Source organism: Canis lupus, chromosome 35, assembly GCF_003254725.2.
Source record: "Canis lupus dingo isolate Sandy chromosome 35, ASM325472v2, whole genome shotgun sequence".
NCBI lineage: Eukaryota > Metazoa > Chordata > Mammalia > Carnivora > Canidae > Canis > Canis lupus.
In genome coordinates, this window is record NC_064277.1 from 7536168 (window position 1) to 7680346 (window position 144179).

General features: G+C 43.2%; 2 protein-coding genes, 1 non-coding gene and 1 pseudogene across 4 annotated transcripts; all 4 read left to right on the forward strand.

Annotated features, from left to right (window-relative positions):
• Positions 1-33677: 33677 nt before the first annotated feature.
• LOC112658666 (desmoplakin) lies at positions 33678-78951 on the forward strand. 2 transcript variants are annotated; one of them, XM_025444893.3, is made up of 24 exons: positions 33678-34030; positions 45880-45982; positions 47973-48121; positions 48841-49015; positions 53065-53193; positions 54149-54199; positions 55525-55686; positions 56630-56734; positions 57580-57675; positions 57992-58117; positions 58446-58598; positions 60402-60556; positions 62980-63106; positions 64177-64378; positions 64617-64840; positions 65532-65698; positions 66170-66308; positions 66811-67004; positions 68239-68401; positions 68834-68917; positions 70278-70385; positions 70870-70968; positions 71710-74004; positions 75012-78951. In XM_025444893.3, exons 1-24 carry the CDS (start codon positions 33843-33845, stop codon positions 78261-78263), a joined length of 8646 nt encoding a protein of 2881 aa, XP_025300678.1. In that variant the 5' UTR covers positions 33678-33842; the 3' UTR covers positions 78264-78951. The 2 variants fall into 2 exon arrangements, with proteins under 2 accessions (XP_025300678.1, XP_025300686.1); XM_025444901.3 differs by having other exon boundaries at positions 33679-34030; positions 71710-72207.
• On the forward strand, positions 68970-69245 carry LOC112660024 (U6 spliceosomal RNA; annotated as a pseudogene).
• A 4512-nt stretch (positions 78952-83463) lies between the features above and the next one.
• Positions 83464-100779, forward strand: SNRNP48 (small nuclear ribonucleoprotein U11/U12 subunit 48). Its single transcript, XM_025444882.3, has 9 exons — positions 83464-83677; positions 85705-85818; positions 86259-86319; positions 87134-87208; positions 92508-92696; positions 93137-93258; positions 96576-96664; positions 97049-97213; positions 99791-100779. Exons 1-9 carry the CDS (start codon positions 83519-83521, stop codon positions 99837-99839), a joined length of 1023 nt encoding a protein of 340 aa, XP_025300667.1. The 5' UTR covers positions 83464-83518; the 3' UTR covers positions 99840-100779.
• A 1111-nt stretch (positions 100780-101890) lies between these two features.
• On the forward strand, positions 101891-101998 carry LOC112660025 (U6 spliceosomal RNA). The gene has a single exon (XR_003136646.1). It is a non-coding gene; the product is annotated as a U6 spliceosomal RNA (small nuclear RNA).
• Positions 101999-144179: the final 42181 nt, after the last annotated feature.

The window sequence follows — 144179 nt, forward strand, 5'->3', positions numbered from 1 at the left end:
GAGGTTCAGAAGACTGAAAGAGGAACTGCAAAGAGGAGGTGACAGAAAGAAAACGTCACTTCAAAACCCAGACCTTTGACAATTCACTATGCTGCCATTGCTCTAGCGCGTCCACCTAAGGGTACGTACGGATCTTTTCTCCTTTATACTGTTATGACACACTGGGACTTCTTTTAAAAGACTTTTTCCTTCTCTCTCCTTTTCTCTGCCATTGTGATGTGTCCAGTCGACTGTTCCTTGCCATGTCTTCTCACAAGACTTTCAGGATCAAGCGATTCCTGGCCAGGAAACCAAAGCGGGATCGTTGCATCCTCCAGTGGATTTGGATGAAAACTGGAAATAAAATCAGGTACAACTCCAAGAGGAGGCATTGGAGAAGACTGGGGTCTGAGGGGATGGCACATGAGATGGCACACATATTTGTACTGCGTGAAGGTCACGTGCTCCTATCCTATACCTGAACAATAGACATGTTTTATTGGGGAAATGATTTTTCTACTACTATGCTTCTGCACCAGTAGTTTCGTCCAATAATAAGTAAATGAAACCTTTTGAAGAAAGAAAGAAAGAAAGAAAGAAAGAAAGAAAGAAAGAAAGAAAGAAAGAAGAAAGAAAGAAAGAAAGAAAGAAAGAAAGAAAGAAAGAAAGAAAGAAAGAAACTTTTCCAAGTACGAACAGAGAACAAAAGAGAACACAGCAAACAGCAGATTTGCGAGGTACTCGGTATAACCAGATTATTCCGAGGGCCTTGTGGGTTTCCTCCCAAAGGGGAGGAGGGCTCTCCATACCATGGCCTTGAAGGTGGTATAGCTTCTTCGGGTCCCTATTTGGGCTCCCGTCTTCCAAGTATTTGACTGGCTATTCCTACTTGACTGGCTTCCTTCTGGCTGCCTTACACAGGAGTCCCTTCCTTGACTCTTGGCATCTGAAGTCTGGACAGGAAGGCTGCCCACCCTGGGGCCTCAGTTCTCTTCCCATCATGAGTGACCTCTTGTCCTGGTCGGTGACACTAGGAATCACATCACTCTTCCAATGAGACCTTGACTCTCCCCAGGGCCAGGAGTACAGTGATGGGTTAAAGGGATGAGATAATAGAGCGTGGGCTTGAAATGTCTGACAACAGAAGGCAGGGTTCCCTCAGAGTCAGATGTAGCAGCCACTGTCATGGTTGAGGAGGCCGGAGCAGAGAAAGAGCCTCTGGAAGATGATAGAAGGGGACTGGTAGGAAGGCAGGCTTGACCAGAGCAACTGCAAGGGATTTCAGAGGGAGCGTGGAGGCCGTGGAAGCCGGAGACATCTGGCCTCTTCTCTCCTACCTTGGAAGTATTGTGATTCCTTCCTTCTTCCTCACCCCCCGCAACACGGCCTCTCCCAGTCCCTCCTGGTCACTGGTCCTGGTGGTTCAGCCAGGCAGAAGCAGAGACCTTTCCGGTCCTCGGGGACTCCCTGCCCTCTGCGAGGTGGGGAATCCCTCTGCCTTTCTGAGCACCAACCAGCTCTCGAGGCCCGGTTGGAATGTACACCCCGGTCAGAGTTTCCATCCTTTTCCATCTGTCCTTTCCTGGCCTGCTCCTCTGGCTTGCAGCGGCCTCTGCTTCTGCTATCCCATGGAAGTCCTAAACCAGGACTTTGAGTTCAGCTGTGCAAGGACAGGAGAATCACAACGGGAAAAAAGGTGCAAGCATACAAGTTTCCTTTGCTTCTGTTTTGGAATCCGTGTTATCACAAGAGACAGTAGAGCAAATCTGATAACGTTTACTAAACGATGGATTTTCGGGCTACGGATCTTAATTTCTTCTTACTAACAGCCAGGCTGTTTACCCCAAATCTACCAGTCATGCCACTCTTTCTTCCAGGGCTACCAAGCCTCTTTCTGTTGAAGATGTTACAAAGAAGTGACTGTGTCCAGGTCTCGCTGTCACATTCCACGTAAGTATGACAAGACCAGTGCTCATTCTCAGCCTCAACGTCCTCTAGGAAGTTCCAGGATGTGTCTAGTAGCAGGCAGTTCTCTCTTTCCCCTGAGAACTATTTTTAAGATAACTATTTGTCTCTTACTCCCTGTGCTTATTGCAGTAAATCTTCTTGTGGCTCTCGTGGGTCTTGGGTGACAGGGCTATGCTTTAGGTAGCCACTCACGGGAATAGGATGCAAAAGATTTGGATTCTAAATTCTGACACTAATGAATAGATGAGCCTCGGTAAGTCATGTCCTCTCCCTGGGGCTCAATTCTCTCATCCATAAATAAAAGGCGTGGGTAAAATCAATGATGTGCTAGTAAATCTTTAATAACTAGCTCTTGGTGGAAGAGGCGGGGAGAAAGAAGCCCTGATTTGTAGTGTTTGTTAATTTCTGTGGTGTAAATATCCCACCAAAGTCAACTGGCTTATAAATTTCCTGAAAATTTAGCCTTGGGCCCTGGTGAGACAGCACCCATCAGTTTTAATACAACTTTGGATAAGATCAATAATATACATATTTTAATCCGGATACTCTTTGATATTATAGATCTAAAAGTCCCTTCCAGCCTTACAATGCCACAATTCTATGATTCTGACACTGGATGGTTTTTTTTTTAATTGTCAGGTTACACCCAAAACCTAATTCACAGCACTCACTTGCTGCGTAAGTTCGCTGGCATCCTGATTGAAGGTGGCTTTGGTCCAGATTTGGAGCTATCCTCCCTCTTGAACAAGCAGCTCTGGTCAGAGGCCTTTGAACTCAAAGCATTCTGAAGCTCTCATGGCCTGGGAGTGGGGACCTGGGTCTTGAAACTCCAGGAGTCATTTTAGAGTTGTTCCTGCCTTCAGCCAAGTGGTCAGATGGGTTGTGATTCATCACCATGTGATCTCAGCCACTGTTTCCCAGGATGCCTGGAAGCGAGGAAGGCCTGAGAGCAGAGAGCAGAGAAAAAACTGGGAGGAGAAGGAGACATGCCTAGGGTAGGGCTCATGCTGAGTCGTCAGCCGGTGTGAGTCACTCCTGTCTCCTCTGGCAGCCACACCTTTTGCCCAAGTTTTGAATGCCAGGTGGAGAATTTGCCTGCACCAAGCTCCCTTGATCAAGTTGGAACAGGTTTCCCAAGGGATCATTCCCATTAAATTAATGGAATCAAAATAAGCTGATCTCTCTTGAAATGTGATTTATGTATTTCTTTTTTGTTTCCTAAGTGTTTACAGGGACCCCTGAAAGTTAGATGACAGAAAAGAGGAAGAAACATACTTTGACATCCAGGGGGCTGGAGATTGGCAGATGGAGGTGGGTGGTGGGTGGTGGGGCAGTTCATATTATCCATTCCTGCCCTCCCATCCTCCTCACCAGCTTGCTAAAGAAACCAAGCTGAGTGCAGTGAGGAGTGCAAGGGCATGAATCTTCATGAGTTACTGTATTATGATCAGGATCTTCCATTTTATGTGTGTGTGTGTGTGTGTGTGTGTGTGTGTGCGCGCGCATCTGCACACAGGTGCCTGCAACCAATACGGAATTGAGAAGAAAAGGTCTAGGGGTACCTAGGTGGCTCAGCTGGTTAAGCCTCTGACTCTTGGTTTCTTTCTTTTTTTCTTAAGATTTTATTTATTTATTCATGAGAGACACACAGAGAGAGAGAGAAAGAGAGAGAGAGAGAGAGAGGCAGAGACACAGGCAGAGAGAGACGACTCTTGGTCTCATGGGTCCTGGGATCAAGCTGAGAGTAGAGCCCAGCATCAGGCTCCACACTCAACTAGGAATCTGCTTGAAGTTTCTCTCCCTCTGCCCCTCCCCCAACTCTCTCTCTCTGTCCCTCTAAAGTAAATAGATTTAAAAAAAAAAAGAAAGAAAAAGAAGAAAGTCTAGAAGGGAAAGATTTGGCATATAACTAGCTTTCAAACCTCACCTCCATCAGGATCTATCAATCAAAAACAAAAACGACTATTTTTGAGGATGTGGAGAATGCAAACCGGGGCGGGGGCGGGGGGGGGCACTGTTGGTGGGAATGCAAAAATACAGTGCAACAGCTGGGGAATTAGTTGTGATGAGTCCTGAAAATATTAAACATAGAATTACCACATGACCAGCAATTCCACTGCTGGATATATATCCAAAAGCATTGAAAGCAGGACCTCAAAGAGACATTTGTATGCCCATGTTCACAGCAGCATTATTCAGAGTAGCCACAGAGTGGAAGCACCCAAGCACCCATCAATGGGTAGGTGGAAAAATAAAATGTGATCCATATAGATAATGGAATTTACTCAGCCTTGAAAAAGAAGGAAACACTGACACAGGCTACAGCATGGATGAACCGTGAGGACATTACGCTACGAGAAATAAGACAATCACAAAGAGACTAGCACTGTGTGGTTCCATTTAGAGGAAGTATCTGGAGTAGTCAAATTCCATAGAGAGAGAAAGCAGAGTGGTGATTGACAGGGCCTAGAGGGGAGGGAGGAAGGAGAAGGTAGTGCTTAATAGGTGCGGTGATTCAGTTTGGGAAGATGAAAGAAGTACTGTGTGTGGATGGGTGGTGGTGACGTGTGCGCGACAATGCCATTGAACTATAGGGCCTTAAATGGTTAAAATGGTAAATGCCATATTGTTGTGCATTTTACCACAATTAAAAAAATTCACACACACACACACACACATATCTTGGAGACAAACTCTGTGGATTTGAATCTCTGTTTCATGGCTTGCGGGAAATATGAGCTTGGCTGGAAATATTGACCAGCCTGAGCCTTTGTCATGTGTCCCATGGAGAGGACAATGAGACTCACTTCTCAGGGCTATTGTAAGGTTTCAGTGGGACAGCCCAGGTGAGGCACTCAGCGCTGTGTTTGGTACATAGCCAGCACTCAGCGGTAGCTACTTCTACCATCGAATGCTCAGGCATCGATGGTGGAAGGTCGACTAGAAGCTGGCTATTGGCAATCTTGTGTAACTTGTCCTTTTAAACTTGATCCAAAGGGGATCCCCGGGTGGCTCAGCAGTTTGGTGCCTGCCTTCGGCCCAGGGTGTGATCCTAGAGTCCTGGGATCAAGTCCCACATCAGGCTCCCTGCATGGAGCCTACTGGTGTCTCTGTGTCTCTCATGAATAAATAAATAAAATCTTTTTTTTAAAATAAACTTGATCCAAAGAAGAAAACAAATGATTTCCCACCACATGTATTCATATTCATAAATATATGCACCAGGAAGGCCCACACGCACATGGAGTAAAGATGATTAATGACGCCATTCGCCATACTCATTTCATATATTCCAAAGTTGTCTTTTCTACTAAGATATTGGAGTCTGGCTTTGCCCTTGGGCAGATTGCATTTAGGCAGAGACGTTTTAGGTTTCTCAACACTATCCAAAATTAGACCTTTGTTTTCGATAAGGAATTGCTGGAATAACATCTGAGGTGTTGTGATGTTGTCCACATAAGCTTCCAAGGATGGCCCATGGTGACCAAGCTGGGTCTGTAGTCAAGGCAGGAGCGAAGGCAGGGCCCGCCTCTATTCCCCATCCTCCTAGAATCATTCTTCTGGACCCTCCACGGCCCTCTTGATGCTCCCCACTACAGCAGTCACCCTGTCGCCTTCTGGAAATTGCTGGTAAAGTTTATCTGAGGAAGGCTCAGGAAGCCAAGGACAAGGAGAAAAGCAGATAAATACTAGAAAGGCCTACTATGTAGATTTGAGAGTATATTTAGGGGTAAAATATGCAAAATATGAATTGTAGTATTGCAATTCCAATGAATATTTTCAGAAAAATGATTCTCAACTGGGGTAGGGGGAGGATTTGCCCCTCTACTCCCTACTCCCCCAGGGGTGGGGGGGACATGTAGCAATATCTGAAGACACTTCGGGTCATCACAATTCACAGGCTGGGGAGGGTGCTGCTGGCACCCTAGTGAGTAGAGGCCAGGGATGCTGCTAAACATCTTACAATGCATAGAGTAGCACCCAGAACAAAGGATCTGGGCTAAAACGTCAATAGTGCCAAGGTTGAGAAATCTAGTTTTGAGAACCAGAAAAGATGAAAAGAAATCATCTCCTAGCTGATGCTACAGGTATTGCCCTAATTTATCTTCTTGTTTTCAATAGAGATATTAAAATTTAAGAATGGATTTGGTTAGGGAAGGGAGATTTTCATTACAAACTATCAAGACTTCTTGAGTTAGACCTTCGCTATATTAGTCAGAACTTGTTTCTTATCTTGCTCAACTTTCAGAAGGAATTTGTCCAAACATGAAATCCCTTTAAACTTCACAATGCATTACACCTGGGAAACAGCTTTATGGGCCACAGATTAAAGTGGGAAAAAGGTGTGCAAAAAGGCTCTAAGTGATCTGCGGAGAGCCAGCACAGAATGAGAGGCTCCCCCATGGCCTGGAATCCGAAACCGCATCATCGTATGTTCCCGAAACACCAGGCTCAAGAGAAGAAGCAGCATAGCTGCAAGCAGGTTCTGCGTCTGCCTGCCTGCATTGCAATCTTGTCTTCAGCAGACAAACTGTGACCTTGGGCAAGTTTCTGAACTTCTTTGTGCTGCTATGTTCTCGCCCCCAAAATAGGGATAACAGCACGCTATACCCCGCAGGGTTGCTGGGTGGATTAACTGACATAGTTAAGACAGGAAAAGCATGGTGCCAGGGGCTTTGTAAGCCCTCTAGAAATGCTGTGCATTCCAGTGAGGATGGCAAAGTGGAACATGCCGGTGAAGGTGAAGGAACAGAATATATTTCCTTTTTTAAATAATTAATTAATTAATTAATTTATTTATTTATTTATATTTCCTTTTAAATATAATCAGCTTTTGTCAGTGTCTCTGTGACTCAATCTCTGGGTTGCTTTAAAACTGGAGGAAGACAATTCTTTTTCTCTACTCTGGAAATGACAAGCCATACTTAGAGCAGCACCAGAGAATGCTTACAAAATTAGAGAATAGGGTAGTGGAGAAAGAAGCCAAGAAAGAATTTAGATCATTCACAGTGAAAGCAAATTTAAGGACAGGCTTTGTGCTTACACAGATCCTAGGTGCGTACCACACATTCATCGACAGATGAATCTACAGAGCAAGTTTTGGAAGATGAGAAGCAACACAATCTGAAAGGAAGGTTGAATCATAAAGAGAGAAATCGCTATGTACGTGAGGCTCTGGGTTTACAGAATATTGCAGGAGTTTGGGGAAGCTTCAGCAAGAACATTCACAATGGTTCTTATATCCTGCTGCACACTGGGGACTCTTTTTTTGAGAGAGAGAAAGAGAGAGAGAGCAAGTAGGGAGCGGACAGAGGAAGAGAATCTCTAGCAGACTCCCCACTCAGTGCGGAGCCCAACGTGGGTTAGATCTCACAACTCTGAGGTCATGACCTGAGCTGAAATCAAGAGTCAGTCACTTAACCAACTGAGCCACCCAAGGTGCCCCCCTTGGGACCACTTTTAAGAATACTATTTCCCAGCTCCATCCCAGACTAACTGAATCAGGATCTTGGGGGCTGGTGCCCAGACATCTTGCATTTTTCGAGTCCCCAGATGATTCCAATGAGCAGCCAAAGTTGAGAGACCAAGGTTTCTTAAACTTGAATGTTACAGGAATTGTCTGGGAATTTTATTAACACTCAAAATCTGATTTGGTAGGGTGTGGATAAGGGAGGGAGGAGAGAGAGGAAGTAGGGGGCGAAGATAACTGCATTTCTGAGAAATCCCCAAGACAGTCGATTCCACAGTTCTAGGGGGTGCCCCCAGTTGGAGCTGTAGCTTCGTGTGCTTTCAAAATGGCTCCATTTGAATAAACATATATCATTTTCAAGTGCCAGTGCTGTTGTTTGAAATTCACTTGTTCAACAAATGTCTGATAACCTATAGTAGCTCGATGCTTTTGGAGGGATACAGATGAATAAGTAGATTCCTTCCCTCAAGTTGTTTTCAATTTATAATAGATGGCATTCAGTTAGTCAGAAATTAAAACCTCCTGACTGTAAGGTTTCCTGATGGCAGTGAAATGGGATGGGTCTCGAGGGGTGTTTGGGGTGGAAGATGTTAAGAGAAAGAGTTTCGTTTCAGGAAAGTACTGAATGAAGAATGTCTGTGTGACGCAACAGAATGGGCTGGAAAATTCTTGAAAGAAGAAATGAACAGGAAAAGGAAACTGAGCTTCCAGGGTTTTTAAAAGTAGTCTAGATAATAGTGAAAGGGAATAGAAGGGAAGGGAGAAGAAATGGGTAGGAAATAACAGAAAGGGAGACAGAACATGAAGACTCCTAACTCTGGGAAATGAACTAGGGGTGATGGAAGGGGAGGAGGGCGGGGGGTGAGGGTGAATGGGTGACGGGCACTGAGGGGGGCACTTGACGGGATGAGCACTGGGTGTTATTCTGTATGTTGGCAAATTGAACACCAATAAAAAATAAATTTATTATTAAAAAAAAGAAAAGAAAAAATAAAAGTAGTCTAGAGATGGCTTCTATGATTTAGAGGGTCCTGAGGAAGGAGAACCTTGTTGCTTGAAGGTAAGAGGACCTCGCTCGGATTTGAGGTTTTATTTGGGAGCTTCCACTGGCCCATTTTATTCACTGGGCTTAGCAGATAAAGCAAGCACATAAACTCAGCCCTGGAATTTCTCTAAAAGGCTCATCCACATGTCATTTGCATCTTCTGGCTTCAAACCATCGTGTTATTTGCATCCTGATTTACAAATGTTGTGGCCAAATTGGTCAAGGGTCAGTATCCAGGGATGCTAGCCCATGACTCTTTGTAAGCATGGTCTCTTCATATCTCCCTGTACGTCACATTATCAATCAGGGGTGGCAAGCCAATATAAAGAGTGTCTAGTTCATTCCTATGTTGTCAGTGTTGGCAACAAATGGATAGACTGCCTGGTTATTGGGAACTTCATCTTCATCACTCCCCTGTCTGATACCAACTTTGCTGAGCCTGGCAAGCACATCACCAGGATTGCAAAATCTCCAAGTGCTTATGAAACCACAGCCAGACCTGCTGAATTTTCAAACTGCAGGCCAAACCTGCTCCTCCTCACCTATGTACCAACAGGTTCAGAAAAGCCTTTGACAATCATTCCGTAGGCTCAAGCACAAGTAAATTCTTAAAACGGGTCTCAGGTCTTTTAAATTCTTAAAAAAGACAGGAGTCGGGCAGGTAGCTCCCACCAGTGATTCCAGCCTGTTCCTAGGATGGGAGCCAATGCCACAGAGCAGTGACTGATTTCTTTGTTCTTATGAAAAAGTAATACATGCACTTGATAAAAATTTAGAAAACACAGAACAGTGTAAAGGAGAAAATAAGTCACCATAGTCCCCCTTTCCAAAGAGAAGGTAAATATTTTCATAAATTTCTTCTTCTAGCCATGTTTCTTACAAATGTGGGGTTATGCAACATAGACAGCTTTGCTGTCCTAAATGTTCACTTAACATTCCTGCTAAATCACGTTCAAAGTGAAAATCATTTGTCTTTCTTAGAGTACTCAAATCCATTCAGGAAAAACGGATCTTCTTATTGGTATAAATTCACACTGATGGGTCTTATCTCCCATTAAAACAGGTCTGAGGAGGTGCCTAGGTGGCTCAGTTGGTTAAGCATCTGCTTTAGGCTCAGATCACGATCTCAGGATCCTGAGATCCAGCCCCACATCGGGCTCCCTGCTCAGCGGGGAGTCTGCTTCTCCCTCCCCCTCTGCCCCTCCACCCTTGCCTTGTGCTCTCTCTCGCTCTCCAAAAATAAAAAAAAAAAAATCTTAAAAAAAAAAATGGGTCTGGGTGCTCACCTAGGCACAGCATTTGATAACAGAATTAGCCTGCTCTCCTGAGGCTTGTGCCTAGATGGTTTTTAGACTTGGTGAAAAGTAGTTCTGTCTGTTGTAGGAACTAGTTAAGGTAGGTGGAATTTGCTTACTCCCATCTCCAAATATCCTTGGAAATAAGGATATCCCAAGCTTAGGATGGCAACCCCTTCTGTGCATTTGTAAGATATTAATATTTGCCTGACTGCATAGCCCATCCTACGGATATTTTCATACTACGTGCTCATTATTTCTTAAGCTTCCCCTTTCCTTCTTGCCTGTTCATTAACACCGATCCTCATTAGGCAATCCTATCATCAAGCATTTATTGAACATCGATAGTGCTGGAATTTTAAGAATGGCAATGATCAGGGCCCTAAAATCCTCTCTGGGAGATGAATGGCTGGGGAGCCCACCAGCAATGGTTCTTGTCTCTGGCTAGGTGTTAGATTCCCTGGGGAAGCTGTTGTGCTGAAGCTGCACCCCAGCCCAGGTGCATCAGCATCCCTGAAGGTGGGACGCAGGCAAATAGTTTTCAGAGCTCTGGCAAATGATTCCAGTGTGTACCTGGGGATGAGAACTGGTGCCACAGAGCAGTGATTTTCATCTAATTTGCTACACTTTGGAATCACCTGGGGAGAGTTTTTTAAAATTAAAATGCCCACCCCAGAGCAAATGAGTCGGAATGTCTGGAAAAGGCATCTGGCAGCTGTATTTTTTCAAAGCTTTTTCAGATAGCCTGGTACCCAACGAGTGCTAAGAATCATTACTATAAGCAATCTAGCGAGTGGGGAAAAAAATCTAGATTTGAACCCATTTCTGGCTGTTTGATTTTGCAAGCCATGCATGGCTATAGGACCATGAGTTACCCCCAGGAGGCCATGTGGGATTATGGAAACGGCACAGGGCTGTGAAGTCATGAAGGACGCTTAAGGCATGCTTCAAGTCTTGGTTTGCTATAGAACATTTGCTCTGTGATGTCAGACAAGTCACACAACCTCTCAGGGTCAGGAACCCCTCTTCACCTGCTTATGATGGCTACCAGCCTAGTTTTTTCAGACTTTCTTCCTTAATTGATGTTTTACTGGCTTTTATGTGGTGATCAGTACATAAACATGACGATCAACTTGTTTATAGTTCTTAGTGCAAGTGCTGATACTAAAAAAAAAAAAAACTAGGGGCACCTGGCAGGCTCAGTCAGTAGAACATGTGACTCTTGGTCTTGGGGTTGTGAGTTCAAGCCATGTTGGGTGTAGAGATGACTTAAAAAATAAAATCTTTTAAAATGTATACAAAAAGCTACATTATTGTAGTTTCTATCCAAACAGTTACTCTATTGACTTTCCAGCTTAGAATCTGGGGACAAATTGTTCTTAAAAAGAGGTTCTTAGGGACATCTGAGTGGCTCAGTGGTTGAACATCTGCCCTTAGCTCAGGTCGTGATCCTGGGGTCCTGGAATCTAGTCCCACCTTGAGCTCCCCACAGGGAGCCTGCTTCTCCCTCTGCCTCTCTCTCTCTGTGTCTCTGTGTCTCTGTGTCTCATCAATCAATCAATCAATCAATCAATCTTTGAAAAAAAAAAAAAGAGGCTCTTAAAGGACTTAGCATAAGTGAAATGAGTCCGAAAAAGACAAATACTGTGTGATCTCACCTACACGTGGAATCTAAAAAGCACACTCATAGAAACAGAGATAGGTTGGCAGTTGCCCAGGGGCTTTGGGTGCAGGAAATGGATATAAGTTAAAGGATATAAATTTCCAGTTATAAGATGAATACGTTCTGGGGCTCTGACATACAGCATGATGGCCACAGACCGTAATACTGGATTATAGATGGTTTGTTTGTTTGTTTGTTTGTTTGTTTGGAGGAGCTTATAGATGTGAAAGTTGCTAAGAGAGCAGAGCAGATCTCAGACATTCTCACCACTCACACACACATACACACACAAGGGTAATTACATGGGGTGATGGGGATGTTAACTAACCCTATCGTGGTAATCATTCCACAATATATATATGTGTGTATCAAATCACCATGCTGTGCGTCTTAAATTCACGCATTGTTGTACATCAATTATAGATCGGTAAATCTGGGGAAAAATAGAGGCGCTCAAATATTATTGTCTTAAAGCGTTGATAATCTGTTAGGTCTCACATGCCACAAGTTCGTGACTTCATATCACACACATCACGGGCTCAGACACTTCTGATCTTTCACAGCACGTTGACAAACTTATCAGGAAAAGCTGAGCTACCCAATAACAACGATGTCACAGAGAGCATCCAATTTTGTCAGGAGAAGCCAAGGTCAGGGAGCAGTTTTATAAATAACTCTACTAAAAGACAACAGGGGAGTAAAGTTAAGTCATATCAGATGTTTACAACAAGTTAAATGCATGATTATGACTTCAAATTACCATTTGATTCCAAGATCTATAAAGAACTTATTCAACTCAACAGCAAAGAAACAAACAATCCAACCATGAAATGGGCAAAAGACATGAAGAGAAATCTCACAGAGGAAGACACAGACGTGGCCAACAGCACAGGAGGAAATGCTCCACATCACTGGCCATCAGGGAAATACAAATCAAAACCACAATGAGATCCCACCTCACACCAGTGAGAATGGGGAAAATTAACAAGGCAGGAAACCACAAATGTTGGAGAGGATGTGGAGGAAGGGGAACCCTCCTGCACTGTTGGTGGGAATGTGAACTGGGGCAGCCACTCTGGAAAACTGTGTGGAGGTTCCTCAAAGAGACCTGCCCTACGACCCAGCAATTGCACTGCTGGGGATTTACCCCAAAGATACAGATGCAATGAAATGCCCGGACACCTGCACCCCGACGTTTCTAGCAGCAATGGCCACAATAGCCAAACTGTGGAAGGAGCCTTGGTGTCCATCGAAAGATGAATGGATAAAGAAGATGTGGTGTATGTATACACTGGAATATTCCTCAGCCATTAGAAACGACAAATACCCACCATTTGCTTCCACGTGGATGGACCTGGAGGGTATTATGCTGAGTGAAGTAAGTCAATCGGAGAAGGACAAACATTATATGGTCTCATGCATTTGGGGAATATAAAAAATAGTGAAAGGGAATAAAGGGGAAAGGAGAGAAAATAAGTGGGAAATATCAGAAAGGGAGACAGAATGTGAAAGACTCCTAACTCTGGGAAACGATCTAGGGGTGGTGGAAGGGCAGGAGGGCGGGGGGTGGGGGTGAATGGGTGACGGGCACTGAGGGGGGCACTTGACGGGTTGAGCACTGGGTGTTATTCTGTATGTTGACAAATTGAACACCAATAAAAAATAAATTTATTAAAAAAATTACCATTTGATTAGGTTTCTTCTTACGGGATTAAAACCAGCCAACACACTCCTCCTCCCTAGCCTATGATCAAAGCCTCCTTTAATTTGGTATTTTATTAATTTCTGGTTGTCCTCAAAAAGCAACAACAGGCCTGTGACCTCACTTCTTTTTTTTTTTTTTAAAAAAGCATTTATACTTATAAAAATTGTTTTTAAGGCATAGAGTTTCCTACTCCTTAAATGTGCATTTCTAGTACTATTAAGATCTTTCATTTATGAAGTGGTTTCATTTATAGACTACAATGCCTCCGGATTGTACGAGAAGCATGGTATGATGCAATTGATACCGACAAGTTAGGGATGTTCATCAGATTTGGCTTCTTTCTCTCCTGCTTCATCACAGGCTGACTTGTCCTAATGTTAGCTTTATTTGTTTTTGCCTGATGATTTTTTTTTTAATTTTTTTTTTTTACAACAATCAGTGTTTGCCTGAGAAGGTTCGGATGATGTCTGGCCTCTGGGTCCTGGAACTCCCCCTTTACTGCCTCTTGAGCTGCACTGCCTTTTTCTCCAGGCATCTGGAGGGTACCTTGGGGAGCACCTGTGTGTTTGCCAGGAGGGCACAGCCTTTGAGGGGCTGGGCCGGCTGCACATCGCCACCCTTGTCACCTCCGAGCTGCTAGAGCCCCTGTTTCCAAACTTTGTAAAAAAACATCACAACTCCTTTGTATTTGTGAAAACTTGTGCAGAGTTGTCATGTCATAGGGACAGAGAGGGGATGGGCCGTGTTGAAGCAGGTGTGTGTTTTCATGGAACGCTGGTAGACTTCCCTTGAGAGTCCCACCATCCTGTACTGCTGCAAGGGTTTTACCTTTCAGTATGAAAATAATAAAAATCCTCTAGAGTTTCTTTCTTTCTTTCTTTCTTTCTTTCTTTCTTTCTTTCTTTCTTTCTTTCTTTCTTTCTTTCTTTCTTTCTTTCTTAGATTTTACTTATTTTCTCATGAGGGACACACAGAGAGAGACAGAGACCCAGGCAGAGGGAGAAGCAGGCTCCCTGTGGGGAGCCAGATGCGGGGCTTGATTCCAGGACCCCAGGATCAAACCCTAAGCCAAGGCAGACGCTCAACCACTGAGCCACCCAGGCATCCTTAGAGTTTCTTTTTTTCCCCTAAAGAGGAATTACTTGTCTCTTCTGCCAATTAAAAAACATTTTTTTTAATTTACTTCTGCCAATTCTGGAGATTAGAGAAAGTGAGGTAAGGCATGCACTGACAGGGAAGGCTTTAGGAGCTAACAGCTATCCTAGGGCTGCAGCCCCCTGCCGTGGAGGAAGGCCCTGGATGGAACAGCTCCAGTAAAAGGGCCCCAGTCAGTCTGAAGGTCTATTCGGTCCAAGTGTGGTACCTGGAAGTCCCTGTGTTGGGTCTGCCTTATTCATCCATGAAGTGTGGGGAGGAGAGCAAGAGGAGTGTTTCCCTTAGAGTGAGAATGTGGCTGCCATGCAGCTGTAGTCACGCCTCGTCATCCCTGATGATCAATCAACTATGAGACCAACAGAACTATCCGCTGAGCCAACCCCATTAGGTGATCCAAGTCCCTGATTAATGACCACTAATCTGTATTCATTGTTTACCAGCAGCTTGAAAAGGCCTTTAATAATACCAGGGAAGGAAACAATTAGCAAAGTACTGGGCCAGCTGACCCTATGACCTCCAGAGGCCTAGACTTTTCTCCTACCCTGTGGATTTGGGCCCTAGAGCCAGGGTGGCTCCATAATTCCTTCAATGACATGGGACCAGCATCTCATCTCCTTGGGAAGCTCAAAACACTTGATTTGGGAGCAAGCACTTTTTCCTCTTAATTATTAGTATCTATCCTTCAGGCACCTTCTTTAAAGAAAAATATAGGTAGCTATGAAATTGTTTAGTCTTTTATGTAGACTTGATTACCAATGAAATGTCTTGAAATTGGAGTTTTAAGTGGCTTTTCTGTTGAAGTGTAGTATACATACATAAGTATATATAGATCATAAAAGTTGCATTTGGGTGAATTTTCACCCCTACATACACACCAAGTCTCCCAATTGGGAAATAGAAGCCTCCTAACACCCGACAAAACCCCTTCTTTGGCACCCCCTCCCCCCAAGTCACTCCCCAAGGTAACCACTGCCCTAATTCTAACACCATACACTGGTATTTCTGCCTTTGAACTTTTCCATTTTAACTGTTTAAATCTGCTCCCATGGAAACAAACAAGAGGTGGTAGAAAGGGAGGTGGGCGGGGGGTGGGGGTGACTGGGTGACGGGCACTGAGGGGGGCACTTTATGGGATGAGCACTGGGTGTTGTTCTGTATGTTGGCAAATTGAACACCAATAAAAAATAAATTAATTAAAAAAATAATTCTGTCCCATGGACAGAGGCCTTCCCTGGTAATATTCTTACCTCAGCAATCTCGATTCTAAAGAATGCTAGCTATTTCGCCTTTTCCTTTGTGTCTTATACATTGGACCAGCTTGATATAAAGCCATAGAACTCAAAGGCTTAAAAGTCTTTCCCATAGACAGAGGAAGTCCTTTTTGTTTAATCATTTAGCCACTGAGGAGGAAAGATGCATATGTGTACACCTTCCTATTTTTTTCCTGCCTCAATTTCTTCTTTTCTCTTTTTATGTTCTCCGTAGACAGCCTTCTCTACCTGTGCTATCCTTGCATACAAACCTTCCTCAACACACCCTGCTCTCCGGAATTAATCACCACTGTGCACACTGCCTTGAATTGATTCTACTGTTTATCACACAATAGTCACATCAAACCTCAGAGAATTCCCTTTTTAATTCTGTTTTTTTTTTTTTTAAGATTTTATTTTTAAGTAATCTCTATGCCCAAAGTGGAACTCGAACCCACAAACCCTGAGATGGAGCGTGGTGTGCTCCACCGAGTGAGCCAGCCAAGCGTCCCTTCTGCTTTTGATGTAAAAGCAGGCAAAGGCAACACAAGCTAAAATAAAAAATGGGATTACACCAAATGCAAATGCTTCTGTACAATAAGGGAAACCAACAAGACAACCGACTACATGGGAGAAGGTATTTGCATATCTTACATCCAAGAGGAGTTAACATCCAAAATATATAAAGAACTTATGCAACATAACAGCAAAAAACCCCAGAAATTCAGTTTTTAAAAATGAGCAGAGGACTTGAATGCACATTTTTCCAAATAAGACATACAGATGGATAACAAGCATGAAAAGATGTTCACCATCACTAATAATCAGGGAAGTGCAAATCAACACCATACTGAGATATCACTTCATACCTGTCAGATTGGCTATAATCAAAAAGACAAAAAAAAAAAAAAGAATGTTAGTGAGGATATGGAGAAAGGGGAACCCTCGTATGCTGTTGGTAGAAATGCAAACTGTACAGCCATTGTGGAACAGTATGGAGATTTTTTTTTTTAATCCAGCAATTCCACTTCTGGGTATTTATGCAAAGAAAACACCAATTTGAAGAGATATATGCACCCCTATATTCACTGCAGCATTATTTACAATAGCCAACATATGGAAGCAATCCAAGGGTCCATTGATCGATAAATGAATGAGGACGATATATACACAATGGAGTATTACTCAGCCATAAAAAGGATGAAATCTTGCCATTTGCAATGACATGGATGGAAGTAGAGGCAACTATGCTAAGTGAAATAAATCATACAGAAGGACAAATACTGTATGATGTCACTTACAGATGAAATCTAAAAAAAAAAAAAAAAAAAGAACCAAATGAACAACAGAAACAGATTCATAGATACAGGAAGCTGTTGGCTACCAGAGAGGGGAGGGGGGGGCGGTGAGAAGTTGGGCAAAATAGGTGAAGGGCATTAAGAGGTACAAACTTCCAAAAAATTAAAAAAAAAAAAAAAAAAATTTAGGGATCCCTGGGTGGCGCAGCGGTTTGGCGCCTGCCTTTGGCCCAGGGCGCGATCCTGGAGACCCGGGATCGAATCCCACGTCAGGCTCCCGGTGCATGGAGCCTGCTTCTCCCTCTGCCTGTGTCTCTGCCTCTCTCTCTCTCACTGTGTGCCTATCATAAATAAATAAAAAATTAAAAAAAAAAAAAAAAAAAAAAAAGAGGTACAAACTTCCAGTTATAAAATAAGTCATGGAGAGGAAAAGTACAGCATAGGAAATAGAGTCAATAATATTTCCATAACTTTGTATGGTGACAGATGGTGACTAAACTTATCATGGAGAACATGTCATATGTGTACAAATATCAAACACTATGATGTACACCTGAACTAATAGGATATTGTATGTCAATTATACTTCAATAAAAAAAAACTATCTTCCATGTTTTACAAAAACCCATTATGTCATCATCAATTAAGTTTTCCAATTAAAAGGACAACCTATGATTAGTCTAAATCCCTATTATTAAAACTAGTCAATGAATTTAATATTCCATGGTGTCATTTTAATATTAATTAGTCATATTTTCATACAAGAGAAAGAAACATACGTTAAAAATTATTTAAAGATTTCATTTTTATTATTTTATTTTTTTGAGGTTTTATTTATTTATTCATGAGAGACACAGAGAGAGAGGCAGAGACATAAGCAGAGGGAGAAGCAGGCTCTCTGTGGGGAGCCAGATGTATGACTCAATCCCAGGACCCTGGATCATGCCCTGAGCCGAAGGCAGACGCTCAACCACTGAGTCACCCAGGTGCCCCCAAAGATTTTATTTATAAGTAATCTCTACCCCCAAAGGTGGAACTTTAACTCATAACCCCAAAATCAGGAGTTGCATGCTCCACCAACCACGCCAGCCAGGTGCCCCTAAAGATTAAAAAAAACAAAAACAAAAACCTGTAAGAAATCTATACCTGGAAGGGGAAAATGAGTAGAAAACCAACTTCTAGAATGTACAGCTTTTCAGCTTATCAACCTGAGTGGGAGGCTTTGCTTTCCTTGAATGAGGGTGTGATGTCTGTGTTTATACATCTGTTTGCTGAAACCATGGACATCCCAATCATTAGCTCATTCATTAATTCATTTCCTGAGCCCTGTTATGTGCCAGGCATTGTGTGAAGGCTGGACTTTCCAAGGAGAAGTTCTACTCTTCCTATGAGTAGACTTGGAAGCCCAAATAGGATATTTATAGGTCTGACCTTTAGAGTACAAGAAACAAGTGGTGTCCTAAAATAGAGTATTATTGCTTTCAATTATGGCATGCACATAATGAGAACTCTAAATGCATTTTGGGATGAAGATAATAGTTGAGTGCGTATTTCTTTATAAAAAATAAGGATAAGGGGATCCCTGGGTGGCGCAGCGGTTTAGCGCCTGCCTATGGCCCAGGGCACGATCCTGGAGACCCAAGATCGAATCCCACGCCGGGCTCCCGGTGCATGAAGCCTGCTTCTCCCTCTGCCTGTGTCTCTGCCTCTCTCTCTCTCTCTCTCTGTGTGACTATCATAAATAAATAAAAATAAAATAAAAAAATAAAAAATAAGGATAAGCTCTGGGTTGGTTAGGTTTAAATAAATCTAGATCATTATTACTTTTAAAATTAAAACTGATCTCTTTACCAATCAAGTTAACAAGAATGTGGTCACCTGGGTGGTTCAGTCAGTTAAGCCTCTGCCTTCAGCTTAGGTTATGATCCCAGGGTCCTGGGATAGAGTCCTATGTTGGGCTCCCATCTCAGTGGGGAGTCTGCTTCTCCTTCTGCCCCTGTTCGTGCCCCCTCTCTCTTTCTCTCTCACGTTCTCTTTCTCTCTCTCAAATAAATAAATAAAATGTTTTTAAAAAAAGTAACAACAATGTATTGCAGCCCTGTTTGAATTGGTCAGTTTCTTTATGGGAGTAATTGCTTACTGGATTTTAGACCACCTCCTCTCCTTTCAGCATTTCTACGATGTAAGAGTCATAGCCAACACTTGCGTGTTGCTTATGTTTTAAAGTCTCATGTCAGGAGGATCTTTAGGCCTCTTTAAGGAAGCATTAAGTAGCTGGATGAAAATAAGTATTTAATATCCTTTTCCTGTTATACAGTAAGTCCTATATTTGATGCTTCCAATGATTTCTTACAGATACATCCAGAATCACTCTCTAACCAGATAATATAGCCTTGCCTTTAAATAAAATCCAAAGATTTAAGATAAAAGTTTCAACAGAAGACATGAGGTGGGAGGGTGATTCTCTTTTCTTCTTCCCATGGCAAGTATTCTGTTATCAGTTCACATCTGGCACATTTTCAGCTTTAACTGAACCCATATCTGTTAGCCCAGATTTTTCTGAGCTCTGCACTATGGAGAGGTAAGAGCCGGTTAAAATGAATTTGCTGAATTGTATATAAATTCAACCCATTGAATCCACTACTGTTAATCCCATTAACACCTCTACTAATCGTATTGCATAATCAGCCAGCTGAGACCCAACCCCCTTTTTGTATTCTTGTTGAATACAGAAGACAGATAAATGTCAGAGTTCTGCCCTAAGTTAAGATTTCTCCCCATAAAAGAATTCTGGACTCTGAAGGGAAGAATGCTCCTTTACAAGGTGACATCATCCTGTCCACTCTTGGCCCAGGGTCAGCAAACTCATGGATCAGTGGTTTCTAGTCTATGGGATGTAGATGCCTGAAAGGATGAGAAGTGTTTGTCAAACACATGTATTATTTTTCAAAAGTATGGAGGTGTGAAATTGCTATGAATGAAGTATGCATAAGTATAAAAGCATTGGTAAATTCATAGAAGTTTTTTTGTCATTATTTACTCCATCAGTTGCTGTCAGAAGCATAATTTTGCTTATGTGCAGGTTTGCAATTTTTAAAAAAAGATTTTACTTATTTATTCATTGAGAGATACAGAGAGAGGCAGGGACATAGACAGAGAGAGAAGCAGGCTCCCTGCACAGAGTCTGATGTGGAACTCGATCCCTGGACCCTGGGATAATGCCTTGAGCCAAAGGCAGAGACACTCAACCACTGAGCCACCCAGGTGCCCCAGGTTTGCAATTTTTAACAATAAAATGGTCCTCATAATTTATAAGTTTGGGGGTCATTGTTTGGAAGTGTTAGTGATTTACCCTTAATTCCTGGATGAGCTCCTTTCAGCTCCATAAAATATTGAAACGTTAACATTACAAAACTATTGCAAATGGAACAAATATATTCCTACTCTGTAGAAGTCACAATATTTTTTTACCGCATCCTTTCCTAATTCCGTCTCTTGACATTTGTAGTTCTAATTGGAGAAAGATAGTATAAGTATGCAAAAAATTAAATAACAAGCTAAGAAAATGCAAAAAAAAAAACCTCATGTAGTATGTGATCAATTGTCAAGTGCTTTGAGCTCAGAGGAAAGGGTGAGAGGAAGGAATGGGGAAAGAGAGAGAGTGTGGGTAGTGTGGTGAGAGAGAGTGTGTCAGTTGGGAGACTGGACATTAGGACAGGTTTTTATAGACTCACATTCCTGGCTCTGCTAATTACTTGTGAATGACCACGGATAGACAACCTGACCCCGTTGAGCCTCCATTTTATCATCAATAAAATCAGAATTTAATACCTCACTCACAGTATTATTGTAAAGATGACTATTACAAAGTGCTTTCCATGTTTTGTGCTATACCTGGTCTACAGTATGTGCAAAATGAATGGTAGTTATTATTTGTTTTATTAGATTGTCAATCCTGCCACCATTGGAAGGATGACTTACTTATTTTTGTTTCCCCACCTAACACAAGCACAATGCCTGACTCATAATAAGTAACCCCTCCAAAAAAAAAAAAAAAATCCCCAGTGTTGCTAAATGAAGGGATGAAAGGAGAGGTAGATGGTGAGGAGAATTTTTAAAATGAAGTATAAGCTTTGGTGACCTGGCAGGGTCTCATGATGAAGTAAGACATGAAGTGAATTTAGAAGAATGTGTGGAAAAGGTAGGAGGGCATTACAATTGGTGATGGGTATGAACAAAGGTACAGAGGTGAGAAAACACAATATATGTAGAGGGGAGATTGGGATACAGTTGTAGAGGGCTTGGAATGCCAGGCTGGAGACTGTGTATCTTATCTGCTGAGAGTGGGGAGTCAGTGAAGACTTTGAGGAGGAGAATGACATGATGAGAACTTTCCAGAAGGTTAGTTTGGTGATGGCTTGTGGTATGGAGTAGGAGAAAGGAATAGGGCAATCCACTCTAAATGGGACATGGTCAAGTCCCTGACCATTGAGAGACAAAGGACAGATTAATGAAAGGGCAGTAGTTGCTGTGTCTTCTCTATTTTTATGAATTCTTAATGTGGCCATTTAAACCATTTACCAACATGTATACTGACCCTTGAAATATACAAGATGACATTTTTGAAAATCATTGCAGGTGAAAGTTTAGCTGGAGAGGAGACAAGCTTAAATTGGAGGGTTAGATTGATGAGAGGTATGGAGCATGTAGCATTAATTGAGTCAAGAAGTAGAGGTGATTTAAGGACCAGGCTGGGTTTTATTTTCTTAGAGTCTTTAGAAGATAAACAGTAGTTAGGGTTAGGAAATGGATTGATCTATGGAATGTGTAACTGATCTGAGAAGGCTAAATTGCCAACTGGTGAGACTCTCTTGCATGGAGAAAGGTGAATTAGATTAGATAGAGTGGGAGCCAGGTGGGAATTGGAGGGACAGGGCTGACCTGCTAAGAGGAGGTGGAGAGCAGGAGCTGGATGGCTCCCCTGGTGATGGAGAGTGCAGGTGAAGCCAGGTGAGGTGAGAGCCAGGCTGGGCTACGCCTCCTTCTCCTGTCAGTAGGGTAGCCTCATCGACCTCTCTTTGCCACTCCATTTTCACTTGACCAGGAGCAGGCAGGTGGAGCCTGGGAAGCAGAGTCAGAGCAGGCTGGTTGGTCTTGTTACATTTTCAGGAAAGAGGTATGTCTCTGTGGAGGAAATTATTTTCCCCAGATAAAGAAACCATCTTTGGAAAGAAATACAGAGAAAGAAAGAAGAAAAAGAAGGAAGGAAGAAAGGGAGGGAGGGAGGGAGAAAGAAAGAAAGAAGGAAAGAAGAAAGGAAAGAAAGAAAGAAAGAAAGAAAGAAAGAAAGAAAGAAAGAAAGAAAGAAAGAAGAAAGAAAAAATAATGAAAGGAAAAAAGTAAAGGGCCCTCTTCTTTCCTACTCTTAGGGAGAATTCACTCATTTATTTATCATATCTATTAAATTTTTAAAAATTCACTTTCCTCTTTTTCCAATATCTGCCATGTTTACTGACCACTGACTTTGTTCTCTAAGTCTCTCTCATTACTGACCATAATGTACTCTTTATCTCCTGCCCTGGGGACCAAACAAGAAGGGTGTTGAACTCCCTAAATTTTATTATCTAAAAATTATAGAATGTCCTGATTAGTGGAAGTTTCATAAAATTCATAAAGAATCAGAGTGGCTTTGGACCTCTCAAAAGCAATTCTGCAAACAGAAGCGAGCAATGCTTCCAACAACCTGAAGGAAAATGATTTCCAATCTAGAGTTCTATACCTAGCCAAATTATCAGACAGGTATGTGGTGGGCTAAGGACACTTTCAGTCACATAAGTTCTCCAAAGATGAATCTCCCATGCACTTTTTTTCAGTAAAGTTGGTGAAAGTGAGTGCTATCAAAATGAGGGAATTAAAAAAAAAAAAAGAGGGAATAAATCAGGAGAGTGAAAGACATGCGATCCAGAAAACAGAAGGTACACCCAACACACAGGAGGCAAAGGCAGCCTTAGGATGACAGGGAAGGGAGCTTCCAGGTCAACTGTGCAGAAGCAGATCTGAAGAACTGTCAGCTCAGATTGAAGCAAGTCAGAAGGCTCCAGGAAGGATTTTTTTTTTTTTAATAACAAGGCTAGTTAACATCCAACACCATACATAGTTAAAATTTTTTTTTTCTTGTGATGGGAACTTTTAAGATCGACTCTCTTAGCAACTTCTTTTTAAAAAAGATTTTATTTATTTATTCATGAGAGACACAGAGAGAGGCAAAGACACAGGCAGAGGGAGAAGCAGGCTCCCTGCAGGGAGCCAGATGCGGGACTGGATCCTAGGACCCTGGGACAGCAGACGCACAACCACCCAGCCACCCAGGTGCCCCTCTCTTAGTAACTTTTATAATTACAACACAGTATTGTTAACTACACTCACTATGCTCTACCTTGACTCCCCATGACTTATTTATTTTGCAACTGGAAGTTTGTGTCTGTTGACCTCTGTCTTCCATTTCACCCACTTCCCATCCTCCAACCAGGAAGGATGTTTTTAAGCAGAGGAAATTAATAGAATACCTGTTGTGAATGTTTGTGTTGAGAAAATATTTACTCAACTAGAAGAGAGTTTGGGAATAAATTAATGATAGCAGATAACTAAGCAAAAGCAAAAAAAAAAGAAGAAGAAGAAGGACAGTTATTAATTCTGGAAGGAGGGAGAAGTTGCAAAGGAAAGAAAAAGTTTATAATAATTTTGGTACTTAAAAAAGCAACATAGTAGCATTATTTGTAATAGCCAAAAGATGGAAGCAACCTAAATGTCCACCAACAGATGAATGGGTAAACAAAATGTGTTCTATATATACAGTGTAATATTATCCAGCCTTTAAAAAACAGGGAATTGGGCAGCCCGGGTGGCTCAGCGGTTTAGCACCGCCTTCAGGGCGTGACCCTGGGGACCTGGGATCAAGTCCCACATCGGGCTCCCTGCATGGAGCCTGCTTCTCCCTCTGCCTGTGTCTCTGCCTCTCTCTCTCTCTCTCTCTGTGTCTCTCATGAATAAATAAATACAATCTTTTAAAAAATGTTAAAAAAATAAAAATAAAAATAAAATAAAAATAAAAAACAGGGAATTCGGACACAGGCTACAACATGGATGAACCTTGAAGACAGTATGGTAAGTGAAATAAGCCAGACACAAAATAACAAAAATTGTGTAATTCAGTTACAGAAGGAACCTAGATTGGTCAAATTAATAGAGACAGAAAATGGAACAGGAGTTCCCAGGGGCTGGATTAGGCAAGGGGAGGAAGGCATTAGTGTCCAATGGGGACAGGGTTTCTATTTGAGATGACAAAAAAGTTCTGCAGATGGATGGTGGTGACAGTTGCACACATTGTGAATGTACTTAATCCCACTGAATTGTACATAATGATTAAAAGGGTAAATTTTATGCCATATATATATATGCCATATATATATATATATAACAACTTTTAAAAATAAAGAAAACCCCTGAGGCACAAATAAATAGAATGAGAATTATTATTCTCATATTGATGAATACCAAATTTTTAAGACTCAGGTATTGGGAAATTTAACTTCCCTTGTAAACCCAGATATGAAAGCTACCTTTTTTTCTATGAAATTGCATACCTTTATTTTATGGATCTATTATTAGAAATGTATATGCTAACAAGTCTTCTATGTACCCATCTTTCATTAATAACCTTTACCCCTTAAGATCCCATTATATGCCTTTTCTAACACATTGTTTTTTAAGAATAAATTAAATTAATTCATTTATTTGAGAGAGGGGGGAGGGGCTGAGGGAGAGGGAGAAGGATAGAATCTCAGGCAGACTTCTCACTAAGCATGGAGACCTGCGCGGGGCTGAGATCATGACCTGAGTAGAAATCAAGAGTCAGATGCTTAATGGACTGAGCCACCCAAGCACCCCTCTAATACATACTTTTTAATATAAACAATCTGACCACACTATATATATGGCTTAAAAGTTGCCTTTTTTTTTAAGTGAGTCACTTTTTAAAATTTTATGTATGTATGTATTTATGAGCCAGCAAAGGGCCCCCATTTTTTTAACTTTACAATACATTTGTCTTCTTTCTACATCCATGATTATATAAATGGACTACACCTATTTTCTTAACATTTTTTTTAAAGATTTTACTTATTTATTCATGAGAGACACACAGAGAGAGGCAGAGACATAGGCAGAAGCAGAAGCAGGCTCCATGCAGGGAACCCGATGCGGGACTTGATCCCCAGACTCCAGGATCATACCCCGGGCCGAAGGCAGGCGTCCAACTGCTGAGCCACCCAGATGTCCCCTTAACATTTATTTTTAATGATAACAATGGGATCGAGATGTATTCCATGATACTATAGTTCCCTCTTACAAAGACAAATCCTGCTGTAGTTCAAAGGAGGTTCAAAAAACCTTCCTTTTGGAAAAATAAAATAAAATAATTAAAACCCCTCCTTTTGTATATTACATTTTTTTCCTCAGGGCTATAATACCAATAGGAATATTGATGTTTGTTTTCAGAATGCAGTAATTATCATTTTAAATCATGAGGTTATGTTTTCCTTATTCACTAAAGCAAAATAAAAGGTCATTTAGAGATGACAGGTGACATTTCTCCTCAGTAGCATGGTGGGAAAGGACTCCAGATGCTTTGCTTGATTCCACCTGAAGCCAAATTGCTAAGCAGTTAAAAACTTCAGGGAGCCGCCAGACAGGTTTAACGAGAATGATGTGTACCTCTCCACACCCACCTTTGCAAGACAGAACTGCTCCACAGGTTTGTTGAAACTGCTGTGGAACCGTGCTACAACTCTTGCCTAAATTTGAAACGTTTTTGTCCAATGTCAGCATGGTTTAAATGTTTCAGGTTAAAATCCTGCAAATCATTAAAAATGCACAAATCAAATCCAGTTAGGTTTGTTGCAATGGGCATTAATTTATGGCCGAAGAAACCGTCCTGTAGGCTATCCTCCTGATTTGTGTGATTTTTTTTTTCTTTTAATCCAAATCTCGTTGAAGGGAAGTTTTCTCATTTGGAGTTGTATGTTCAGTTCACTAAATCCTGGGATGCTGATTAAAGAAACCAGAAGGAGCCCAGTCTCTTAGGGCTTCCCAAAAAGGAATGTCCACGGATTACTAAAGATTTCAGGAGAAAACCCTCTGGTGTCTGATGTCTGCAACCCTTACACTGAGGGCTACAGAAGGATTGCTAGAAGACCCTGCAAGGGCTTGCTGGTCCTCGACAGGGCAGGATTATTTTCCTAAACGTGTTTGGTAGTTGTGACTGCCTTCCATGCGATGATGGCTCACTCCTTCAGTTCGGCCTCTCCCTATCTGCAGTGGATGCTATTTGCTATTGATTGGAAAATTCTAGAACGGGATGGATCACTCCTATAGAAAGCTCTAGGATCTGTACCTTGACACTTTAAAAGAGCCTTTGAAAAACAAACAACAAAATGGTATGCACCTTTTAAAGCCATGCTGACAAGACATCTTAAATGAGGCTGGGAAACGCTCTTGGTATAATGCTAAATTAAGAAGCTGATACAAATGTGTATATAGAGTTTGACATCGGGTAAAAAAAATTCATTGAAAAAAACACTGGAAGGAAATCTACCCAAAATGCATAGTGTGATTGTCTCACCTGGATGGTGTAGTTATAGATGAAATTTTCTTAGCTTCTCTGCATCATCCCACCTTTTCTGAGTTTTTTTTTTTTTTAACAGCCAACAAACCTACTTTTACAAGTTTAGATTCATCCTTTTAAGCAAACCCTTTTCTTCGTTTGCTAGCAAACTCTCATGTCGTTCTTAAATTAAAAAAATTTTTTTTATCGAAGTTCGATTTGCCAACATATAACACCCAGTGCTCATCCCATCAAGTGCCCTCCTCAGGTCTAATCTAGGTTTTGCTCCCCCACAGGCTGGGACCCTGATAAGGAATGCAATGTCTCGCTGCCTCTGTTGTTTCTGAGGCAATGGAGGAGTTTGAATGGTTTCTTTCCTGGGATCTGCAATTTTACCAAGACTCCACAAAATGAAACCATTGCAATCCTAAATTAGGAGAGTCTGTTGAAGCTGAGAATTTTCCCCTCCAGGCCCTGCTCTATTTGGATGCTCAGTTTTTGTGTTTTTGTTAATACTAGCAGTTGGTTTATGTTTCGTGTTCTGTCTCCTGTGTTAGATGCTTCAGATGTCAAGATAATGAAAGACAGGAACTTATTCTTTAGACTCCCCTGTGTGGACATTTCTCTCTGCAGCAGGGAAACAATGTAAGTGCAATAAATCCTTCAGATGATAAAACGATAATGGTTTCAGGAACTTGCAATTTTACCTATGAATATCAGTAATTTTGAAAGATGGTCACTTCAGAGACTAGGTGACATGTCCTCTGCATTACACTCTACCCAAAGGTAGATGTCTTACTTTATGGAAGTAAGGTATGGCTTCACTTCTGTCCTGATTTTATGTTGTTTGTATATGAATTTCTAATTTCACTTTTTCTAAATGATGGAAGCTGTATTAAAAAAAATAGCCAAAATAAAACAAAAATGTGCACTGTGATTTGATGACACCAGGAAAAACATTTGCCTCACCTGTAAAGATAGGATTAAAAATAATGCTTTTTTGTGGGGCTATTGCAGTGCAGGCTAATGATTTAATAGTTAACTACATTTCCAGACATCCTATGTGTCTGGTGTAGAACAATAACAATTAATAGCATAGTTCCTTGTTTGTTTGTTTTTTCCAGTTCCTTGGTTTTAAATTGATACCAAATCACTGCTCAGAAATGTATTCATTCATGTCTGATTGTACAGGAATTTTGACATCGTGGAAAGGGCATGAGGCCAAAAACAGAGTTCTAATATTTTAGATAATGAGTGACTCAGGAAAGTTTCTTAACCCCTCTGCGACTCACTGTTTTTTTTTTTTAAATTAAATATGAGTTTGGGGGGCACCTGAGTGGCTCAGTCAGTTGAGTGTCTGACTTTGGCTGAGGTCATGATCTCAGGGTCCTGGATCCAGCCTTCTGTCAGGTTCCATGCTCCATGGGGAGTCTGCTTCTCTCTTTCCTGCTTTCTTTCCTTTCCAGCTAGCACTCGGGAGCTCTCTCTCTCTCTCTCTCTCTCTCTCTCTCAAATAAATGAATGGAAAATCTTTAAAAAAAAATAAAATTTGGGGTTTGGTTTATATGGCACTTTAGTTGGTGAAATCTTTCTGGGGCTGCAGCATCTCTGATGCAGATGCTGTGGGTAGACACTGGGCTCCCACCAAGCTACAACCAGCCTGGCACTATCATGATCTGTTCTGGCTGTTGACTGTTCTCAGAGTTTCATTTACAAAAAAGAGTTCCAAGGCTCTAAAAGTTTTGAAAACAACTCGTATAAAAATCCTTTAAGGCAGCTTTTGTTTCTGAAATTCTCTGTAGAACATAAAATTCAAATTTTATGTTTGAATTCCTTCAGAAAAGGCTAAGTACCTATTCATAATTCTCAATCTCTCTCTTTTTAAATATTTTATTTATTTATTCATGGGAGACACACAGAGAGAGGCAGAGACACAGGCAGAGGGAGAAGCAGGCTCCATGCAGGGAACCTGATGCGGGACTCAATCCCGGGACCCCAGGATCACGACCTGAGTGGAAGGCAGACTCGCAACCACTGAGCCACCCAGGTTCCCCATAATTTCCTCACGTTATAATTAGCACATTATATATCCATGTGGCATTTGGTGATAATTGGGTTTACTGGCAATAATCTGCATCTTGACTTTATATTTATGGAAATTTGAGTAAGTGTTCCAGTCCCAACATGACAGATCGACAGTTCCTCACAATCATGATAAGCTTAAAAATTACTTTGAGACTATATTAAAAAGGCTAACTTAACTGGCACCTGCATTATATTCATTGACTCTGTGGCCTACCCACTAAAAATTAATGTGAGTTACTGTTTAGCTTGGCGGGTTAGAAGTCATTTGGTTAAGGGTGTGGGTGGCCCCTATGTGGTCCAAAGCTCCGCTCACCATCATCCATACCCTTAACTTCCAGCCCCTCAGCCTCACAGCTTGAGGTTTTTTTTTTTTTAATAATAAATTTATTTTTTATTGGTGTTCAATTTGCCAACATACAGAATAACACCCAGTGCTCATCCCGTCAAATGCCCACCTCAGTGCCCATCACCCACCCATTCACCCCCACCCCCCGCCCTCCTCCCCTACCACCGCCTCTAATTCATTTCCCAGAGTTAGGAGTCTTTATGTTCTGTCTCCCTTTCTGATATTTCCTACCCATTTCTTCTCCCTTCCCTTCTATTCCCTTTCACTATTATTTATATTCCCCAAATGAATGAGACCATATAATGTTTGTCCTTCTCCTGAGTGAAACAGCTTGAGCTCTTAATGAAAAACAGGATCAGGCAAGAGCATGGGTTAATCCCCAATAGATATGCTATTCAATTAGAGGCAGTCAAGGAAACATACTCTTTTAAAAAAAATTTTAAAGATTTTATTTAGTTATTCATGGGAGACACAGGCAGAGGGAGAAGCAGGCGGGGATCCTGATGTGGGACTGGATCCCAGGACCCCGAGATCAGGCCCGGAGCCTAAGGCAGACACCCTCCACCACTGAGCCACCCAGGTGCCCCAAAGAAACATACTCTTAAAACATAAGGGATAGCACCATTTATTAGATATTACCTGTGCAGAAAACCAAAACAAGGAGCAACAACAACAACAAAATCCTCTCACTACAGTGATAGAAAACCTATTTGAGAAGTTTCTCTCAGCTTTTTAATTTTTTAAAAGGTAGTCTTCTTCCCCTGGTAAAAACAAAAAACCACTACAAACAGAAGAATTCTCCTGTTCCTGAAGGACCTTTGAACCAAGGATAATAAAGATAGTTCTGAGCTAATGTATGTGTTTTGCCAACATTTTCCTATTTCTGGAATGAAATTTATGTGGTGTATCAAATTGCTTTTTTTTCAATGGGCAGTTTCAACTCTAAGAATGAGAGATCAGTCTTATTTGGGGGATACTGAGGACCTAGATTTAATTATTTCTGGTGGTTTCTAATTTATTCATAAGAAAGAAAGGACAAAGATATGTATAATTACCCCCCAATTAAGTCATCTGCTATTTCAATAGGCATTTTCTCTACCTCACATCATAGTTCCAATCTTAGCTTTGGTACTTTGGATTTGTTCAAATACTGCTCCCCTGGCAGGCAGGAAGGCTATTTTAACTCACCAGCTGTAAATCTTTTCTGTGGCCAAGGGATATCATTTCACCAACAAAGAGAGATGAGGGAGTTCCCATGGGATTTTGAGCAAGAAAATGATCCCTCCTAATCTCATTGAAATCAAGGTGCTCTGTTTAGTTTTAAAAATAATACTCAGGATATGACGGATGCCTCTTACTAACCACAAGGTTATCTCCAAGGTCAGCCAGAGAGAAAGTTACATGTCAGTGATCTGTCTCTAACAGTACAAGGGGACGTATCTACAAGTGGCAGGAAGAAAAACAGCTGACCTTGGTCAGGTGAGCTGGTGAGGACTTTGCCAGATTTTGGATTGGGCACTTTCTCAACTTGGTTGTAAGAAATAAGCTGAACCCTTCTGCTGTACCCCACTATTCTATAAAGATACCTTTGTAATAATGTATCGAATGTGCAGGAATTATTTGTTTTCCTATCACAGGCTTGACATCTTACAGAAAGGGAGCCCTGCCTTATTCATCTTCATATGATCAGTGCTGGGCCTATTGTGAAGCGCATAGTAGATGTTTAATAACAACTGCTTTTTAAGTGAATGAATGTTAAATGTCTGCAAGAAGGAGTTTTATTGATTCATGGGAGATTAAAGACAAAAACGCTAAAGGCTAATGTTTCCATCTAGCAAAGAGCTTTTGGTTTACTGGGTGACACCTCAGCTTTATGTAATGTTTCCGTTTTCAAGAATATTCACATATTATAATGTTGGCAGGGTAAGTAGTAGTATTTCCCTTCTGTACATGAAGAAATTGAGCTCTTGCCCAAGTAAACTGTAGCATAAGATCAGAACTCTGGTCCTTTGATTCTCAACCTTCACTGTGGGGCCTTCCATGAGAGGAGCCAGTTTAGACAACTAATGTGTATATGTCTGGATTCCATCTATCATGTCAATCTTTTATGTCATCCTTTTATCTCCCTTTATCCTTAAAGAAAGATAAATGGAAGCCATTGTCTTCCCAAACCTGGCATATTTCATTAGCTGGGAGCCATTTGCCTTCCTGGGAATACCTAAAGGAGTTCAGGAAGCTCTAGGACAGGCTACCAAGTAATGGTAGCCAGAGGTGTATAGTTGGTAGGTTGTACTTTCCACCTCTTTACTTGTTTTGTAAACAGATTGAACAGCTCTGTGAGTCTGGGTGGTGGCTGGGTCTATGTGTAGCCAGGCTCCGGACTACCCAATGTGAATTAGGTAGATATGTCTTGTTCTTTTTTTTTTTTTTTTTTTTAACTTATTTGAGAGAGAGAGCACAAGCAGGCGGAGTGGTAGGCAGGGCAAGAGGGAGAAGCAGGCTTCCCAATGAGCAGGGACCCCAATGTAGGGCTTGATCCCGGGACTCTGGGATCATGACCCGAGCCGAAGGCAGATGCTTAACCGACTGGGCCATCCAGGTGCCCCAATATGTCTTTTTTTTTTTTTTCTTTTAAAAGGAAGATTTAATCACAGAAGTAGAATTACTTAAGTCTTTTTTTTTTTTTAAGATTTTATTTACTTATTCATGAGAGACACAGAGAAGCAGAGACACAGGCAGAGGCAGAAGCAGGCTCCACGTAGGGAGCCTGACATGGGACTCGATCTCGGGTCTCCAGGATCACGCCCTGGGCTGCAGGCGGCGCTAAACCACTGAGCCACCCAGGCTGCCCTATGTCTTGTTTTTAAGGAGAATTCTCTTGTGCAATTGCATGACCTTCTTGTTACACGTTACACATTATAGAATGAGGGAGTCCCTGAATTTTTTTAATTGAAGGTTTACTATATTTTTCAGGGCAGTGACTATGCCTCACTCATCTTTGTATTTTCCAAAGTCTAACATCGGTCCTCCCATATAGTAGGTTATAATTATTTGCTGGACAAATGAGATGCATAGAGGCAACAAAACACCCTAAATTAAATTATGTGCATTATGCACTGACACCTCAAATGGTTATTTGGACCATTTGTGCTGATACTGACTATCAGCCATTGATTCAATTTTCAGAAGAAACACCATTCTTGTCTGTACATCAGAGTTTGCATGATCATTTGAATTTCATCACTTTCGCATTTATTGAAAAGGAGTGGAAATTGAGACAGTCATGGGAATTACTGAGTGTGCTAACAGCAGCAAACTTTTATCTCATTGTATTTAATCTGGTCAACTCTGTGGGCAATAGGGAAGAAAAAGAAGAGCACGTTTTTGTGGAAGATTTACACCTAAAAAGTGAGGTGTGATTAAGGGTGCTAAAACACGCTAACCTTTAGAAAACTCCCCCACTCCCTTTAGGACATGCAAATGTAGTTCCATTTTTATTCTTTTTCAGTTTACAAACATTTCAGAATATGTTGTAAAGAAGGTAGGTTCACGGGCATTGTTTGGGAAGGTGACAAATATTTATTATGGAGATTTTTAAGTGGTGTTTACTAAAGTGTAATTGAACAGTTTTCCAAATTTTATTTTATTTATTTTATTTTATTTTTTATTTTTATTTTTTAGTTTTCCAAATTTTAAAAGCAGTTTTTTGTGTGTGTGTGTGTGTGTATGGATAGGTCTGACTGGGACTGGGTCTGTACCTCAACCCTGGTCACAAAGACTACAGTGTGGTTCACACCTAACTGGGAGGGGCCCCAGAGCAAGTCGCTGGAATGTTCTGGCTCAGAGTTACTCATCTGTACCAAGCAGACGATCTCTGTCCAGGGTTCTCGCTGCTGCTCTCAGACTGAAGTCCCAGGAAGGCCACTGACTTGTGGGAAAAGCTGACTTTTCAAAGGGATGGGTCTAGGGAGAAGGCGCTCAGGCGCCTGAGACAAACATTCCTAAGGCTCTTTTACAAAACCTGAAAACCGGGTCCGGAGGTGGATGTTTTCGCAATTTCTTGTTCAAAATGACCATCAGCAGTCAAAATAAAATAAATCACCATGTATATTCCCCCTTTTTACTGCATGGGAAAAAAAAATGGGTCATGTTTTCCTCTTCACCTTCACTCCAAAGAAATTAATCATTCACGGTGAAGACCTTCTCCAGCAAGTGGTGGTTCGTTTCACACGTCGGAAATCGAATTTCGGAGACAATTTTTCTGCATCACGGGAATAAAGGAAAATTCAAAAAAAAAAAAAAAAAGTTTCCCAAACAAACAAAAACAAACACACCTCACCAGCTAAGCACGCTCTTGTCAGTTCTGTTTCTGTGCAAAGCTGGGGCTGGCACTGTTTTCCAGGGATTGGCAAAAAGTAAATGTTTCATAAGTAACCGTCCCGTCGAAGGGGCCTGGGTGCGCGGCTGCTTTCCGCCCCGGGGCCCGCGGGAATCCTGAAAAGCCGGGGCCGCGCGTCCCGCCCCCGCCCCCGCCCCCCCCCACCCCGAGCTCCCGCCCCCGCCCGGCCCCCGGCCTCGGGGCGCAGGGCGGAGCCGCGCGCGGGCGCAGGTGGGGAGGGGCGGCCCGGGCGCGTCGGCGACACCCGCGCGGGGCGGGGAGGCCGCACCCCGCCCCGGGAAGAAACCCGCCAGGTGTGGCCGGGCGCCGGGTGCCAGCGGGGAGCAGACGCGCGCCGCCACCGACCCGCACCGCCGCCGGCTCCCGCGCGCCCTCGCCGCCCTCGGAGCCCCAGCTCCGCTCCTGCTGCGCCCCGCGCGCCCCGTCCCGGCGGGGCCTCTCCCTGCGCGCCCGGCGCCGTCTCCGAGCCCGCCCCGCCTCGCCTATGCCGCGGCGCTGAGCCGCCCTCCGAGCGCGCGCCGACATGAGCTGCAACGGCGGCTCCCACCCGCGGATCAACACGCTGGGCCGCATGACCCGCGCCGAGTCCGGCCCCGACCTGCGCTACGAGGCGACCTGCGGCGGCGGCGGCGGCGGCGGCGGCGGCGGCACCAGCAGGATGTACTACTCCCGGCGCTGCACCGTCACCGACCAGACCTCGGACGGCTACTGGTGGGTACCGGCCGCGGCCGGGGGCGCCCGAGCCCGCCACGTCGGAGGGAGCGCTCCGTGCCTGCAGCCGGGAGGGGCCGGCTGCCCGGGTCGCCGCCTCCCGCTGGGCACCCCGCCCCCGCGCGCCCGGCCCGCCTGGCACCCCTTTGTCCCCGCCGCAGGTGCGAGGGCGAGGGCGGGGGCGGGGCCCTGCCTGCAGCCGGGTAGGGGTCGGCCGGCGAGGGGCGCACGGGGCCGGCTGCCCGCGGGGTCGCCGCCTCCGGCTCTGCACCCCCCGCGCGCCCGGGCCCCCGGGCATCCCGGCCGCAGGTGCGAGGTCGGGGGAACTGCACGCAGAGGCGCGACAGCCAAGGAGCGCGGGCTCCGGCCTGTCCTGCAGCCCGGCTCGGCCTCGGGGCGCCTCCGCCGCTGGGGGCTTAGCCCGAGACCTCCCGGCCCCAGAGGGCCCCGCCTCGGCCTCCCCGCGACCCCCGGGGCTGCTCGCGCTCCGCCGGGACGCGCGGGTCCCCAAGGTCTCGCTGCACCGCGGCTCCCGGGCGCCCCGGGGCCCAGCGCCTGCGCCCTTTGTTCCCTCCTTTAGAAACAGCCCAGAAGGAAGGACCTCGGTGTCTTGGTGGCCGAGGGCGGGCGCGGGACGCGGGGGCCTGTCCGGGTCCAGGTGCCCCGTGGGGGGGGAGGGGGCCGGGATGCGCGCAGGGTCTGCGCCTCCGGGGCCTCCTGGCGCCCGATCGCGGGGGTCCCTTGGGAGGATGGGGGGCAACCGTGAGGCTGCAGGTCCTCGGGGCGCGGGGCTGCACTCGGGGAGCCCACGGGAGCCGGGACAGCCCGCGGGCCGCGCCCCCCCAGGCCCCCGCCAGCCCCCTGCGCCCTGCCCGCCCCCTGCCTCCCTGCCCCCCTGCGCCCCGCCTTCCAGAAAGTCACTTACCCTGCCTTGTGGCCTGAGGCTGGGGAGGAGCCACCTGAACACGCTCCAGGAGTTTTTTTGTTTTCCCAGCACTTTTTGAAGGCAGCGACGACTCAAGTTAAGACCTGTTTCCGGCCTCGATGTACTTTCCCCCAGCATCTTGACAATTGGTTTCTCTCTCTCTGTTTTATTAAAACTTGGCCAACCAATTAAATCTAGTTTTAATCTCCCCTCCTAGACTTTTTGTACTTGGGAAGCACCTTCCTTTAGCCCACACGTTTATACCTAGGTCAGGATTCTGCAAGGAATCTTCAGCAGCAATTTTTTTCTGGCATTTTGTGAACCAAGTGTTTTATTTATTTATTTATTTATTTATTTATTTATTTATTTATCTTTTGTATTTTTCTTTTAAACTATGATTCTGTTTATCTAGAGTCCTGATTTTTTTAGGTTGACAATAAATATTACTGTTAATGGAATATTTCACTCCCTCGGCCTCCTGTGGAGGTAAATTTGTAATGAAATTACTATATCAGCTAACGAATTGAGTACAGATACATGGTTTTTGACGATTCTTCACTGAAACACTAAATTTTGAGGAGGCGCAGTGTTGTCCCAGAGCATTATTTCTTGCATTCTGTATTTCCGATCGAAAGCCTGTTGATAAATGATGTCAAGTTTTACATCTCGCTAGGAAGGGAAAACAGACTGACGTTTTGAATTATGTAATTTGGGGGGACTGGTGTTTCTTTGCTTTGATGTTGACCTAGGCCGCAGGAAGTCTTGCTTGGGGGCTGGAGTCAGCGTGGGGCCGTTCTTTCTTGATCCAGGAATGGGGATTCTCCTAGCACTCCTGGCCGGCCACTGGTGCTGTCTGAATCTTCTGGAATTAGAAAATTAGCACACACAAAAAATTGCCTGCAACTGCTGACTTCTGCATTTTAAAAACGATGACTGACTGGAGAGAGACGGGGCTTGTGCCCACACTTTTCTTTCTGGTCTTTTTGCATGGTTTTGTGCAGAGGGATTTGTTGTTTCAGGGCAGGTTACTTTGAAGAAGTGGGATGCCATCTCTGACCCCACTGCCCTCTGAATGAGGATTAAGAACCTAATAAGTGCTTTTCTGGCCAAAAGTTCTTCTAAATAAAGGGTTTTTTGTTTGTTTCTAAAGCACAAAAACCGGTTGAATTTAAGCTTGTTTATTTAAAAAACTGCCACTTTGTTGTCTGATTTTTTTTAAATAATCGGGATTTGAAATAATTAGTGTTTGTATTTAACCTTTCCCTAAATGTAATTTGAGTGTGTAAAGAGCTCAAATTTTAATTTGCTTTTTAAGAGGATTTTAAAACATTTGAAATAATTAGTGTTTGTATTTAACCTTTCCCTAAATATAATTTGAGTGTGTAAAGAGCTCAAATTTTAATTTGCTTTTTAAGAGGATTTTAAAACATCTTCCTGCATCTGCGTTTTACGTGAATAACACTTGCCAGTTCTGAAGACTTTATTTCGTTGATGGTTCTCCCTCCTTCCCTGCCTACCTGTCTTTCATGTTTTCTTTATTTTAGGCTGCATGCAATCACAGCTGCTTTCATTTCTTTTGCTTTATTTAATACTTTAAAGTTTGGTAAATGTTACATGCTTGATGATGTAAGAGAGAACACTGTTGAAAATTTAAACTGTGGATATTGCTTGTATAGGATGTTCTATGAATATGGGCTTTCAATTAAGGCAGAACTACCATAGCCTTGTTCCTGTGGTTAAAAGAAATGACAAATCTGTAGTGAAATTCGGTGGCCAAGTGACAGTGCTACAATTGGATCTTTCACTGATCAAAGTGTGGATATTGTAGGAGGATTAGAAGCCAAATATAGTCATTAACCTTCAGAAATATGTGGTTATAAAATTCTTACTTTTCTCCAGAACTCATGATTTCAAAACCAAAATACATGTGATCTCTACTTGATATAAAGTTTGTTTTAAACCATCTTTTACAAAGAAGCCTTTTTTTTTTCTTTTTGTAAACTACCTTTTAAAAAGAAGCTTCTTAGCAAGAGCTACTCACATCTATTTGCATTGAATTTCAGAGCTGGAGAGAGTGCAAAGGTGTACAGAAAGAAACCTCATTCTTCTACTTTGGAGATAAGTCGAGTAAGACTTGCCCTAAATCTCATAGTCTAGCCATGGCTACATTGACGGGATTATCCAGGGCTACTCACCTCTGCCCTCTTGTCAGCCTGTGCCTCTAGACCATGTATCTTTTTGCAGCAGATTGGACAGTCCTGTACTTAAACAATGCAAGTATCTCAAGTCCACTCATTCATTCATTCATTCAGCAAATACTAGACATCTGCTGTGTGTTAGGCGAGTCAAAGGTGAAAATACAGACTTCTTGAAAGGAACCTAGGTCTTTAAAGGAAAACAAACAGTATAATACAAAAGGATAATAGACAGGAGGGTACCAATGACTCAAAGGCTTCCAAAAAAAATAACATCTGTATAGCCAAGGCACTAGTGACATTTTATAAAGAAAGTGGTGCTGAATTAGAGTTGTGAGTGTTTCAGCTGGTAAAGATGGGTGAGCAGAGGAGCATTCCAGGGGGAGGGAAGTATGAGAAAAGTCTGGGAGGTGACAAACCCGGGAACAGGTTCAAGTCTCCTTTCTGAGCCTTTGCTGTAAGTGGGAAGCAGTAAGACATACGGACGAAGGGCCAGAGCCTGGGACACCTTAACTCCGTGCTGGGGAGTGTGCATAGGCAGAGGGGAGCCAGTGCAGGTTTTCACCCTAGCCAGGGAGAGTCTCCTGCCTTGAAGGAGCAGGGAAATAAGACTGTCCTAGTGAGCTGTGGGCCTGTTTCTGTGGCAGCAGTGTGCAGGGTGGCATGAAGGGGAGGGAGTTGACTTCAGGAAGCAATCGCGCAGTGAAGGAGAGAGGTGATGAAAGTCTGAGGGTGGTGGCCTAGCCTTGGGACAGGAAAGTAGATGGGGCCAGGTAGACTGGCAGCTGCAGCTGAGAGCTGGACGGGCAGGGCCAAGGGAGAGTCTGAGAAAGCAGGCTTGGAGTCGAGTGACTCACAGCATGGATCTTCTAAATATTTTTCTGGGAAGCGATTGCAAAGTGAGATTCAGTTTAGCTTAATCTATGGCAGATAACACTTAACATGGTTATTAACTTTGAGTAAGTTACCTATTTTATAAAAATGCCAGATTGGTGGCTAATAAGAGTTACCATTACCTGGCAAACACCTGTGATGCGCCTGGTATCTTACGCACGTTGTTACCTGAAGCCTCGACAAACTTCCCATTTTACAAATAGAAAACTGAGGTTAAAGTGGTCACTTAATGACTTGGCTTAGGTCACACAGATAGTTAGTTGGTTGAGCTACCTTTGAATCCAGTATACTACAGTGGATCGAGACCAGATCACACCTTGGTTATTAGAATTCATCTCTTGTGCTTATAAACTCTTCCAGTCGGTTGCATTCCTGTGAAATATTTATTGCATAACCGTCATATTCTTTTGTTAATGCTCCAGTAGGGTTTCCATCTGCTTAGGAAAAAACACAGTATGATGCCACATTGAGCCAACTCATGTCGGTCAGATCTACACAACAGCTTTCAACAGCAGTGAGTTTTTTCCTCTAAATATGGGCAGAGTTTCATCGCTGTTCAGGTGACTGAAAATATCTTGGGAAAGAGGAAAAACGCTGCTGATGCCCCTTGGTGCCTCAGAGCTGACTGCTTAGGGTGGAGCACAGGCGAGCTTGGGTGTGACTTGGGGAGTCTCACTCCTTAGCCAACCAGTCTTTCCGGACGAGGAGGTTCTAGAAGGAGTGCTTCAGTCTGGAGGCCAGGTGCTCAGGGCACTGCCCTACCCTTCACTTTTCTCTTTCGCTTCATGGGAGGTGATAGGTGTGGTTCTGATATTGAAGGCACCGCCCTGAAGACCCTGAGACTCTTCTCCTTAGAGGCAGCATCCTGCAAAATGTTAGTGCAGCCCGACGATTTACATCTTATCACCAGCACCTGGGACTGGACCTGTTGAGGACCTGCAAGGACCTCACGAATGTGAGGTGAAATCTACATTTCGTGAAAATGATGATGCTTTAGCAATTAGGCCCAAGTTCCTGCTTGGAATTACATTTTTAAAAATCCATTTTATATTATTTGTGTTTTTTTCAAGTTTATTTATTTATTTATTTAGTAATAGCTATACCCAACATGGGGCTCAGACTCACTACCCCAAGGTCAAGAATCCCCAGTACTTCCAGCTGAGCCAGCCAGGTGCCCCTGGAATTAAACTTTTTGACATTCGAACTTAACATCCCTTGCTTCTGGCACCTGAAAAAGTTAAAAAGGAGCTGGCTTCTTCATAAATAACCAGATAACCTGTAAATGACTTTGTTTTTTTTAGGCCTTAGAATGAATGGAGGTTTTCCATAGGGGAACAGTTCAAAATGGAAATCCTTATTGTGGCATTGAGTTTATAAGGAGCACGTATACATGTGTCATCCCCAGTTAATGAAGGAAAAGAGCGCATCCTTTCCTGAATTTTCTTATCCCTTTCTTAAGTTTCTTTCGTGCTCTTAAAATGTGTCACTCTTTGAATCGCCTCAGACTGTTATTTCCAGGTCTTGTAATAATTTTTGGGAACCTCTGAAATGCCTCATATTTAACACCTAATCCATTTCTTCTTTTTCATCTTTTTTTTTTTTTTCCCTTCTCACCCCATCCTAATTTGATGCAAAACATCCTTGGGTTAAGTTCAGAATGATTCACTGAGACTAAAAACACAAAATGAAAAATATAACTGAAATCTGAGAATCCTATCTTAGCAGCAACAGCAGCAGCAGCGGTGGGAATTGGGAATTCTGCGGGCCTTTGCAGATCTTCTTGGCTCCTCCTAAGCTTTCTGTCAACCCCAGGAGGTGGGTGTGTTCCTACCTGTTACAGATGGAGAAACTCCAGGCACCGTGTATCTAAGTCATTTGCTCAGAGTCCCAGGCTATACAAGCAGAAGTGGCTGAGCAGGGAATGGACTCTTAGTCTACTTGACCTCAAAGTGTTTATGAAGTCCATGGTATGGGATCCATTTGCCCCACAATGTGCTTCAATCCACCGAAAGCAGTGTGAAAATAATAAACATGGGAAGGAAGTGGAGCTTTTATTAGAGGCTGCTTCCAAAACCCCGGGGTAAGGAGAAAAACAAAGCTCAGAGGAGGCTCCCTTTCTAAAACTTAATAGAAAAGAAACCCTATTTGCACCTTGTCGGGGTGGGAATGGGGGGTGGGTAAGGGGACACGACAAGTACACTACCTGACTTGGCTTTGGAAATCCGGGTAATGAGATGGGGATGGGGGTCGTATAGCCTTGGACCAGTCTTTTATATACCTTTGTTTTCCTTCACCTTTACTAAACCAAACCATTATGCATTAAGTACCTTCTTCTGTATGCGAAACTGGGTTGGTACGTGCTTGTAGGGGTCATGGGTGACTTAGATGTAGGACTTTGCTCTCCAGGAGTGGGATAGACAGGTGTGTGAGTAATATAGTACAGAATGAGGGCAGAGGTGTGAATGAACACAGTGAGCTCCAGAGGAGGCAGCATTTGGTCTGTGACTTCCGAAGGATGGATATTTGACGTTTCCACGAATGCGTAGTGTTTGGTGTTTCTTGGAGGTATGAGATTGCCCTTAAATGAAAAAGTAAAAACAATTACTTTTCCCCCTTTTTGCTTAAGATTCTTTAAAGAAACTCAAAATAGTATATGTTAAAATGCTTTGAAAATTATTAAGAGCTAAGCAACTAGGCCTTAAGATCAATATTAATGCATCATGTCATTTTAATTTCCAACAAATATTTATCGAGCTTTTCTAAGGCCATTATTCTATGAACCTGAATACACAAAGAGACATTGCTGGTACCCTTTCAGGATCCTGTGTTGGTGGAATGAACAAAAGAAAGGCAAAAGATAAAGATGGTGGGGGGAGATGGGGGGGGGGAAGTAGAGAAGGAATCCAATAGGAGAGAAACTATATTCACAAAAAGAAATGCAGAATTTGTTGGCATGGGCCACCTGTGTAATGAACAGTACAGATTATTATAAAATGACTTTTTAAAAAAATTTTATTTATTCATGAGAGACAGAGAGAGAGAGAGAGAGAGAGAGGCAGAGGGAAAAGCAGGCTCCATGCAGTGAGATATGGGACTCGATCCTGGGTCCCCAGGATCACGCCCTGGGCTGAAGGCAGTGCTAAACCGCTGAGCCACGCAGGCTGCCCTAAAATGACTTTTAAAAACAAAAAAGTGTAAGCATTAGAAAAAAAATGTTTTACCTTGTAATGCTGCATGCCTCTGTTCAAAATACTGATTTTGTATTTTTTCCCAATAATATTTTTGGCAATAGGTGTTAAACTAATATCTTAAAACAATAATTTTGAAGTCTTATTTTTTTTTTTAAAAAGATTTATTTGGCAGTACTAAAATACAACAGAAAGCTCTCTAACATTGTTGATATATTTGTGTGCTCTGTTCTTAAAATTTGAATTAAAATCCAGAACGGGTTTTCCTTTCAGCCATTGTTGAAAGGATCTTTATGTAAACTGTTAGAGCCATTACTTGTTTAAACAAGTCTTAGAATGAATTAAAAAAAAAAAATGTTTGTGCAGGCAGGTTCTTTGTAGTATGAATCATTTGCCTTCGTAAGTTTGAAGATAACACCCAGAATTTCAGAAAGGTGAAAAACTATTGAGGAAAAATGTTATTTTTTTTCAAGGACAGCTATTCATTTTAGTTTAGAAGTCAAGATTTTTTTGATAGACTTGACCCAAGAGAGTTTTGTTTCCTTGTGGGCTTTTTTTTTTTTTTTTGTTCCCATGACATTTTTCATCTTCCATGCCACTGAAATGGGATTTAAAAATTGAACTTTGAGCTTGTTAGTTCAATTCCCACCACAGTTTAAAATCTCTGCACTCGCACACCTATAGGACTATTGAAAAGTTCTTTGAGGCCAAGGGTTTCAGAAATCTTTCTATGCTTCCTAAATGTGTACATTTATTTGAAAATTCTTTCTTCATCTCTGATAGAATCTTGCATTTCCCAGTCACCCGATGAACTGAAGAGGAAATTTCGTTGCCATTAGACAGAACAGATGTTTGTAGTATTCTCCATAGGATTGAATTTGGTAGTTTCACAAGACAGAGTTACAGAAGAGTGAGCTAAAGAAATCTTAGGTATCACCTAACCTAACAGATGAGAAAAACCAAGGTCTAGAAATTCCTGATACAAACAAAAGTTCTAGAATTATTATGTGGTCGATAAAAAATGTCATTTGACTTAAAAAGTTTTGAATGGCACACAGCATTCAAACACACACACACATTCCCTGAAGCCAGCTCTCCTGGCTGTCATGAGCTGCAAAAGGCTGAGTGTGTGACGCTGGACAGACTCCATGAGTCACAGTCTTTTTGCCTGCACTTCCTCCTTGACTTACGTACAACTATTTCTATGTTGGATCTTCCTTTGGGCCAAAGAGAAGCAAACTGAATGTGAAAGTGGGTTCTCTTTCCCCCCAGTCACCAAATGTCAGTGGGCCTGAGTCTCCCTTCCTCTGTCTTGTTTTACAGGTGCACCGACCTATTAGAAAAAGCCTACACCTGGTTCCCTTTCTTACCTAGCCCTATTTCCCAAGGTCATTCTTACTTAGCCAGACCTCAGACTGAAGTGAGGCTCTTACAGATGAAAGTTGGGATGCGCAGATCTTGCTTTAAGAACCAGGTGAAGTCTTGAGAAGTTGTGTGTAGGATGGAATCTGGTTCTTCAGAGCCTGTGTTCCTATAAACAAATAGCAAGACCAAAGATTCTTCATTACATTGTTTTCTCACACTTAGCTTTCTCCTTTTTTTTCCTTTTGACCCTTAAAAAGCCTCGATTTTTGTGCATTTCTCTTTCCTGTTCCGTTGTTGATCTGTTCACCTAATTGCCAAGCAACACATATAGGGTTTTAGTGGATATCTAGGGCATGTGTGGTGATCATAGGCAAGTCCTTTAGTGAAGCATCAAGAATTCTTTTTAGAATTGTTAGCAACATATGCAATTACCTGGTTTTTGTTTTGTTTAAGTTCAGATGTACATATGGGAGAGGAAGCAGTTAAGGTGGCATCTAAATTTATAGAGAGGTCAGTTGTCTCTGGACAAATGTCTTCTAAAAGTAGGAGGGGGAAAATGTAGAAAGTCCACCAGTATTTTAAGCCACTATTTAACTTCCTCACCTCCTTTTTTGCTGGATACAGTTCATTTCTGTGTCATGTTACTACTCTAATAGCTGGTTTAAAAGAAGCTGGTGAGTTTTATATTTTGTTGTCCAATCAACTTAGAGTTTAGTGTCATAAACTCACTTTTAAAAAGATTTAGATGTACACTTTGGTCCATTCATTCATAGCTGAGTTGGCCTCCTTGCTTTTTTTTTTTTTTAATATATTTTTAGTTTGGAATAATTTCACATTAACAGAAAAGTCGCAAAGCTACTGGAGAGTTTTCACATACCCTCCACCCAGTTTCCCCTCTCAGCTCTGTCTTCCGGCTCAGTTTGTGATACTTTTTACAACAGCCCGTTATTAAATCATTTAAGGGACTCTGACTTTCCATCACACTAAGAGGTAGCCCTTTCATTTAATTACTGGGGACTGGCTTTCTTTGTGGGACTCACTCTCTGAACCAGATTGCTGAAAACAATCACTGAAGGCTTCAGAACAAAGGTACTTTCATCCTCCTTCCAGAAAGAAAACAAATATAATTCCACGGGGCCTTCCTAACTCCTTACCCATGTCCTCATTTTTTTCCTTTGTCTCTTGAATTTCTTTTCTGTGATTCTAAGTCTATTGGAATTTTGTACAAGTTTTGACAACTGAGGCAGCCCTGCTTACATCTCAGCGATCTAATGTGCCAGATTTCCTGTATAATTCTGCGTGGAAGGAAGAGAAGATTGCATTCAGGGGGGTGAGGGGTGGGGTGTGCTGGTTTTGGGAGGTGGGCAGTTCGGGCGGCACTTTGCCTAGGCCTGCCCCGGGAGCCGTGTCATCATCCGGGAGTGGTTCCCAGGGAAAGCTTGATTCCTCACCCACAAACATCAGCTAGTGCTGGCTTGTTGAGGAGCCTCGCTTCCAGGGAGCAACTGCAGAGAGGTGGCAGAGAAAGTTGGTGCTTCCCCAGTGTGAGGAGATGCAGAATCAGCCCCCGTGGGAGAAATTTCTTGCGATTTCACCCCATCTGTGCATCATATAGCCTGGGTTTTGCAACTTCCCTCCCTTTTTTTTTTAAACAGTAAAAATGTTTCTTTACAGCACACACAGGACCCCCCCCCCATCCCATCCCCACACGCAGGTACCTGCACGCATAAGAAAAAGTCCAGTATGTGAAAGAGGCATCAGTTTTATGTGCAGGTGCACAGGCCGACCCTGGCTGAAGGGGCCTGGGTGGCCCTGGAGCCCTGTGATGAACTCAGGCTTCTTGGAGTGCATTCAGGGGCCTTTTCCTGAATATTAGACAAGAATTTAACATGTCTGAAGTCTCTCTTGAACTAAGCTATAGGAGGCCGTGCTGTGACATAATGTATCTTGGCAAATTACCAAGTAAGATTTTTTTTTATTATTAATTTATTATTGCTCTTTTTACTTCTATCTGGAGCATGTTAAATTCTTGCAGTCTCTTTCTTTAAAACATGAAACATCCATATCTACCACCTTTTTTTTAAAGGTTTTTGCCATTCATCTATCAGGACCGTGTTTCGGGGAGCCTGAGTGGCTCGGTGGGTTCCCCCTCTGCCTTCGGCTCAGGTCATGATCCCAGGGTCCTGGGAAGGAGCCCCACATCAGGTTCCCTGCTCAGCGGGAGCCTCCTTCTCCCTCTTTCTCTGCTGCTCCCCCTGCTTGTGTGCGTGCTCTCTCTCTCTCTTTTTTAAGATTGTATTTATTCATAACAGACACATAAAGGCAGAGACACAGGCAGAGGGAGAAGCAGGTCCCAGGACCCTGGGATCACGCCCTGAACCAAAGGCAGACACTTAACTACTGAGCCACCCAGGTGTCCCTCTCTCTCTCTCTCTCTTTCAAATAAATCTTTTCTAAAAAAAGTGTTTCATTTGAGATGTACATTTGGGTGATTATCGTTGTAGAGAAAAATATTCCTTAGGGTCATCCTGAAAGGAAAAGTGGCTTGCTTTTGCAATCAAGTTGTTTACATTTCCCATCAATTTCCTGACACCGTATTTCTCTATCATTCTTGTACTGTGATTGCAGAAGATATTTTTGTAGAATGAGCTCTTTTTGCACCTCCTACTGTTTTCTGCAGCCAGACTCGCCAGTGAAACTTTGATGTTCTGGGTCGGATTCCTTGAGGCTTTTCCTTTGGAGGAACTTGTGCAGATAGCCCACATTGTCGATTATTGTGAGATGAAGCAGAAAAGGTGATAGATAAGCTGCTCGAAACGTGTTTTTACAACTTAAGGGAATATTTGTGGGTTGGATCTTGGACCTGGAAAAAAAAAATTTGCTGTAAAGGACATTATCAGGCTAATTTGTAAAATTGGAATATGGTCTATCGATTAGAAAACGGTATTCAATCAGTTTTAAATGTCCTGATTTTGATAATTGTACCAATTATACCATCGGATGTCTTCATTCTTAGGAAACAGATGCTGAAATATTTTGGTGTAAAAGTTTATGATTATTTTCAAATAGTCCAGCCAAGTCTACATATACATAAATACACATACAGAGAGGGGAAGGAGAGGGGGATAAAGCAAACATGTTAACAGGGAATCTGGCTGAAAGACCTACAGGACCTTTGTGCGCTTGTTGCATTTTTGCAACTTTTCTGAAAGTTTGAAATTATATCCAAATTGGCAGGGGAAAAAAAATCTCATGTCTGTTTTTTTGTGTTTGCTTCCTCAGTCAAACCGGTACGATGTCCAGGCACCAGAACCAGAACACTATCCAGGAACTTCTACAGAACTGCTCGGATTGTCTGATGCGGGCAGAGCTGATCGTGCAGCCGGTGAGCTGGAGGGTCATCCACATGTGACTTGTTCCCAGTTAGCGTAGACTTACTGTCCTGACCTGTGCTTCCTCATTCACTACCATCCTTCGTATTCTTAACGGTTTAGAAATGGACTAGAGAGGGGATATATATCTTCTTAACCTATTTGTAATGTTGGTTTAACAAGGAGGACCAGTTATCACATAGTTTTTCCCCAAGAAATGTTGACATGACAGATTGCCTCCCCCTTCTGGATTTGCAACAACCCCTCATTTATTGTTATTTGTGTAACTGTTGTAATGCTTTCCCTTCCTAGAGATGCAGGTTAATGTCCCTGGATTGTGATGTACACCATGAATTTAAGAAGTTTGGGGTTTTTTTTTTCTTCTTCAGGAAAAATTAACATATTGTGAGAACAACGTTTGAGAAATACACACACACATACAAAAGAAAAGAAAGAAAGAAAGAAAAAATATGCAATTGAAAATTGAGGAAAAATGCTGGTAAAGCCCTGTGATGTTCCTGGATATTAGCTTAGGTTCTCATTGAAACAGGCTTAGAAATCATAGATGTTGGGTTGTTGCATGTGTCAAGTGTTTATTTTAAAATACGGTAGCTAGCATTCACCTTTGCTCTGGGGTTACTAAAAATAGACTAGAGAATGGTGGGGCCATAAGTGCCTTTTTTCTCTTTCCCCTGATTTATTGTATCTCCCATGAAAGCCTTGGGTGCCAGGCTCCTGGATGCTGACAGTGATGTAGGAGTTAAACCTGGAATCTGGCCCATCACAAAGTCCCCGTTAAATATAAAGGAGGGATTTTAGCCAAGTGAATTTTATGTGTTCTGTTTAGAGAATATCTTACAGTTCTAATTTCTCAATATTACAGATTGGGGTGGGTTCTGGTTTATTTTACCCAGTTAAAAAAATAACTTCACTTTAGTCTATATAAAAGGATATTTGGGGCTCAGCAAACTAGCTTGGTTCTAGTTCTGGTTATACCAAGTGTCTGATTAGAAACCTACTCATCACAGAGCTGTGATTCCTTTCCATAAAGCAAAGTGGGAGGCTCCAGCAAGTTAATATCGAACACATGCATACCCCAGACCTGGACACGATTTGTAGTGGCTATGGAAACGTTTTACATGTGGTTCTAAAAATGTACATGGCATCGTGTTCTCAGTGTAGTTTTACTTCCACGCATTGAAGTGTAATAATGTCAGGGAAATATAGCGTATTTGCGACCATTCTGTTAAGAGAAAGTTCATTTGGCTGAAGCCCAATTAAAGCGGCAAATGTAAAATTCTAGAGCAAGCTCCTATATGGCCCCGAAGCAGCAGTCTTTTGCATCGACAATGCAATGGAAAGAAGGTTTCCATTTCTAAAACAATTTTTAATTTTGAAATAATTATAGACTCACAAGAAGTTGTAAAAATAATGCAGAGCCCTCCCGTGTGCCCATCATCACCTAGCTTTCCCCAAAAGTGACATCTCACATAAGGGTAATGCATCATCAGAAGCAGGAAATTGATTGCCCCAATGCAATGAATTAGATAGCTTCCTTTTTATGAACTAAAAAGCTGTGTTCCTATAAGACTCTGGAAAAGCTTAGTTTGTCTGTAAAAGACCTTATCCAGTATAATAGTACAGTGTTCTTACTCCTGTGCAATTCCCATTGGTTGAAGGTTCTTTGTAAATATGAAAGATAGCGTTTAACACATTGAAGGACGGGAAAGGACAGTGTCCCGTAAATATACTTTTAAAAGCCTAGTGAAGATTTAAAATACAGTCCGCAAATTTTGCTTCATGAAGCCTCCTGTATTAACCTCCCTGTCTCGAATTCATAAGGTAATTTCCAGTTAGGAATTTTTTTCCAGTCACATGCAAAATGGAAACTTAGACTGTTTTAAGTTCACAGCAGAAGCTTTTGCTTCCATTAACAAAAGTGAAGCTTTTCTCTCCAGCATTAACACAAGTGAAGCATTCTCCCCACATGTTTCTTTCACGTAGGAGCTGAAATATGGAGATGGAATACAGCTGTCTCGGAGCAGAGAATTGGATGAATGTTTTGCCCAGGCCAATGATCAGATGGAAATTACCGATAGCTTGATCAGAGAGATGCGACAGATGGGCCAGCCCTGTGATGCTTATCAGAAAAGGTATCTCCTTTACCACTGAGCCAAATGCAGGCAGGCCTCATGGAGAGAAGGTCATAACACCCACTTATGCTCCATCCCACGGCCTGGTCTTCCCTTGAAGGAAGCACAGCTCTTCCAGAGCGAGGGCTTGCTTTACTTGGTATTTTGTAGCTACTGTGTACCGATGGACTAAACTCACTGCCTCCATTTTATGGGGAATCACAAAGCTGCCTTGAAAAGATTCGAAGGATTGAATTTATCATAAGATGTTAACTGGGCCTCCATTTGGGAGTAGCAACAGCCTCTGGTGCAGCATTTGACTTTCAAGAGTCCAATACCAAGCCGAGCTCAGTTTCACGCATATAAAAATGAGACTCGTAGAGTCAGAGAGCAGTTTAAAGTGGAGACAGGCAGTCTTGATTTTGCTGTCACCGTACCTGGGGCCCAGGTTACAAGGCAGATGCCCAGGGTGCAACTCAAGGGGAAGCAGAAGGTGCTATCAGGTTAGGCCAAGCCAGGTATGATTTCTGTGATGCTTCAGGCTCTGAGCATCATAATGCTGAGGTATGTGTATGTGATGGAGATTCAAGTCATGTGGTAAGGAAAAGAATTCTTCAAATAAAACATTTGTGACCTCTGTACTGACAGCAAAGGAGACTCAGAAAGGGGGACGTTTGCCCAGAATGTGTGGTCAGAGGCTGTTTTCCTGCCACGGTGTGATTGTTTTCCTTTCTTTTCAGACTGCTTCAGCTCCAGGAGCAAATGCGAGCTCTTTATAAAGCCATCAGCGTCCCTCGAGTCCGAAGGGCCAGCTCCAAGGGTGGCGGAGGGTACACCTGTCAGAGTGGCTCCGGGTGGGATGAATTCACCAAGCGCCTCACCAGTGAATGTCTGGGGTGGATGAGGCAGCAGAGGGTAAGTGCCTTCCAGATGAGGTTGGTTCTCGAATGTTCCAAGCCCAAGTGGCGCAGGTGTATAGAATGTGGCAGGGTCAGCCCCAGTGGTTTGGCCAAAGGGTGGTCTGGGGCCTCAGCTAGCAGCAGAAACTTGATGTTTTCCATATTTTCCTCCTATACAATTTATTTTTTATCTTTTATATTTTAGAGAGTGTGCGTGCTTGCAAGCAAGTTGGGGAGGGAAGGGAGAGAGAATCCTAAGCAGGCTCTCTGCCCAGTGTGGAGCCCGACGTGGGGCTTAATCTCATGACCCTGAGGTCGTGATCTAAGCCAGAGAGTCAGATGCCTAACCGACTGAGCCACCCAGGCGCCCTACCTCATATATGCTTTATTTTTTAAAAGATTTTAATTATTTATTTGAGAGAAAGAGCACAAGCAGGGGGAGTGGCAGAGGGAGAAGGAGAAGCAGATTCCCCATTGAGTGGGGAGTCTGACATGGGGCTCAATTCTAGGACCCTGGGATCATGACCTGAGCAGAAGGCAGACTCTTCACCCACTGAGCCACCCAGGCACCCCACCTCATACACACTTTAAATTGTAGGCTTCATAAAAATATATATATTCATATAAAATATGAATATATTCACATAAAAATATTCATATAAAACTTCATACAGTTGTTTTTTTTTTCCCTTTTCCTTTTATGGCTTAGGGAATCAGCCTCATTGTTTACTAGTCACAACTTATGGCACAGGTAACATTTAGCCTGTATAATTTGATTAGTAGATTTTGAATATCTAACCCTTATCATTCACAACCTGAAAATGTGTTGGAGTCAATGGGCTAAAATATTTTATTTTTCTAGTAAGTGACCTCAGCTGTGTTACTGACAGGTACTTAAAAAACAAATGTTGTGGATGTTCATTTAAAATGTTAAATCAGAGCAGCTGGAAACACAGTAAAACTGGATATTCTGGTTTGGGCTCATTGGCTGCTTACCTTATATTTTTGAGGTATCAGTTCTTCTTGTGCAATCATTACGTCGCAGCTGTGGGAGGGGAGTGAAATAATGGTGACCAAAGTATATGCTGAGCCTTTCCCCACAACTGTGGTTTCTACAAAGTGTTTTCCAGTGCTAATGACTGTTTTGTTTTATGTGGTCATTATGCCCTCTAATGAACAGGTGGCATTAGAAATATGCCATAATCACATAGATGGGAAATGTATAATGAAAACCTGGTGTTCATGAGCCATCCTTCTCTTGAGAAGGTGGATATGTTAGATTGATAAGTTGTGCAGACATCATTTGTGATGCCGTGTGGTTGTGCTTGTGAGAAGTATTGGTTTTATTGCTTGTTGTTGGACCAGTTGAGCAATGGTTCTAAAGTTTCTCAACCACTTAAAATTGTTTGTATGTGTTCTTTCCTAAGAGGTGAAGGCTTATGGGTCTGGCCGTGTGTTCAGTCAGCTAAGTTTTTCTTCCACTTAATACAAAGACCGTACAATACTGTTAGAGACGGTGGGGCTTATAGAGGAGAAAGTTATAATCCCAGAAACCTAAAGTACAGTCCTGTTGGCGTGTTTTCAGGTTTTCTTTTGATCTTGGAACACATATTTCTTGAGCTTTTTATATGTATTGGCACCCTAGCAGAAAGTGTGTTCAGAAGTAATGTTTTGTAGTCCTGACAATGAGTATGATCGAGAACGAGACATGTACCCCCACATGCCACATTTCTGTCCAGAGCAGTGTGGGGTTAATGGCATTTGAGCTGCAATAAAATCCTGCTCAGCTAGGGCTGTGGGGGGGTGGGGCGGGGGGTGGTGCTCCAGTCTCTGGAAAGGAGCCCTGAAAAGCAGGCTCAGCAGAGCTGATAGGGCTTGAACTACATCTTAAGCGACGGTAGGTGAGACAACCTTTGAACCAAATTACTTACGAAACATCAAATCCTTTCATTTCTTCTTAGTATGACAGTTATAGAAAATGACAGCTCCTAATTGGTCATTTTCTGCATTCACGTTGAGTGTAGCATGGTGAGAACCCTAGGTCTCAGAGGCTCAGCATTTTTAAATTTTGGAGAGTGGCATTATCTCGTGGATCATCTCAGTTCTGTGTTTATGTTTTAATAGGTGCAATCGATGAGCAATGCACTTCAGATCAGCTGGCCTCCAGGGTTCCAGAGGAACTAAAAGTAGTTTTATCACTTAACCGCCTGTTTGCTCTGGGATTCTCTGGGGCCCTTTTCTTCTTATCCTTCTTCCCCCTAGCATAGCCTGCATTCTTTCTCACTCCCCAGAGACTGAGCTGCTGGCCCGGCCAGCTGATAAGGGAGCACCGTCCCCAGCCACTAATCAGTAGGCAGTCACACATCTCCTGTGCCAGGTTTTTTGTTTTGTTTCCCTGATTTGTGTTTCTGCTGATGCACAGGTCAGATACTATACACCTGGCTGGTAATGAGGGGCATGCATGGGAGCCTGGTCAGGCTCATCTCATTAACGTCCCAGTGCGCTCACCTGTTTTTGCTTTAAAGCCGAAGCCAGCCCAGGGAAAGGTCAAAGTCCTAGGTGATCTGACTGAAATGGCTCCCCTTTCTGAAGGCCCGCCAAGTGTATTAGAACATGGATGTGGCTTAGAACAATGTGTGTTATGTTCTTGCTGCAACACCAGACTGGAATGTTTGCCCTTGGCAGCTCTAAGAGATGACACAGGTGATTTGGAAATTTACATGAGCTCATGCAAAAGAAAGATGAGATAATAGGCTGGTGGACTAGAATGGGTGATTCTTATTGAGTGGCATTCTTAAATTGGAGGTAGGGGAGACTCAAATTAGAAAGTCCGATTTGATTTTTTTTAAAGAGCTGACATAAATCCACTCCCTTCATATTGCCAACATGAATTGCAATGAGCTTTGAGTATGTTGTGTAGTAACTCCTCTTTGAAATGGGCCATTGGGAGTTTGGCATCCTGAAAGGTCATGGCAAATGCTGAATTTAAAGAGTCAACAGTTATGGGAATCAAAACAATTTAAAGAAATAAACAATGAGAGATAGGTTTAGGTCAGCTGTTTAGCTTGGGACATAGTACATGACTGAGCTTAATGAGCTCTTTCTGATGCACAGTTTAAAATGACTGAATATGGTTTGTGGATTCAGTGCGAAAGGAGTTAGAGTGGTTGAGTCATGCCAGTGAGAATGACCATGAAGTTCTGCACTTCTCTGCGAGCTTATTCTTTATTCTTCTTGATACACATTTTTGCGATGTGTCAAGAACTGATCAGTGGGCTGTGTAGGGTTCCTGGGTATCTATTCTGAAGACTCTCAGCTTGCTCAGTTGGTATCCATCTGTTTTCTGAGCACATACTATAATATCTTGGGGGGAAGATCTCATTTTTGTGTATCACTTTGCCTTTCAAAATTAAATATAAAACCCATGGAATGTACAACAGCAAGAGTGAAACTACATGCATATATAGACTTTGAGTGAGATATGTCAGTGTTGATTCATTGATTGTAATAAATATGCCACCCTGATATGAGATATTGGTAGAAGAGGCTGTGCGTGTGTAGGGCAAGGGGTATATGGGAACTCTGTATTTTCTGCTCAATTTTGTTGTGAACCTAAAATTGTTCTAAAAAATCTAAAATCTATTAAAATAGATTAAAATAATATAGAAACTTCTATTAGTAATTTCTAACATTGTGTCATGTAGATATACGCACATCTGTTCTAGACACACACATATCACTTGAATGTTCACAGGTAGATTTTATTTTTTCTTCAGTGGACATGATCTAGCTTTCAGGGATCTCATTCCTGTATCATCTCTCCTCGGCCATGCTGAGCTGGTGTCCAACAAGTTGTGGGACGGATTGGGCAAGCTCTGTTCGCAGTTTGAGAATCCCAAGCCTTTACAAAATTTTTTTTGGCTTTGAAAATATTGAATATCTACACCTTCAGTTTTATCTGAATGGAAGCTATGTATGTCCCTTGCTGCTCTGACCCCTGATGCTGGGGGTAAGGTGAATCAGTTGCAAAGGACCAGAAATGAAGGGCACACTTTCCCTTGGCAGGCGGAGATGGACATGGTGGCCTGGGGCGTGGACCTGGCCTCCGTGGAGCAGCACATCAACAGCCACAGGAGCATCCACAATGCCATCGGGGACTATCGCTGGCAGCTGGACAAAATCAAGGCTGACCTGGTACTTTGAAATGTTTTATTTTTAGAGTCTTGAAAAAGCATACTAAAGGATTATGTAGTTACTCAGTCCTGGGTGTTTTTGTCTGAAATGTTAGCCTAAGATTTCTTCTCCAACAGACTGGAAATTTCTAAAAATCCCATTTCATAAATGAGGAAGTGGACTCAGATAAACCCAGAAGAGATTGTGTTCACCCCGGAGGTGAACAAAACGCAAAGGGTACATACAATATGGATTTGTGTGTAGTTTGTAGGTGAATATTTTTGGGGAATGGTAGGTTTTTTTATTTCTTTTTTTCTGAAAGCATAATATCTCTTCAAATAGAGAAAGCACAACAATCAGAGTTTTGTGTGCTTGGCGAACCCTTTCCTATGTGCTAATTAAATGTATTTCTAGTAAGGGAAATTGTGTCTCTTCCTGCCCCCCCCCCTTTTTTTTTTTTTGCTGAAAGGGCTGGCTTGAAGCTGAATTAAGAATTACAGCCTGAAATAATCCCCTGATTTTAAGTGCCTGGTTCCCCCTAGATCTCCGTGCTTTTAAATCCCTTACATTTCTTTCCTTAAACCAGAGATAGCCTCACTTCTTCTGCCTTTTTTGCTCCCTTTATTTTTGTCCACCTGAGTATCCGACCACATTTCTCCCTCTTTTTTCTAAGACCTAGGGAGTCCTAAATTGTATTGTCAAACTTAACATTTTTTAACAAGTGAGTCTTTAAGTGACAGTGATGAGCCCCTTTCTTTACTTTGTGGGGATGGCACCACCAGACCAGTGGGGGGTTTGCCTTTAAATCCAACTGGGAAAAGGTTGCTGTGGGAAAAAGATTTTATAGAGCAAATACTACTTTCTATGCAGTGATCTGAAGTCATTATCTGATAAAAAGGAGATTTAGAAGGACTGCTGTTTGTATACAAACCCACAAGGAGAGTTAAATAATTACTTGCCATTTGTTGTCTTCTAGCGTGAGAAATCTGCGATCTACCAGTTGGAAGAGGAGTATGAAAACCTGCTGGTGAGCTGATTTATTTCTGATGTCTCTGTGTTCAGTTCAGTTCTGTTGTAAAAAAATGGAGAATGCCTGGGCTTGAGGCACCTAATGACCGTGGGAGCTACCTGGAAATATACTTAGGGCCTGTAGGTGCTACCTTCATTTCTACTGCTGGGTTTCCTGTAGAAGTGAGTTGAGTGTTAGATGATTTTTTCCTGAAGGCAGTACCTGGTGCTGTTCTATTTGTAAGTTGAGTGTCATGTTGATGGCACTTATTAAATGCTTGTAGTTAAATAAAGCTTTTCCACTTGTGAATTGTGATCTAGGGAGTATAAGCAGAAATAAGACTTGATTCCCTAGGTAGAGGTTTCTTAGACCATCATCACCATTTTATGACAAAGTAGGAATCAATCAATTCACTTGTCTGATAAGAAGAGCTATTGCCATTTTTTTGGCCTGTTTTTGTCACCCTATCTTCACCTTTTCAATATTTTCTCATTGGCAGTGATCCTTATTTGTTCGTTTATTTATTTAAAGATTTTATTTATTTATCTGACAGAGAGAGAGGGAGAGTACAGCAGGGGGAATGGCAGGCAGAGGAAGAGGTAGGAGAAGCAAGCTTCTCAGTGAGCAGGGACCCCTGATGTGGGACTAGATCCCAGCATCCTGGGGTCATGACCTGAGCATGATCATGACACTTAACCGACTTAGCCACCTAGGCGCCCCTATTTATTTATTTTAAAGAGGGACAGAGAGAGAGCCTGATTTGGGAAGCAGTAGAGGGGGAAAGAGAGAGAATCCTCAAGCAGACTCCCTACTGAGTGCAGAGCCCAACTCAGGGCTTGATCCCAGGACTCTGAGATCATGATCCCAGCCAAAACCAAGAGTTGGACGCTCAACTGACTCAGCCACCCAGGGACCCTGGCAGTGATCCTTTTTTAAATAATGTGGCTAGCAGTGACACAATTGTCCTCTTACATCTGGGATGTGACTAATGGTACCTTGAATTTTGGGGTTGTGGAAAAGGGCAGGAAAGCTTGATTTATCTTTTTAAGATTCCATTTTTCCCTTTGTAGTCTGAAACTAATTAATGAACCCAAACATCAGTGTCTAAATCAAGACCCTTTTGAACTAGGCTATTCCATTGAATCTAAAATTGTTCCCTTGTTCATTATAAGTTTGGATGGGTCTTTTACATACTAGGTAGTCAGTGAACATTTTCTTGATTCGTGTGATTGATTGATTAATTTATGTAAAAGGGACCACACAGATTTATATATGGAATCTGCAGAGAACACCATTAACGTGCATTGCTTTATCCTAATGCTACTTTTGAACTTCCTGTGCAGAAAGCATCCTTTGAGAGGATGGATCACCTACGACAGCTGCAGAACATCATCCAGGCCACGTCCCGAGAGATCATGTGGATCAATGACTGTGAGGAAGAGGAGCTGCTCTATGATTGGAGTGACCGCAACACCAACATTGCCCAGAAGCAGGAGGCCTTCTCTGTAAGCTTGCCTCTCCTGGTTGTGGATGTGGGGCTCTCGCATGGGAGGGCCCCGAGGTGGGGATGAATGGCCTTGCAATTACTTAGCTACTTGTAATTCAGCCTCTGTTGAAATGGTCACGAAAACCCATTTCTTTCTGAAGATTTTCAGTGACTGTATTTATTTATTATTATTATTTTTTAAAGATTTTATTTGTTTATTTATGAGAGACAGAGATTGAGAGGCAGAGACATAGACAGAGGGAGAAGCAGGCCCTCCACAGAGAGTCTGATGTGGGACTCGGTCCCAGGACCCCAGGGTCATGACCTGAGCCAAAGGCAGAAGCTCGACCACTGAGCCATCCAGGTGTCCCTTTTGGTGACTTCAGAGGGGCAATGCATTGCTTAACATCCTGGAACAGAGTAGATAGGGTCAGAATTATGCATTCAGATATCCCAGAGTGTGTGTAGTACAGTAGGATGGTGGTTTAAAACCTAGAATTAGAAAATTGCAGCATTAGTTGTCGCTATCACTTTACCTGTGTGGATTTGGACAAGAAATATCACCAGTGTGGCCTCTGCCATGTATGGGATGATCTCAGACATCCTTTTTGGTCTTTAAAAAAAAAATGTTTATTCATGAGACAGAGAGAGAGAGAGAGAGAGGCAGAGACACAGGCAGAGGGAGAAGCAGGCTCCATGCAGGGAGCCCGATGGGACTCGATCCCCGGTCTCCAGGATCATGCCCTGGGCCGAAGGCAGCGCTAAACCGCTGAGCCACCCAGGCTGCCCATCCTTTTTGGTCTTAAAAATGCTATGCCTCTTGAGGAAACCGTAACACGATTCTTTGACGTCGTTCATTGGCACAACGTAGCTTTGTGTTCCAGCTTCCCTTAAATGTGGCAGCAGTGCTGGAAGGCTAATGGTGACTTGCTCTGAAGGGTTTGCTTTCCTTTCATTTATAGATACGCATGAGCCAACTGGAAGTTAAGGAAAAAGAGCTCAATAAGCTTAAACAAGAAAGTGACCAACTTGTCCTCAATCAGCATCCGGCTTCAGACAAAATTGAGGTAGGCTTCATAAGATTTATACTTTTATTAGAGAAAAAAAGGGGAACTTCTTATAAAGTAAGACTATACAGATGAATGATTCTTATCTATCATAAAGCCATGACAAGCTTATTTTATATATTTTGGGATCAACACCCAAGGCTGGCAGTTGGTGTTGGCAAGCTTTTCTGGAAGGGACCAAACAATAAATATTTTAGGCTTGAAGACCATTTGGCTTCTGTTGAAATTACTTAACTCTGCCATTATAGTGTGGAAGTAACCCTAACAATATGTAAGTGAATGAGCATGGCTGTGTTCCAATAAAACTTTATTTATAAACTCAGGTAGTGGGCCAGATGTGGCCCTTGGGTTATGGCTTGCTGACCTTTGTCCTAGGCTGCCATCTGTGGGCTGTACTCAAGGCTGGCATCAGCTGGTATGACATCAACTGGTTTGGCCATACTGTTTGTTAAAATAACAAGTATTTTCATATCAGTTGGTGAGAGTCCCTGCCTTAAGACCCTCAAGCCCTCTGCAGGGGTTCCTCGGACTTTCCCATCATCTAGCAGCTATATAGGATCAGGGTGCAGTGGAGGGGTCCTGCTCCAGTGCTACCCCTAGTGTCTGTTCTAATCCTGATTGGTCAGTAGCTATGCCATTTGAGTGCATATTTTGACTAATACTCCTAATGGTATCTATTTGCTAAAACTGGTTTTAAAGTTTAATCTCTACCATTTTCCCACTGGGAAATCTATTTTCACTTTTTAAAAATCTTTGCTTGATTTGGTATTCGAGAAAAAATGTTTCATAGCTTTCACTCTGGCTCACATATCTATCAACGAACAGCTAATGTTTTCTTGCTTCAGGCCTATATGGATACTCTTCAGACGCAGTGGAGCTGGATTCTTCAGATCACCAAATGCATTGATGTTCACCTCAAAGAAAATGCAGCCTATTTTCAGGTTTTTATGCTTTGTAGTAATTTAATTGTCGTTTAGGTCTTAATACCTTATTTTTTGAATGTATTTTTAAAAGCACTGGAAACAATCTTCAAAATATTTTATGAGTACTATTTATTGGCTTTTAGTTTAGAGGAGCATAGATTGTAGCCTGGTAACCAGTTACTCAGATTATCTCCTGCTGTCACATAAGTTAATACCGTTTCTTTAACCACCTACTAGATAGACTTCGAGAAGATAGTCCTTGACATGGAAATACTAGATGCTGCTGCTTACTGAGTTCCTTCTCATTAACATGTGATCATGCTCATCTTTATAGTTTTTTGAAGAGGCCCAGTCAACTGAAGCCTATCTGAAGGGCCTTCAGGACTCCATCAGAAAGAAGTACCCTTGTGATAAGAACATGCCCCTGCAGCGCCTGCTGGAACAGATCAAGGAGCTGGAGGTATCATCACAAAACAAAAACAGAAAGAATACTGATAATTTAACAAAAGTTCCTTTGGAAAAGCATACTTCAAATTCAATCGACATAGTCTTTTCAATGATATTCTTTCCTGTCCACTTAATTCATGGCTTTGTAGCTTCCTAAGTGGCTCATTATGGAAGGTCCCTAAAGATCCTGCAGATAGAGGAATTTGTAGCTTTTTGGAGCTCGTGCTACTGTAGCAATATCTAGTCTGTCATGTCATAGCAGCTATATTAATGTCACCTGCAGTTCTTATCTGAAATTCACAGAGTATGTGATGAAAGTATGATCTTATTTGCAATTGCAGAAAGAACGAGAGAAAATCCTCGAATATAAACGTCAGGTACAGAACTTGGTAAACAAGTCTAAGAAGATCGTGCAGCTGAAACCTCGGAACCCAGACTATAGAAGCAACAAACCCATCATTCTCAGGGCTCTCTGTGACTACAAACAAGACCAGGTGTGCACTCAGTTATTCAGAATGATACAAAAGTTTTCCCTTTCTTTACATAGAGATTTTTGCCAATAGAGGGAGTAGAGTTTAATTCAGTTTTCAGTAAGCAGCATGGTAAATGTCTTTCATTTTTTGTTTTAGATTTATTTATTTATTTATTCATGATAGACATAGAGAGAGAGAGAGAGAGAGAGAGAGAGAGACAGAGGCAGAGACACAGGCAGAGGAATAAGCAGGCTCCACGCCGGGAGCCCGACGCGGGACCCAGGACTCCAGGACCGCGCCCTGGGCCAAAGGCAGGCGCCAAACCGCTGAGCCACCCAGGGATCCCCAATGTCTTTCTTTCATACATAAAGCAGCAAGCTATGAAAATATAGCAGTTTTGTTCTGAGTTCTATCAGAGTTTTCAATAATTAGGACAGCAGTTAATTTATAGACTATTCATTTTATTTTATTTTATTTTTAATTTAATTTTATTTATTTTATATTTTATTTTATTTTATTTTATTTATTTTATTTTTTGGTAAAGATTTTATTTATTTATTTGAGAGAACAGGAGTGGAAGGAGGGGAAGAGGCAGAGGGAAAGAGTGAAGCTCCCCAGGGGAGTGGGCATGGGGCTAGATCCCAGGACCCTAAGATCATGACCTGAGCTGAAGGCAGACACTCAACCAACTGAACCACCCAGGTGACCCTAAACTATTCATTTTAAGTCTTAATACTTCTTTTCTTCTAATATGCAAAATGTTAACCTTTAAATCTTAAGTTTTAAAATCTTTAAATTTCTTGAAAGATCTTTAAATTTTTGACATAAAAGAAATGAGAAATGTGACCATTATGCCGCATGTGAAGTGAACATCATTGCAGATTTTCTCCAGTAACTGACCACATCAGTTCTGTGGGCTCTGGTAAATACAGGCATTCATATGGAAAGATGACTTGTTTTTACTGATTATTTATGTAATTCCCACGCTCTGATTTCTTGTAAAAATTATGGAGGATTTAAGAAATATGATTAGTTGCTTAGATAAATGTTATAAAACAATGGAATTTATTCTGGCAAAAGAAATGTTTTAAGAACTTGCATGGGGAGCAGAAATAAATTGAAGTAGAGATTGAAATATGTAAATATCAGGCTTGTTACATTTCATTAGTGAAGATAATTTTCATATTTGAAGTGTACCCATTTCAAGAAGCTATAGAATTATTATAGAAATTAAGGTGTTCAGATAGTGGAGTTAATTGAGAAAGTTATCTTTTTGGGGACCTGATGCCAGACTTTTTGTTTTTAGTTCTAAACGTTAAGAGCAAGTGAATGAGACAAGTGACTCCTGCCGTAGTAAATCTCATATGTAAAATATGAACTCACAAAGATAGGAAAGCCATGTGGTGGGTTTTTGCTTTACAAAAGGATTTCTCACTTTACTGATGGATTCCCCAGGCTGTCTTTGGAAAGTTATTCGCTGGATACACACCTTTTAGGCTCTTGTGCATTATTTAAAGCAGCAGTATTGTTGGGGTGTGTAAAGATTATCTTCATTTAAAGAAAATAATAAGGGGTGCCTGGATGGCTCAGTTAGTTAAGCATCTGACTCTTCATCTCAGCCTGAGTCTCGATCTCACAGTTGTGAGTTCAAGCCCTACATTTGGCTCCACACTGGGCTTGGAGCCTACTTTAAAAGAATAAAATGAAGAAAATAAAAGTTCAAATGGTTTGCACATTTTAATCTCTTATTTCTCTCTTTGAGAAAAAAAGATAAAAATATATACTCATGAGTAAACCTAAAACACGGGGCCACTTGCCTTACAGAAAATCGTACACAAAGGAGATGAGTGCATCCTGAAAGACAATAATGAGCGCAGCAAGTGGTATGTGACTGGTCCCGGAGGTGTGGACATGCTTGTCCCTTCTGTTGGTCTGATTATCCCTCCTCCAAATCCTCTGGCCGTAGACCTCTCATGCAAGTAAGTTGTTGAAGTTCTTAGTAGCCACAACATAAATGCAAATATGGAGAAATAGAGCAAAATCTTATATGAGAAACACAGACACACTCTTTTTCACTAAAATTCCCTCCCTTGTAAAAAGGAGCCTCAAGAAGTTCCCTTTGCTTTGTGCAACTTTATGTTGAAGGTACTATAGTTTGTATTGGAAGATAAAACAGAATGACTGTTTAGGGGGTCGGAGGAAACGATTCTTTTTTTTCAATATTAAATATTTAATATGTAAATATTAAACAATGCACTACTGCACAAGCAATGGGCCAAATAAGAAATCAAATGGCAAATCAAAGTATGTCTCAAAACAAAAGAAAAAACCCCTGCAATATTCTAAAATCTATGAGATGTAGCAAAAGCAGATGTTAGAGTGAAATTTATCTGTAAATGTTTGTATTAAAAAAAAAGTTCAAATAAATAACATTATATAACAAGGAACTAGGAAAAGAAGAAACTTAGCTGAGATTTAGTAGAGGAAGGAAAGAATAAAGAAAAATCAGAAATAAATAAAATAGAGACCAGAATAAACAATAACATAACATTGAAAGTAATTACCAGTTTTTTCCAAAAAGCAGAACAGTTGGAATGCTGTAACTGTATTAACTAAGCAAAAAAAAAAAAAAAAGACTCAAAAATCAAAATGAGAAATGGAAAACAGTATAACAGATAACCACAGAAATACATAGTATGATAACAGATTACTGTAAATATTTATATACTAACAAATCAGATAACTTAGGGGAAAAAAACCCAGATAGTTACTAAAACTGTACAAGTTGTCAAGATTGAATCACGAATCTTGAATCCAAGTAATAGGAAATCTTCTTAGACCAATAACAAGAAGAAAATTGAATTAGGAATCAAAAATCTCTGAGCACAGAAAAGCCCAAGACTGTATGGCTTCATTGGTAAATTCTGCCAAACATTTAAAAATATATAATTCATGACAATCTTTATCAAAATCTTACAAATAATGGAATAGAGGAGGAAGCACAGTCCAAATCACTCCATGAGGCCATTAGTACCCTGACCAAAGCAGGATAAAAATACTATAAGAACAAAAGAGTCTAGTTTGTCCCATATAAATGTTGGTATTCCCACTTTCTTTTGACATCCATTTGCATTTTAAATGTTTCTCCACCCCCTCACTTTCAAACTGCAGGTGTCTTTCAGTCTAAAATGAGTCTTCTGTAGGCAGCATATAGATAGGTCTTTTTTATTTTTTTATTATTATTATTTTTTTTTACCATGCTGATACCCTATGTCTTTTGATTGGAGCATTTAGTCCATTTATATTCAAAGTAATTATTGATAGATAAGTTTTATTGCCATTTTATTGCTTGTTACTGTTTCTGGAGATTTTCTCTAATCTTTTCTTGTCTTTGTCACTTTTTGTCTCTCCTTTGCACTCAAAGAGTCTCCTTTAATATTTCTCGTGGGACTGCTTTAGTAGTCATAAACTCCTTTAGTTTTTGTTTGTCTGAGAAACTCTTTATAGCTCCTTCTATTCTGAATCGCAGCCTTGTTGGGTAAAGTATTCTTGGCTGCAGATTTTTTCCATTCAGTACTTTGAATATATCATGCCACTCCCTTCTGGCTTGCCAAGTTTCTGTTGAGAAATCTCCAGCTAACATTATGGGTTTTCCTTTGTAAGTTAAGGACTTCTTTTGTCTTGCTGCTTTTAAGATTTTTTTTTTTCTTTATCACTATATTTTGTGAATTTAATTGTAGTATGTCTTGGTGTTGGCCCGCTTTTGTTGATTTTTTTGGAAGTTCTCTATGCCTCCTGGATCCGGATGTCTGTGAGGAAACAAGTCCTATCATGTATCTTGAAGGCATTGCTTCAAATTTCTTCTTCCCTTCTTAGACTATCAGTAATTTTGCAGGTAGCCACAAATATAAAACACCCTTCATATTAATACCTGCTCATCAATAAGCAGGTAAAGCATTCATTGTACAGATCATCCACGGAAGATTCTTTTCCACCTTTTATTTTGGAAATCCTCAACCACACACAAAATAGGGAAAGTAGTGTGATGAGCCCACGTGCTTACTTCCAAGCTATTACAGCTATCAGCATTCCATGACTGGTGTCTCCCTACCATTCTGCATGGTGTTAGACCTCTGTCAATTAAAAAGTTACTGACAAACAACACAATGACAAATGTATGTTTGACCCAAAGTGAATTATCTATATTAATGGAGATCATTGAGAATGAAAAATTAATCCAGATCCAATGAAATGTTGAGTGTTTGAAAAGTATATGTTTGCCTGTTACTCCGTTAGTTCTTGTTTTAGTTTTTTATGCAGTGTGTAAGCATGGCCAGGTTTCTTGTTTGGGTCAGAGTTTGGAAGCCAGGCTCCAGTGCGTTTTTCCCCTTGTGCCTTCTAGGATCGAGCAATACTACGAGGCCATCTTGGCTCTGTGGAACCAGCTGTACATCAACATGAAGAGCCTGGTGTCTTGGCACTACTGCATGATCGACATCGAGAAAATCAGAGCCATGACTATCGCCAAGGTACATCCTCAGGACTACTCTGGCTGCCTGGAGGAGGTGCTAAGCTGCTCCCTGTGGTGCTTGTTTCTGCCAGGCAGACCTTCTAGCAGTGCAGCTGATGCTTTGGTGTCTCATCAAGAGTTAGCTCAGCCTGCCTGAGAGGTTCAGGTCCATCCCATATAGAAGGGGAGGGATTCACACCTGGCTGGTCCGGTACAAACAGAAATACTAATTCAAGTTGTCTGACAAGCCAGAAGTACTCACAAAAAAGGCAGACAGTCCTGTAATACTCTGGATCTCATTCTCCTTTGATGTAATGGAAAGCTAGGTCACAAATTATTAACTGGATATCGCAGAAGTAAAAGGTGGGATAGAATTCGTGGAATAATACCCAAAGCATTAGTTCTCTAGATCCATGGTTTTCAAGTTGTGGTAAGAATCCCAGCTTTAGGGGGGTCCCCTAGGGATGACAGGACCAGCAGAGAGGAGAGAGGCACAGAATGTATAAATCTGGGGCTCCCCTTTACTCCCCATTTTCTGTTTTCAATCAGGGCAGCTTTGCTGTGATCTGCTTTAGATTTGCAACTTCTGAGCAATATTTCCTTTGACAAATTCTGTAGGAAGAAAATAGGCAACCCACTGCTGTGGCTCTTAGAAGCAATCTTGGAGTTCTCAAGTACATATATATATATATATATATATGTGTATATATATATATATATATATATATATATATAATATATATTTTAAAGATTTATTTATTTATTTTAGAAAGTGAGAGAGAGAGAAAGACCAAAGACGGGAAGGAGCAGAGGGAGAGGGAGAGAGAATCTCAGGTGGACTCTGCACTAAGCTTGGAGCCTGACTCAGGACTCAGTCTCACAACCTTAAGATCATGACCTGAGCTGAAACCAAGAGTCAGATGCTTAACCGACTGTGCCACCCAGGAGCCCCAAAGACCTTTTATTTTATGTCTCAGTGGACCTTTGACAAGGATTGCCGTAAGCCCCCTCTAGCCGAGGGTGTTTGGGGGCTCTCTTGTCGGTCATGCTATGGGAGTAATCAGACACTCCTGCCTGTTTCACTTCCAGCTGAAAACGATGCGTCAGGAAGATTACATGAAGACGATATCGGACCTTGAGCTGCATTACCAAGAGTTCATTAGAAACAGCCAGGGCTCCGAGATGTTTGGAGATGATGACAAACGGAAGATGCAGTCTCAGTTCACGGATGCCCAGAAGCACTACCAGACCCTGGTCATTCAGCTCCCTGGCCACCCCCAGCACCAGACAGGTTGGGAGCGTCTTTCTCCTTATATCAGCCACACACACACAGCTTTAGCAGAAAGCAGTTTGCATACAACTATTTTCAGAATCATTTCTTTGAAAAATAACATAGCAAAAGTCATCTATACATTTTCAGAATCAAATCAAAGGAGGGAGCTATAGTTCATTGCAGTAGGGAGGTTGAGGCCAAGTACCCTTCCAGGTAGAAATTCTCTGATTTTTGTGGCCCTAACATATTTTTACAGTAACCACAACTGAAATCACTCATAGTTCCTGCCAAGATGTCAACCATAATAAAGTGATTGAAACCAACAGAGAGAGTGACAAGCAGGAAACGTGGATGCTGATGGAGCTTCAGAAGGTTCGCAGGCAGATGGAGCTCTGTGAAGGCAGAATGACCCTTAAAAACCTTCTTCTGGCAGACCAGGGGTCTACACACCACATTACAGTGAAAATAAATGAGCTAAAGGTAGGTGTCCAAGTGCTATTTTGCCCGATTCCAGCTCTATTTGTGTATCTGCAAATTAATTTAAAAACCTCCTGGTTTAAATATAGACAAGAAGCACTAATTTCTAAGAAATGGAAATTAGTCCTGCTTCTGGCAGGATTTCCTTTTTTCTTTCCCATGCTTCCAAATTTGTAGAAGGTTACTAGGCTGGGGACTAAGCCACTTTTGTGTTGACTTGTGGGTTGCTGAATCAGGCTACTGTGTTTTCCCTTTGTGCGACATAGTACTGTGTTCATTTTTAAAATTTTCGTAAACATTAATCTGGTTGCTTCTTGAAGCCACCTATGATACAGGCTAAACAGGTAGAATTATTTTTATTTATACGTAGGAGACTGACACGGAGGGACTTGATGGGGTGGGGGTAAAAACTCAAAGTCCTTGACAGAGCTGGGGCTACAGCCCTTTCAACTCCCCACTCCGTGATCTTTTCTGCTAAGTCACACCTGGGCACCACGGGCAGATGCATGATCTCTATCCTAAGTAAGAGGGCCACATTTACACAGTACGGTTAAGGCCTCCCTGAAGAAGGAGATGAAATACCCACTCTGTCTCTTTTCCATTCAGTGGCTTGCTGGAGACCAAAAAAAAAAAAAAAAAAATGATCATAAGAATCACACAGCTAACCCCAGCACTTTCCTTCTTTTTTGAACAGAGTGTGCAGAATGATTCCCAAGCAATCGCTGAAGTTCTCAACCAGCTTAAAGATATGCTGGCTAACTTCAGAGGCTCAGAAAAATACTGCTATTTACAGAATGAGGTATTTGGACTGTTCCAGAAACTGGAAAACATCAACGGTGTTACAGATGGCTACTTAAATAGGTAAACACGACCGAATCTCAAGACGTTTTGCTTTCCTCAAGCTTCATTTTGTCAGACTGTGTTGGCTTTCTCTGCTCGACTCACTGCAGCCTTGCCTTCTTCCAGTTTTCTGTGTTCTTACTTACATTCTTCTGAGCTCTTGAGAGAGGGGCTCTAGCCTAGGCGTTAACTCCACCGTGGTGAAATCTCACATATCTTACAGCTAAAGGCATATGCTTGTAAGAGCCTGGACTTCGAAATCTTTAGTTAATTCAGAATGGCTGTCTGAATCATGATGCAGGGGTCAGGGGGGTGGATTGGAGTTTGTGGGGTCAGGGATGGGGGGCGGAGTTTATTGCTCCTGCAGCTTGTAAAATAGGCAGAGTAAATTTTTATTGGCTTTAACATTTTTTTGTTAATTGTGGCCAGGGCCAGATGTTCAAAGTCTAATTGTGTCACTGGCGATGCTATTGGCCTCTTTGCTCTTTACAGCTTATGCACAGTGAGAGCTCTGCTCCAGGCTATCCTGCAGACAGAAGACATGTTGAAGGTGTATGAAGCCAGACTCACCGAAGAGGAAACCGTGTACCTGGATCTGGATAAAGTGGAAGCTTACCGCTGTGGACTGAAGGTAACCGGAAGTTGTATTCAGTCATCACAGTGCCCCGGCTTATGGGAAATAATGCAGGGCTGTTCAGTCCCCAATCCTGAGGCTTTAGTAAATTTTTGTGAGTTTGAAGGATTACTGGATTTCATTGGTCGCACATGGTTGATGGCTGTCGTTATCTCTAGGACATTGTTTTCTAGAGGGTGCTAGCAGGAACTATATGCAAAGCTGATTTGTAATGAGATTAGTTTGAGGAATGCAGAGTTGAATATAATTAAACTGGATTCTTTACTACAGGACTTCTCTTCCTCTTCAGTACATTCTTATGCATTATAATTATTCAGGAATGGAATAGAGTATGGTATTTAGCATTTCTCAAACAAACTTACAAGTTGCATCTTTTATTAATGTGGTAGCCTAAGGAACTAGATTATGGACGTAAATATTGGAAATGCAATCAGTAGATATATTTTCCTGGATTGATTATTACAAGAGATTAATCTGTACTTTTTGTCTCTTGTGACAGAAAATAAAGAATGACTTGAACTTGAAGAAGTCACTGTTGGCCACCATGAAGACGGAGCTGCAGAAAGCCCAGCAGATCCACTCCCAGACTTCACAGCAGTATCCTCTCTATGACCTGGATCTGGGCAAATTCAGTGACAAAGTCACACAGCTGACAGACCGCTGGCAAAAAATAGATAAACAGATAGACTACAGGTGTGCCAACCTTTTCCCTTACTTTCTTCCCATTTGGTTGTTCCAGGATAATGTTACTATAAAAGTAGTGGTTTGGTTTAGAGTGTAAGTTAGGCATAAGAGGTGCTTTGTTCACGGACTGCCTGGAGGTAGCTTTGTTGGAAATGGGAAGTGGGTACGTCACAATAGATGAGCTGCTTAAACTAACCTGTACCAGGTGCTCCCCAGGCTCTTAGGAAAAAGTGGAAGCCATTGATCAGGCTCTTTTGGGGCCCTCTAGAAAGACTTGTTAGTACTGTTGAAGAGAGTAGATGCTTTGAGTGAGTGTTCTTCTGAAATTTAAGAAAATTAAATACTATACAAAAGAAATAAGTGCCTTATTCCAAATGAGAGTTTAAAAGCATCCTGAATTTTTATGTAATTCCTTTTACTACTTTTATCAAACATCTTTATTGATTAAAAAAAAAAATTCCAAACATCTTTATTGGTAATTAACTCATATGTCATATAATTTATCCATTGAAAGTGTATAGTCCAATGGATTTTATTTTAGTGTATCAGAAAGGTGTAACCATCACCAGAATCTATGTCTACAACATTTTCTTTATCCTAAAAAAGTGCCCCATCCTCACTAGCAGTCACTCCCCATTAACTCCCAACCCTTTGCCCCAAGCAACCACCAGTCTTCCCTCTGTCTCTGTAGGTTTGTCTATTTCAGACTTTTCGTATGAATGGAATCAAACAATATGGAATCCTTTGTCACTTTTTCCCACCCAGTACAATGTTTTCAAGGTTCCTCCATGGTGTAGCATGTGTCAGTAGTTAATTCCTTTTTATGACTGAATGATACTCTATCATATGGCTATACTACATTTCCTTTATTCCTTCATCTATTGATGATTCTTGGCCATCATGAAAGATGTCACTGGGAACATTCATATATAACTTTTTTTTTAAGATTTTATTTATTTATTCATGAGAGACACAGAGAGGGAGGCAGAGACATAGGCGGCGGTAGGAGAAGCAGTGGGACTTGATCCTGGGACTCTGGGATCATACCCTGTGCTGAAGGCAGACACTCAACCACTGAGCCACCCAGCCATCCCCAAATATAACTTTTCGTACGGATGTGTGTTTTCAGTTCTCCTGAGTGTGCAGCAAGTGGAATTACTGGGTGATACCATGTAATAACTGTTTCATACTTTCAGGAATGATAGCATTGCTTTAGTAATTTTATCATATCTGTTTTCTCCAGATTGTGGGACCTGGAGAAACAAATCAAGCAACTGAAGAATTACCGCGATAACTATCAGGCTTTCTGCAAGTGGCTCTACGATGCCAAACGCCGCCAGGATTCCTTAGAATCCATGAAGTTTGGTGACTCTAACACGGTCATGCGATTTTTAAATGAGCAGAAGGTACAACCCAATTTGTCATTCCCTTAGATAACACTGGGTGTAAGCTGTATTTTCCTCTGGTTTTCATAGCAGTGCCTAGGTTCAAAATGATATTTAATATTACTAGTTCATTTTGTGAATGCTTGCATAGAGCCCCAAGGGGAAAAAAAAAACAATTGTTATATTTACAAAAAAATCATTTAAGAATGTAGAAATAATGTAACATTGTGGTAAAGAGCATAGATTAGAAAGTTTCCTTTTAGAGAAAAATTGAAGAGCGTGCTTCTTTTTTGAATAGAAAACACGCTCATCTCCTAAGATTTAACTGTGAGAATGTGAGGTTACTGAATGTATTAATAGACTGAGGAAAAACAGTTATTCAACAATGAAATAACATTTATGTAAAATTATTTTTCCACTTTGGTGTTTATAAATATTTTATTTTCTGTGTAGAACTTGCACAATGAAATATGTGGCAAGCGAGATAAATCAGAAGAAGTACAAAAAATTGCTGAACTTTGTGCAAATTCGATTAAGGTATGTTGGTTTCACAAAGAATGTTGGGATTTCGTCAAGAATAATATTGACTGTGCTTGCTTCGGCAGCACATATACTGAAATTAGAATGATACAGAGAGGGATGCCTGGATGGCTCAGCAGTTGAGCATCTGCCTTCGGCTTGGGTATGATCCTGGGCTCCCTGCATGGAGCCTGCTTCTCCCTCTGCCTGTCTCTCTCTGTGTCTCTTATGAATAAATAAACAAAATCTTTAAAAAATAAAACAAAAACAAAGTATGATCCAGAGAATACTAGCACGGTTCTTGCATAAAGATGCCATGCAAATTAGTGAAATGTACCATTATATTAAAACATATAATATTAAGTGCATTATTTTTATGATTTACTTTATTTTATTTTATTTTTTTTAAATTTTATTTATTTATGATAGTCACATAGAGAGAGAGAGAGAGGCAGAGACACAGGCAGAGGGAGAAGCAGGCTCTACACACCGGGAGCCCGACGTGGGATTCGATCCCGGGTCTCCAGGATCGCGCCCCGGGCCAAAGGCAGGCGCCAAACCGCTGCGCCACCCAGGGATCCCTATGATTTACTTTAAAGAGCATAAACCTCTGTATTTTAGAGGGGTTTTTTGTTTGTTTTAGAGAGAGCACTGGTGTGCATGTGTATGAGCAGGGCGTAGGGCAGAGGGCAAGGAAAATATCTCAAGCTGACTCCACACTGAGCACGAAACCCAATGTGGGGCTCAGTCTCATGACCCCCAGATCATGACCTGAGCCAAAAATCAAGAGTTTGAGTGCTTAACTGACTGAGCCACCCAGGCTCCCCAATGACTATAAACTTCTTGAGGATAGCAGTTATGGCTTTTGTGTCTTCTCTCCTGAACAAACTGTAAAAAGTTTGTTATGCATTTACTTGAATTCATTGCACATTGGCAGTTATCTGTGGGAATGGGCTGGTCTTCATTCTTTACACTGATAGTATGTGCAAAAATCTTCATTTAGTGTATAAAGATGTACTACTTAGTGTACTAATGTGATATTAGCTACTTGGACACTATCAGTACATGATAGCCTTTGGGGTTGTCATTAGAAATACAGCTAGATGGGACGCCGGGGTGGCTCAGCAGTTTAGCACCTGCCTTAGGCCCAGGGCATAATTCTGGATTCCCAGGATCGAGTCCCACATCAGGCTCCCTAGGTGGAGCCTGCTTCTCCCTCTGCCTGTGTCTCTGCCTCTCTCTCTCTCTGTGTCTCATGAATAAATCTTAAAAAAAGAAAAGAAATACAGCTAGATGATTTAAAGCCATGGAATCGTAGCTGTCAAAGACTCTTTCAAGTCTATTAAGTATGTTTATCTTAAGCTTTTTTATTGAGCAGGATTATGAACTCCAGCTGGCATCGTACACCTCAGGACTGGAAACTCTCCTGAACATACCTATCAAGAGAACCATGGTTCAGTCTCCCTCTGGGGTGATTCTGCAAGAGGTAGATATGTCATGACATATTTCTTAATGCCCCTCCTGCATCTTCTCTTTTCTCTGCCTGCTTCCCGTCTTCCCTGCAGACTCTGAATTCACCCCTTAGAGGGTATCCACTCAAAACAGGCTTAATAGCAGGTTATGCTCCCTTATGCATTTTAGGAAATGGTCAGTGGGAGTCTGAATCTATTGTATATATGCTAGAATGTTTGCAGAAACTGGACTGAAATTTGAGATTAATGAGAGAGGCTTTTCAAAAGTGGAAAATGTGTAGTAGGTCTTTAAAAGACAGCTTCTTTCTAAAGGTGTGAGCATTACTTATCTGGTAGCTTAGGAGAAACAACCTAGAGTCATTAGGTTGGAATACACTGTTATCAGCCCTTTGCTTTCTTATACTTCTAGATTTTGGGATTAGCACACATGAATGAAAGGAATTCACTCTTTATAGTTTCAAGTTTAAATTATAATTTTTTTCACTCCTTTTTTGCAAGGCTGCAGATTTGCACGCTCGGTACATAGAACTACTTACAAGGTCTGGAGACTATTATAGATTCTTAAGTGAGATGCTGAAGAGTTTGGAAGATCTGAAGGTAATTTACTTACTTTATTTCCTTGGCAAATCAGAAAAGAAATGCAATAGAACCTTATTATTACTGCCTCATTATAACCTGGATTTAGACATACTCACTGGTACACACTCACTGGTATATAGTTTGTTCACAAGTCATGTGGTAGTTCTGTGATCCGGGATACTGCTCTGATTGGAGTTAAGTAATATTTATAAAATTCTAGCTCCTTTACCTTATGAAAAAAGCTAATTTCATTTACTGTTTGGTCAAGGAATGTGCTTTATTTGTTTGTATGTTAAATTAAGGAAGAAAACATCCTGGACTGGTTGGATTTGGATTTTAATTTTAGGTTGAGTAATTATTTATTCCTCATTTCTAACACATGCCTTGAGTTTAGATGGAAACTTTGTATCTTGATACAAAGGAAACATAATTTATGAAACCTCAAGCTTTTCATCTTGGAAGAAATTACCTCATTTACGGATGAGGCAGGGGAAAACGCAAAGGTTGTACCATGTGCTAAGATCATACAGTTGATGGAAGAATTATGAAGAGAATACAGATTTTATGAATTTTTGTCTAGTAACTTGTGCCTCGTATCACTCTTTATATGTGTGCTTATGTGCGTGTGGTGTGTGCATGTGCACGTGCAGGCATGTAGAGAGAACTGAGAGAGCACGTGGTGGTCTGGGAGGGGAGAAGTCCTTTCTTATGGCCTGAGATGTGTTCTTTTCAACACAATTTTTGCTTTCATTTCCGCAGCTGAAAAATACCAAGATTGAAGTTTTGGAAGAGGAGCTCAGACTGGCCCGAGATGCCAACTCTGAAAACTGCAACAAGAACAAATTTCTGGATCAGAACCTACAGAAATACCAGGCGGAATGTTCCCAGTTCAAAGCCAAGCTTGTGAGCCTGGAAGAGCTGAAGAGGCAGGCGGAGCTGGACGGAAAGTCAGCGAAGCAAAACCTGGACAAGTGCTACGGCCAAATAAAGGAACTCAACGAGAAGATCACGAGGCTGACTTACGAGATCGAAGATGAGAAGCGAAGAAGGAAGGCCGTGGAAGACAGGTTTGACCAGCAGAAGAATGACTATGACCAGCTGCAGAAGGCGAGGCAGTGTGAGAAGGAGAGCCTTGGCTGGCAGAAAATGGAGTCTGAGAAAGCCATCAAAGAGAAGGAGTACGAGATAGAAAGGTTGAGGGTTCTTCTGCAGGAGGAGGGCACCCGGAAGAGAGAATATGAAAATGAGCTGGCAAAGGTAAGAAACCACTATAATGAGGAGATGAGTAATTTAAGGAACAAGTATGAAACAGAGATTAACATTACGAAGACCACCATCAAGGAGATATCCATGCAAAAAGAGGACGATTCCAAGAATCTTAGAAACCAGCTTGATCGACTGTCAAGGGAAAATCGAGATCTGAAGGATGAAATTGTCAGGCTCAATGACAGCATCCTGCAGACCACGGAGCAGCGGAGGCGGGCGGAGGAAGATGCCCTGCAGCAGAAAGCATGTGGCTCCGAGATGCTGCAAAAGAAGCAGCATCTGGAGATCGAGCTTAAGCAGGTCATCCAGCAGCGCTCTGAGGACAACGCGAGACACAAGCAGTCCCTGGAGGAGGCTGCAAAGACCATTCAGGACAAAAACAAGGAGATCGAGAGACTCAAAGCTGAGTTTCAGGAGGAGGCCAAGCGCCGCTGGGAATATGAGAATGAACTGGCTAAGGTAAGGAACAATTACGATGAGGAAATCATTAGCTTAAAAAACCAGTTCGAGACGGAGATCAACATCACCAAGACAACCATCCACCAGCTGACCAGGCAGAAGGAGGAGGACACCAGTGGCTACCGAGCCCAGATAGACCACCTCACCCGGGAAAACCGGAGCCTGTCAGAGGAAGTCAAACGGCTGAAGAACACTTTGGCCCAGACCACGGAGAATCTCAGGAGGGTGGAAGAAAACGCCCAGCAGCAAAAGGCCACCGGCACCGAAGTGTCTCAGAGGAAACAGCAGCTGGAGATCGAGCTGCGGCAGGTCACTCAGATGCGCACAGAGGAGAGCATGAGATACAAGCAGTCGCTTGACGACGCTGCCAAGACGATCCAGGACAAGAACAAGGAGATAGAGAGGCTGAAACAATTGATCGAGACGGAAACGAGTGCGCGCAAGTGCCTGGAAGAGGAGAACGCTAAGTTGCAGAGGACGCAGTATGAGCTGCAGAAAGCAAACAACAGCGCCACGGAGACTATAAGCAAACTGAAGGTTCAGGAGCAGGAGCTCACGCGCCTGCGGATCGACTACGAGAGGGTCTCCCAGGAGAGGACGGTGAAGGACCAGGACATTGTGCGATTCCAGAGCTCGCTGAAGGACCTGCAGCTGCAGAAGCAGAAGGTGGAAGAGGAGCTGAACCGGCTGAGGAGGACTGCGTCGGAAGACTCGTCAAAAAGGAAGAAGCTGGAGGACGAGCTGGAAGGCATGAGGAGGTCTCTGAAGGAGCAGGCGATAAAAATCACCAGTCTGACCCAGCAGCTGGAGCAGGCCTCCATCGTCAAGAAACGCAGCGAGGATGATCTCCGGCAGCAGAGGGACGTGCTGGACGGCCACCTGAGGGACAAGCAGAGGACCCAGGAGGAGCTGAGAAGGCTCTCCTCGGAGGTCGAGGCCCTGAGGCGGCAGCTGCTCCAGGAGCAGGAAAATGTCAAGCAGGCTCACCTGCGGAACGAGCATTTCCAGAAGGCGATAGAGGAAAAGAGTAGGAGCTTGAACGAAAGCAAAATCGAGATCGAGAGGCTGCAGTCTCTCACGGAGAACCTGACCAAGGAGCACTTGATGTTGGAGGAAGAGCTTCGGAACCTCAGGCTGGAATACGACGACCTCAGGAGGAGCCGGAGTGAGGCGGATAGCGATAAAAACACAACCATCTCTGAACTCAGGAGCCAGCTGCAGATCAGCAACAACCGGACCCTGGAACTGCAGGGGCTGATTAATGATTTACAGAGAGAGAGGGAAAATTTGAGACAGGAAATTGAGAAATTCCAAAAGCAGGCTTTGGAGGTATTCACAAATATTTGATCACAGCTTCACTGTCTTTCAAATAATTTGCTGCTCTTTCTTCTAGTCTCACCTGTGCTCCTGCTGCTGGGACTGGATGCTCACAGAAAATCTGAGTTTTTTTCTTACTGCTGTGCTAACATCTGTCATAACCCAGGCCGCTGCTTTAAAGTAATTTCAGTGCTGTTTGCCGTTCTGTTCTGTCCCTGCATCGACGTCGATCTGCGTGTAACTTCTGTTTGGCCATGCTTTTCGAACATTAGCACGAGTATGACACCTCGGAGCTTGTCCTCTTGTATGTTCCACTCTGTTTTTTAGAAGATAGCTCTTAGTGAGCTATGAACTGCATTTTTAATGAACATTTTTCTAAGTAAAAGCCATATGAAAGGGGCTTTTTCTGCAGTTTTAAAATCACCTTTTTCTTTCTTGCTTATGTGATTTTTCTGCATGCATTTTCCTGCATTAATTATTCTATTCCCTTTTGATCACAACCCTAATATGTTTCTTTTTGTTTGCCTTCTCTTTTTTTAACCCCTAATTTAAAAAAATACCTCTTTTAAGTTCTAATTTGATTTCTATAGACAATATTTGTGTGGGGCTGGGTGTGGGATCCATATACGTCTATGGATTTATTTTGCTTTATTGTACATACTAGTATAGATAGAACAGGTGAGATGTAGGTGTAGCAGGTGTGATAACCTAAAACAAAACTCCCTGTATTTTTTCAAACCATAATTATTGTTAGGAATAAGAGAGGTCTACGACTTCTCCTAGTTCCTTAAAAACATAGTATGAAGCCATTTATCAAAGTGGCAGCATATATCTATAGAATTTTTTTCCCATAAAGTAATTAGATAACAAACTAGCAGTGTATCCAGGGAACACAGATGAAGGGCAAATAAATGAATACGTTTTTTTTTTTTTAAATGTGGGGAAAGAAGTTGAATTATGATCGCCATATGATATAATCAAAACATTATTCTTCCCATTTCTTTCTTTTTAAATTCCAGGCATCTAATAGGATTCAGGAATCAAAGAACCAGTGCACTCAGGTGGTGCAGGAAAGAGAGAGCCTCCTGGTGAAAATCAAAGTTCTGGAGCAGGACAAGAGCAGGCTGCAGAGGCTGGAGGATGAGCTCACTCGCCTGAAGGCCACACTAGAGGCCGAAAGCAGGGTGAAACAACGCCTGGAGTGTGAGAAACAGCAAATCCAGAATGACCTCAATCAGTGGAAAACCCAGTATTCCCGCAAGGAAGAGACCATTAGGAAGATCGAGTCGGAAAGAGAGAAGAGTGAGAGAGAGAAGAACAGCTTTAGGAGTGAGATCGAAAGACTGCAGGCAGAGATCAAGAGGATCGAGGAGCGTTACAGGCGCAAGTTGGAGGATTCGACCAGGGAGACGCAGTCGCAGTTGGAAACCGAACGCTCCCGCCTTCAGAGGGAAATCGACAAGCTCAAGCAGCGCCCCTACGGGTCCCATCGGGAGACCCAGACGGAGTACGAGTGGACAGTTGACTCCTCCAAGCTGGTGTTCGATGGGCTGAGGAAGAAGGTGACGGCGATGCAGCTCTATGAGTGCCAGCTGATTGACAAGACAACCTTGGACAAACTGTTGAAAGGGAAAAAATCAGTGGAAGAAGTTGCTTCTGAAATCCAGCCTTTCCTTCGGGGTGCCGGAGCGATCGCCGGAGCCTCTGCCTCCCCTAAGGAAAAGTACTCTCTAGTAGAGGCCAAGAGAAAGAAGTTAATCACCCCGGAGTCCACAGTCATGCTCCTGGAGGCCCAGGCAGCTACAGGCGGTATCATCGACCCCCACAGGAACGAGAAGCTGACTGTTGACAATGCAATCGCTCGGGACCTCATTGACTTCGATGACCGTCAGCAGATATACACAGCAGAGAAAGCGGTCACAGGTTTCGATGATCCGTTTTCGGGCAAGACAGTATCTGTTTCGGAAGCCATCAAGAAAAATTTGATCGACAGAGAAACCGGCATGCGCCTGCTGGAAGCCCAGATTGCCTCAGGAGGTGTAGTGGACCCCGTGAATAGTGTCTTTTTGCCAAAAGATGTAGCACTGGCCCGCGGACTGATTGACAGAGATCTGTATCGGTCCCTGAATGATCCCCGAGATAGTCAGAAAAACTTTGTGGATCCAGTCACCAAAAAGAAAGTCAGTTACATGCAGCTGAGGGAACGGTGTAGAATCGAACCACACACCGGCCTGCTCTTGCTGTCGGTGCAGAAGAGAAGTATGTCCTTCCAAGGAATCAGACAACAGGTGACCGTCTCTGAGCTGGTCGATTCTGGCATATTGAGACCATCCACTGTAAACGAACTGGAATCAGGTCAGATTTCTTATGATGAGGTTGGTGAGAGAATTAAAGACTTCCTTCAGGGTTCAAGTTGCATAGCAGGCATATACAATGAAACCACGAAACAGAAGCTTGGCATTTATGAGGCCATGAAAATTGGCTTGGTCCGACCTGGTACTGCTCTGGAGTTGCTGGAAGCCCAAGCAGCCACTGGCTTTATAGTGGATCCTGTTAGCAACCTGAGGTTGCCGGTGGAGGAAGCCTACAAAAGAGGCCTGGTGGGTATTGAGTTCAAAGAGAAGCTCCTGTCTGCGGAACGAGCTGTCACGGGGTATAACGATCCTGAAACAGGAAACATCATCTCTTTGTTCCAAGCCATGAACAAGGAACTCATCGAAAAGGGCCACGGCATTCGTTTGTTGGAAGCACAGATCGCAACAGGTGGGATCATCGACCCGAAGGAGAGCCATCGGTTGCCAGTTGACATGGCATACAAGAGGGGCTACTTTAATGAGGAGCTCAGTGAAATTCTCTCAGACCCAAGTGATGATACAAAAGGGTTTTTTGACCCCAACACAGAAGAAAATCTGACCTATCTGCAACTAAAAGAAAGATGTATCAAGGATGATGAGACAGGGCTCTGTCTTCTGCCCTTGAAAGAAAAGAAGAAGGAGGTCCAGACATCACAAAAGAATACCCTCAGGAAGCGTAGAGTAGTCATTGTTGACCCAGAAACCAACAAGGAGATGTCTGTTCAGGAGGCCTATAAGAAGGGCCTCATTGATTACGAAACCTTCAAAGAACTGTGTGAGCAGGAGTGTGAGTGGGAAGAAATAACCATCACTGGATCTGACGGCTCCACCAGGGTGGTCCTGGTCGATAGGAAGACAGGCAGTCAGTATGATATTCAAGATGCCATTGACAAGGGCCTCATTGACAGGAAGTTCTTTGATCAGTACCGATCTGGCAGCCTCAGCCTCACTCAGTTTGCTGATATGATCTCCTTGAAAAATGGCATCGGCAACAGCGGTGGCATTGGTGCTAGTAGCATCAGCGATGATGTTTTTAGCAACTCCCGACACGAGTCCCTAAGTAAGATTTCTACCATATCCAGTGTCAGGAACATAACCATCAGGAGTAGCTCTCTGTCTGACCCCCTGGAAGAATTGAGCCCCATTGCCGCCATCTTTGACACAGAAAACTTAGAGAAGATCTCCATTACGGAAGGAATAGAGAGGGGCATTGTCGATAGCATCACCGGTCAGAGGCTCCTGGAGGCTCAGGCCTGCACAGGTGGCATCATCCACCCAACCAGCGGTCAGAAGCTGTCACTTCAGGATGCAGTCTCCCAGGGCCTGATTGACCAAGATATGGCCACCAGGCTGAAGCCCGCTCAGAAAGCCTTCATTGGCTTCGAAGGCGTGAAGGGAAAGAAGAAGATGTCAGCCGCAGAGGCAGTGAAAGAAAAATGGCTCCCCTATGAGGCAGGTCAGCGCTTCCTGGAGTTCCAGTACCTCACTGGGGGCCTTGTTGATCCGGAAGTACATGGGAGGATAAGCACGGAAGAAGCCATCAGGAAGGGGTTCATCGACGGCAGAGCAGCTCAAAGGCTGCAAGACACCAGCACCTATGCCAAAATCCTGACCTGCCCCAAAACCAAATTGAAAATCTCCTATAAGGATGCCATGAATCGCTCCATGGTGGAAGATATCACCGGCCTTCGCCTCCTGGAGGCCGCCTCTGTTTCGTCTAAGGGCTTGCCTAGCCCTTACAACATGTCTTCTGCCCCAGGCTCCCGCTCCGGATCCCGCTCTGGCTCTCGCTCCGGATCCCGCTCCGGCTCTCGCTCTGGTTCCCGCAGTGGGTCCCGGAGAGGAAGCTTTGATGCAACTGGGAATGCCTCCTACTCTTACTCCTACTCCTTTAGCAGTAGCTCTATTGGGCACTAGTGGTCAGTTGTTATTTCCTTGGCTTTGTTTATGTGAATTTTTCACTTTACTAAATACTAACAAAAGGCAAATACTATAGTGCTTGCAGTATAGTGATAGAGCTTTCTATGATTAAGAAGACATAACCCTGGCCGAAATCAAATAGTAAAGGCTCTTCTGGCTTTTTCTCTCCTTAGCTCACCCGGAGTATGTCACGCAGTGGCTGTAGTGTGTGTGAAGCGGTAATCAGTTGTAAGGATAGCACAAATTGAATCTGAGTTTGTTCCTTCTATGTTTCGATTTTTGATCGATTCTTGTACTTCTTTTGGCCTATAATCCAGATTTCTATTCTTGAAGATGAAATTAAGCTGATCATTGATGTTTTAGTCATCATTCTGTGTCTCATCTAAATATTTCCATTTTCTGTATTAGGAGCAAATTCTTCCTCCCATTCTCCCTAGAATACTCCACCCCAAACGTTTTGGAATGAGTCTCCTTTAGTCTTAGATTGTGGATTGTGTAACCCATATACTCTTAAATGCACTTGTTTGGTTTGGTCTTAATTTGACTATATGTGCATGATAGCAGCAATCTTTGCTTTTCTTTGGTCAAAGTTTTCTGTTTATTTTGCTTGTCATTTACTATGTACTTTAAAAAGGTGTCTTTATGAAGTTTGCTATTCTGGCAATAAACTTTTAGACTTTTGAAATTTTTGCGTTTTCATTTCATACTTTTATACACACAAGGTATTTATCAGCATAGTTCTGCTCATTGTAAAAGATGTCCAAAACTTCTGTTTACCAAGTACCTATTAAGAAAGACCATTAAAAAAAACTATTTTAGTTCTGAATTCTTGCTGGAAGTTGCTCTTTTGTAGTTTCTTTGACATTTCTCATGTCCCCCTGGTGTGTCAGGTGGAGTTCTCGGAAAGAACCCTGTGTAAAGAGGCCAGGCCATACGTCAATACCCAGTTCTTGTTTATTCTGGTCAGAAAGTTCTAAGTAGCATGGGCAAAAGTCACCATAATACCACTAAAAAAATGAAGTGCCTTAGATAGATTCCATTTTGAATATTCTCCAGATACGTGGGATTTCATTTTGTCCCCTAAGAGGAAAGAATTGTCCTTGAATCTATAAAAATGAATCCTGGTGTGGTTTTGGCTCTTTGTTGAAAGACAATGAGATATAAGCCTGCTCTTTGTATGAAAGAGAAGCTTTTGAAATTCAGACATTTGGGATCCCTGGGTGGCGCAGCGGTTTGGCGCTTGCCTTTGGCCCAGGGTGCGATCCTGGAGACCCGGGATCGAATCCCACATCGGGCTCCCGGTGCATGGAGCCTGCTTCTCCCTCTGCCTGTGTCTCTGCCCCTCTCTCTCTCTCTCTAACTATCATAAAAAAAAAAAAAAAAAATTCAGACATTTGTCATTAAATCAACATGACCTTTCTGAATACTTATTATGTCTAGTTGTTAGGCTAGGTACTATGAGGATTCGATAGACTTTACCAGCCCCCTAACTTCAAAACACTTATAGTCTAGGTGGGACAGGAAACACATACAAAGCAATCAGAGGGGGCAGCCCTGGTGGCTCAGTGGTTTAGCACCGCCTTCGACCCTGGTTGTGATCCTGGAGACCCGGGATTGAGTCCCATGTCGGGCTCCCTGCATGGAGCCTGCCTCTGCCTCTCTCTCTCTGTGTGTCTCTCATGAATAAAAAAAAAAAACAAAAAAAAACAGAGGGACAACCTTCATATATCAGCAGTATGTATTAATCAAACATTTTATGGTACAGATCAGAAAGTAAGAAAACAAGTGAAATGCTAATGGTGAAGAACAAAAAAGATCATATGTAAGGTAATACTTAAATTATCGGGGGCTTTTTGGACTTCGGACGAAACCAGCATTCATTTCTTGTCTCCCCTCCTTTTCTCCTTTCTCCTCTCCCAATCTGGAGGACTTGTAATTAACATCATTCACTAAGTATTGAGTTCTGTGTGCTACACATTGTGCCAGAAGCTATGGATCCCATGGTAGAGACACATGGTACAAAAATAGCCCCCCCCCAAAAAAAAAAATAAAAGGAAGAGAAAAATAAGTGGTACGCGCTGTGCTGGGCAAAATGAAGAAAGATTTTCGTATTAGAGCTAGGAGACTGTCGGTTAGCTTGGGCTGCCATAAGAAGATGCACAGACTATGTGAGTTAAATTCATGTTTTCATAGTTGCAGAGGCCAAGACCAAGGTAGTCTTAGGTTGGTTGTTAGTGAAAGCACTCTTTTTGGATTGTAGGTAGTAAGGGGTAGGGAAGGAGCTCTGGTGTGTCTTAGAAGGACTTGAATATTATCACACTAGAGCTCCATCTTTATGACCTCATTTAACTTTACCTCCTTATAGTCCCTATCCCCAAATACAGTTACGTTAGGTGTTAGGGCTCCAACATGAATTGGGGTGGGGATGGGGACGACACACAATTCAGCCTATAATAGAATCCTAGAACAGGTCAGAAGTCCCTAGAAAAATGGTAATTAAACAGATTAATAAGCATCAATGTAAAGCAGTTCTTCAGGTTGAAAGAATATACCTCCAGGCTGTTGCCAAAGTTGTCATTAAGCTCTGAGGTGAGATGGTCTGTCCCAGAGGACATCCTTGGCTAATTTTGATTTGGTTCACCTACAGCGTGCCTCCACAGAAAAGTTCTATGTATATACATAATACATACATATATATATATTTAAGGTTATATATTTAAAGATATATATTTAAAGTGTTACATATAAACACATATATGTGCATACATATATGTATTATATATGTGTGTGTGTGTGTATATATATATATATAGTTTTTCAATGACTGTCATTACACCTCTAAAAAGTCTCACATTTTCTAGAATGCTGCTGGGCTAGCCATGTAAATACAGTTAAAAAGTAGGGATATTGCAGGCAGAGTAAACTGGAACTCCTCCCTTACCCCACATCTGTTTGCAGCTATTGGCCTATTTCCGTATTTTTGGGTACTGCCTATCTGCCTATTTATACTCACATATATATATATATATATATATATATATATATATATATATATATATTTTTTTTTTTTTGGTGAGAGAATTGTACTAAAATTCCCTCCACAGTTTCTTCTTCTGATAGAGGCAGGCCCAAAGGGAAGCAAAGATTTGGCATGAGGCTTGAAAAAAAAGTAAAGATACATAATATAAGAGGGATTAGATTCTGGGAGTTAAAGCCACTTGGGGAAATCAAAAGGGCTGATTCCAGGTCTTGGATAGGAAATGTACAAAGTAAGCTTGGGTTAATCAAAGCAGGGAAAAGGAGGTACTCCAGTACTATTGGGACACATCAAAGAGACACGAAGTGGTTAAAGTGGCTTCCACTGGTCAAATTTGGGACAATTTGAGCATCAGCAAGAATTATGATGGTAATGGAGTATGTGATAATGAATTTAAAACCTTATATTAATAATTTTTAAAATCCCTTGGTTCCATAGTGAACAACAAAATCGAGTTATGGTAAGAATGCCAGTTAACAAATATAGAAGCCATGACAGTATGTATTAGAGAATCATTTATAACTCCTAACATAATGACAGATTCACTGAAGGACTGAGTCTGTTGGGGAATAAGACATACGGCCTCAAAGTATCATCCCACAGAGGGAAATGTCCTACAATAGAGCGATAAAATCATCTACCTTTACCAAATGATCAAATGTAGCATCACTAATAGAAGAAGAATTTAAGATAGATGTTCTCTGTGAGATGTAATAAAGGGTCACACACATCTCCTTGCAAAAATGCTTGGGAAAAAACCTAATCATAATGGCAAAATAACCTGATAGATCCAGAAAGAGGAACATTTTACAAGACACCTGGCTGCAGCTCCAGACAAAAAAATTCAATGATTTAATTTGAAAAGGAGGATGGGGAGACGTTGTCGGGTTAAAGGCGACAAGAGCCAATTACAGCTCGTGGGGTCGAAAAACAAGTGGAAATGGCTCTGAAAGGAATTTGGGAGGACAACCAGGGACATTTGAATATAAACTGAACATCGGGTGATATTCCGAAATTATTCTCTTAGGTTTGACCATGTATGGTCGCTATTTAGGACAATGTCCTTATTCTCAAGGTGATGCATACAGACATATTTGGGGGTTGAAGCTGCTGCAACTGACTTTCAAATAATTCTGCAAAAACAAGCACGTGGGGCTGTGTGTGTATGTGGAGAGAGAGAAAACAAATGTTAATGAGCTAGAGGATGGCTGTGCAAACGCTTGTACACTCTAAACTTCTCTGTGGATATAAACCTTTTTTTTTTTTTTTTAAGTTCAGGTTTTTATTGAACATGGTTAAGGAGGTTTAGTAAAAAAAAAAAAAAAAAAAAAAGACCAAGTCCACGTCATCATCAGACTCCTCAGATTCTTCCTTCTTTGCTTCCACTTTGTTCCCAGCAGGGGCAGCAGGGGCGGACCGGGCAGGACCTTGGCTGGTGCAGCGCCAGCCGCTGGGGCAGGTCCACCAGCCCCTCCATTGCTTCGAGGCTCCCGATGCCAACAGTGGCCAGCGCCTTCCCAAAGACGCCTGGCCAGGATCGTTCAACATTAAATGAGGGCACTGATCTTCTCCTGCGTGGCCGCCACCTCACAGTCGTGCAAGAGGAGGGCGGAGCAGACGCCGGCAGGCTCCGCGGGGGAGGCCATGGGGCGGGGGAGCGCCCCCGGGAGCTGTTTGTTGCAAGAAGACCTCACCCCAGCGTGGCCTGGCCTCATCGGAAGGACTGAGCATCTCAGCGGCAGCGGAGGGGAGGGCGAATAAACCAATTTTTTTTTTTTTTTAAAGTTGGGGGCAGCCCGGGTGGCTCAGCGGTTAGCGCCACCTGCAGCCCGGGGCGTGACCCTGGAGACCCAGGACCAAGTCCCACATCGGGCTCCCTGCATGGAGCCTGCTTCTCCCTCTGCCTGGGTCTCTGCCTCTCTGCCTCTCTCTGTGTCTTTCATGAATAAATAAATAAAACTAAAAAATTTTTTTTAATAAAATAAAATAAATTTGGTGGGGAGAGGGAGGCTGGGCAATGCAGCATCCCGGAGCACTCGCACGAGCCTGCGAAGGACCCGGGAACGCCTCCCCCAGTGACAGCTCCCGCCCCCGCCCTCTCCCCATAGGCCCTCCCGAGCACGTGACGACGGCTGGCCCCGCCCCCGGCTCCCAGAAGCCTGCGCGCGCGCCGCCGGCAGTCCGAGGGCTTCCTGCTGGCGGGTCGGGCGCGGCCATGGCGGCGGGCGAGCCGCCCCCGGTGGAGGAGCGGCGGCGGCTGCAGCAGGAGCTCAGCGACTTCGTGGAGAGCTGCTGCCGGAAGCTGGAGGAGGTGACGGCGTCCCTGGGCTGGAGCCTGGATCGGCTGGACCCCGGGGCGGAGGGGGCGGCAGAGGTGAGGGGGACGGTCAGCCCGTCAGGCTGCGGTCCCGGGTGGCGGGGGGGCCGTGGGGGGAGCCGTGGGGGGGGGGACGCCCGGGACTGGGCCTGGGGGGGGAGGAGGGGGGAGGCCCGGGACTGGGCCTGGGGCGCCCGGGACGCCTGCGGGCCTGGGGGGAGGAGGGGGGAGGGGGGCCCGGGAGCGGGCCTCGGAGGGGGAGGGGCGGGGGGCCCGGAGCGCCGGAAGTGCGGTGCGCGGAGGAGGCGAACCGCGGTGGGCGGGGGGCTTGCCGGGAGGAGCGCGGACCGGGCCGCCGAGTGTTGCCGCGGGGCTGGAGGTGGGCCGTCCGCTTCGTCCCGTGTCACGTGGATGCCGACTTGCCCCGGATTCGGCCTCCGCAGAGCGCGGGAGTTCCCCTCACCTTTCTCTGCCTTAAAAAATTAGGTCCACTTCTGACAGCGGCAGCACCCGCTGTAGGATTACTAGAGGGTACCACCAAGTGCCACCAAGAAGGCTGCGACTCTTCCGAGCGTTAGAAGCGCTTTTAAAAACTGTAGGCAGGGGCAGCCCCGGTGGCGCAGCGGTTTAGCGCCGCCTGCAGCCCAGGGCGTGGTCCTGGAGACCCGGGATCGAGCCCCACGTCGGGCTCCCTGCGTGGAGCCTGCTTCTCCCTCTGCCTGTGCCTCTGCATCTCTCTCTCTCCCTGAATGAATAAATAAATAAATCTTAAAAACAAAACAAAACAAAAAACTGTAGGCAGGAAGCACCTGGGGGGCTCAGGGCGTGACCCCGGAGTCCCAGGATCGAGTCCTGCAGGGAGGCTGCTTCTCCTCTTCCTGTGTCTCTGCCTCTCTCTCTCTTTCTGTGAATAAATAAATAAAATCTTTAAGAAGAAGAAAAAAAAAACTGTAGGCAGGAGTATTCAACAGTCCTGATTTTTTGGTTGGTTATTAATGGGGTGGGAGGAGGGAAGCGCTTCAGTGTGGGTAATGCACAATCTCTGGTGCTCCTTCTGGGTTTATCACACTGTCATTATTTCTCCCAGGTTTAAATTAACTTGATTGATTCCCCCAAAGACCCTTAAGGCATATGTGACTTGTGCACAAACAGTTCTTTTACTGTATTTTTTTTTTAAGATTTTATTTATTCATAAAGACACAGAGAGAGGCAGAGACACAGGCAGAGGGAGAAGCAGGCTCCACGCAGGCAGCCCAACGCAGGGCTCAATCCGGGTCTCCAGGATTAGGCCCTGGGCTGAAGGTGGAGCTAAACCGCTGAGCCACACGGGCTGCCCTTGTTTACTGTATTAAAGGCATCACAGAAATTCTAAAGTTTGTTTCAGTCGTATTAAAGAATCTGAATTTTGGGGGATCTCTGGGTGGCTCAGCGGTTTGGTGCCTGCCTTCAGCCCAGGGCGAGGTCCTGGAGACCCAGGATCGAGTCCCCCATTGGGCTCGCTGCATGGAGCCTGCTTCTCCCTCTGCCTGTGTCTCTGTCTCTCTCTTTCTCTCTCTCTCTGTGTCTCCCATGAATAAATAAAATCTTTTTTTTTTTTAAGTAGTAAACATTTAATGGTATAATCATTTAAATGTGTTCCCTTGGGGATCCCTGGGTGGCTCAGTGGTTTAGTGCCTGCCTTCAGCCAAGGGCGTGATTCTGGAGACCGAGTCGCACATCGGGCTCCCTGCATGGAGCTTGCTTCTCCCTCTTCCTGTGTCTGCGCCTCTCGCTCTCTCTGTCTCTCATGAATAAATAAATAAAATCTTTAATAAACGAATGAATGAATGAATGAATGTGTTCCCTTGTGGTGCCTCAGTGGCTCAGTTGGTTATGCTTCCGACTCTGTTTCTCCTCAGGTCGGGATCTCATGAGCCTCCCCTGGGTTCAGTGTGCAGTGGGGAGTCTGCTTGAGATTCTCTCCCTCTGCCCCACCCTGCCTGCGTATCCACCTGTGCGCGCGCACTCTCTCTCTCTCAAATAATCTTTTAAAAAAAATAAAAATTTTTGTTCCTTTTTTCTTTGCTTTTGTTTCCTTTTTATAGGATGAAGTTGTGATATGCCCTTATGATTCTAATCATCACATGCCTAAATCATCTTTAGCGAAGCACATGATGTCCTGTAGGTTGAGGAAACTGGGCTACACCAAAGAAGAAGAGGTACCATATATTTATTGCGTATATGTCATGCAATTCCTGCATGAATAGATTCAGAATATTTCGAAGGTGTATAGTGTGAGGTTTTCTGATCCAAAATACTAGTCATTGGGATCCCTGGGTGGCGCAGCAGTTTGGTGCCTGCCTTTGGCCCAGGGTGTGATCCTGGAGACCCGGGAGCGAGTCCCATGTCGGGCTCCTGGTGCATGGAGCCTGCTTCTCCCTCTGCCTGTGTCTCTGCCTCTCTCTCTATCATAAATAAATAAAAATTTAAAATATATATAAAAATAAATAAAATACTAGTCATTTGTGGGGTAGAATGGTACTTGCCTAATTTTGCAAAATTTTTAAAGAAATATTTAAATGATACTAATCTTTTGTTCATGTAAAATCTTAAAATAGTTATCTGTTACATGAATACTAACTTTGTTTTTACTGTTTAGGATCAAATGTATAATTCTGATTTTTTCTATGAGAATGTGAAGATACCATCAATTACTTTGAGTAAGTAATAATTTAATAGAATATAACTTAAAAGTATCTTAGTGTAGACATTGACATTTCATTTTCGAATTAACAAAAGAATGGATTTTATAAGTATGTTTATGATTAAGAAGGATGTTTATACCTTAAGAGAATGTAGGATTAACTAATATACAGTCAAACTAGTTTGCTTAATCTGGAATTTAGAGACCAGTGTTATATTAATAGGCAGTGAAAAGCCGGCAAAACTTTGTACAGTAAGTAGATACCTTTTTTCTTGCATATAGCAAAATTCTGGCCATAAAACACGGTTTGCAGACTGAGGCTGGAAATGTATTCCAAGTGTTCACAGCCTGTGTGGAGGTTAAAACCCCAGGCTCTGGAATCAGAATGCTCTGATTCAGCTCCTAGATTTATCACTAATAGATTCATGGCTTTTACCAAGTAATTACACCTTTTTTGTTGCCTAAATTTCTTTTAGCGCCTTTGTGAAGATTAAATGATATAGTATATGTAAAATGCTTAAAATAATGCCTAACCCTTAGCTGGATTTAAGAAATGGTAGCTCTTATTGGTTGCTCAAAGTTGTAGCAGCTACTGCAGCATGCCTTGTAATAATGTTTTCTAAACTGCCTGAAGTCCGGTTACTTACTGGGTTCTTTAGCTAAATCTGAAAGAATTCTGTATTCAGGTTACCTAGGTGGGGATGTGGGTTTTTTCACTCCTAAGATTCTGGAAGGATTGTCAATATGCCCAAAGAGCTTGGATTGGAAACAAGTTAATTAATCATGGGCACTGATGATTCATATTGTGTTTATGGGTGCTTTTTTGACAGATAAGGACTCACAATTCCAGATAATTAAACAAGCTAGAACGGCAGTTGGAAAAGATGGTGATTGTTATAATCAAAGTAAGTGGCATCATAGTTTGAGCTAATTAATGATTTGAACTATTTCTGTCCCGCAAGCAGAGGTTACTAATTTTTAAGAAAAGTCTTGTGGAAACAGTTACATAGGAAAAGTTCATTTTACACTTAACATTGGACCAATGTGTTTGGTATCAGCTTCATTAAGTAGATATTTTCTGCTCAAATACAGCAGTCTCATTAGACCACTCCGTGTCTTAGCTAGGGGTTCATGCTTTGCAATCACCTAATAGGTGAGATTCCCTTGTAGAAAAATTTTATTATGATTATTGGTATCTAAATCCCATTGAGACTGTCTTACCCTGAGATTTCCCCTCTCGCTCGCTCTCTCTCATCAGTCCATTGTTAAATATCAGAATATTGAAATGCAATGTAAAAGGAAAGGCCTATACTAAGAGTGGTCTTCACAGCTGCCCTTCAAATACAGTCGAAACACAAAGTTTTACATAGAGTGTCAGAAAATTTGTGGGTCCCTTTGTGCCCAACTTTGGAGCTGAGTTAAGAGTTTCTGCCTGGGACTTACTTCAGCAGAAAACTAGGTTAGCATTTTTAAGTATGGGAATTTAGGAAATGAAAACAAAATGCATTGAAAACACAAAAGTAAATGAGTAAATAGTTACTAGATTTCTGAACTTAGATATAACATGTAGCCACAACATGACTGACTCTTCTTATAAGCATTTCTTGAGTTGTCTTTGAACCTTCTGAAGGTAGCTTTCTCTGATATCTTACCTTTTCCTCCCTCTCATTCTTTCTAGCCAAATTATATTCATTAGTCCATGGTTAGGATTTGTTTCTCCTTTGTTGAAGTTCAGAGTCTTCACCCATTGTTCTAAGCCAGTATTTGGATTTGACTTTTTTTTTCCTACGTTGCATTGTGGCTCCAGGAGGTACTCTCTTAACCTTTCCTGTACATTACAGTGGTTCCATAGAGCAGCCAGAAGCACATTTTCTTGTATTTCCTGTTTTTAAGCTCCCATTTTTATGTACTTTTTGCTAAATTGCAGGGTTTTTTTTTTTTTTTTCTTTGAGGTTAGACATTTGGCTCTTATTTGAAGAGATTACTGAGCTGTGATCAGACAAGTCTTTTTTTGGCTCCTGTTATTGACTCTACTCCCGTTTACTTAATGAACCATTAAAAAGTAAAAGATTTTTGCTATTGTGTTTTGGAGGGGTTAATAGTTAAAGGCCTTTTTTGACCTAACTAGTTAGATTCACTGAATTTGTTTTGCTAGAGTTGAAAGAGAACTGGAGGATCATCTAATCCAGCGCCTGTGTTTTAGAGATGAGGAAACACACCCTGAGAGTAATGATAAGGTTCTGGTGTGTTTGTTCTGAAGTCTGTCAATACTTCAGTTTTTTATTTTGTTTTAAGATTTTATTTATTCATGAGAGACACAGAAAGAGAGGTAGAGAGACCCAGATGGAGGAGAAGCAGGCTCCATGCAGGGAACCCAGTGTGAGACTTGATCCCAGGAATCCGGGATCCCACCCTGAGCCAAAGGCAGATGCTCAACCGCTGAGCCACCCAGGCATTCCAATACTTAAGTTTTTTTTAAAAGAGATTCTTTCTTCATAGCTCTTTTATATATTCATTTCTTTTTCGTAACACACTTAACATAGACTGGATGAGTATTTTCTCCTCCTTATTAGGTAAAGAAATAGAGGCACAGAGAAATGAATTAATACTCCTTTGCTAGGTAATAATAATAGCAAGACTTGGTAATAGCTGGGCTGGACTGAGAACCAAGTTCTGGATTTGGGTACACATTCTGAATGGAGTTACTCTCTTTTCTGTTAGAAACTACATTTAGTGAAACTTACAGATTACGAACCTAGATACTGCTCCAATATATTCATTATTTAATATGTCAGAATTAAGTAGAAGAATACCACAAACTTTCAAATCTGTTATCTACTCACTGCTTGCTATTATTAGTATTGTTCCTTGTTTATTCTGGTTTGTGTAAGCCCGTTTTAAAGAAAGAAACTAGTTGCTTGGCCTGGAAAAAATGACAGTCTTTCTGAGGTTTTGTTTCCTTGTCTGTAGTATAAAACTATCTTGTAGTGTTGTTTAGGGTAATGGAGATAATGAATGCTAAACTAGATGGAGCTCTAATAATTGGCTGCTAATGTCTAAGCAATTTAATTTCTAAGCACATTAATGTCTAGAAAGTGATATTAAGATAATGAAATGGGTGTGAATTTTATATATGTAATTTAGAGAATGTTCTCAAGTTTCCTTTTTTTATTTTCTGACTAAGTCATAAGGTAGATTTGGACCTTGAATTTAGTTCTTTACAAAAGCAAAGAATTATTTTGAATAATTCCTTCAGTAGAAAATTAAGAGGCACTTTTGTTGTGGCACTGTCTTTAAATTAAGATTTAACTTAAGAATTTTGTTATATTATTTGTCACCCTCTTTTTAAACCCTTTTTTCATTTTGTGTTGAGTTCTGCAGTTTCTCAATAGACATTATTTTTGAGGCCCATTTATGTCTTCAGACATTTTAAAATCTTCTAGCCCAGAACAAGAGTCTCTTTATATCTCACTGATTTGTTAACTTTGAAGGAAGAATGACTAACATGAGCAATTTAGTTTTCCATTTAATTAATATTTTGTTTGTCATGAATTTTTTGATGAGTTAATTTATGTTTCCATTTCATCACTCATACCAGGTCACCACTCAGTGTACAGAATTCTCAATTCATTAACCTTTGTGAAAGCTTGAAACAACCATTAGATCTACCTACTTATTTTCGGATGTGATTACCTTGGTTAGTTTTATAACCAAAATGCTAATTTTAATCATAAAGAGTCATTTTATATTTAGTGGTTTATCTTTTTCCTAATATATGTTTTCATGACATATATTAGAATCAGGGCCATGATTTGAAGATCAGTGTATTATACTAAAGAACCCTCAAGAGACCCAAGAGGAGTAGTTCTAGGCCTAATCTATTCCTACCACTTGTGAGGCTTCGGCAAGTCATTTCACCTCTATGGGCCTTAATTTCTTTTTCTATGATGTTTGGAAATTGACTCTGTGTGAATTCTCCCTAAAATTCTGAATTTGTAGCTTTAAGCCAGTACTCTCTACTAATATTTAGTATTATATGTCATATGTTTAAGATGCTCTGTGATGGCAAAAGTGACTGAAAAGGAAGAATTAGAGTTACTAAAAAGCTAGATTAGAATTTTACTTTGGGTGATGAAAAAATTCAGGAGATGAACAGAGGTGATGGTTGCAAAACAGTAATGTACTTAATGCCACTGAGCTGTACACTTAAAAATGGCTAAATGGTAAATTTTATGTTATGTATATTATACCACAATTTTAGGAAAGCTACTACAAAATAAAAGTAGAGGATCACAGAATTTAATATGAATACAGTGCATTCAGATGTACTTTTAAGTCATATAGAAGCTTGTGTTTGAAAACTTACTTTTTATGGAAATGTAAGCTTATTTGTGTGTATCCTTTTTTTTTGTCAGAAATATCTATGTTCTGAATGATTTGAATGCAGTTTGTTGTTTAACTTTTCCTGTACTTTTTCTTTTTCAGTAATTGGGGTGAGTATAAAGAGGAATTAGGAACCTGAATATACTCCTTATTTAAAGATATGCAGTATCCTTTTTGCAAATGATATCCTTTTAAAAGTATCACTCAAATTTCTAAACTTTATCTTAACCACTGTCACAATATTATAGTCTTTGGAATTTTAGTTGAATTTCAAGGAACTGAAGTATCAATCTTCACCATACAGAAATTTAAGATGAGTAAAGACAACTCCAAAATATTTAAAGGAGGAAATTATATTGCTTTGTCTAAAAGTAACAGGCAGAGGTTTATGTGGAGCTTGCTTATATCAGTGTTTTCTAATCTTTGTATTTTTCTCCCAGCTTTTTAGAGCCTATATTCAAAGGAATTAGGCTTATGAAAGTTAACCATTTTTATCGTACGAAGTTAAATGTTCTAACACTTGCCTGGATAAAAAGGCTTTTCCTAATGTCTGTCAGACTTAAGAGTGAAACTGATTGACTTGAAAGGAAACCCTTCTCCACTAATTCAGAACCCTTTGACTAATACAAGGGACCATGTATTGTTATCTATGGCTATTCACGAACTCATATTCAATGTAACACTCCTTTTAATTTGTAGACAAATGTAAAGTCGTTTCTCTTTTTATGTTGTAGTGCTTAGTTCATAGTTTGCTCTTATTTAAATTTTTCTTTTGCCTCTACCTAGGAAATCAATGAGGTTAGACTTTATCAAATAAAAGTATCTGGGAAGAGCTACTGATCTTAACCTTGTTCTATGAACCAGAGTTATTACTTCAGAGTAACCTAGGAAACATTAGTAGCTCATGTTCATTGTTTGCATCAAGTGAATAATGAAGGCTAGAAAGAATTGTTTTAAAACAATTGCTTTATTTACAGTTACAATAATTTTTTATTTCTTTGAGAAAATTTGAATCTCAAAGCAAAAATTTTCTTCAATGTTTAATACATCATATCAAGGTATTGTATTTATTTTCTTTCATTAATGAGCAGATTTTAGAAAGTTCTATGACTATTGGGGGGGCACTGCTGCTAAGTTATTAAAATTAAATTGATTATACCAATATGCTTCCTCTTCAGAAAATTAAAAATTTAGTCTCAGTTTATTCTTTCTCTGGTCTGAGGAGGTTTGGGATTTCTCCTACTTAAGTAATTGTGTTTTGGTCTTTAGCTCTAAGTCATTGCACAAGTGGGATATATTTTGAGTATGGAATACCTAAGTTGCTGTCTCATGTAAAGACATTTTTTTACACATTTTTCATATTTCCATGATTTATTTTCAGAGGGACTACAATATGTATTACCTATTGAAAGCATCCCCCCGCCCCCTGCTTTTATGGGGAAAGCCTATAAACAGAAAGAAAGTTAGTATCTACTTTTATAATACTGGTAGCCTTTTAAAAATTGTTACCCAGAAGGTTTTCTTATGAGCAAATTAAATTATCTCTGGTTATTACTGCCTGCCTTCATGGGATCTGACTTAATATTGTTGGAGAGGATAGCAAACATCCACAATACATCCTTTCTGTGGATATAACATTGAGGATAAAGTCACTGTTTACCATTTATCACATAGATGGACATTTTGTATGTTAAGGGATTATTACGAAAACATTTGTGTTAATATCGCATTATTACAGCACATGTTTAAAGATAAGGAGTAGATTTTAAATCCACAATGCTTCATGTATTGTTTATTCTTGTGATTTTATTTTTACTTTAGGGATTTATTCTTCATTACCTGTTGAAGTTCCTCTGAATCACAAACGGTGCGTTTGTGATCTAACCCAAGCTGATCGTCTTGCCCTCTATGATTTTGTAATGGAGGAGACGAAGAAAAAGCGCTCTGATTCACAAATTATTGAAAATGACAGTGATCTCTTTGTAGACTTGGCTGCCAAAGTCAATCAAGGTTTGAGATGGATTTTTATAGTTTTATATTTCTTAATTGTCATTTCATTCTGTGCGTGTTATTAAGCTTTAGTTGTCAGACTACTCTGAACTGGAATAGGATGGTTTTGCATTATCTAACATTCACACGCGTATAAAGATGTTTTCTCAGTGCATGAAATTGTGCTCCCTTTCACATTAAGCACACTCCTTCTCCTTCTGTAAGATCGTTACTTAAAGCTGTGCTGGTCTTTGTACCTTAACAACGTGAGGTTCAACTAATGGCTAGAGAAAAAGAATGATATAAGATTTAGCCTATTTCTGTAATATAGAAGTTTTGGGTGTTTTTGGATGCGTGGAAACATGTTGAAATATGGGATGATTGTAGTCTTTCTTCCTGTTAATTCATAAGATTTAAAAGCTTCCAAGGATATAATAATTATATTTTATTTTTTTTATTAGATAATAGTAGAAAAAGTCCAAAATCTTACCTTGAAATCTTGGCAGAAGTGAGAGATTATAAAAGAAGACGCCAGTCCTATAGAGCTAAGAATGTTCACATAACCAAGAAATCCTATACCGAGGTAAGTTTTACATAATCTTTTAGTGGTTTGTTGAAAACAGAAATTTCCCTTAGGTAGTTCTCCAAGCCAGCTCTATGGATTTCCACAGTTCCTTGGAGGTTATCTGAAAGAAGGTGCCTTTAGGGCAGCACACCTGATTTGTATTTGCTCCATTACTGTCAGATCCACTGTGCCAAGCAAAGGCTTTTCAGGTACAAAAATCTTAGGTAGAGAGGCTGCACAATCGTAAAAAAAATGCTTACTTTTGAGAGAGTAGTATTACGTTGTGATAAGAGTGTAGATTTTGGCCTTAAACCTGGGTTAGAGTTTTGATCCTGCTGCTTATTTATCATTGGCTGTTTGACTTGAACAAGTTTTTTGACCATTTTATTTTTTTCACCATTTTAACTATAACTTTTTATCATTTTATACAACTTTGTAGGGTTATAAGAATTGATGGAGATAATGCATGGGGACACAGAAATTGGCCAAGAAATGACCTTTGTCTTTGCCTTACAGAAATTTTAGTGTGCTTTTATGTACTCTGCTAAATACTTGGGCTTAAGAAAAGTCTGGCATAAGTTATTTATACGTTAATCTCTTGATACATGTCTAGACTTATTTTCAGACATCCTTTAGTGGATACAGCTGATTAATTTTTTGATACATGAGTTACCTTGTCCATACTTTACAAATAATTTCCTCATTGAATCTCTGAATTCTTACCACATTATTTCTTTCTTCTTGCTCTGATTTCTGTGACTGTCCATAATCTGGCCTCATTTTACCAAACATTTTCTTTTGCTTTAATCTAGCATGTCTCTTAAACTGTATCTGATTATTTATACACATTTACTCTTATCTCTGTGTCCAAATAACAGGTCGTTTTCTCACCTCAAATGCTCTTTATTGTTATGCTTTTAAATCTTGATCAGTTTAAGGCCCACTGTCTCCATGAGGTGCTGGTTGACCCAGTCATTCGCTGTTCTATTGCTTTTATGCTTTCTGGACCACATAGCTTAGTACTTAATTGTATGCTGTTCTTTTCACACTTAAAGTATATGTTTTATACTTACGTTTTCTAGTAGAGGTCTGGGACCATGTCATACTAGCTAAGTATTCTTTTTTTTTTTTTTTTTTTTTTTTTAGCTAAGTATTCTTACAGTCCCTCACATACTTGGAGGTTCATCAGTTGTTTCTTCTCTAGTCTCAATACCTTGTAATCAAGTGTTAGTGTTCTTCACAATTTTATGGTTAATTTTTTATTGTGGAAATATTCAAACATATACTAAAGTGAATGGAATAGTCTTATGAACCCCATTGTCACTGTCACTCAGCCTCAACCATTATCAACATGTGGCTTTGTCATTTTATTTATATTCTCACTCACTACCTCTTACTTTCTCCTTCCTCCAAACCGATAATTTTGGAAGCGGATCCAAAACACCTTTCACCTGTAAAAGCTTCAGTGTTTACAAATCTTTCAGTGATTTATCATATTTCTGATCACAGCTCTTTCAACATTTTATCTATTTCTAGCTTCATTCATATCCTGTATAATTTTTTTTAAATTTGGACTAGAACCTAAACTTTGTCAAATTAAAAAAAATTTATTACTTACTGTACTTATTATGCATAGCACACTGCTGTCGGTAGGGATAAATGGCATACAGACCCCACCCACAAGAAGCTTAGTGTAGTTTAACAAGCGAAACAGATCTTTCAAAATACAGATTGCATTAAGTGCTAAAATAAAGTGAGATCAAAGTTTGTGGGAGAAAGGAGTGATTCTTTTTAAAAGTTAAGATTGCTATAGGCTTGATCGAGAAGATAGCATTTGAAGGAAAGGGAGAAGCAGGAAGGATAAAGAATGTCTGTTCATTAGCTCTTTCCTGTGTGGTAAATCTGGAAACTGTCCAGTAACATTCAGGCTTCAAGTAGCTCATGTAGGGCTACTCTGGAAGTGCTGGAGCTGGACTTGGAATTTAGGTATGCGTGACTCATGTCACATGTGTTAGATTTTCACAAGAGAATATGGTAGGGGAGGGGAAATGATGGATAAAGATATTCCAGGTGAAAGGGCTAGTGTTCCTTAAAAAAAGTACAGGAGTTTTCCAGAGATCCATCAGTAATCTAGAGTGGCTACTCTTAGCTACTTACCTCAATTATCCAGTAAGAGATAAGGCTGGTTTCAATTATGTGATGTAATAAAATCATGAAAGGCTTCAGAGGCCCTATTAAGGATTTTGGACATTGTTCCATTTTACTTTGGGAGCCCTTGAAAGTTTCTTTGACATGAGGAGAAACTCCATCTGTCCTGAACGTTACAGTGTGCGTCTTTGAGAGTGCCCCTTGTCCCCTGTACCTTCTTAAAATATCACCTAATTAGGCATGAGGGAAGTGTAAGCTTCTATTTTATTTTATTAAAGATTTTATTTATTCATGTGAGAGAGAGAGAGAGAGAGAGAGAGATAGGCAGAGGGAGAAGCAGGCTCCATACAGGGAGCCTGATGTGGGACTCGATCCTGGGACTCCAGGATCACACCCTGAGCTGAAGGCGCTAAACCGCTGAGCCACCAGGAGTCCCAAGCTTCTATTTTAGTTTCATCTGTGCCTCCCAGTTGACTAGTCCTGTGCTTGATGGCATGGAAAGAAAAAACTTTCAAGTGGTTCCTAGAGGTAAGGGATTTTATGTAGTCTCTTAGGAAAAGTATCTGTGAAGTGACTAGAATGTTTCATATTTGGGCTGTCAGCTTGACTTAATTATAAAGTTGTTAAAAATTTTTATTTGTAAATAATTTCAAACATACGAATAAGTTGCAAAACTAAAACAGTTTCAAACATACGAATAAGTTGCAAAACTAAAAACAGTACAAAGAAGTCCTGAACACCCTTTACTCAGATCACCTGTTGTTAACATTTTGTCCCATTTGCTTGTCATTTGTGCTCTCTTTTTACCTGTACAGTTTTCTTTGTTTTGATCTCTATCTGTACATTATCTTTTTTTCTAAACTATTTAAGAGTAAGTTACATACCCCATGATTTTTTTTTGTTGCTTCTTGGTATATACTTCTTAAGAATAGGGACATTTTTCCTAACACAGTTATATAGTGATCAACTAGCAAGTTTATCATTAATTATAGCACTTTCATCTACCATTTATATTCCAATTTGACCATTGACTTTTTTGTGTTCTCTAAACTGCTCATGTCCCACAGTCCATTCTGTCATAATTCTTAGTAAATATTTGGATGATTGTTAACAGTGATTTTTCTAGCTTTATATAATTTTTTTAAAAAAACTTTCTTACCTGAAATTGGGTGCTTATCTCTTCTGAGGTGATTCGGGATGTCATAAATGTGCACATGGAAGAACTCAGCAGTCATTGGCAAGAAGAGCAGGAGAGAGCAGAGGATGGTGCTGAAAAGTATGTCATGGTGTTTACCAGTGAAAATCTCTTTTTAATCAGTTACATTATAATTATTTAATAAAATTTTAACATTTTTCAGAACATTAATATTAGCACACCATAATTCATAAAATACTTAAATTGTTTCATGTTGTCATTGTTCAGGATTATTATACCAGAGATTTTGTGTTAGCATTGCCCTTTGACAATTTTGGGGAAACTAATATACTAGTGAAATAGTGAGAACGTAAAACATATAAGAGCTATGTTTCTTTGTCCTCTCACAGAATATATTTCTCGGCTCTGTCATTGTTCTTATGCAGAATATTCAACCTAAGCTGCTGTGTCTGTGTGTGTTTGGTGGAGACGGGTGGTTGAAACTGATTGTTCTTTGTGTTTCAGGAATGAAGAAAGGCGATCAGCTTCGGTAGATTCACGGCAGTCTGGTGGAAGTTATTTGGATACTGAATATTCACGACATAGAAAGGATCGGAGTAGGAGCCCACATAAGCGAAAAAGAAATAAAGATAAGGATAAAAACTGGGACTCGAGAAGAAGGAAAGAGAGGTAAGTCTAACACGGCATCATCTGATGGTGAACTATTTACTCTTGAAAAGTTAATAGAGCCTTCTGTTGTAGACAACCTTAAGAAAATGGATTGTAAGAGTAAGTTACAGTGAAGAGAGTAATTGATGAGAATTCTTAGCATTTATCTGATTTCAGTTCAGGTACCCACAGCTCTGGTGGCATAGTTTTCTGTGTGCCTGATTGGATATGGCTTTCCCTCTTGTACTCCTTGTTTCCTAGCCAGGATGTATGGAGGCGATGTCTAGGTAGGAAGTTAACTCTTCTGCTCCTTCCACCATCCTTTTTCTTATCATTTCTTTCTCTTGCTAATTCCTGAATTCAGGGGTCAGAGAGAAGATCCAAACTTTACTGTCAAGTCACTTTTGCCCTTGTTAATATCTCTGATAGATTTTTGACAGCTGGAAAGATATAACTAATACTAAAAGAATAAATTTATATATATATATATTTTTTTAAGATTTTATTTATTTATTTGTGAGAGGACACAGAGGGAGAAGCAGGCTTCACACAGGGAGCCCAATGTGGGACTTGATCCTGGGATTCTGGGGTCACGCCCTGAGCCGAAGGCAGACGCCCAACCACTGAGCCACCCAGGGGTCCCTAAAAGAATAAAATTAAATCAGTTGTGGTCTGTTCTGGTGGTTTACCTGCTTAAAGGGCATCTACCTGGATCTCAGTGTTAGGTCCTTAACTGTCTTTTTTCATTCTGACCCTCTTTCCCCAGCATTCCCTGTTCTGGATAATGGGATGACCATCATTGGTTCACCCAAGCCAGAAATCATGGAGTTGTTTTAGTTGCTCCTTTTTTATTCCTACCTTCTTGTTAGTTCTAATTGCTTTTGGTTCTACCTGAGTATACCTTGCATGCACCTCCTTGTCTCTATCCTTACTGCTTTCCATCTGGGAAATGATAGTTTTCCTCATTGTTCTAACCACCTATAAGCTTACCCCAAATGGAGTCATCCCTTCTTTACTGCCTGAGTGAATTTTCACTCTTAAAACTCTTTGGGGGTAAAAATCCACATTGTATAGAATGGTTCCCAAGACCTCTACGATCAGGGCTCCTGCCGACGCATCCTTGTATATTGCCACTCCCACATGAAATGCCTAAATTATGCTCTAGTTAGCCTGAATTACTTACAGTTCCTCTTCTAAACTGTGTCACATTTATGCCTTTTTATGTTAGGTTCTGCTGCCTAATTTTAATTTTTTAAAGCCTGCTTGGTAAACTCTTTCTTGTCCTTTGAGACCCAGCTTAGTCCTTTCCAGGAAGCTTCTCACTCACTGAGGCAGAGCTGATCTTTCCATTTTGTCAGCACTCTGCCTACCATGTATTTTTTATTGAAGTTATTACTCTCCCTACTAGATTGAGCTCCTTGAGTCCATGTCTTCTTTAGTTGTATATGCACAGTATGTCTAAAATAGCCTCTCAAATGGTATCTTGTCCTTCTCTAGGGCCTCTGGTGATCAGGAATTAGTAATGCTTATTGGTTTAATAATTTTGCTCATCTTATTCATTTCGTAGGTTTAAAGCTAGGTGTGATTTAATCCCATTATAAAAATGAAATATCTGCTTACTAATCCCCTTTGATTCATATATAAATGATATTTTGTTTTTTTTTTGTTTTTTTTTTTATAAATGATATTTTGTAATGATTATACACAAATAACTTAATTATCAGTTATTGTGCTTTTTACTTCTTTCTGGTTTATATTAACAAAACTGCTTTTTCCATTTAAGTAATTTTTGGCATCTCTGATCAGTTTTTATTGACTTAAATACATTAGCCTCAAATGTAAACATGAAATAATATGTCTTTAGAGGGGTTATATTTAGAGTTTAAATAGTATTAGTTGGAAATACTTCTCAAAAGAGTGCAGGGTTAATCTTTGATATCCATTCCTGAGGTGGAATGAATTGAATGGAGTTGATAGGAACCAGCATAAGGGTATCAGAAAATTTCTGAATTCTTTCCATGAATTTAACATTCTATTTGAAATGAACTTTCTGGCCCTCTTTATATTCAAAGTTAATTTTAAAGTGGAACTCTAAAGCTCAATTTTTTAAAAATTTCATTTTGTTTATCCCCATGTCAATTTTGTCCTTTAGTTTTTTGCATATTTACTCTTTAAAAAAAAGTACTGTTTAGGGGCATCTGGCTGTCTCCGTTGGTAGAGCATGTGACTCTTTATCTTGGGGGCAGGTTTTCAATCCCCACATTGAGCATAGAGCTTAATTAAAAAAAAAAAAAAAATGCTGCGGCAGCCCGGGTGGCTCAGCGGTTTAGCACTGCCTTCAGCCCAGAGCCTAATCCCAGAGTCCTGGGATCGAGTTCCGCATCCGGCTCCCTGCATGGAAGCCTGCTTCTCCCTCTGCCTGGGTCTCTGCCTCTGTGTGTGTGTGTGTGTCTCTCATGAATAAATAAATAAAAACTTAAAAAAAAAATACCCTTTAGTTCTGAATGCATCTTTTAACTCTGGTGAGTTACTATTTCAAAGTTCTGTTATTAAAATGTCCACCATCTGTAATAGTTTTTTTCACTCCTGTCATTTCAGGGATGGGGACAGACATCATAGTCATAAAAGAAGAAAGCAAAAAATATAAATGAGGTATTTGTGCATGTATTAAATATGCTTATGCCATGATAACCAGTATGCCAATATTTTAATTACAGTTGCTTTGAGTAGGAGACTGTTTATATGACTCACTTAGTGGTCAGAACATTAATTTTCAGTAAGTACTTATGTCTCAAACCATGAGTACACTATTATGCCTTATAGCTTTGTTTGACTTACATTTTAATAGATGATTGCTTCCTATTACTAATTTTGTTTCATTCTTTGTGATAATTTATGTATCAGAAAAATTCTTAAAGTCAATACTTAAACTGTATACATAATACATGAATACATCCTCATATTAAAAAATGAAACTTTATAGCTAAGATTATCATTCCCTTGGAAAACCACCTATAATTCCTGTGGCCACCTCAGTAACTGCTGTTTACTACTACACTGGTGAAATGTTATAGGGAAAAATGTAAATAACTGTCAGGAGGGGAATGGCCTGGTTAAATAAAATATAGTATAATTGTGATAGATTACTATGTTGGATTTAAAAGAAATGAACTTTATTTATATTAACATTAGATGGATCTCAGAAACAATACTAAGTGAAAATTGTAAAGTGCAGAAAGATATATACAAGTTATATTTATGTACAAAATAATATACATTTTCTGTGACCATATATGTATGTAAATATGTTTTTAAAGGGTCATGAAGGACCCATACCAAACTCATAACAGTAATTATTTGGGGGAGGAGTATAGATGGGAGAGGTGGGAAGTGGTGAAGGTCAAAGTGATGGTCAAAGAAAACTTTAGCTTTATCCTTAACATTTAATTTTTTAAAATAAGGTATTCATGTTTTCACTTGTTAATTAAAAATAGATTTTAATTAAAAATATTGTCATTTTCTTTTATGTAAATCATCTTTATTGAGGTACTGTTTATATTTAATAAAATGCACCCATTTTAAATGTATGTTTCATTGAGTTTTGACAAATTTACACCCCTGCCAGTGAAGTCATCACCTTGATCGAGATAGAGAACATTTCCAACACCACCCAAAATCCCCATGTATTCCTTTTACTCTTCAATTTCTCTACCGTCCCTCTAGGCAACCACAGATTTGGTTTTTGTTGCTGTTGATTAGATGTATCTTTTTTAGAATTCATATAAACAATACTATAATATGTACCTTCCTCCACTCCACATATTTTTGAGATTAATCATGTTGTATATGTCAGTCATCTCTTCCTTTGTGTTTGTACTATGTTCTGTTGTCTGATGGTCACTCAGGTGAAACTTTGGCATTAAATGTTAATCATCTCCTGTCTAATAGCAGTATCTTGAATCTTTAGAAACTGAGGATAGAGATGCCAAGGTATGTTCCAAATAGAAATGAAACTTTAATTATTTTAATAAGTAACTGACAGTGACAGAAAGGTTGACTGGATATAGATCAGATTGGCCATTAGACTTTAGGTATGAAAAACAGCCTTCAGATTTATAAGTTGGAAATCAACAGTTCACTTAACCAATATGAAATTTTATTACTGCTGTTATACTTAATTTCTAAATATATAAAGTTCAGACATAAAAATCTTAAGGACTGGGTACCTGGGTGGCTCAGGCTGTTAAGCATCTGCCTTCGGCCCAGGTCATGATCCCAGGACCCTGGTATTGAGTCCCACATTGGGCTCCCTGCTTGGCGGGGAGTCTGCTTCTCCTTTTGCTCCTTCCCCCTGCTTGTGCTCTCTCTCATGCTCTCAAATAAATAAATAAAATCTTTTTAAAAAATTAAAAAATAAAAATATTAAGGAGTTTGGCATTACCATAATCATGAGCCATATAGAATTGCTGCTTTTGTAGGTCAAAACCATTTGAATTAATCAGCAATTTTTATATATTGTAACTTAATTTATTATTCTGTTTTTTCAATGTGATTTTAGTGATTTTGCTGAAACTAAAGAGTAAGATTGAAAGGCATAGTTGGGTTTTTAGTAGAAGAGAGAAATAAGTGAAGGGGAAGTGTGAATACTTAGGGAAAAATAGGATGATGTGGGAAAAGCAGATCTAAAATGTAACCAGCGTGCTTGCTTCAACAGTACATATACTAGAATTGGAACATACAGAAATTAGCATGGCCCCTGTGAAAGGAGGAGGTGTAAAATGTAACGAGAGTTCTTTACAGATTTTTAAGTATAATATCAACTACAAACTGTCCAATAAAATGTAGATTTAGATCATAAGAGGCTTTGCTTGATCCTTGAATGTATTAATTTTCCATGCTTATCTATTTGTGTTTCAGACTCCTTCACTGGATTTTGAGCTTTTCCAGAGCAGGTTTTATATTTTTATCAATATAACCCTTATGCCTAGCACAGTAGTTGTCAATTTATTATTTTTAATTTCGACAAAAGCATTTGCAAGACCCTATCACTTAACATCTAATTTTTGATTCATTAAATACTGATATTATTAATTACTATAACTGCTATCCATCTTACCCATTTCTTAAATTCTAGCTCCGATGGTATCTTCTTGCCTGCATTTATAGTCTACTGGCTATAAACAGTTTTTTCTGCTGAACTCTTAAAAGCACTAAGGATAGTTAAAAAGTATACGTAACAAAATTTACCATTTTAGCCATTTCTAAACATGTAGTTCAGTGACATTAACATTCATCCTATTGTACAACCATCACCAATGTACCTTTCCAGAATGTTTTCATCATCCCAAACCGAATCTCTACCCATTAAACAGAGTTGTTCTCCATTTATCCCTTCCCCCAGCCCTTGATGACCACCACTCCACTCTCTGTCTCTATGAATTTAACTGTTCTAGGGGCCTCATTTAAGTGGAATCATACAATATTTTGTGTGTGTGTGGCTTATTTTACTTAGTCTTTTCAAGGTTCATCCATGTCATAGCATGTATCAGAACACATTTCTTTTAAGGCTGCAATAATATTCCATTGTTGGTATATTCCCTATCTGCTCGTCCATTCATCTGTTGGTGGACATTTGGGTTATTTCCAGCTTTTGCCTATTGTGAACAACGCTGCTCGAGCGTGGCTATACAGAGGTCTGTTTGAGTCAGTCTCTGTTTTCAGTTCTTGTGGATGTATACCTAAAATTGGAATCGCTGGGTCATAAGGTAATGCTATGTTTCTTTTTTTGAGAAACCACTGCAGTGTTTTCCACAGAGTCTGTACATTTTACATTCATTCCCGTGGGCAGTGCCCCAGGAATCCACTTTCTCCATGCCTTAGGCAGCCCTTGGTACTTCCTGGTGGTTTGTTTTGTTTAGTTTTGTTTGGTAACAGCCTTTCTAATGGCTGCGAAGTGGTATCTCTGTGATTTTGATGAGCTCTTTGTATTGAACATATCTAATTCTCAGGGAAACACTCTGAGATGTGAAGACTAGTGTTTTCACCATTTTAGAAACAAAGAAATTGAGGCTCCAGGAATTAAATAACTTGCTCTAGTTCTCAAAGAGTCTTGGAACTGGAGGCCCCAGGGTCCATGCTCTTTCTGTACATCCCTCTTATAATTACTCAACTGCTTCTGTCTCCAACTAAGTTTAAACATTTTTTGAAAGTAAAATATATGTGATTATCTTTGAATCCCCAAAGTGTTTTTAGTATGATTTCTTGAATGATGTAGGTAATAAATGTTATGGATGAGAAAATTTAGGCATAGAAAAGCTTAATTAATTTCCCAGCGTCATACAAATAATGCAACAAAGATTGGAACTAGAGCCCCTGCTCTTAACCACTATACAGACTTATTTTTTTTAAGATTTTATTTTATTTTTTTAGTAATCTCTACACCCATCATGGGGCTTGTGCTCAACCCTGAGATCAAGAGCCGCACATTCCACTGACTGAGCCAGCCAGGCACCCCATACAGACCTTTATTAACTGTGGACACTTTTGAATGAGTTTACATCATGGTAGCGTCTGCCATTTCATAACCATCTCTGCATATCCACCATGTTCTCTGAACTGCTTTATAAAATCCCCCCAAACATAGGGCTCCTGGATGGCTCAGCTCAGTCAGTTAAGCTTCTGCCTTCTGCTCAGGTCATGATCTTAGAGTTTGGGGGCTGAGCCCCACATCTGATACCCTGCCCAGCAGGGACTCAGCTTTTCCCTCTGCTGCTCCCCTAGTTGTGCTCCCTGACCCCCAATAAATAAAATCATAAAACAATTAAAATCCTACCATTTTATTTTTCCACCTACCATTTGGTTAAATTCAAACAGATCCATAAATGAACTTACTTTGTATCTTGATACTGTTTATACACCAGAGTTCATTGCATTGACCAACTTTACATTTCACATGAAGACATAAAAATCAATTTCATGGTACATCCTGAAATTATGTCTTAACAGTTAAATGCCAGATTCTTGGAGGAATCTTTTTTTTTTTTTTTTTTAAGATTTTATTTATTTATGATAGTCACAGAGAGAGAGAGAGGGGCAGAGACACAGGCAGAGGGAGAAGCAGGCTCCATGCACCGGGAGCCTGACGTGGGATTCGATCCCGGGACTCCAGGATCGCGCCCTGGGCCAAAGGCAGGCGCCAAACCGCTGCGCCACCCAGGGATCCCTCTTGGAGGAATCTTAACCAACATGAGGAAGTTGAAGCAGCTGAGGAAAAATTAAGACCTGTTCTATCCTCATCTACTGCCTCCCATCCCTTGCTCCTCTTGAAGAGTTTGTGGGTATAGTTTTTTTCATCTGCCATAGGAGAACAGTGCTTATGCTGAAGTTTAAGAGAGGAGGTATTTGTGAGCAAAAAAGAAATTAAGGAAGCTTCTCAAATATTTAGACTGGTCTTGGTCACTTTAATTTACATGTTGTCAAGGTGGCTGCTGTGCAGAGCCCAGAGTACTGATTATGTTCAATTGGAAAATAAACTCATCACTCAGGTTTAATGAGATCAGTGCTCTCCAAGTATTTGCCACTTTAGAGTAAGGCTGATTGGATCATCTCAAGCCTTTTAGTGAAAATTAGTTGTCAAATGGTAAATTTTACATAAAATGTTTTAAATTGGTTTTGGGGGATCCCTGGGTGGCTCAGCGGTTTGGCGCCTGCCTTTGGCCCAGGACATGATCCTGGGGTCCTGGGATCGAGTCCTGCATCGGGCTCCCTGCACAGAGCCTGCTTCTCCCTCTGCCTGTGTCTCTGCCTCTCTCTCTCTCTCTCTCTCTCTCATGAATAAATAAATAAAATCTTTAAAAAATAATAAATTGGTTTTGAAAAATATTTTTGAATCACCTATATATCAGGCCACACAAAAGTATTAATACTGTAAAAGTATGTGAAGGGTCTTTACCCCTGTCTTTGAGGATACTTTTTTATGTTTAGTGAGTTCATAAAGGTCCCAAGAGTTCTTGTGTGAAGCTTTGTTGCATTGAGGATGAAAACATCAAAATCTGCTTAGGGTTTTTGGGTATGTTTATGAGGCTAATTTCCTTTTATGTAGCTTGCTTTTGAGTTGTTATAATTGAGCCAGTAGGTGTGTCGATTATTAAACTAAACCTCGCTTATTACATTAGTGGTTGTACTTGCTATGCTGGCCACAGACTTGGGAGTTTGCTGTTATGGAAAATCCTCAAAGCTTTTGAGTTGGGACCAGTAGTTCCTGTTGCTCCTTTTCAGGAAAGAAAGATTTGTCTGGCTCAAGGGGCTGCAAGCTGTGATCTTTACTGAGCAAGTTGAGTCAGTTTCCCATCCAAAAGACCACACTCACTAAAAGATGCAGCCATAAAATAGAATATAAAATTCTAAGCTTATTTTTAGTCGTTTGTTTTAGTATCAAAAGGCAGGAGGCACTTCCAGTTTAAAGAGTTGCTGCACACACCATCTGGACAATGTCAAATTAAGGAAGACTGCAGGCTCCGGAGAGGCCTGCCTTCTGAGGATCATACCTTGTGGCACCAATTAAGGGATTTGGGGTTGGGTTGCTTGCATACTATGTTTATGAGGCTCATTTCCCACAATCATGGAGCTTGGGTAACCCATATTGTTCCTCCAGCTCCAAGCCATGATTCGTCTTTTAGAATGAGAAAGCTAGTTAAAGGGAGCTTTCAGGAATTGAGAGAGAGAAAGCATGAGCCTGGGCTTTATTTGCTGTTGCTGACACTATTTAATACAAATGAAACCCGTGTAAGTAACAAATTCTTCACATAATGGAAGGAATAGCCTTGATCAGAGGGAGCACTGCAATGAGTGGGATGAATAGGATACACGTCTGCCTCTTCACTGTGACCTGGCGCAAATCTTTCCATGCTTCCAATTCCTCATCTGTAGACTGTGAATAACAATATGCTCTCAAGGGTAGCAGTGAGGTTTAGAGATAGTGACTGTGACTTGCACCACACAGTACCTGTAGATGGCAAGTACTAAATACCTGCCGTTACAATTTGTAACACACTTCCGAATGTTTTCTTTCTGCTGTGCCTCCTATGTCTGGCTTTCCGTAGGGACCAACCTAGATACCCCTCTCATGCCCTCGGAGAACTCTATCCCACTGTAATATTAGCACATATGCCATATATCATTGAAGACTCCATAGAGAAGTGTATATAGGAGAGTGTTTCACATTATCTACCTCTAGGGCATATGCACAGCTGGCACGCACCTGAATGGCTGTCCAGTGTAAAAATACTGAAATGCCTCCAAACTGCTTGGTAAATAACTGCTGTTCCAAGCCTCACCTTCCAGCAGCCCCCTCTGTCTCCCCAGCCTTTGCCATGGAAATTCCTGACTCTCTCCTAGGCACCACCATGCTCCAGCAAATAAAGGGCTGATGTCTAGCACAGCTGGAGGCCTTGGAAAAAAATCTACTTGGGGTTTTTGGGTATGTTTATGAGGCTAATTTCCTCTTATGTAGCTTGCTTTTGAGTTGTTATAATTGAGCCAGCGGGTGTGTTGATTAATTGCTCTGCTCCAGAGCTATGGCTGGTTGGTAGCTGTTCTTATTAATTGGTGACTGTGCAGTCGGCCTCTCCTCCAAACAAGTGATGTCATTGTTAACATGGGATGTATCATCCATTTCTCTCTTCACCCTATAGAGTGGGTTCCGTGTGCAGGCTGCTGTATTGTGGGAATACTGATCATGGACATGGTTATACATACTTGAATCAGCCACAGCTCCCTGTAGACAACAGTAGCACAAGTGTAGAAGGAGAAATTGGAAGTGTATTGTTGTAAGGGCCTCACTCTATATGCATAATATTTGAATACAGACTATGGTAAGTGAATGTATATAATAAACCCCAAGAAGCCACTAAATAAATAAAACAGGAATAGCTAATCAGCCATAGTAGAGAGGAAACAGAATCATTAAAAAGCAATCCAAAAGAAGAAGATAGAGAAAAAACAGATAAGATAAATAGAAAACAAATAGCAAGAAGGTAGATTTAAAACCACCCATATCGACCTTACTAAACCTTAAATGTAAATGTTCTTAAGCATTCAAAAGACAGATTCTCAAATTGGATAAAAAGGCAAGACCTAGCCATATGTTGTCTATAAGAAACCCGTTTTAAATAAGAGTACAGGGATCCCTGGGTGGCGCAGCGGTTTGGTGCCTGCCTTTGGCCCAGGGCGCGATCCTGGAGACCCGGGATCGAATCCCACATCGGGCTCCCTGCATGGAGCCTGCTTCTCCCTCTGCCTATGTCTCTGCCTCTCTCTCTCTCTCTCTCTCTCTTTCTGTGTGACCATCATAAATAAATAAAAATTAAAAAAAAAAGAAAAATAAATAAATAATAAGAGAGTACAAATAAAAATAAAAAGGGGAAATGTATCATGCTAACACCAAAAAGCTGTATTATAGTCAAAGTAGACTTCAGAACAATAAACAAATGTTCCCAGAGATAAAGAGGAACATTTCAAAATGTCATAGAATTCAGTTCATTAAGAAGACATAACAATCCTAAATATACGTGTCATAAGAGAGGTTCAAAATACCTGCGGTAAAGATTGACGAGACTGAAGGAAGAACAAGGCAAATTCACAGTTCACAGTGGAGATTCCAACATTTGTCCCTTAGTATTCATAGTACAAGCTGACAGCACGTCAGAAAAGAGAAGAGTCGCACAGTACTGTCAACCAACCTGACATTTGTAGAACATTGCCCAGACAACTAGCAGAATGTTCTTTTCATACACACTTGTGATCGTGACCAAGATCATTCTGGACCATAAAACAACACTCAATGCATTGGAGAGGATTGAAATCACATAAAGTGACCACAACAGAATTAAACTAGAAATCCGGAACATATCTGAAGAATCCTCAAGTATTTAGGAGTTAAACAGCCTACTTCTAAATGATTCAGGTCCAAATAATAAGGCAAGTTAGTATTTTAAACTGAATCAACATAAACAGCATATTAAAATCTGTGGGATGTAGCTAATGCAGTGCTTAGGACATTTATGATATTAAATGCTTGACTAAGAAAAGATGGAGGTGTCACATTAATGATCTAAGCTCCCACCCTGAAACAGTAGAGAAAGATCAAACTAAACAGAACGAAGGAAACAGTAACAGAAACCAATGAAATAGAAAACTGAAAAGCCTGAGAAAGTAAATGAAACCAAAAGCAGATTTTTAAAAAATGAGGGGCGCCTTCATGCACAGTCGGTTAGTCATCCAACTCTTGGTTTTGGCTCAGATCATGATCTCAGGGTCCTGGGATGGAGCCCTGCATCAGGTTCCACGCTTAGTGCTAAAGTTTCTCTCTCCTCTCTCTGCCCCTTCCACCCATGCTTGCTCTCTCTCTCTCTCTCAAATAAATAAATCTTTAAAAAAAATTTTTTTAATGATGGATAAAATTGACAAGCTTCTATCTAGACAGATGGATCGAATCTCATCTATAGAACTTAGGTTCAAAATCTTACCTGACTTGGTTCTGAGGCCCATGTCTTTTCCTTTACATCATCATGCTTCCAGTACATTTTTAAAATGGACTTGAGTTAATATATATTTTTAAAAGGGTAGCAGGAGGAATATCATAAAATCAGTTTGCCAACAGTTGAAAAAGAGGAGGCTACCAAATAACCTGAGACCCGATCATCTGTTCGAAGAGGAAGTCCTAGAAACTAATGACATCCATCCTGCAGTTAGAGACATTCCTAAAAACCCAAAAGAAATTATTTTTACCAATGGGGAAGGGGGAAAAATGTTGCCCAAATTGTTTACAGAAGACATCATCACATTAAGCTGTAAATTTAAATAAGATATTCTTGATACTGCAAATAAATAAATAAAATTCTCCCTCTGCCCCTCCCCCCTGCTTGTGTGCTCTTTCTTCCACTCAAATAAATAAAACCTAAAAAAAAAAAAAAAAAAAGTCCACTGACATAGCATTGGCCAAAGTTAATCATATGGATGAGCTTAGGGTGGGAGGGGAGTGTTATAATACTATGCAACACAATAAATTAAATACAACTTCAAGAAAATGAATAAATTCCTTGAAATACATAAATTACCTAGACCTACTTCCATTCTTTCATTGGCAAATTGACTTAAAAAATTATATAGAGGGGCACCTGGGTGGCTCAGTGGTTGAGCGTCTGCCTTTGACTCAGGGCATGATCCTGGAGTTCTGGGATCGAGTCCTGTATCAGGTTCCCTGCATGGAGCCTGCTTCTCCCTCTGCCTGTGTCTCTGCCTCTTCTTTGTGTTTCTCATGAATAAACGAATCAAATCTTTAAAAAAAAAAAAAAAAAAAAAGACACATCACAGAGAAAGCAGGAAACCACTAGGTTGGATTTCATCACATTGAACTTTTGCTCTTTACAAGACACTGTTAAGGGAGACCACAGAATGGGAGTAAGTATTTACAAGTATATAGCAGACCAAGGACGTATCTAGAATCTATAAAGAACTCTTAACCGCCCCAAAATGGACAAAAGATCTGACACTTGACAAAGGAAGATAATATGAATGGTAAATAAGCACAAGAAAGAGACACTCCACGTCATCATGAAGGGAAATGAAACCACAATGAAGTAACTCCACACATCCCAGAATGGCTGAAATTAAAAGACTGATAGTACCAAGTGTTGGCGAGAATGCCAAACAACTAGAATTCTCGTTTATTGCTAGGCGGGACTGTGTAATTGTGCGATCATTTTAGAAAACTTTCAGAATGCGATTTTTACAATCCAGCAATCTCCTAGACCACTCCTAAGATTGCCTCTGTGTTACCAAAGATAAAAGGAAACATGTCCACACTCAGGCCAGTCCACAGATAATTCAAGGGGCTTTATTCATGGTAGCTCCAACACAGAGAACAACTGAAGTGTCCGTCAACTGGTGAATGGAGAGACAAATTATCCATTCAGTGGAAAACCACCCGGCCATAAAAAGGAGCGAACTACTGGTATACGATGGACGAATCTCAAGCATGTTAAGTGAAAGAAGCCAAAGGTAAAAGCGTGTATACTGTGTGATTCCACTTCTATACAATTCTAGAAGAGGTAACACATAGTGACAAATCAGTGGTTGCCAGGGGTTGGAGTGAGGAGAGGGGACTGTAAAGTAGCACAAAGAAACTTCTTAGGACGATGAAAATGTTCTATATCACTATTGTAGTGTTGGCTGCAAGACTGAAAACATTTGTTAAAACTTACCAAATCATACACCCCAAATTGGTGAGTTTTATTATATTGAAGTATCTCAGCAATGGGGGGAGGGAAAGGAAAAAGAATATGATGGCTTCTCCCTCCCAGGAACTCCCAGTCTACATAGGGAGTCAAGACAGAAAAAAAACTCAAGGCAATGAACGACTAGGAGTCAGGAGTAATTCAATTTGAACATGTTACATCACACCCAGCGTTGGTAGTTGTAACCACGCGGCCTGGGATGGTGATCAGTAAAGAGGGAAGCAAGTCCACGTTCCTTCAAGGAAGGAATTTAAAACTGAAGCTCTCTTCTTACCAAGTCAGCTTGGGCTTTCCCATCTTTTAGCAATCTGGAAGGACTCCAGATTCTTCCCTGTGGAAGGCAGCGTGGAGCAACTACTGCCCTTTACCTGGATTACACACAATGTCCAGCCGGGTCCTGGGAATTCGAAAGAAAACAGACTTTAGGGCGATCATTGGGAGAAAAAAAACCAACACTTGAGAAGTACCAGAAGGTTGACAGCAAAGGTGAATACGTAGACTGCATAGAGAAAAGTTTGTTCTTCTACACGAAGATGATGGGTGGGCACATCCCTGGGGTTCATGGATTTTAAGTCGCAGGCTATTGGAGAAGACGTACCAAACCTAGTGGTTCTGATAGCAACCCCAAAGAAGCAGAGAAAAGAAAAAAAGGACTCAGGCCCCAAAGGGAAAGGGATCAAATTTGAGATGGGTGCTGAGTCCTGAAGAGGTGAAAGAATTTTCTCCCTGTTACAGAAGATCTATGTGGACAACCCCTTGAAACACAACAGCAACCCCAGCTCCCCCCAAAAAATGTTGCTACAGGTTTAATGAGTTTGATTTCTTTGGAGAAAGAGTAGAATTTGGAGCCACAGAGGCAAAATTGGTAGTTTTGTTGAATTATGGTTTTATCAAGCATAGAGACATTTCCCATAATTTTTTTGCCAGGTTCGAGTGTGACTATACACACAAGGCAAGTTACCCCATGAGATTCAGGAAAAAAAATGGTTCGGCCCCTTTAGATCGTTCTGTGAGAGGTGATTATTAGAGATGATGATCAGGGAGGGTGTCGACAGTGCGGGAGGCTGTGCACTTGGGGGTGGGGTTGTAATGGGACTTCTGTACCTTCTCTTAATTTTGCTGTGAACCAAAAGTGCTCTAAAAAAAATAAAGTCTATATTTAAAAAACATTATTTGTAAATGCAGCTTTGTTTGACAAGGTAAGAATCAAGATTTATGGTTTGTTTTGTTTTTAATTCATGAGAGACACAGAGAGAAGCAGACTCCGTGCGGGGAGCCTGATGCGGGACTCGATCCCAGGACCCTGGGGTCACGCCCTGAGCCGAAGGCAGGCGCTCCACCACCGAGCCACCCAAGTGCCCCGAGATTTGGAATTCTCAAAAAATTCCAGGAGGTCAGAGTGTGGGTAATACGTAGACACAAGGGGAGTGGGTCGCATTTCTCTGGCTCCAGACTGGCTTCTTTTGTTTATTTATTAGATTTTATTTATTTATTCATGAGAGAGAGACACAAGCAGAGGGAGAAGCAGGCTCCACGCAGGGAGCCCGATGTGGGACTGGATCCCGATGTGGGACTGGATCCCTGGTCTCCAAGATCACACCCTGGGCCAAAGGCAGGCGCTAAACTGCTGAGCCACCCAGGGCCCCCCCGACTGGCTTCTTTTAATGGAAGCCCACAAACGGCAAAGTGAAGAAGCGAGTCTGGATTTCAGAGCCTCAGGCATAATGAGGAAAAGCTGGTGAGTTGGATTCTTTGACGAATGGACCAGCTGCTCCCAGCACCCCCCAGCCCTACTGCCATCTCACCCTTCCTTCCCGGTCTCCTTGTCAGCGTAGGGCCTGTGGCCCAGCGTCCTACTGGTGTGTGCAAGGAAAGGGGGTTGAACAGCACCAGGGTCCCTGGAGGGACAGGGGCGCTGTGAGCTGACCACAGTGGACACCCTCTCTGCAAGCAGGCGGGACAAGCCAGCCTCCAGGTGTGGCACCCATAGAGGGCCATGCAGGTGTTCACCATCGTGCCTTCACCAGGGAGCCGCAATGAACTCTTCAATTCCCTGAAAATTCTCTAGCTGTGGGAACATTCCAGAAACGCTGCCTGGGCCATCAGTGAGGCCTACTTCTAGACCGGAGGTGGGGGCTGGTAACAGCAGCAGCAACAGTAAGGAGGACGGAACTGACAGCAGCTGTCCTTTACTGGGCACGTGTACCGTGTTCCACGCACCTGACCCGCGTCATGTCAAGCCCACAGCACCGTGTGAGGCAGGAGCCACGGCCGTTGCCACTTTAGGGACCAGGAACCGGAGGGAGGGCCCCAGGAGCGTGTCCAGGACCACACAGCTGCTACATCTCAGGCACGCAAGCATTCTTTTGCTTTATCCAGGAATTTCCCTTCCTCGGCTGCTTTGCAAACCAGCCACTTAAAAAAAAAACAAAAAACAAAAAAACAAGCCCATCTGTGGCTGTTATGCAGGTAACAGTGGGAGGCCTTCCAGCTCGGGGACAAAAGTCACCCAGAAGAAAAGAAACAGGCCAGCCTTCCCCTCCTACCTGGCTCTGCCCTGCGCTAAGTTCTAGTGGGAGATGCACTGGGCGCTCGCTCCTCGGAGCTCCCTGGGCCCCCCTGCTCGCTCAGGCTCCTGCACCGTCCAGGCTGAGGGCCATGCCTGGGGGGGGGGCAGTGACAGCAAGGACAGCCGAGCACAGGAGCCTGCAGGCCGCCTGACAGGGGAGGGACTGTGCGTGAGTGGGCACCCCAGGCGGGAAGCAGGGCGTGTGTCCTGCACGTGTGGCTCATGGGAGATTCCCTGGTGTTTTCTGAGCCGTTGGGATTTCTGCAGCCACAATGGCAAGTGGCTTTCCTATCATCGAGTCTCTGCTCCACCGTGTGACCCCGGATCTCTGTCGCTCAGGAGCTTTCTGAGTCCCAGCCCCTGATGGTGGCGAGGGGCAGCTCTCTTGGCAGGCCAGTTCTCCGTGGTGTTCTGGGATTTGTTTCCGAGAACCCAGCCTAGGTCCTATCCCTCCAGCCCTCTAAGTGGTTTCATCAGCACCTAATGTGTTAATTAATAACATACTTTAGGGGCACCCAGGAGGCTCAGTCGGTTGAGCGCCTGCTTTCAGCTCAGGTCATGATCCTGGGGTCCTGGGATCGAATCCCACGTCGGGCTCCCTGCTCAGTGGGGAGCCTGTTTCTCCCTCCCCCTCTGCTCCTCCCCCTGCTTGTGTGCTCGTGAGTGTTTGCTCTCTCTCTCTCTCTCTCAAATAACTAAAACTTTTTTTTTTTTTTTTAAGATTTTATTTATTGGGACGCCTGGGTGGCTCAGCGGTTGAGTGTCTGCCTTTGGCTCAGGACGTGATCCTGGATTCCTGGGATCGAGTCCCACATTGGGCTCCTTGCATGGAGCTTGCTTCTCCTCCCTCTGCCTGTGTCTCTGCCTCTTTTTCTGTGTCTCTCTTGAATAAATAAATAAAATCTTTAAAAAAGTTTTTTTTTTTTTATTTATGACACAGGCAGAGAGAGAAGCAGGCTCGAGGCAGGGAGCCTGATGTGAGAATCGATCCCGATCCCGGGACTCCAGGATCATGCCCTAGGCCAAAGGCAGGTGCTAAACCCCTCAGCCACCCAGGGATCCCTAACTAAAACCTTTTAAAAAAAAATAACATACTTTGCCTTAGGCCATTCAAGCTGTTGTAACAATATCCAGACTGGCTGGCTTAAGTAACAAACACTTATTTCTGCAGTTCTGGAGGCGGGGAAGCCCAGGATCATAGCGCGAGCACATTCAGTGTCCGGTGAAAGCTTGCTCCCTGGCTCACAGGCCGCTGTCGTCCCACACGGCGGAAAGGGTGAGGACTCTCTCTGGGGCCTCTTTCACGAGGGCACTGACCCCATTCCCGAGGGCTCCACTCTCACCACCCAGTCACCTCCCAAAGGCCCCACCTCCTAATACCGTCACACTGGGGATGAGGTTTAAACATATGAATTTTGTGGGGGACACAGATGTTCAGTCTACAGCATGCGTGGTGTGACCGAGGCCTCCTGGACTTGAAATAGGGTAGCTTCCCTTTCTTGAGTGCCTTCTACCAACGAGGCCCTTGGCATAGATGTCTTGGGGTGAGTTCCCCGGGAGCTGTTCTACCCAAGAGAGCGAGCAAGCGAGCAGGGTTTCCTGCGTGGAAGCCGAACGGCAGCCACTGCACTGCTGCGTTTGACCTTTGCAAGTACCCGACGAGGCAGGCACCGCTGGTCCCAGGTTCACAGCTCACACGACTCAAGCGACTTGCCCAAGGTCACCAGCTTGTCAGTGGGGAGGCGGAGTGCAAGCCCAGGTGCATCACCCCCACCCTGTCACTTCATGCCACCCTGCCTGGACTACATTGGTCACCAGGATGTTTGCTTCTCCTGTTTGTTTCTGGTACAACATGTTTGCAAGGGGGAAAAATGCCAGCAAACCGGTCTTGCAAATGACTTCACTTTATGTTGTCATTTGAAAAGTGTCTCTTAAATGTGATCTCTTCTTAGTTTCCCGCTATAAGCCTTTCCACAAATGCATGATACCTGTTTCCTCCTGACTTCAGCTAAATTTCTCATCTTTTATTTATTTATTTATTTATTTATTTATTTATTTATTTATTTATTTATTTATTTATTTATTTATTTTTAAGATTTTATTTATTCATGAGAGACACACACACACATAGAGAGAGAAGCAGGCTCCCTATGGAGCTCCCTCCCGAGGTCCCCGCCCCCTGGTCGATGTGGGATTGGATCCCAGGACCCTGGGCTCACGACCTGGGCCGAAGGGAGGTGCTCCACCACTGAGCCCACCCAGGTGTCCCTCGTCTTTCCTTTTAACAGGATCGTGCTCACTTCCCCAGGTCCCACCTAGAAGGCTTCCTGTTTAGGGCAGCTCCCACTCTTCAACATTAAAGCACCTCTGTCATCCCATTGATCCCTTAGTGGATATGTTCAGGGTTTTTTTGTTTTTGTTTTTTTCCTAGATTGTAAGTGCTTAGAGAAAAGGAACCATGGTATGAATACCCACCACAGTACGAATATGAGCATCGCTCTAGGGCACCGGTTGGTGCCAAGCACTTTGTGTGCACGATTTCTCCGCCTCATAACAGGGCTGCGCAGAACATGCTACCCTGCGACGTTGTCACCTGGGATGATTAGTCTTGTCGGGAGGGGTGATGGGGTTTTGTCCTGTGTCACCCCTGCGAGCGCCTCCCTGCCCGGGCCCCGCACCTGCCGACACCCCGACTGCTGGCCCCGGGGCTCCAGGCACGTGCGCCCCGCGAGCACCGCCGTCGGGATGGCGCCGGCTCCTCCTGCCACCTGCTCCGCGGCTCCGCGTGTCCCTCGGCGCGGGCGGCCCGCCCGGTCCCCGTCGGCGCCGCTCCGGGACGCGAACACGTGCCCCCCTCGCCCCCGGGGCCCCGGGCGGCTCCTCGGAGCAGAGGCCCTGGAGTCGCTGCGCCTGCGGGGTGCACTGGCGGCTCCGATGCCCCCGCCCCGGGGTCACCCCGAGGTCCCCGCCCCCTGATCCCGAGGTCCCCGCCCCCCGGTCCCGAGGTCCCCGCCCCCCTGGTCCTGGGTCCCCGCCCCCTGGTCCCGAGGTCCCCGCCCCCTGGTCCCGGGTCCCCGCCCCCTGGTCCTGGGTCCCGCCCCCTGGTCCTGGGTCCCCGCCCCCCAGTCCCGAGGTCCCTCCCCCCTGGCCCCGAGGTCCCCGCCCCCTGGTCCCGAGGTCCCTGCCCCCCGGTCCCGAGGTCCCCGCCCCCTGGCCCCGAGGTCCCCACCCCCTGGTCCCGAGGTCCCCGCCCCCTGGTCCCGAGGTCCCCGCCCCCTGATCCCGAGGTCCCCGCCCCCTGGCCCCGAGGTCCCCACCCCCTGGTCCCGAGGTCCCTCCCCCCTGGCCCCGAGGTCCCCGCCCCCTGGTCCCGAGGTCCCTGCCCCCCGGTCCCGAGGTCCCCGCCCCCTGGCCCCGAGGTCCCCACCCCCTGGTCCCGAGGTCCCCGCCCCCTGATCCCGAGGTCCCCGCCCCCTGGCCCCGAGGTCCCCACCCCCTGGTCCCGAGGTCCCTGCCCCCCGGTCCCGAGGTCCCCGCCCCCTGGTCCTGGGTCCCGCCCCCTGGTCCTGGGTCCCCGCCCCCCAGGCCCGAGGTCCCTCCCCCCTGGTCCCGAGGTCCCCGCCCCCTGGTCCTGAGGTCCCTGCCCCCTGATCCCGAGGTCCCCGCCCCCTGGCCCCGAGGTCCCCACCCCCTGGTCCCGAGGTCCCTGCCCCCCGGTCCCGAGGTCCCCGCCCCCTGGTCCTGGGTCCCGCCCCCTGGTCCTGGGTCCCCGCCCCCCAGTCCCGAGGTCCCTCCCCCCTGGTCCCGAGGTCCCTGCCCCCCGGTCCCGAGGTCCCCGCCCCTTGGTCCTGGGTCCCGCCTCCTGGTCCCGGGTCCCCGCCCCCTGGTCCTGTGTCCCCGCCCCCAGGTCCCCGCCCCTGGCGCCCATGTCAGCCCCTCACCCTCTGCCCCTGTGCGCCCCCAGGCCCGAGACAGTCGCGAGCCCTCGAGTCCCTGGCGGCCGTGAGCGCCCTGCCCGGGCTGCCCTGACCTTCCCCGCGGAGGAGCCGCGCTGCTGGCGGGTCCGGCAGGGCCTGGATGGTGGCGTCAGCGCCCCTCCCCCCTCGAGGCTGGAATGTCCGGACTCCGGGGGGGCTGGGGGGGTGCCCTGGGCTTCCCCGGTGTCGTGGGGTGGTGTGTGCCCCCCGCCCTGTGCGCCCCCCATCCAGGGGTCTCCTCCCCCGCTTCCCTCTGGGCCTGGGCTCCCGGCCGAGCCTCCCCGCCTCTGGCCTTCTCCGTCCGCCTCCATCCACCTGCGGCGTCTGTGCCCCCGGGGAGGGCCTGCTGCGCCCCGACCGCCGCGGGGGACCCCGGGGCCCTGAGGCACGGCTCCCACGTCAGGGATGCCTCTGCCCTCCCGGGCCAGGGGGCGGTGACTGTCCTTGCGGCCCTTGGACCCCCCCCCCCCCCGGGGCCTGCAGAGGTGGGGGCTCCTGCAGTGGCTCCCATGCCCCCGGGCCACAGCTGCGCCCCCGTGACTGCGGGCGGGGGCTGGCGGCGTCCGGAGCGGAGTCTGGGGGGCTGTGGGTTCCCCTCCCCGCGCCCGCCCAGGGGGGCCTCGCACCTCGGAGAGCACGTGAGACCCAACCTCACGCTCGCGGTCTCCAAGGAGCCGGGAGGACACGAGAGGGGAAGGAGGCCAGGCCAGAGCATCTCACCGGACACAATGGAAGACCCCTCCAGGTTGTCCAGCCCGTTGGGGGGGTCTCCCCTCTGCAGGCGCCCCCCAGGCCCCCCCGGGTCTGCCTGGACAGCAGGACAGCCCCCCCCCCCAGCTCCCTGTGAAGTTCCGTGGGGCGCACGGAGCCGGCGACCGGAGGACAGATGTCCCCAGTGGGACGGGCGGCCGCGGGGTGGGCTGCGCGCGCTCACACACCTGCGCTGATGCGGCAGTCCTGGGGCGACCGGTGAAGGACGCCCCTGGCCGGGTCGGGGCGGGAGCGGCGAAGAAGGGGGTGCACGGGCGGGCTTGGTGGCGCGGGGGGCTGGGGTGCAAGGCTCAGCTCTGGGGCCCGCTCTGCAGAAGTCCCGGGGCGCCCGCCCAGGGGTGACCCTCCACCCTGGGCCCCGTCGGGCAGGATCCGTTTTTCTGGTGGGCCCGGGCGGAGGCCAGAGGGGACTTGGCCTGGGAGCTGGCCGCTGCTTTCCCCTGCACCCCGGGCCCACCCTCCCGCGACTGCAGACTTGCTGCCGAGCCCCCCACCTCTGCCCCAGCACCAGCCCGCTCACCCTCCTCGGCTGGCCTGGCCTGGCTCTGCGCCCCCCTGGGGGTCTCAGGTGGCCCCAGACCTTTCCAACAGACAGCAAGGGCTTCCCTGGAGCCTGAGGGGGGCCTCTGCAGGTGCGGGCCAACCGGGCCCAGCTCCAGGCGTAGCTGCTGTTCCCTATGTCTACGAGGGGCGATCTCGAGAAGCAGCAAGAAAGGAGCCTGGTTAGTGCCGAGGTCTTTTCGGAGCCGGTCCCCTGGTGGCCCAGCGTGTCCTCTCCCCGGCTGGGCCGGCAGCATGATGTTGGGGCGCAGGCCAGGTTGCTCAGGCTGTGCCCCCTGCCACCACCACTGTGCACACGTCAGTCCCTTCTCTTCCGTTGGGCTGAACCAAGTCAAACACTGGTGCCCGTGTCGGTCTCCCCTCCGTGGCTGCCTCTGCAGGTCCCCGGGCAGGGTCTGAGCATCCTCACTGCACAGTCAGGGGGGCTGTGTGATGCGGTGACATCCAGCCACACCCATCGGGGCTCTCTGTCCTGCGCCTGGCTTTCATCTCCCTTGCAGGGGCTGTGGGAGCTCGTTGTCTCCCTCTGGGACCGCGACCCCGCTGCCTGGCTGTGCTCCGCCGCCACCGCCCTCTGTGACCTGTCCCGCCACACAGCTCTTCTCCTTGGGCCCCCCAGCAGCTGCCGCCTCAGGCAGGGTTGTCACCTGCAAGGAAGGGGGCAGGTGGATGCATGCAGGAGTGGGGTGCACATCTTCATCCTGCCTCTACTTAATTGTTGGGAAGATCAAGGTGAAGAACCACAGTCCTCCTGCTTCTGTCTCATCATGTCCTAGGTCTCTAGGTAGAACCAGAATCCCCAGTAAGGGGCGGGAGGTGGGCTGGCTGTCCTAGTTCTGATTCTACAGTGGGTCACTGAGAGATCGCGGAAGAAGGACCTGTGGTCACTATGTTTTTGTGACCCAGGATGTTAACGTACAGGAAAGTACAGTGACCCCTGAGCACTGGCCCTGTGTGGTTTGATGCCGCTTGTTGGCGCAGGAACCTGAACTGGGGCCGTCTCTATCGAGATCACGCTGGCAGCTGATAACAAATACAGATTTGGGGGCTCTCTCTGCAAAGATCTCAATTTCCAGGCCTGAGATAGGACCCAGGAGCCTGTATTCTAAGCACATGTCCCAGCTAATTCTGATGTGAGTTAAACGTATAAACTCACTGGATTGAGAAAGCACAGAGAACGAAAGTGGCTAATTCAAGAGGGTGGCTGGGGGAATGAAGATCATGATCATTTTCCTGGACTCTCTGTTAGAGATTTGCTGACAGAAAGGAAAAGGGGAAACAGGATTCCGCTGGAATTATCAGCCACGCACCTTGTGCATTTTCTGTTGGTGTTAAGTTCAATGACTCTAGAGACAACGCAAATTTTTAGATAAACTCCGTGTTTCAAAAGCACTGTGCCTCCTAAAACTGCAGTTCCCACACCCCCCACACCCCCTTCACACGCAATGCGTACTAATCATAGAAATGAATACAATTTAAGGAGGGAAAACTTTGTGATGACCAAGGAAAGCTCTCGGGTTTATTTTTTGCACATGGGAACATATGACCTTGCTCCCTGCTTTAACCCTCAGGGATTTTCCTTGGAAATGATGAAGGAAAGGAGGGCTTTATTTTTTTGTTTATTTATTTATTTTTTTAGATTTTATTTATTTATTCATGAGAGACACACACACACACAGAGGCAGAGACACAGGTAGAGGGAGAAGTAGGCAGGTCCCTGCAGGGAGCCTGAAGTGGGACTCGATCCCAGGACCCTGGGATCACACCCTGAGCCAAAGGCAGACGCTCATCCACCCGGCCACCCAGGAGCCCCAGAAAGGAGTGTTTTTTTGTTTTTTTGTTTTTTTTAATATTTCTTTAAAGCTTTTGTTAAATACTTTCGTACATCTCCAAATATTTAGGGTCAGAAAAGCCATTGGGAGTTTATCTGATCATTTCTTTCCCGTCACATCATAGGTGGACACTAAGGTCGCCTAGCGTATTAGTCTCTCCCGATGCCAATACACAGACTTGAGCAACAGAAATTGACTTTCTCACAGTTGAGGAGGCCAGGGAGTCCAAGGTGAGGATGCCGGCCTCTGGTCCCTGGCAGGAGCTCTCTCCCTGGCTTGTAGACAGCTGCCCTCTCCGTGTCCTCACGAGGCAGAGGGAATGAGCTCTGGTGTCTCTTCTCACAAGGCCACGAATCCTATCAGATCAGGGCCCCACTCTTATGGCTTCACGTAATCACCTCCTTCCAGGCCCTACCTCCAAATACGGCCACACTGGGGGTTAAGGCTTCAACATTTGGATTTGGGGGGACATGGCGTCCAGCTGGCATGGGACAGAACCAGGTCTACAATCCAAGATTTCTAATTTGAATTCCCATTCTCTGCTGAATACTTGTAAATATTGCTTCTCTTGATCATGCTATGGAAATGACATGCTTATAAATTTTTTTTTAAAGATTTATTTGTTTGAGAGAGAGCTCACGCAAAGGGAGGAGCAGAGGGAGAGAGAGAGAGAGAATCTCAAGCAGATTCCCTGCTGAGCGTGGAGTCTGATGAGGGGCTCATTCTCACAACCCTGAGATCATGACCTGAGCTAAAATCAAGAGTCAGACGCTTAACCAGCTGAACCAACCAGACACCCCCATTATGGGCTCTTTAATCATCCATGTCAAATCTACTATTGCTCTAAAGCAGGGGTTGGCAAGTTATTCCCCACAAGCCAAATCCAACAGGCCACCTGTTTTTGTTGAGTCTGTGAACTAAGAATGGTTTTTGCATTTTTAAACAGTTGGGAGAAAAATCAAAAGAAGAATAGTGTTTCATGGCACATGAAAATCATATAAAATTCAAATTTCAGTGTCCAGAATGACTCTTTCTTGGAACACGATTGCACCTAATTGTTTACATATTGTCTACGGTGGTGTGGGCGCTGCAAGAGCAGAATTGAGGAGTTGCAACTGAGATGGTATGACCTAAAACATTCATTAGCTGCCCCCCCCTTTTTAAAGATGTTATTTATTTATTCATGAGAGACAGAGAGAGAGAGAGGCAGGGACACAGGCAGAGGGAGAAGCAGGCTCCAGGCAGGGAGCCCGACGTGGGACTCGATCCCGGGTCTTCAGGATCAGGCCCTGGGCTGAAGGCAGTGCTAAACCGCTGAGCCACCCAGGCTGCCCCATCTGCCCCCCCCCCTTTTTTGCCCCCTTTTTCAAGAAAGTTTGCCCACCCCTCATCAAAAAAGCTGGGTTTTGTTCTCTTTTCTGAAAGAATGACTAATCGTGTGTGTTATTTTTTTTATTTTTTAGTTTTTTGAATTTTATTTATTCATGAGACACACAGAGAGAGAGGCAGAGACACAGGCAGAGGGAGAAGCAGATCCATGCAGGAAGCCCAACGTGAGACTCGATCCCGGGTCCCCAGCGTCAGGCCCTGGGCCAAAGGCAGATGCTCAACCGCTGAGCCACCCGGGCTGTCCATGTGTGTGTTTTAAAGAACGTAACAGTGTCTTCCAACTTTTATTCTGACAAGTTTCTGGATGTCCATGGAGCATATTCCTATAACCCCAACACTCTTATGGGGCCAGCCTCATGGATGTCACACTGAGTCCCATGCTCAGAAGGGGAATCTGTGCTTGGCATTCAATACTCTGTCACTGAATACACTGTCGTTGCAAACGAATTCTGAAATTCTTTTTTTTTTTTTTTTTTAATTTAGCCTGTTCATGAGAGAGAGAGAGAGCACACAAGCAGGGGGAATGGCTGAGGGAGAGGGAGAAGTATGTGTCCCGCTGAGCAGGAAGCTCAATGTGGGACTCAATCCCAGGACCCTGGGATGATGACCTGAGATGAAGGCAGACGCTTAACCAACTGAGCCACCCAGGTGGCCCTCCATTCTGGAATTCTTAACAGCTTTTATCTTTAAATTTGTGTCTTGTTAGAGTAGTCCTATGGGACACTGGAGCATATGATGGGGTTTGGGACCTTGGTCCACATGTGGTCTCTCTCACCTCCTGCCTCCCTAGGACAGCCCCTTACAGCGGTCCTGGCTCCTTGGGAGCTTGGGTGCACTCGCCCCGGTGTTCCTACGGGGCTCAGATCTTGACTTGTGACCATCCTCATGTCTGTGAGAGCATGACATTGAAAACAAAAACAAAAACGACCATGACGGGTCAAGAAAGAGATCATGAAAGAGGAAAAGAATCTTTTCTGTTTTCCTGCTTTTTGAACAAGAGGCTCTGCATTTTAATTTTTCCCAGGGCCCAGCAAATTATGTAGCTGCTCTGCTCTTATGACTCATAGCCTTGTGGTTTTATCGAATATAAGGAACTATTTGTCCAAATTAGAGAATGTTTTAGCACATAAAAAGGGAGATAAATTACTCGTCTTTGCTTTTTTATTTCTACTTACTCCTACTAGTAACATTTTAAAATAATCACTCTTTTGATTTACTAACATTCTCTAATATTTATTTGGTAATGAATCAAGGCATTTGTTTGGGAATTAAAGACTAACATCATCAAAAGTTATGAATTTTCCTTTTGGTAGAGGTTTAGTAATATTACAGATACTTAATAAATATTTCTTTTTATGGTCTTTCCACTTAATAATGATCAAGTGTTATATGACTTTACTATTTTGAGAAAAAAAAATGCAGAGAGGTTTAAAAATATTTAGTTTTGGGATGCCTGGGTGGTTCAGTGGTTGAGCATCTGCCTTCGGCTCAGGTCGTGATCCTGGGGTCCTGGGATTGAGTCTTGCATTGGCCTCCCTGCAGGGAGCCTGCTTCTCCCTCTGCCTCTCTCTGTGTGTCTCTCATGAATGAATAACAAAAACTTAAAAAAAAAAAGTTTTCATTAAATAACTATGCATAACTCAAAGGGCAATTTTTAAAATTAAAAAAAAAGGGATCCCTGGGTGGCGCAGTGGTTTAGCACCTGCCTTTGGCCCAGGGCGCAATCCTGGAGACCTGGGATCGAATCCCACGTCGGGCTCCCGGTGCATGGAGCCTGCTTCTCCCTCTGCCTGTGTCTCTGCCTCTCTCTCTCTCTCTGTGTGTGTGTGTGACTATCACAAATAAATAAAAATTAAAAAAAATAAATTAAAAAAAAATTATTAGTGCCCAGCATGGAGCCCAACTTGGGGCTTGAACTCACAGCCCTGAGATCAGGACCTGAGCTGAGATCAAGAGTTGGACAATTGAAGGCGCCTGGGTGGCTTAGTCAGTTAAGCATCTGCCCTCGGCTCAGGTCATGATCCCGGGGTTCCGGGATCGAGCCCCATGTCCCGCTCCCTGCTCAGTGAGGAGTCTGCTTCTCCCTCTGCCTCTTCCCTATGGCTTCTGTTCTCTCTCTCACTCACTTTCTCTCTCAAATAAATAAAATCTTTAAAAGAAAAAATAAAAGGAGTTGGACACTTAACCCACTGAGCCACCCAGGCGCCCTGCAAACTGTTTTTTAATAACCACTTTGATATATTACAGATCAAATAAGTGCCCCAAACAGGAGCATAGCACATTTACACATTCATAGAATCAGCCCTCAGAATCTCATTGTCACAGAGTCCCCAGGTAATTCTGATGAAAAGGCCTGGTCATTGTTCACTGGCCAGCCTTGGAGAACTAGTGCTCGATCCACTGATCAATCTATTGGCTTAAAACCATCAGGTTTTGATACAGTTCATTCTTCTTTTAGGGTCCTAAAAATCGTGATCTTTGAGGGATGCCTGGGTGGCTCAGTTGGTGGAGCCCGTAACTCTTGATCTCCGGGTCATGAGTCCGAGCCCTACATAGAGTGTGGAAATTACTTTAAAAAATAAAATCTTTAAAAAGAAAATTGTGGTCTTTGAAGCAACTGTTTGATTACAGGTTGAGGAAGAAGGGGAAAGAATTATCAAGAAAATCCAACTAATTTCTTTTATTCCATAGAGGGGAAGGGATGTAAACAGGTAGAGATTTCTCTTGATTAAAGACCTAGATGAATAAACATGGCATGTTTGTGTTTTTAGCAAACACATGTTTAGATGAGTTAATTTTTAAAGAATTTTGAGTTTTACTTTCATATTAGAAACTCCTATCTTTCTTTATTCATGGGTCTTGCGGGGAAGAAGGCAATGATTCATGAGGATTCTTGGTTGTTCTTGATTAATAGGCAACCAGGCAATGATTCTTGATTATTAAACCGTTCAAGATTTTACTAGTCAATTTACAGTTGATATACGTCTCCTGCCCCTCCTCCCATTGCCTACTTCACCCTCATCAACATGTCCATTGTAAACAAGGGCAAGGGGTTGGAAATAAATCTCAAGTATATTCAATGTTGCTGTGATCAGCTCAGAGTATAATTGCAGAATGCACTTAATATACTCAGTACCTTTGTGACTGTTAATGCTCTCCACTAAAATGAAACGCAAAGCAAAACCTATAATTGGATAGCAGTCAATCACACTCTAGTGAGAGTTTGCATAAATGTATTATTCCCTCTGCAGGGTTTTGAAATTTTGGAACATATCCCTCATCATAAAATGAAAGGGACCATTACCTTAAAGGGAATGATCAGCAAAATGCAGATGATAGCATAGGGATTTTTTTTTTTTAAGGGAGTTGGGTTCTGATAACATAGTAGGCATGCTTAGGCTGGCTTTAAGTCTGCTCTAGTCATTCTGTAGTCCCTAGGGACGGTGGGGGGACAGAACCAGTTTCTTCTCTCAGTCATCTCTGCTTCTGTGAAAGGACCAGGATAGAAGTTGGGGACAGCGGTGGCTGTTGGGGCATCAGGAAGTAGAAGCCACCTGGGGCTGGTACTATGACCAAGAGCAGCTTAGCCCGGGGCTATGAGGTAGGTTTGTGGGGAACTCTGGATTGAAGGAGCTGTGGCATTAAGAGATATTGTGGCTTTCTGTGAAGTATACAGACCAAGCAGAAGATTAGGATTTTTCTTTTTTTAAAGATTTTATTTATTTATTCATGGGAACACAGGGAGAGGCAGGGACACAGGCAGAGGGAGAAGCAGGCTCCATGCAGGGAGCCCGACACAAGACTCGATCCCGGGTCTCCAGGATCAGGCCCTGGGCTGAAGGCGGCGCTAAACTGCTGAGCCACCCGGGCTGCCTGAAGATTAGGATTTAATTCCAATTCTTTCACCAGCTAGCATGGCTTTAGGTAAGTAAAGCCACTTCTATGAATCCTACTTTCTTGATCTGTAGAAAAGGGGGACCTCTAAGATCCTTCCTGATGATATTAGTTTAGGTCTGTGTTCGTATTAGAAAAACGGTCATTGTCATCACTAATCAGAAATACTGTGGGATTAACAGAGCACGAAGAGAAAGACTGAACATGTGGTTTGTCTATATGGTATAATAAAGAAGACATCTGGTTTTTGCCCCCGGTTCCTGGCACAGAGCTTCAGAAAAACCCTTGGAATTTCCTGAGTGGCCAGGGTGTCTTTGTTATGCTAACGAAGTGACTTGTGGTGGGTCCTAAGATAGCTGCAGGGTAAGATCTGGTCACCAGAAAGACCAAACGCAGAAGGGTTGGAACTTTGGGCCAGCCCATCCTCCGCAGAGGAGAAGGGAACTAAAGGCTGAGTTCAAGCATGGGGTCGTGTGTAATCCTGAAGCCCCAATAAACTCTCCAGACATTGAGATTCAGTAGAGCTTCCCAGTGGGTGAACCTGTCGGTGTGCTGGGAGGGTGGCGTGGCTAGATTCCTTTAGGAGAAGGCGTTCCCTAGGGCAGTTCTGAGCTCCCTCTAGGCTGCCCCCTCCTCCTGCCCCCAGACCTCGCCCTACGTGTCTCTTCATTTGGCTGTTTCTGAGTTGCATCCTATATACTAAACTGTAATCACAAGTAAAGCTTTAAGTGACCTCTGTGAGTCATTCCAGCAGATTATTGAACCTGCAGGGGTTATGGGAATCCTCAAATGTATAGCTGGCTGGTCAGAAGGGCATGTGGCCTGGGAACCCCACTTGAGGCTGGCGTCTGGAGTGAGGGCCGTCTTGTGGAGGATACAACCTTTAAGCCTATGTTAGTGTGATACTAACTTCAGGTATCACAACTGTGATAGTGTCAAAATTGTGTCGCAAGACACCCATTTGGTGTTGGAGAGTTGATATCGGTTTGCCTAGGATTAATATGATTTTTTGGATTAATATGATTTTTAATATTTTATAGGACTTCTCACCTTCATGCATTATTTCAATAGAACAAACTAATGATTGTACTTGTAACTGAATATGTGAACTTATATATTTAATATAAAATTATTTGATTACAGTCCTAGACTCTGGGTCATGGATACCCAACTTTTAGGTTCACTTATTTTGATCACCTGCTTACCTAGTATGTTCATAATCTTAAAAAGAATAAGGAAATAAAACTAAGAGAGTACTTTAAAAATTGTTTTGCTTTGGGGCACCTGGGAGGCTCAGTCAGTTGAGTATCTTGACTCTTGATTTCAGCTCCGGTCATGATGTCAGGGTCGTGAGATTAAGCCCTGTGTCAAGCTCCGTGCTGGGTATGGAGCTTGCTTGGGATTCTCTCTTTCTTAGTCCCTCCCTCCCCCCCCGTACAAAAATGGTTTTGCTTTTAAAAAATAATGTGTTAAGTCATCATGTATAAATGCAAGAGCCTTAACTGATAATTCAGATGGTACATGTCAAAGTAGAACTGGAAGGTGGAAATGTTCAGGGAGAGTCCAGGTTCTGATGATTTGAGAAAGAAAGTGTCCGTGGAGAGACTAGATGTGCTCATTGCGTTCAGTTTCTCTCTACTTCCTGGGCACATGAGAAGACTTCCCAGACCTTTAGCAGTTATGTTTGTTAGGGCCACATGACCAGTTTTGGCCAATGGGTTGTGGGCAGGAGCAAGTGTCACTTCCAATCACAAGGCCCTTATGAGGATACCCAACCTTTAGGGTATCCTAAATGGATGCTCTGTGTCCCATCAGACTCTGAAGCTGTGTTAATATGGGGGCATCACGAGCTGATGGGCCACCTCTCACCCCGGATGGCTGAGTGACCGCAGAGCCTTCTGCTGACCCACGTGGGCTGTGGGACACCAGGAAGAAATAAATCTTTGTTAGATGAAGCTACTAATAGTCCAGGATTAATTCGTTACCGTGGCACATCCTAGGCTGTCCTAACTGTAGAGACTTTGGGTTCCTTTTTCGCGTGCCTCTGAATACCTGTCCTCGATTGGGCTCTTGAATGAATCCTGTGCATGTTAGAGATAAGGAGCCCTAGTCAGCCAGCATTACATGTTGGTTTTTCACATGGCGACCAGATACTTGAGGACCCTTCGGGATCATTCAGCTCACTAGCAGACACCACTGGTGGCATGCCTAAATCCATTCTTGCCTGCAGAGTCCACTGTGCTCAGGAAAGGGCTTCTCTGGGCTTCGTGGTCTAAGCTAGTCATGTGACCTCCCCCCACCCTACCCCCGCTTTGGTAGTAATCAGCTTTTTGAGTCATGTGACACCGATGTGGTCAATGTTACCTAAGAGGCGGTCTCCTGGGGGCCTCCTGGGAAAGGCTTTCCTTGCTCTTAAAAAGAGGGATCTCAGAAAAAAGCATTCACTTCTTGTACCTCGGCACGTGGGTCTGTGAAGCACGATGCTTGGAACATCAGAGAACTTTGGTTCTTGGTGGCACTCCTGGGACTCTGAATAAACCAACCCTGGAAGAGCCCCTCATCTGGACTTGCCAGTGTGTGGGATAGAACATTCTTGTTGCAAAGGCACCTGCAGCCCCCAAGGCTCCCATCTGATGTGTTCACCCCCATCGTTTTGCAGGTGGAATCTGCCATGTGTTGACCTGAACTCTGTTTCACCACATATAATTGTAGAAGAAACCTGCGTACAAAATGTTTTCACTGCTTTAAAAAAAAAAAAGAAAAGAAAAAAGCTTTAATTGCTGCAATTCATGTACTCTACGATTCACCCACTTAGGGCGCACAATGCTGTGGCTTTTGCTATATTCGTGGAGTTGGGCGCCCCTCACCATAATCGGTGTAGAACATTCGTACCACCCTAGAAAGAAACCTGTGCCCCCTTGGCAGTCACTCGCTACATGAGTCCGCTTGGGCTGCCCTAACAAAATACCCCAGACTGGCTTGGGTGGCTTAAAAAGTAGAAATTTATTTCTCACAATCTGGAGGCTGAGAGGTCCAAGGTCAAGGTAGATTTCATTCTGAGGCTTCCTCTCTGGGCCCCTAGGTGCTCCTTCTCCCCGCGTGCTCATGTGACCTTTCTGTGCACGATCAGGGACAGAGGGCAAACTCCCTGGTGTCTCTTGGTATAAGAGCCCTACCCCTATGTAGCAGGGCCCCACTCTTCTCATCCCATTTAATCTTAATTTCCTCCATACAGGTCCTATATGCAAATATAGTCACACTGGGGCTTAGCTTCCATCTATGAATTTGGGGGAACACTATTCAGTCCATAGTACTCCCCATTCCTTCCTCACTGCCCCCAACCCCTGCAATCACCAACCTGCTTCCTGTTTCCATAGAAACACCTGGACATCCACTATCTCCTAATTGGTATGATTTATGATACCCTTGCTCCCTACCCAAATTCAGAACAGGATGGACAGAGGGGCCAGATGGAGAGGTGATGTCAGCTTTCCTAATGCTACTGCTCTAAGGAAACAGAGCAGATGTATGGGGGACCCCCATGTTCATCCTGAGACCTGGCGAGGCATCCCCCCTCCAGGTTGGCACAGCTGGGCACATGCAGACCCTCCCTCAGGCCCTGCTCCTGCACCACACACCTCACCCCCGGGGCCTCCTCCCGAGCTCACCCAGCAGCTGGGCCTGTCCCCCGATGCGGGGAGGGGGCAGGCGGGGACAGGAGGCCTTCCTGTGGAGCCCTCCCGGAGCCCCACCCTGGCGTCAGGTGCCATGTCCCTTCCTGTTGTGAGTGAAATGACAACTTTGTTGTGGGAACTCCCAAGTTGTCTTGGTTTGCAGGCATTTTACAAATTCTCCGGCCACGTTGCAGTAACATTTTTCCTCCCTCGTGCTTGAAATCCACATTTGAGAGACTAAACAACAGGTCAGCGTGTGGCCAGGAACCCTTCCTTTGTTGCCCTGGGCTCCGAGATCCAAGGGTCTCCTTCGCCTGAGGCCGCCTGAGGCCAATGGTCGGACTTCCACGGGGGCCATGGGTTCGCTTCTCAGGTCTCTGGTCTCAGAGAGGACGTTGCAGCGCCAGGGGCAGGTGTCCCCCACCCTCCGTCCTTGGCAGGCGACTGGGTGCTTAATCCCCACCCCCCCTTTAGCTAGTTCCTGGGGTAGTATTTGACCTTCTAGGAAGGAACAGTCCCCTGCTGGTCGCAGATGGCTGGACGAAAGTCCAGAGCCGGAGGTGGACGTTGTCGCGCGTCATGCAGCCCATCGGGGTGGATTTTGTGGACGTGTATTTGCCTATTTGCACCTAGTTAGTCTTTCCCCAGGTGCCAGGTCTTTCCTGCCCTGGGGGTGAGGTTTCTCCCGAAGGACTACTTTGGTAAGGAAGAGTCAGGGAGATTAAGAAGGGAGCGATCTTCTCTCTTGAGGCAATAAGCCCGAAGATGCTCTGTTCTTGGGCGTTGGAATCGTGGTAGTGGCTGGCGATAGAGAGGACGACTGGCTTGTCCGTCACACCCCTCAGTGCCTCCACACTTACTGTTTCCACACTCACCACCTGCCTCTATGCTCCCCCCATCATCTCCACACCCACCCCAACATCTCCACACTCCCCCATCATCTCCACACCCACCCCCAACATCTCCATACTCTCCCCATCTTCTCCACACCCACCCCCATCATCTCCACAACCACCCCAACATCTCCACACCCACCCCCATCATCTCCACACCCACCCCAACATCTCCATACTCTCCCCATCATTTCCACATCCACCCCCATCATCTCCACACCCACCCCCATCATCTCCTCACCCACCCCAACATCTCCACACCCACCCCAACATCTCTATACTCTCCCCATCTTCTCCACACCCACCCCCATCATCTCCACACCCACCCAACATCTCCATACTCTCCCCATCATCTCCACCCCCACCCCTATCATCTCTACACTCCCCCCATCATCTCCATACTCTCCCCATCATCTCCACACCCAGCCCCATCATCTCCATACTCTCCCCATCATCTCCACATCCACCCCCATCATCTCCACACTCCCCCCATCATCTCCACACCCACCCCCATCATCTCCACACCCACCCCAACATCTCTATACTCTCCCCATCTTCTCCACACCCACCCCCATCATCTCCACACTCCCCCCATCATCTCCACACCCACCCCATCATCTCCACACCCACCCAACATCTCTATACTCTCCCCATCTTCTCCACACCCACCCCCATCATCTCCACACCCACCCCAACATCTCCATACTCTCCCCATCATCTCCACCCCCCACCCCTATCATCTCTACACTCCCCCCATCATCTCCACACCCAGCCCCATCATCTCTATACTCTCCCCATCATCTCCACACCCACCCCCATCATCTCCACACCCACCCCCATCATCTCCACACCCACCCCAACATCTCCATACTCTCCCCATCATCTCCACCCCCACCCCTATCATCTCTACACTCCCCCATCATCTCCATACTCTCCCCATCATCTCCACACCTACCCCAACATCTCCATTCTCTCCCCATCATCTCCACACCCACCCCCATCTTCTCCATACTCTCCCCATCATCTCCACCCCCACCCCTATCATCTCTACACTCCCCCCATCATCTCCATACTCTCCCCATCATCTCCACATCCACCCCCATCATCTCCATCCTCCCCCCATCATCTCCACATCCACCCCATCATCTTCACACCCACCCCCATCATCTCCACACCTACCCCAACATCTCCATTCTCTCCCCATCATCTCCACACCCACCCCCATCATCTCCACTCTCCCCCCATCATCTCTACTCTCTCCATCATCTCCACACTCCCCCCATCATCTCCACACTCACCTCCATCATCTCCATACTCTCCCATCATCTCCATACTCACCCACATCACCTCCACACTCCCCCTCATTATCTCCACGCTCCTCCATCTCCTAACACCTCCACACTGATGCTCCTTATTTCCATTCACCCACTGTCTCCTGACCATGAGTTCTGGAATTGCCAATCCTATGGCCAATCCATTTGGAATTGCCAATCCTATGGAGCCAAAGTGATATCTTTCAGAATATGACTCTTCACACAAATTTAAAAGTGCAAAAGGTTGTGATAACTTTGATCACTTTAACTTCTATTTACAAGCCATCTTTTTCCTGGTTTCCTGGAGTTATAGAGCAGTTCTTGAGGCAGCTTCAAATACAGTGCATGGTGCTTCCGGAGGGCGGGGGGGTTGTTGTAGTTTGTACTCTGCCTTTATGCCTTCCAGTTACTGAGACTATTCCTATAAATCAGAATAGGTTCAACCTTTGTAATTGCTTGGTTTCATTTTAATATTTAATATACACATTACTCAGGATTAATGTACATATTAAATATTAAATGTTTCACCTCTTACTTTCAGGGTTCATCTTTCCACTCTGGCCACAAGGGCATCATCATAGTGTGTGTGTGTGTGTGTGTGTGTGTGTGTGTGTGAATGTGCTCACATACACTACTTGGCACATTTATCGAAATCTTAGGAGTTCAGATTGGATTCATGATAAGGTGCCAGGCACATCGTGATAAGGAAACAGGTGCTTCTATTCTTCCTCTGACTACTGAGTGTGTCACTTCCCTCTTTCTGCCTCTACTCCCTTCCCTAAAACATTTTCATATCCACCATTCTCCGTATCCAGAATGCGTTGAATGTGACCAGAGGAAACTGATCCTTCAGTCTCCATCTGAATCTGACTGAATACAAATGACTATAATTAAACATCTCCAGGATTGAAATCTAACTCTCCTGGAAAGGTCTTCTCAAGTGATGCTCTCTCATTTTCGGTAGAGCCAATTCCTGGCAGTGTCACTTCATGTTTGTAGTGTACTCATCACAAATCAGAATGATGTCTGGGCAAGTCTGCATCCCCATGCTCAACACCTATTTGGTGAATGACATCAGGGGTGCTGTCACCACTGTACGGATTCCGTGACTGGCTCTGCACCTCACACCTTGATGGAGCTCAGTTCAGATTTCTGCAAGAATGAGAGACTGTTGACAGGTACTATGTCCCTGCACATGTCCCAAGCCCTGAATAAGGGAGACGTTTCTGTTTGTGCCCCAAGGAGGTTGAGGAAGTGAGAGGTGATACAGATACCAAGCGAGGGAACCAAAACTGTGGATGAGCCCTCTTTGCATGGTTTCTCTAAATTTCATTCATTTTTTTTCTTCAAGATTTTATTCCTCTGCTGGTTTTATTACACCACAGAAGCAATTATTTATGCAAACTACTTTCTTTCGATTGCCTAATACAAAGAGCTTTACGTTTCATAAGCACGTTTTCTACATATTGTAGGAAATGTGGGAAATAGAGACATGCCAGAAAAAATAATAATCTGTAGTCTAATTCTAGCATTCAGAAATTCTACCGCAGTTTACAATGTGGCCTTTGTCATTCACTCACTTCCTCATTCAGCACCCATGTTGAGCACCCACCGTGTCTGTGAGTTGTTCCCGGCATCGTTCCGGGGACATAGCAAGGCACAGGACGAGATCCCTGCTCTAATGGAACTCACAGTCCAGAGGGGAGCAAGGAGCAGATGCACAAAGAAAGCTGTCGGTGATGCCACAGTTCTGTGCAGACAATGGACGTGCTGTGATAGTGAGGGTTGGGTGATGGCTGTGGTCAGGAGGTGGGGAAGGCCTCCCCAGTGAAGGGACATCTGAGCTGGGACCTAACTGATAAGAGGCTGCTGGTTATGTGCAGAGAATGAGTGGCTGGAGAAGGCATCCCGGGCAGAGAGGCCCCAAGGCAGGGACAAGGCTGATGTGGCAGGAGCTTGCCCGGTGAGAGGGCAAGGAGCTGGTCAGGAGGCGGAGCAGTTGTGAGGCGCTAGCAGATGGTGACCTCACAGGCTATGGCCCTGAGCTGGGATTGGATCTAGATATTTCAAACATTCTGGAATCTGAATGGAGAATGAATGGAGGCCAGAGAGGGAGCAGAGAAAACAAGGAGGGGATTGCATTAGCCAGCTGAGAAACCAAGGATCACTTTCCTCCAGTGTTGGATCGATTTATTTATTTATTTATTTATTTATTTATTTATTTATTTATTATTGTTTTTTTAAGATTTTATTTATGTGTTCATGAGAGACACACAGAGGGAGGCATAGACCTAGGCAGAGGGAGAAGCAGGGTCCCCACAGGAAGCCCGATGTAGGACTCGATCCCAGGGCCCCAGGTTCAGGACCTAAGCCAAAGGCAGACACTCACCCACTGAGCCACCCAGGTGCTCTCTTCCAGTGTTTTAAAGAAAAAGAAAATGGACATGTCTTTACAAAATGTATTTGTTATAGATCTAGTATAGATTTGAATGAGATTATGCTGTACATATAGCTTTCAACCCACTAAGCTTACAGGTCATATTATGAACATGTTTCTTTGTCAGTTGATATTCTTCAAATCACCATTATAAATGGTCGGTCACTCTATTGCTTGTGTAACCCTGAAACACACTAGCTTCAGGAACTGATTTGTGATGACAAAGAGAAGCTGTGTGCTAGACTCTCAAGGTCCCATGAGACTAGTAGACCAAGAAAAGAACAAGCAGATTTATTTATTTATTTATTTATTTTTATTTTTATTTGATTTTTAATTTTATTTTATTTATGATAAGCACACAGTGAGAGAGAGAGAGAGGGGCAGAGACACAGGCAGAGGGAGAAGCAGGCTCCATGCACCGGGAGCCCAACGTGGGATTCGATCCCGGGTCTCCAGGATTGCGCCCTGGGCCAAAGGCAGGCGCCAAACCGCTGCGCCACCCAGGGATCCCTATTTATTTATTTTTTGAACAAGCAGATTTAAATAGGTTCTCAATAATAGTCATCATGATGATGCTAACAAGAATAGTTACCATCCAGTAAGTGACTACTGTATGTCGGCCTCAGCCTCTCTTCCGTGTCCTTCGCATGTATTAACTCAGCCAGTCGTCATCTCTCCTATTCTCTGGGAGGAAGGCACTATTATTCTCAGTCTTATTTTATTGATGAGAAAAAGGAAGCAGAGAGTTAAGTAAATCTGTGTGAGGTCTTTATCTTATTAGTCTCTTTATTAAAGAAGCACAGTATGGGCAGCCTGGGTGGCTCAGCGGTCTAGCACCGCCTTCAGCCCAGGGCGTGATCCTGGAGACCCGGGGTCGAGTCCCACATCGGGCTCCCTGCATGGAGCCTGCTTCTCCCTCTGCCTGTGTCTCTGCCTCTCAATCTGTGTCTCTCATGAATAAATAAATAAAATCTTAAAAAAAAAAAAAAGAAGAAGCACAGTAGCCAAAACATGAAAGCAGCCCAAAGTCTGTTGACAGATGAATGGATACAGAAAATGTGGTCTATGCATACAATGGAATATGGTTCAGCTTTAAAGAGGAAGGAGCTGTGGACACACGTTCCAACAGGCGTGAAACTTGAGGACATTATGTTCAGTGAAATAAGCCATTCACAGAAGGACAAACACCGTCCACTTACATGATGAGGCTCCTAGAGTAGTCAAATCACAGAGATGGAAAGTAGAAGGGTGGTTGCCAGGGGCTGGGGTGGAACGGGGGTGGGGAGTCTGTCTAGCAAATACTTCAGAGCTTCAGTTCGGGAAGATGAAGTCCTGGTGGTCGTGATGCTTGCATAACAATGTGAATGTACTTACTGCCATTGAACTACACTTAAAAATTGTCAAAATGCTTCATTTTATGTTATGTATGTTTTGCACTCCCCCAATGATGCACACAGTTTCTTCTCCAAGCAAGTTCCCAGCATTTTCAGTGTGAAGCCTTCAAATTTAAACATAACCAAACCTAATATTAAACTTACATTTGTTTGGCTTAAAGGAGTATTCTTCGGTCCTTCCAAAATTAGTTGGAATACCCTCAGGCTGAATATTCTAAGCATGGAAATGTTTATCTTTAAAAGGAAATGTTTTCAAAGGGTGCAGTTTGAAATTAGGGAGTGAAAGGGAAACATTTTCCGCACGTAACTAGGTTGTTTGTTATTGTGAGTGAAGCAACAAGTAAAGGCACTTTTAAAGAACCTACCCACTACGCATAGAAAGCTTTGATGACCAGGAAAATTGTGTGGGGCTGGAGATTCTCTTCCCCCAACCAAAATATTATGCTGCCCTTGTGTGATGAAACAACAGACCTGCTTTAATGGAACATGAATTTTGAGCTCTTGGATGCTGTGTGCCTGTAGCAGACATGGTTGGTGCCTGTCCTATATCTCCTTGGCCTATCCCTGAGGCTGCCTGTAGACAGCCCTTGTACACATCCCTGACCCCTGCACCTGTCTGTGCCAGAGCATTCGCTGGCCTCTGGTGCATGCCTTTGGCTGGTGCAGGCAGGCTGGAGAGTTAAATGCTCCTGGAGCTAGCATGGGACTGCAGGTGGTGGATAAATACCCCAGCTCCCTCACTCTCAGGGGGACCATTCTTTTTTTTTTTTCTAAAGATTTTATTTATTTATTCATGAGACAGAGAGAGAGAGAGAGAGAGAGAGAGGCAGAGACACAGGCAGAGGGAGAAGCAGGCTCCATGCAGGGAACCCTACGTGAGACCTGATCCTGGGTCTCCAGGATCACGCCCTGGGCTGAAGGCAGGCGCTAAACTGCTGAGCCACCCAGGCATCCCTCAGGGGGACCATTCTGAGGTGTGCTTTGCTCAGAGAAATTGAGCCCAGTTCCCTGTCCCAGTGGGAACCCTACATGGAAAGGTTTTCTTCCCTTACGGCACTTCCTGGGGTTTCTTCCTTAGGGAACTACTTGGATCCATATTCTTTTTATTTTTAATAAATGATTTTATTTTTATCATATTATTTATGTGTATGAAATATACATAACATGAAGTTAAACATTTTTACCATTTTTAAGTGTTCAGTTTTATGGTATTAAGCTTATTCATATTGTTGTACCGCCACCATCACCATCCATCTTCAGAACTTTTACATCTTCCCAAACTGAAACTCCATCCCCATTAAACACTAACTTCCCCATGTCTCCCAAACCCCAGCCCTTGGTAGCCATCACTCTACCTTCTGTGTCCATGAATTTGACTACTCTGGGTACCACATATAAGTGGAATCATATAGTATTTGTCCTTTTGTGACTGGCTTATTTCACTAAGCATAATATCCTCAGGTTTCATCCAGGTTGCAATATATGATAAGATTTCCTTCCTTTTTAAGGCTCGATAAGATTCTGTGTCAGTGCACACCACATTTTGTTTATCCATCCATCATCTAGGGACACTTGGGTTGCTTGGGTTGCTCTTATCTCAAGATCGGCTTTGGAGAGAAACTAAAATATTTTGAATACTCTCCAGGAGGGAATTCATGTGATGGTTACTGGAAGTTGGAATCAACTAGTTAAATGGAAGGATCCTAGAACTCCTTGTGATGCAGACCCCTCATCTCAGCCTGAAAAGGCATCTACACCATCAATATGTGAACCGTGGAAGCAGAAGGTAAGGAACATGGATGATGTGCAAAGAAAAACGAATTCAGTTTTGAATATTGCAAATGACCTTGCAGTGGGCCCAATATTTAAGCAAGATCATGGGTTAGGCTCTGTTAAATGTCAGAGGACAAATGAATATTTGACTTAGGTCGTGAGCTACCAAAGAAGCATATATGCCAATGTCACTGACTAAAAGAATATAGTATCAAGTGGGTTTATCTGGCGAGTGCTATTTTCTTTTACAATATCTATAATACACTGCTGCAAGTGGTTCTCCGGGATTTGTAAACATTTGCGACCCAGTTGCTAGTTCATTGGCATGCCCTTCCTCATGGTGTCACTAGCTTTCAGCATGAGGGGACCACACTTAAAATTCATATGTAGGAAATACATGACGTGGGGTGTCCTGAAGATGGTGCCTGTGTGCATGAAGCAGGACTCACATTCACCTAATTACCCAGTGCAAATAGAAATTATCTTTCTGCAAAGCCGTGTTTATTTCCTACAAACATGTGCATATACCAGAAGGGATCATTTGTAGGGAATATGGACACCTTGTGTACTTGGATTCTCTCTCTCTTTTGTATCTTACAAAGAACTTGTGTGGAGTCAGCAGTATTTGTGTTTCTCTGCTGGAACCTGAAATAAAGCATCTCTTTGTAAAAAAAAAAAAAAAAATTTCCAGATAGCATATTTGTTATATATGAACAGTTGAGTTCATATGCATTATTTTATTGTTTTTTTATATGCCTTATTTTATTTTATTTTTAAAGATTTTATTTATTTATTCATGAGCGACACACAGAGAGAGAGAGAGAGAGAGAGAGAGAGAGAGGCAGAGACACAGGCAGAGGGAGAAGCAGGATCCATGCAGGGAGCCGGATGCGGGACTCGATCCCAGGACCCCGGGATCATGACCTGAGCCAAAGGCAGACACTTAACCGCTGAGCCACCCAGGCGCCCCTATATACCTTATTTTAAACTATTATATCTCTACTGTCTCCCAAATCAGACATTTACAACCTTAAAAAAAGAAGTGGTTTAAAACTCTTGGCTCTGCCCTGGAAATGCCAGTTCCTGTGTACAAGCAGGTGGGAAGGAGGTTATTTGCTCTGCTAAAAACTAGGAAATGGAGGAATAGCTACAGTAGTAGAAAGAGGATTCCCTCTGTGGGTCCTCATACTGGGGGATTCTATAAGGTGTTGGATAAGAACTGAAGTAAAGCAAACTCTAGGGGGACCAGAACTTTCTACCTTCAAGGCTGAACTATTTTTTATTTTTTTAAACCAAATTAAAAAACATATTTCTTTTCTAGCTTAATTGAGATATAATTGATATATAACATTGTATAAGTTGATGCATTTAATTGCAAAGTGACTACCACCCTAGCATCAGTTCCATCCTGTCACATAATTACCATTTCTTTTTTTGGTAAGAACATTTGAGATTTACTCTTAGCAGCTTTCAGGTATATAATACAGTATTATAAGCTATAATCACCACGCTGTCCATCAGGTCCCTCAGGACTTGTTAATTTTTTTTTTAAGATTTTATGTATTTATTCATGAGAGACACAGAGAGAGAGGCAGAGACACAGGCAGAAGGAGAAGCAGGCTCCCTGCAGGGAGCCCGATGTGGGACTCGATCCCGGGTCTCCAGGATCACGCCCTGGGCTGAAGGCAGATGCTCAACCATCGAGCCACCACGTGTCTCAAAAATTGTTAATCTTATAACTGGATATTTGTACCCTTTGGCCAATATCTCTCCATCTCCCCTCCCCGCAGCCCCTGCTAAGCGCCACTCTACTCTATGTAAAGGTGAAATATTTCTCTACTAAATGAACTATTTCACCACTATATTTCCTTTTGTTTGCCTTATTTTATATGAATATATATTATATAATTATATGCTATATTCTATATTAATATATATTATGGCATTATAATCGTTTAAGGTCTTCTTACCAGCAAGCCTCAGCTAAGCTAAGCAAGGAACTGGGTGGTCCAGGAGTAGTAGGAGCCCAGGTCGTGGAGGCAGGGATACTTGGCGGCTGCAGTTTACAAGGTTGGAGCTGCTGTGTCACCAGAACCCCTGATGCTCTATTTTCTGGAGTTTCTGGGTTATTAGAGCGGTGGGTTCAATGTGCCATATGATCTGATAAAAAGCATTTGTTAAAAACAGTGGGCTTCAGCTAAATTAATTGCAATTGCTTCTTCCAAGTCCTCAGACATCCTGCCAGGTGAGAGAGCCACAGAACACAACAGCCTTGGGGGATACTTGGATCATGGGAACAGGTGGAGCACCTATTGGCTGTGAGGTAACCAATGGTGGGCCTTTAATCCTTAATCCACTGGTAGAACATTGAATGAAATGAGGATCACCTACTTTAAAAACATATTTTCATTAAATCTCCATCAAGGTCTGCTCTCCTACCTAGAGTGCTGTACCTAGCTGGCTGATGAAACAATCATTAAATTAACCAAGGGGTGCCTGGGTGGCTCAGTCCAGCGTCTGACTCTTGATCTTAGCTCAGATCTTGATCTCAGGGTTGCAAGTTCAAGCCCCATGTAGGGCTCCGCGTTGGAGGTGGAGTTTACTTAAAATACGTACATGAATAACTAAGCTAAGACCAGTAGTGGTTGGCCGTTCTTCCCTATGGGGATCAGTTTGTGGCAAGAGTCATCAGTCTTTGGGACCCGGGTTATTTAAGAGCAGGCAAACGTGCAGCAAAGTCTTGGGAGGCTTGGCCCTTCTCTCGCCTGCTGACTTCTTACCTTTCTTATCCCAGTGCTTCCACGATTGCTGTACCATAAACAGCAAATGAAAAGTGTGCCCCAAATGGCAAATAAAAGTCAGCAGAGTTTTACCCAGAGGGGGACAAATCTTAAAAGATGTTTCAGTTGATAAATAGTTTTTCCCACCTGAAAGGTGGTCTTGAGTACGTAGCAAATGTGCAGATTTTACCCCAGAGATCATAAAAACAAAGTAGTGGAAAAATGAAAATTCCATTTTAGCAAAGATGATCATGTTAGAGTACCTGGGTGGCTCAGTCACTGAAGCGTCTGACTCTTGATTTGGGCTCAAGTCCTGTCTAGGGGCGATGAGATCGAGCCCCATACCAGGCTCTGCACTGTGTGTGGAGCCTGCTTGGGATTCTCTCCCTCCCCTTCCTCTGGCCTTGCTCCCCTCCCCTCCAACCACACCTCACTTGCACTCTCTCTTTCTCTCTCTCAAGAAAAAAAAAAAAAAAAGATAATCACATTGATGGTTAAATAAATCGAATAATCAGGTTGTAAATCTGTGGAGTTTTTTGTGTTCTTTAAAAAGACAGGGTGCCTTCGAAGAGAATTCCTACTAACTTTTATGAGCATTTAATACTAAAAGGAACTAAAATGGAACACCACTGCTGGAACACTACGTAACCAGATGGAACTAGTCGGTTCTAATGGATCTATGCTCTCATGAGAAGCATCCCGAACGGCTGTGCTGTGCTGGTGGTCCCTACTGGTGGAAGAGCTCCTTTACTCCAGGCTCTCCCACTCCTGTGGCTGCATAAACACACACAGCCACCTTGGTGGGAATAAGCAATGCACATGCCAGGGTCAAAGTGGGGAGGAGAGAGTCAACCACAAAAAGGGGCAGGAGGTAAGAGCGGTATTTATTATTTGTCGGGCTCCAGGGAAATCATTGGAAATAAAACTCCCTACCCCAGCAAGGCTCTCATAGGGAAGGGATCTCTAAGGCCTGCCCCGACCTCCTGAAAGCATCCCTTACTTGGCGCTTTCCATTTGCCTCAGAGCCACGTACATATGTGCAGGGGGAATGTTTTCCATCCTCTTGGAACATTGGTGATAGCTGAGGTCATTGTGTGGTTAAGTACTGATCGGAGCTGGCAGTCCTAGGATGCTAGCTTTTTAAAAATGGAACAGAAAACTCCATTATTTGGAAGCAGTAAATATACTTGAGCAACACTGTTCTCCCTGGTGAGTTTCTCCGGAAGTGAACAGGCCTGGGACCCGTGTTCCAGTGGAAATGGTGGCCCACAGTCAGGGCGATTCAAGATCAGGATCAGATCACTGCTGTTTGGAAACTGTGCCCCACACCTGCTCAGGAAGGGCTTCCAGATATCCTGGCACATGAAAAACACTTTAACAAATGCATTTTACTTCTCATCCATGTTACTCAATCTTTCATTAACTTCATAAACACTGCCCTCCCCCCATATGATCTTAATACTCTCTACTAGGGATGAAAAAATACATCATCATAGCAGTTGGTATCAGAATCCTTTTAGGAGACAGGACGTTCCTCTGAGCCCCCACAGCACTTAGCCTATACTTTATAAGATTGGTTGTTTTTTTTTTTTAATGCGGTAAAATGTACAATTATAACTGTTTTTAAACGTGCAGTTTAGTGGCATTAAGTACATTGTTATGTAGCCATCATCCAACTCCAGAACTTTTTTCAAACTCTATACTTATTAAAAATAACTCCCCAGTCCCTGCTCCCCCCCAGGTCACTGGCAACCACTATTCTACTTTCTATCTTTGTGAATTTGACTTCTCTAGGTGCCGCAGATAAGTGGAATCATACAGTATTTATTTTAAAATATTTATTTATTTTTGAGAGAGGTAGGGGGAGGGACAGAGGGAGAAGGAGAGAGAGAGTCCTCAAGCAGACTCCCTGCTGAGCACAGAGCCTGATGTGAGGCTTGATCCCATGACCCTGAGATCACGACCTGAGCCAAAATCAAGAGTTGGATGCTTAACTGACTGGGTCACCAGGCGTCCCAGAATCATACAGTATTTAATCTTTTGTGTCTGGCTTATGTTATTTGGCACAGCATCCTCAAGGTTCATCCATGTGGTAGCCTGTGTTAGAATTTCCTTCTTTTCCAAGACTGATAATTCTCCACTGGATCTAAATACCACGATTTTGGCCTATGGTTTTAAAAAGTGGGATCTAATTGACATCTAATATATTAGTTTCAGATGTACAACATAATGATTACAAAATGATCACCACAGTAAGTCTGTGCATTACCACATATGGTTACAATTCTTATAACGAGAGAGTTTAAGATTTACTCTCTTAGCACCTTTCAAAAATACAATACAGTATTATCAACCTACAGTCACCATGCTGTACATTACATGCCAGGACTTCCTTGTTTTATAACTGGAAGTTTGTGCCTTTGGACCAACTTCAGTCATTCATCTCTCCCCCTACTCCTGACCTCTGGAGACCACCAATCTGTTTGTTCTCTGTATCTGTTCGTTCTTTCTTTCTTTCTTTCTTTCTTTCTTTCTTTCTTTCTTTCTTCTTCTTTTTTAAAGATTTCACATGTAAGTGAGATAATATGGTATTTGCCTTTCTCTGTCTGACTTATTTCACTTAGCATAATACCCTGTAGGTCCATCCATCTTGTCACAAATGGCAGGGCTTCCTCCTTTTTCATGGCCAAGTAATATTCCATCCATACCATACTTTCTTTATCCATTCATCTCTTGATGGACACTTAGGTTGTTTCCATGTCTTGGCTCTTGTAAATAATGATGCAATGAATATAGAGGTGCAGATAATCTTTCGAGTGAGTGTTTTCATTTCCTTTGGATAAATACATGGAAGTGGAACTGCTGAATCATACGGTAGTCCTGTTTTTAATTTTTTGAGAAACTTCCATACTGTTTTCCATAGTGGCTGCACCAATATACATTCCCACCAACAGCATACAGGGTCCCCTTTTCTCCACATCCTTATCAGCACTCATTATTTCTTGTCTTTTTGATGTCAGGTGCTCTCTTATTGTGGTTTTGAATTTTTTTTATTTTAAAGATTTTTATTTACTTATTCATGAGAGACAGAGAGAGAGAGGCAGAGACACAGGCAGAAGGAGAAGCAGGCTCCCTCTGGGGAGCCCGATGCGGACTCGATCCTAGGATCCTGCCATCATGACCTGAGCCAACTACAGATGCTCAACCACTGAGCCGCCCAGGCATCCCTCATTGTGGTTTTGATCTGTATTTCCTTGGCCCCTACTTTTGACACACTACTTACCAGCTGCTGTTTCTTTTAGCTTATAAGCTGCATGGGGATAAAAAGACACTAAGGATTCATGCTTTGAGTTCATTCACCTTGCCATGTGGCAGGGTGGCTAGCTCAACGTAAGGACATATTACTCAAATAGGTCTGTGAATGGTAACATTACACACACACACACACACACACACACTTCTCAGAATAATGTGTGGGAGCCTGATTAATTGTTACTATGACACTATGAGTGAGAGAGGGTAACCTGGTCCTATTAATAGATTAATTGCTTGACTGATTCTTTGATTAATTCATTCATCTAACATATTTCATACACTGTATACGTGTGTCAGCATCTTGCTAATGACTGAGACCACAACACAGATACAATCCTTGCCCTCATGGAATTTCCAGCTGCTGTGGGAGACGTTAAAAAATAACTTCTCAAATAAATACATAATTATAAGTTATGATAAGAGCTGGGAAAGAAAATAGTAGATAGGCTGGTGTATGAGACACAACAGAAACATATCTATCCTCTAATGATGTTTTTAAATAAAAAGAAAGCATATTCCTTGAGTGTCTGACCTCTGATTGACATTGACAGAGGGAGCTCTGATCTTGGAAACTTCTTTCCTCCAAAACCAAACAGTGTGAACAACCAAAGAGCGAGAGTCAGGAAAGAGTGATTGTCAATTACAAAGTAAGTAGTGAGTGTCCAGAAATTGGCTCTGCAGCTCCATCCCATTCCCCTCAGTGCCTAACTCCACCCTCCATAGAAACTGGGAGAAATGCGTATATGAAACCCTGACAAATGGCACAAATGACCTCCACACTGTAGCGAGACAGAAAAGACGCTGCTGAGGGGTGGCAGGGGAGCTGGTGCCTCCAACAGGTGACCTAGGAGACTGTCAAGCAGGATGGTGCAGGGAGGGCTGAACTGGGCAGAGGCCACTATTTAGATGTCAAGTGGAGAATTAAGGACCAGCAAAGAGGAAGGGTGGTCAGAGATGAAGGGGGAAAACCAGGATGTGAGAGGCTAAGAGAAGAGGGTGTGTGGGGAGGAAGGATGAGTCTGCTGTGCTAAGTGCTCTGGACAGATGCCCTGGGGTGAGCATTAAGTACTGTCATTGGATCTGGCAAATGGAGGTGCCAAGTTTCCTCACCAGGAAGGCT

Bases quoted from the DNA above. Each gene is read 5' to 3' on its own strand.
- SNRNP48 (XM_025444882.3), top strand. From the start codon at position 83,519: ATGGCGGCGGGCGAGCCGCCCCCGGTGGAGGAGCGGCGGCGGCTGCAG. The intron at 83,678-85,704 runs GTGAGGGGGACG...TCCTTTTTATAG, and splicing joins GGGCGGAGGGGGCGGCAGAG to GATGAAGTTGTGATATGCCC. The intron at 92,697-93,136 runs GTTTGAGATGGA...TTTTTTTATTAG, and splicing joins GGCTGCCAAAGTCAATCAAG to ATAATAGTAGAAAAAGTCCA.
- LOC112658666 (XM_025444893.3), top strand. From the start codon at position 33,843: ATGAGCTGCAACGGCGGCTCCCACCCGCGGATCAACACGCTGGGCCGC. The intron at 57,676-57,991 runs GTTTTTATGCTT...TCATCTTTATAG, and splicing joins AAAATGCAGCCTATTTTCAG to TTTTTTGAAGAGGCCCAGTC. The intron at 58,599-60,401 runs GTGTGCACTCAG...CTTGCCTTACAG, and splicing joins GTGACTACAAACAAGACCAG to AAAATCGTACACAAAGGAGA.